Below are 129,391 nucleotides of genomic sequence, written 5' to 3'. Positions count from 1 at the left end.
TTTCAAATGGACTACCAAAGTTATGATAAAGGGGATAACCGAAATATGGTCACAGGGGCCTCTCCAATCCGGCAATAAATGTATGCCTTTTTAAGAAAATCACAAAAGTACACTACGTACGAAATTTTGCCCCATGGACAACTCGTATCTTTTCACTTTATTATTACATAACATTTGAAATCACATTTTACAGTACAATGGATCGTTCTCATGCTGTAGCAGTTGTCTTTATTTTAATTGCAATCAGTAGTATACGTGGTATAGTATTATTATTGACATTTCACTTCGCTTCTTACCTGATAAATAATTGATTCATTGGTATTTGAATTTCAACCGTGCATGACTTCATCACGATGCTCCATGTCGGAACATTAGTTATTTGTTACGTTTAAATTTCGAACCCTTATGCCGTGAATTAAACTTAAACATGGGGATTGAGGGGTAAAATCGAAGTACACAGCCACTCATTGACACACAAAGAAAACTCATATAGATGTAAACATAAGTTTAATAACAATAGACAGACTTTTATACAATATTCCAAGCTCGAAATCTTCAGGAGTATAGAGCTGTTTTAAACATATTAGGCAGAGACTTTAAAAGATCCACTACTAACACATATTTCCAAAAATATAAAACAAATAATGATTCAAATACAAGAGACATGCACATAACATGTAGCTAGGAAAATGCTTGTACATTTATTCTCAATTTGTGTTTTATCAACAAGGTTAGGAAAGCATTCAAATACGTCAAACTGTTATCTGATTAATAACAACATTTATAGTGTAATCAAAACCAATATAAGAACAATGTTTATTATTTCCAACAATGCTCGCAGATAATAAAGTATGTTATAAAAAATCCTGGTGTCTTTTACTTCTATATCGGTGACTGAATCTCTTAGATGAATTTATACAGCACCTTCATATTAAACAGTACCTGCAGACACGATCTAATACAATCGTCAGAACAAATTAGACAGCATTTCATTACGCATAAACTTTTTTTAATTGCTATTTCATTTTGTTAGAGTCTCTAGGGTATCACCAGCTCAGTAGTCAGAGCTTCGAAACAGACACGCTATACATTAATATTTTTTAAAATTATTTTGACTATAGTCATGCAACCAACAAAATAAAAACAAATATAAATTGTATAAAGTGTCTATCTAATGTTACTTTAGGCATCGTTTGTCTTAAAATTCGATTTTGTTTCGTTTTGACTATGAACATGATGAAACTATATGTTGTAAAACTGTCTTAAAAGTATATATTTGTAATTGGTCTTTGAAATACGATACTAAATATAATCTTACTTGTTTTTCATTTTTTTTAGATTTAAAACTTAGTTTGGGGCAACTCTTTAGTAACTCACATGTTATCCAATTCATAAAACTTATCATGTAAACTCGTCCAGTTTTTGTTCATGGTTGAAAAAGCAAACTTAAAGAAAACTTAAAATTGGAATTTTTCTTAAAAGAGACGCGAAAGATTCCAAAGGGATATTCAAACACACAAATAGAAAATAAACAGAAAAGACAAACAGCAGTATAAAAACCACAACATAGAGAACTACTCAATACGAACCCCACCAAAAACCGGAAGGGCTACCATACCATGCTCCACACTCGTCGTATTGCTCATGTACGTACAAACCGGTGATAAGTCTAATTTGGTAGGTCACTTTCGGGAAACTTCATATTGTTTTGGCCGTTGTAAGATCTTAATAATAGTGTCATTAATTAGTTTTTCGTTGACAAAACGCGCGCTTAGTATGATGAGTTTATTATTCAATAAGTTGAAAAATTCAATTTCAATATAAAGCTTTTCTTTAATTTTTTTTTCAGATTGAAAGAGTGTAACTCATGACCAATTGATGTGCATTACAAATAGAAGACGATTAATCCATAATATTCAATAGAAACAAAAAATAAATAAGTAGAATTGAATCTTGTGTTTCATATTACAGGCATTTACTGTGTTAAACTAACCTCTACATGATCAAATTTAACTAGAAACGAAATGACTTTTAAAGCAATTAATGATCAGTTCAATTTCATGTTTTCAGTAAGCTATGAAACTAAAACAAAGTTGGAGAACAAACATAAAAAAAACAAACAAACACAAAGATATTGAAATGCAGAGATACAATTTGAGATAGATATTGTCATGGAAAACAGCGTGTTATAAACACTCTCTTCTGTTCTTTTTTAATTTTTTAAGTGAGCCTATTGTACAACTAAACATTTTGATCATTAAATAAAAGACGTTTATCTGTCCATTTTCTCGTAGAGATTCCTCTTATTTTTCTGCAGAAGTCAATCCATGAAGATGAAAATTTCACAATTACAAAATAACAAGGATTTCAATTGCAGTGCATCTTACAAAGTATGCATAATACGATTACATAACCTAACATAGAGTTTATAAAGAGTTAAAATAAACTGTTGTGTTCTTCTGGTTAACCTAGTATATTGGAAACTTTGAACTGTAAATGAAAACGGAAGATATATAGATTCAGCTGTTTCTAAAAAAAATTACGAGAATTCTGTGGATATTACTACATTTTCACTCAAAAACAATTAAATTTAGAAAAAAAATATACAAAGCTAAACATAAAGTTAACGACCAAACACAAATATATTGAAATGTAGAGGTACAATTTTAGATAGATATTGTTATGGAAACATGCGTGTTATAAATTACTGTCTTTTGTTCTTTTTTACATTTTTTGAGTGGCTCTATCCAGTTTAGCCTACCGTACACCTATACCATCCTGGTCATTTAATAATAAACATTTATCTGTCCATTTCTTGTGAAGATTCCTCTTATTTTTCTGCAAAGGTCAATCCATGAAGATGATTTTCAGAATTACAAAATAACAAGGATTGCATTTGCACTCCGTCTTACAAAGTACGATTATATACCCTAACATTAAGTGTATAAAGGGATTAACTAAGTTGTTGTGTATTTGGTTAACCTAGTATACGGGAAACTATGAAATGTAAATGAAAACGGAAGATTCAGACGTCTTATTTCTAAGTTAAAAATACGAGAATTTTGTGGAGATTACTACATTTATACTCAAAAACAATTATATTTACAAAAATATATAAAATGCTAAACTATAAGTTCACTTGGGTCTATGAGCATCTTCAACAAGGGACACTCTCCCGCATTTTGGACCAGAATAGAATTCATGGCAAAATCTGTTTTTGTTAATCTTGTATTGCCGTTAACAGTTTCTATTCATCTTCTTTAGCTTTTGCCAAAAACATAGAAAATGGTATAATTTCGTCATGTTAGGAAAATCACTCATATCAAGAGTCTAAGTAACGATTTCTGTAAAATTTGACTTATATGTCGATCGTGTTTTGTTGATAATTTTTGCTGAGTAAAGTGTCGATCTATCTTTTATAATTGTGAACATAACGGGCAAAACAATAAAAATGGCAATAATCGTCTTTTAAAAAGCAAAAAGTCTAATAAGAAGTTGACGAACGATTTCGATTTTCGAATTTATTTGGAGAAATTGTCTTAGTGATCATTTTTGTATATTTAAGTTTCCATTTATTTATTATCGTTTTTACGATAAAACGCAAAAAATCGGTAAAAATCGGCATTGAAGGGCAATTACCCAAAAAGGAGTCAATGGACGATTACAGACATTTGACTTATTTGTAGATCTGGTCTTTTTAATAATCTGACATCTAAAATCTCTTTCTAAAGACGCATATAAGAAGACGTTTGACAGTTTTTATGTAAACACACAATAGGTAGATATCATTATTCGTAACATTTTTGCTATGTATGATTTTCTCTATTCACTGAGGGTTTCAAAATAAAAGACAAAACTTCCACTTTACTTCATATGTTCAATGGGTTCAGCCATGTCGCCAATGTTCGTTGACAGGCGGGGTCATCAAACACATTCTATAAATAAGATGCCCTAATGATGACTGAAGCCAAGTTTGGTAAAGTTTGAACCAGCTGAAAAGTTTCAGAGGAGAGTACTTTTGTAAAAGTTAACGGACGATGACGGAAAACGAACGAAGGATTACGGGCGCCAAGTGATGTGAAAAACGCATTAGGCCCTTTGGGTCAGGTGAGCTAAGAAATTCAATATTCTGAAATTAATCGATATTTCACGTTTGAAAAAATAATTCGTGGTTCAATTTGATGTTCATTTATTTATTATCCAAATGTTCTATTACATATAGGTAACATTACGAAGTACTGATTACATAAATCAAATAATGACAAAACAAACAGAAGTAGTAAAAACAAATGCAATTGAATATATCAATATAAGCAAAGATACGACACAAATGAAATATAAATCAACTCAAAGCATTTTAAGTTAAAATGTCATAAACAGTCATTACTAAGCTTCAGTGCCTGAATATGAATTTAACTTAGTTGCACAAATCTTTAATACTATGTCCTTACTAGTTGTTAAGGGTTATGAACAGATGTATTATGCCAAAAGTATTGTCTCATTAAAAATTCACGTAGATTTCAATATCGTTAATTGTGATATTTTGGTTGAAGTAATTCTGTGGTTTTTTTGGCGCCTACAAAAATTTAACACCCAAAAATCAAACTTCATAAAAAATTATCAGTGTAAGATAAACGTCAATAACTAGTAGAGAACATTATGAGCAATGATAATGATTAAACAAAGAAAGTACCCCATACACGTATGTAATTTGATTTGATATATTGAGAAGAAGAAAAAACCAATGCCATTAGTCATATAACGTGTAGGGTCAACACATGGAATTGTTTAACAGTTTAACATGTTTAATGTTTCTTTTCATTTGATTACCAGAATAAACAGATTATTGAAACAACATTTTAATTAATAATGCTCATTATATTATTTCTTTTCTATGTTTGTCATAATGTTTTTTGTCTCTGATGTATATTATTTTGATACATTTTAGGTGTCAAAACAATATTTGTTTATACTGAATTAGGAACAATTAACAATGAATTCCATTAATAGCAAACTATTCATACGTGATCGATCGTAAATCATAGGTTGTGAGCTGTTTTATGTGGTGATTTCTTGTAACCGAAGTCTCAATGATTGACAGTTGACAGATACGTCGAACTATTCTGTGGGGAAAGTATTGAGATCAATTTGTCCCTGCTGATGAAGCCTATGATAGGCCATTTACAGTCTGTTATGTCAATGACCTGATTAAACTGTAAACCTTTGGGTGATTTCCGGTAGTGGGTGGTGTTGCGTGTAGTGGAAGTAAATGGGAAACAGTTCTATTGTGAGTCGGTTTGTTATGACGTCCGAAAACTTGGTAAGCAGTTGACATAGCAATTGTAAATCTGTTTCGCAAATGACGTTACTTAATGAAATACTATTGACAAGTGGTTACTACTACGAGTCAAACTAGCCAACAGTGACCTTTTACCGATCCCGTCTACATGTGCCGTTGTTGTAAGAGCCGGCAGGGAAATAGCTGATTCGAAATTTTCCAGAACATCTAGCTGACTCACGCAATTTTGCATCATTCCAATGACTTTATCAAGATTTTCAATACTCGTTCTCCGCAATAAAACAATTTTTTACTGATTTCCGTGTGGGTATGGATTAAAATGAAAGGTTTCACTGAAAAGAAGAAAAAATAATATCCTGCTAGCGTTTGTAATCTAGCGCAAATAATTCCGTCCAATTTTAATCTTCCGCTATATCCAAGTCCGGTATTAACGTTTTCAAATCAGAAAAAAGTATGGTAAGCATGAACATCAATACTATAAAGATTCATTATGGTATTTATAGTCTGTCCGATACAAGTTTAGGTTATGCATGACTTGGTAAATATAATTAGCAAGAATTAAAAAGATATTAAAAGAAAAGAAAACAATCCACTGAAAGCACCAACAATCGTCTCTTCCGAGAAAAAAAAATATATAGAATTAAAATCAAACACATGGTCGAGGTAGCCTGAAACAGTACATGTTTACAATTCACTTGAGAAAAATATACTTCATTTCGTTTGAAATCGTTTTTTTTTTTTTCCGTTTGCTATTTGTATTTGTTAATGCGAGCAACTAATCTTATTTCTGTGTTTGTCTTGTTTATAGCCAATTGATTTTTGAGTAGAAACTCTTTAAATTCGGACAGGCAGGCCGAGGGAGAATTTAAATCAGGTTCACGTGCCTACGATGCTTAATTATTGCCTGCCTAGGCCATACGTTTCAAAGTCAAATGGGGACATAAAACATGTAAAAGGAAACCTACACAGTCCAAATATTAATATATTAACCACTTATTTTACGGGCCTTTTATTGCGACTATACTGTATACGTTTTGTTCATTGTTAAAGGTTTTAAGGTGATATGTAGTAGATGACATCGTTGTATTTTGGTCTTTAGATGATGAGTTGTCTCATTTGCAACCATATATAGTCTTCTCTTCTTACTTTTGAAATAAAAGATGACACATTATTTGGAAAGCAAGGTCAAATTATGCTGCTACAAAGAAAACCACAGCAAATTGGACAATAATGTCTCTCAAAAACAAAATATCAGAAACAACACTCCTTATAGGTCTGATGACGTTTTTTCTCATAAATCTGATTGATATCGGCAGTACTTGTAGTAGACCAAATAATATATAGTATACCCGCGCCTTAATTTGGGTATCACGTACTGTATTATCTAATTAAACACGTCGATCGTTATACTCTCATTTACATACGAATGTTCTCGTCGTAACAAATGTTCATTTACAAAATAGGCATATTCATCTTGTACATGATTTTTTTAATAAAATAACTCATAAGCTTAAATGTTCTTAGTTGCGTAAAAACAATTTTCAGAAACCCTTTGACACCTCATTGGCAATTAAACTATATAGATTCTATACCACTTTTCTGGCAGTCCATGCACTATACGACGTAGTGTCAAATATTTACGTCAGCCAATTAAAGCGAGTCATACACTTTCCAAAAAAGATTCCCATGTAAACACCACTTTAATCTTTTACTTTATAAAAAAAGGCAAAATTATTATTGACTTTAAAGGTATTTTTTTTATAAAGGTGACTGCGGAAATAACATGCAGGATATCAACTGATAACGTCTGTTTGCAAATACTCATGAAATACAATTCCATTTTATATAACAAACAAACAAAAAAATCATTCAAGAAAATTTGGTATACATGTATGTTCTGGAGAACGTGCGTTATCGATAAATAAGTTGTTGATATTTAACCACAGCTGTGTTCTCCAGTGCTGATACGTAGCGTGCACGTGATATGCTTAATTAAATAATTCCTTTCAAACCGTAGCAAGGACCGTCTTGAATTTGCCGTGTTGTCAACGGTTTTACTCAATGTGTAAGGCCACGGTGTGACTTTGATATGAACAATAGCAAAAAAAGCCATTTTCTTTTTTTTTGCTTTTCTCGTGTGAATGTAATTTTGAGTTATGAATAGATGTGATAGTTACATAATATCCTTCTTTTTAAATTTGATTCCTCCTACGACATTTATGATGTTGAAGTCCTACTCAACGGTTTGGCATTATAATCTAGCAGTTGTTGAATTATATTTGTGTCAATAAAACGTTTTAATAAGATTTTTTGTTAGATGAACGATGGATGGGTGGATGGCTGTTGAACGTCCAGTGGCAAATTCAAATTCATATTTAAGACGAGAACATGATTTTGTGATGCGAAATATAAACCCTGCTTTTTACAAGACCATCACGCTAACTCGTATTTTTAATTTGCTTGTTAACAAGGTTAAACCCCGCAGGAAGACATGTCAGTCTACGAAGACACATTATTTTCATTATAATTAGCCGACCAGTCTTTGCTCTTTCTCCAAAATGCCGCCTGCTTAGCGGAGGAGTAGCACATATCAATTTTCAAGTCTATGGTTTAACCCGGCCGGGGTTCCCCACACTTGAAGTGTGCATGCAACCACGTGTCCATCGAGGCGGTTTTTAATGTTTGTAAATGGCAGTATAAGCGATTACATTGTACAATGCCTGGTAAAGAAAATACAGAAGATTGTTCAGACAAAAATACATCACTTCCATTTATTGTAATGTTAAGGACTGTCTATTTATTGTGCTGTCTATTTATTGTAATGTGAAAGGTCGTCTTTTTGTTGTAATTTCAAGGGCCGTCTATTCATTTTAATGCTACGGGCCGTCTATTTGTTGTAATTCTAAGGGCTGTCTATTTATTGTAATGTTAAGGGCTATCTTTTTTATGTAATGTTAAAGGCCGTCTATTTATTGTAATCCTAAGGACAGTCTATTTATTGTAATGGAAAAGGCCGTCTATTTATTGTAATGTTAAGGGCTTTCTATTTATTGTAATTTTAAAGGCTGTCTATGTATTGCAATGTTAAGAGCTGTTTATTAATTGTAATGTTAAGGGTCGTCTTTTTTTTGTAATGTTAAGGGCTGTCTATTTATTGTAATATTAAGGGCTGTCTATTTATTGTGATGTTAAGGGCTGTCTTTATATTGTAATGGTAATGGCCGTCTTTTTATTGCAATGTTAAGGGCCGTCTTTTTATTGTAATGTTAAGGGCTGTCTAGTATTGTAATGTTAAGGCCTGTCTATGTATTGTAATGTTAAGGGCCGTAAATTTGTTGTAATGTTAAGGGCTGTCTATTTATTGCAATGATAAAGGCCGTCTATTTATTGTTATGTTAAGGGCTGTCTATTTATTGTAATGTTAAGGGTCGTCTATTTATTGTAGTGTTAAGGGCCGTCTATGAAATTTATTGCTACGGGCCGTCTATTTATTGTAAGTCTAAGGGCTGTCTATTTATTGTCATGTTAAGGGTTGTCTATTTATTGTCATGATTAACTTTAAATTTGCGTGACAAAAGTGTAAGCTGATTACTGTTGAGGTTTTGCCTGTATAAATTGATTCAATTACGAATATGATTGTAAAATGGTTGGAGCTTTTGAATTGCTTGTTTTACAATTCAAATCATTTGTAGTTTTAGAATTTTATAGTTTTTTGACAAAAATGTACACGTCATGATTACTATTGATGATTATAAGGTTATGACTGTGGCGAAGGTAAGGTTAAATGCCAGGATCGTATCAGTGTATTTATGAAGACAGTCTATGTGATGATTACCGGCATTGTAACGACAAATCTGATGAATCACCTACGTTCTGTAGAGGTATGCAATTTATGTAATTCTAAAATAAATCGCAATCTAAAAATGATAAATGATATATGGATTTCGTTTCAATGCGAACACTGCTATTGTCTATATTATTAAGGAAACTGGAAAATTGATATGCATTTATGTTACCCAAACAAGAAAATGCATCATGCATGTTATACCATAAGATATTATGAAGACACGATATCAGGACAAATATCGATATAATGAATCCCTAAACAGGTTTATGGAAGAAAAATGAAGCCTTTGATCGCTCTGAAAACAAGGTAAGGAAAACAACAAAGCATATAGAAACTTCAAAGTGAATGATTTTCTTACGCTTTACATAATAGTTTGACTTTTTCTCACCTTAGAACTTTTCCAGTTAGGTCAAGAACTACTTAAAGACACACAAAAAATAAAAATAATATTAACAAATACGAATGATAATATAGGGTTATTGAATGATTATTGGAGAATATTGTCCCGAGTAGACATTTATATTTTCTAAGAGGGAAAAATGCACCAATATCCAAACAATTACCTCTTTATTGTACAGAAAAGCTTTAACAAACTGTTTAAAAACATTGTAGTATTCCTGATGGTGGATAATTGGAAGCTATATTTGCACTAGAAGATTATCAACATTTTTTTAGTAGCTATGCATGAGGACAATAACAAGTATATTTTCCTGCAAACACCAACTGTTTCCGACACGGGTAGTCCTTTTCCAATTAATAGGGGGACAATTAATTTGCTATTGTCCAAATAGCAGTCAATACATGTTCTATTATTCAGAAAATACATCTACATGTTTCCTTCCAGTAAATGTGTTTTGTACGGGTAAATGTTTGCTTCCAGAAATAGTTTATAAATAAAGGCAACAGTAGTATACCGCTGTTCGAAACTCATAAATCGATAGAGATAAAAACAAATCCGGGTTACAAACTAAAACTGGGGGAAACGCATCAAATATAAGAGGAGAACAACGACACAACAAAAACACAACATTAAAATGTAACACACACAGAAACGAACTATAATATAACAATGGCCATTTTCCTGACTTGGTACAGGACATTTTAAGAAAAAAATGATGGGTTGAACCTGGTTTTGTGGCTAGCCAAACCTCCCGCTTTTATGGCAATGTTAAATATAACATTAAAATGACAACATTACATGACAGGACTACAATACAAATATATGGAAGAACATACAGGACAGAGAAACATACGAATAATAGCTAACAAAAGGTACCAGGTTTAAAATTAAATACGCAAGACGCGCGTTTCGTCCACACAAGACTAACCAGTGACGCTCAGATCATAAAAGTTCGAAAGCCAAAACAAGGACACAGTTGAAGAGCATTGAGGACCAACAGTTCCAAAACGTTGTGCCAAATACGGCTAAGGTTATATGTCTGGTATAAGAAAATCCTTAGTATTTAGAATAATTCATACAGTCCGTGTAACGTAAAAGTTAACAATACGAACGATGCCCGAACCATGTACGGACGATGCCCGAACGATGTACGTACGCTTCCCGAACGGTGTACGAATGCAAACGAAACGCTGACCGAACGTTGTACGGACGGTGAACGAATGATGTACGAACGAAACCATGTACCATAAACCATACCATTAACGATAACATAAGCGCCCTTGTATCGTAAATCGTATGGTTTTGCGTACATCGTTTCATTTAGCGTATACCGTATCGTTTAGCGTACATCGTTTCGTTTAGCGTATATCGTATCGTTAAGCGTACATCGTTTCTTGGCGTGCATAGTTTCGTTTCGCGTATATGTTTTTTTTTAATATAAACATGAATTGTGTTCTGTTAAATCTGTTTATATAGGTGATAATATGCGTAAAATTTAGATTGGATGCATGTTTTAGTTTTTAATTAATAATTTAATAAATTATAATTTAATCTGACTCGATGTTGATCCAACATTATTTACATAAAAAGTTTGAAAAATAAACACTGAAATAAATTTAAACAAATTAAAAGATACATTTATGATTTTTTTTAGCCGTAGAAATACGGACTTGGTGAATGTGCGAGTAAACTACAGTCTGCTGAGTATTAAACCATTTTTTTAGATTATAGATTTTTTTTTATTCATTTTCAAATCAGACGAAAAAAAAAAATATTCGAGAAATTTCAAATAAAACAATTACTCATTATGTGCCTCATCAACCTCAAACATAAATCCCTACCAATGTACAAACGATTGTGTATTATTTTACCTATAAATGCACTTGACTTTAAACAATCATCAACGATTGTCCGGCAAAAAACTAGACCATTCCCCTCTATTCTTTAATTTTCTTAAACCATTTTCCTCTGTTCTTTATTATGCCTGTTATACTCTATTCTAATTTTATAAAAAAAAAAATTCTTTATTTTATTCAGAGCAACCCACCCTAAATATACATATGATACACACGGTCTATAGGTCATCGCTTGTACCGTGATACACATGTTTGCATAACAAATGATACCGTGACCTTGTTCATATTTATAACATTGTAAATGTCCTCCTAATGATACATCTAATAGTTACCACTGGACATTATAAACAGCTAACTATAAATTCATCCGTCATATTCTTAGTTTTGTTATAATGTAAAAATCAAACAACATGATGAAACAATAATTATTGCAGATTTTCACTACGGAAATAATGGGAAATAATTGTAAACAAAACCACTCAATCACATCCCTACACCACAAATTAAAGTCTAGCCTTTTCGCATTAAAATACATTATTTTCATAAATCTATTTCTAAATAATTTTAAACAATTTTAAATCGAACGGTCATTTTTCTTATTTGCCATAAAAAAAAACAAAAAAACAAACAATTATTTTCATTTCTCATTTTAAACAGATCGATGGTTTTTCAATGGTCGGTGCCTGTCAGCATTCATAAAATCTAACACCGTGTTTGCCAGAAAGAAAGCTACATAGAACAGGAAAACAACAATGTCTTAGAAATACTTCCAGGCCCTATTTTCTAATTTCTGTTGTAATGTGGTGTAATGCAAAAAGGGTAACTCCTGAATACTGATTTGTACCCCTTAATCATTTGTGGTTAATAACAAATCTATGGTAGTCTCTTTGTTTTACTCGCAAAGTATTCTACTAAATCATGTTTTATTTATGAAAATTGCTCATGGCTGACGAATGTTAAACATTGATCCCTAGATTTTCAATTGTTTAGTTGTTAGGTTACTGTCTGATCTCGCAAACCTGACATTTTATGGTCATTATATTTTGCATCAAATTGCACCAATGTTTTAAAAAGAAATAAACGCGACACCGTACGAGGGTCGTTATTTTTCATAAACTATTAGTATTTTTTTTATAACGAAATACGAAACCACTTCTCGCAATTCGCTTTGGGGTTATTGTGCTTGTCTTTTGACAAATTATGCATGGCCTTGTCTCAAAAACAAAAAGTATAATATAATATAGAGTAATATATAAAACTGGACCAGAGTAAAGAGTTGGGAAGTACGAATTCCGAATTTTGATTGAATGTTCTTAATCTTAGTGTATTTCTGATATATGATTATACAGACTCAAAAATGTCTTTGTTTTGGTGAAATGAAAGGTCACCGTCACCAGCCACTAATAAAAGCAAAATGGATATAGTAGATCTTTCTAATTTTGAAAACAGTATTTCTCTTGCTTCGTAGATAAAAGGGCACTTAAAAAATCGTGAATACTATTCTCAACAGGATGACCACAGCTGCATGCTGGATTGGGTTTAATATTAATAAGGTTTAAATCTGCATTTGAATAATTGCACCATATTTCTCAACTGTGTATCAATGACATTAAGATTTCTATCACCACAACTAAAATAGGAAGTGCGTACTGTGAATAAATACTCAGTTTACTATTATTTACAGCATATTATCACATATAATACCACGTTAACAATACGGTAGACGGTGTTTGACAGTCTGAAGGAGACAGCATCAAGGATTTAATAAGGCAAAGCCTTTGTTGTACTCAATCTTACTAAAGTTTTCTTTATTATATTTAATAGATATATATCCGAGATACGATAATGTAGTTTTCTTTTTTATAACACATCTGATCATCTATGATGGGATAATGTCTAATGAGAGAATTTAACCAGAGACTGAATAACGTAGAAATGACCAATCAAAGGTCACTGTACGGCCTTCAACAATGAGCAAAATCCATACAGCATAGTAAGATATTAAAGGCTCCGAAATGACAAATGTAAAATACACTCAACACTGTTCAAACATCACCGCACGTCAAACTTTGAACAACAGAAAAACCTGATTAGACATTCGTGACAATTTGGCACGCCCTCATGAATTGGCGAAAGACCTATTATTATTAGTTATAACTTATAAGTTACTAGTTTCATGCTATTCTGTCATTTATTGCATTTGATTTGTAATTTCTCCTCATGTAACACATATTTGTGTTTGAGTGTAAATAAAGAATTGAAAAATGTATTTTGCGTGAAATGTGCAATGAAACCACGAATTCGTTATCTTCAAAAATAGTTCTGAAACGGTTGATACAATGTGGAATGTCTGAATAGAAATATAACAATTATGAAAATAAATATATGCTCAAAGTCAACTCATTTTAAAGAAGTTTTGAAAATAAAATGGTTAAAAAATGGTTAAATGCTCTTTTTTTTTTTTACATAAAACACAAATAAATTTACATACATTATCAGATCAAAATATCTTAAATACCCCAGTCCTGAGATACCGTGTATATTCGACTGAATATACCATATCGATAATTTTACATTCGTACTTGTTACGTAACAAGATCTGTGTCCAGGTAAAAAGATCCAACAGGTGGTGTATATTCTAAAGTGTTTATCGCCTTCCATTATACATCTGACGATGACATTTAGCTTTAGGGCCATTTTGTTTTCGCAAAGAAAAAACAAAAATTAAACAAAATTCTATATATATAATATTCTGTTGAAAAATCTTTTTAAAGGTAAACTGATAAGCATAACGTCTTCGCAATTTCTTGTCCAGATCCAGGGACACAGATGTCAGAATGAATAAGAAAACACTAAATTCTTAAACAATATATTGTAAAATGGACACCAAGCACATTTTGATAGACTAGTGTAGTACTGATAGATTTTCTTGTGTATTTTCTATGTTCTGGAAACTTCAACATCCGATCAACAATACTTAAATTAAAGTCCTAAGTTTTATAAATTAAATATATTGTTTTTAAATATCATTTGCAAGGCTGCATGCACATTGCACCTATCGTTTTCGTATATTTCTTTTCCGCCATGCATAAGTTTAATGTTTACTTTGACTTCTATATATATATAATGTGTTTCAGAGATCGATTTATAAACTTTATGCGTCAAATAATTAACCCACACAGAGCGATAGCACAGACAGAAAAATGCTCTGGAAAGAGGACTGTTTGCAAATCATTTTGAAACAAAAACTGAATTATTTTGATATCCTTATGATAATGTTTCTTTTTGACAGCACTATATTTTATTGATTATTCAATATATGTATATGGTATCCGGCATTTATATACATGAACATGCATAATGAAAATCCCTTGGATATATTTTAGTTGATTGATTGTAAGGTGTTTAATGTCCAGTGTAAACAATTTCAAACATTTCTATGAAGAAAAGAGTTTCTCATTCCTAGGAAGATTTAAGGATTTTTTGTGCACAATGTAATTTAAAGTATTAACTCCGTCTTTCAAAGAAAAAAAATATTATTTTTCTTTATTTAAAAAAAAATGGATTTGATTTGTGCTCAATAGAATTTAATACGACCAATTAAATTGTATTTACAATGTGGTTTATATGTAGGTGTGTGCCAAATAGGGAAACAATAAACTGGTAAGTTGGTGACCATTTAGACTTCGTTTAGATAAAACACGTCTTCAAAATTAATAGTTTAAAATTTTGGGGAGTTAAAAATGGAAAAGTGAAACTTTTTCTTGTATTGTTAACTTTGCACTGAAATGTATATACAAACCTATTCTATTACTTTCCTCTGAGCAAAGTCTTAAGGGAAATATATATTGAATAACCCTATCAAATATGGTTTGTTTTAAACCGAATTAAACGTATATCAAACGGAACTGAAACTGTAGGAGATCATAGTGGGTTTAACGACAACGAGACAGCAATCAAACAGCAAAAAGCACACAAGGACAGCTAGTGGGCAACATATATAGTGTTCACCAATAAAAAGGTGTAATTTAAAAATGAGGAGAAAGCCAGAAAATGAAAGTTATACAATTTAAAGAATACCAATCTTAAAGTTTAACTAATTAGAGGTATATTTTCCCCCTTCTTTTAACCTACAAGAAAACTTCATGAGAGCCGATGATTAAATATCCGCCTAATTTTTCCGAAATGTTCATATATAATATTAATATGGCGTCAAGTGTTTAAACAGTTATTTGCCAATCAAATCGGTATGCACGTTAAATAAATATTAAAATGTCATATAAATAATGCTTAAAAAATGATGCAATTATATTATCAATCTTAATTTATTAATTATGAACAAAATATATATATATATATATATTAAATTACTAAAGCAATTTAAAATTCTAAAGGATATTGTTACAATATTGCCGAAAACTGAGACTACTATAACTGTTATACATGTAGTAGTCTCAGCCGAAAACAATACGTAATTGATAATATAAGCAAGTATGACAAACCTGAGACTACTATGTGTTATAGTAGTTTCAGGACAAACCAATAAAAAAATTGTTGTTTGGGATTATTCATGGTTGACTACTAGTAGTTCTATATTAACCAGTGAGACGTGTCCTAATTATTAAGAAAAGGGACAGAAAAGTATTAAACAGAAATAACCGGTTTTGCAAAACTATATTTTCAAAGTTCACTGCATGATTTAAACAACTCGGGAACATATATATTAGATATACTGTTCCCAGAACAGCTTAAAAGTGTTTCATTTATTTTATCTTTGTGCGTATACGAACAATTGATAGCAAGTTGAACTTCAATGTTCATGACTTACGAGTATAAGATTTCTTTTGAAATTGATCGATGAGCGGCTTTTCACAAATACCGAAAAAAGAATATGGCGTAAACGTCAATTAATGGACAAGGAACCCAACGAGAAAAATAAAATTAAGAAGCGTCTATAACTAGTTTTGAGTTAGAGAAATCATTCAATGCCATATGATTCTATTCAGGTATGTGCGTTTTTCGATTTACGAATAAGTCAATAAGATAAAAAAAAAAAAAAAAAGGTAATTTAAACCAAAAAAACATAATTTTACAAATACGTACTTATGTGCATTTAATGATTTAATAAAGCAACATTTGAACTTATTATTACCATTTTTTTTTTTAATTGTAATTTTATGTTTATGTATATTTAATGTTACCCGATATGGAGTTCTTCTAAAAGATAAAATTCACTTGAATGGGTATTTCTGGTGTATATACATGTATCACACGTGCTATGTACATGTACAATATACAGAAATGACACGACTGGGTATTGTAAAGTTACTGAAGGAAGATTAACGTCAAATGCATATCCCCGGGCGAAGAATTTACTAGGTTGACAGAACGATTAGGTGTAATTTGTGCCAACTACCATCATATTGAAAAGGTTTGAATCGCGGCCATCTGTTCTTTTCTTATAATATGAATTGCGCCAATAAATGGAACTTAATTGTGCCATATTTACCTCGAAACGATTAACCTATTTACACGTACATGTAACATTAGAATACTGACTTCAACTGTTAAATAACTTTATAATTACTAAAGATATGATTATAAAATTTGAAATTATGTACTTTTAAAAAGTCTCATTCTATATGCCATGTTTTTTGTGTGAATTCTATCATTCCATCAGGTCCTTGGTTCAATATATTGTTCTTAGTGCACTAAGGAGGCCCTTTGCGGTATTTCTACTTGTACCTGTAAATACCGGAAAGGACCTCCTCAGTGCACTGAAAACAAACATTTGCAAACAAGTCTATAACATTTGGGCAATTAAATGATTGTTTTATTGGCGCAAATGAATGCTGCAGTTTTTAAAATAAAATGATGCAAAAAAAGAATTGGCGTAATTAAGTTGTGGCGTAAATTAATTCTTTTTCAGCGAAACTGGATATCGGCCTTCAAAACACCGTGTGTACACAAACAAAACAATATTCATCTTTTACGCAGTCTAGCCTGAGAATAAAAGTTTTGGCAACTTGTGTAGGATTTTAATTTTAGAATGTAATGAACAAGTAAGAAGATCGTTAGAAACCTTAAGTGAATCGGAAAATGAGCTATACACGATGAAAGGAAAAAGTTTGGTGCGTCGATAAGAAATTCCATAGAGGCATGTGATATTTGTAAAATTTCAAGTCTTTCAATAACAACCGTTTGTAGAACTGATTATTTCGATCCTTCAAATATGTGTAAAATAATTAAAATTTAAATTATTTAGTCTCTTTCATATATACAATGACAGTATGTTTATAAATACTGTAGATTTGTATTTGACATAACGTCCAGTGACAAATATTTCATGTATTCGTACAAAGAACAAATCAACAACTTTTAGAATACAATTGATTGGTTATTTAAGGTAAATGATTTGCGTTAAAATTGGTGAAGCTTACCTCTAAAATAAAGAAATATAAAAAAGGCAGAGTTATTTTTTAATTCTGTATTTTACTCATACATGGACTTAAGCACTTTTTACAGTCAAAATAATAGTTTTAACACCGACAACAGGAATCACAAGCGACACTGGTTCCATAGATGTCGTCAACGAATTTTTATATATCCCTGGCAATTTTCGGTTTATATCAGACTCTGACATTGAGTGGAACAAATACCATGGATGTCTTGTCTTTTTTTTTTAATACATTTAGATATAAAACGTGTATCTCATATAAAGCCTCATTTATAGAACATTATATATAATTTATTGTGTCAAGGAAATATTTGGATCTGAGAAATATTTGGCGGAGGAGAGAGAGAGAGAAAGAAAGACTTATATCGCGGTATTTGGTCTCATGTTATTCATGTCAAAATGTGATGGGAGGAAACGTTTCCCCTTCGTTTTATATATATTCCATAATAAATAAATAAATAAATAAATATATATTTTATTTGAGTGTCAAATAATCCAATCCAAACTAATAATTGTTTTTTTTTTATCCCGCATCTTTTTACATTAAATTATTTTAACTCAAAATAATAATTGAAATAACTTTCTGAAATAAAACCCTATCATATATCAGACGCTTAACAAAACGATATACCATACGATTGATGAAACGCTAAACGATATCACATACCATACGATAAACGAAACGCTAAACGCTAAACGCTAAACTTTAAACCATACCATGTACCATACGACAAATAAAACGCTTAACGATACCATGAACCATACGATATATAAAACCCGAAACGGTAACATTTACCATACGATGAACGAACGATGAACGAACGCTGACCGAACGTTGTACGGACGCTATACGAATGATGTACGAACGATGACCGAACTCTATACGAACGATTCCCGAACGCTGTACGTACGATTCCCGAATGAAAAAAGTGTTAACTTTTACGTTACAGGGACTGTACTTTTTGCAAACAGTAAATTTATAAAAAAAAAAATGACTATATAATAGATATACATGATAGTTGACTTTTACTTTGTTTTCATTATATGAATTTTAGAAAGAAAGTGCTACTGTTTTGTTTTACACGAAATATCTTAAGTACGTTAATTTTTTTTTGTAGATGTACTATAATAGAAAATATGTCGATTTATTTTAAATTTATAGTGTTTCATCAAGGCATTGATAGCCCAAGCAATGAACAATATTTGGAACTGTATGGAAATTCGGTTCCTAATGTTCATCAACTAAATATTCGTTTAACCTCTAAACTGTTTCAAATGTGAAGCTGCTGTATTTATGTTATATTGACCCATATTTTGCTTGCATTTTCCTTAAATAAATATCATATTATTAATATGTTTAGAGTTTAATTACTATAGTAATAAATCCGTATTGTTTGTTTGTTGTATCTTATTTGATGTTTTAGAATCATCACGTGATTACTTTACAGACTAAATTGTGTCTACAATCTACGACAGAAAATTTGATAAAATCAAAATAATCTCTTGTTTGTGTATGAGAAAAATATATGACTAAGTAGAGGCAACAGTAGTATACCGCTATTCAAAATTCATAATTCGATTGAGAAAAAAACAAATCTGGGTTACAAACTAAAACTGAGGGAAACGCATCAAATATAAGAGGAGAACAACGACACAACAAAAACACAACATTAAAATGTAACACACACAGAAACGAACTATAATATAACAATGGCCATTTTCCTGACTTAGTACAGGACATTTTAAGACAAAAATGATGGGTTGAACCTGGTTTTGTGGCTAGCCAAACCTCCCGCTTTTATGGCAATGTTAAATATAACATTAAAATGACAACATTACATGACAGGACTACAATACAAATATATGGAAGAACATACAGGACAGAGAAACATACGAATAATAGCTAACAAAAGGTACCAGGTTTAAAATTAAATACGCAAGACGCGCGTTTCGTCCACACAAGACTAACCAGTGACGCTCAGATCATAAAAGTTCGAAAGCCAAAACAAGGACAAAGTTGAAGAGCATTGAGGACCAACAGTTCCAAAACGTTGTGCCAAATACGGCTAAGGTTATATGTCTGGGATAATAAAATTCTTAGTATTTAGAATAATTCATACTTTTTGCAAACAGTAAATTTATAAAATAAAATGACTATATAATAGATATACATGATAGTTGACTTTTACTTTGTTTTCATTATATGAATTTTAGAAAGAAAGTGCTACTGTTTTGTTTTACACGAAATATCTTAAGTACGTTAATTTTTTTTAGATGTACTATAATAGAAAATATGTCGATTTATTTTAAATTTATAGTGTTTCATCAAGGCATTGATAGCCCAAGCAATGAACAATATTTGGAACAATATGGAAATTCGGTTCCTAATGTTCATCAACTTAATATTCGTTTAACCTCTAAACTGTTTCAAATGTGAAGCTGCTGTATTTATGTTATATTGACCCATATTTTGCTTGCATTTTCCTTAAATAAATCTCATATTATTAATATGTTTAGAGTTTAATTACTATAGTAATAAATCCGTATTGTTTGTTTGTTGTATCTTATTTGATGTTTTAGAATCATTACGTGATTACTTTACAGACTAAATTGTGTCTACAATCTACGACAGAAAATTTGATAAAATCAAAATAATCTCTTGTTTGTGTATGAGAAAAATATATGACTAAGTAGAGGCAACAGTAGTATACCGCTATTCAAAATTCATAATTCGATTGAGAAAAAAACAAATCTGGGTTACAAACTAAAACTGAGGGAAACGCATCAAATATAAGAGGAGAACAACGACACAACAAAAACACAACATTAAAATGTAACACACACAGAAACGAACTATAATATAACAATGGCCATTTTCCTGACTTAGTACAGGACATTTTAAGACAAAAATGATGGGTTGAACCTGGTTTTGTGGCTAGCCAAACCTCCCGCTTTTATGGCAATGTTAAATATAACATTAAAATGACAACATTACATGACAGGACTACAATACAAATATATGGAAGAACATACAGGACAGAGAAACATACGAATAATAGCTAACAAAAGGTACCAGGTTTAAAATTAAATACGCAAGACGTGCGTTTCGTCCACACAAGACTAACCAGTGACGCTCAGATCATAAAAGTTCGAAAGCCAAAACAAGGACAAAGTTGAAGAGCATTGAGGACCAACAGTTCCAAAACGTTGTGCCAAATACGGCTAAGGTTATATGTCTGGGATAATAAAATTCTTAGTATTTAGAATAATTCATACTTTTTGCAAACACTAAATTTATAAAAAAAATGACTATATAATAGATATACATGATAGTTGACTTTTACTTTGTTTTCATTATATGAATTTTAGAAAGAAAGTGCTACTGTTTTGTTTTACACGAAATATCTTAAGTACGTTATTTTTTTGTAGATGTACTATAATAGAAAATATGTCGATTTATTTTAAATTTATAGTGTTTCATCAAGGCATTGATAGCCCAAGCAATGAACAATATTTGGAACTGTATGGAAATTCGGTTCCTTATGTTCATCAACTAAATATTCGTTTAACCTCTAAACTGTTTCAAATGTGAAGCTGCTGTATTTATGTTATATTGACCCATATTTTGCTTGCATTTTCCTTAAATAAATCTCATATTATTAATATGTTTAGAGTTTAATTACTATAGTAATAAATCCGTATTGTTTGTTTGTTGTATCTTATTTGATGTTTTAGAATCATTACGTGATTACTTTACAGAGTAAATTGTGTCTACAATCTACGAAAGAAAATTTGATAAAATCAAAATAATCTCTTGTTTGTGTATGAGAAAAATATATGACTGAGTAGAGGAAACAGTAGTATACCGCTATTCAAAATTCATAATTCGATTGAGAAAAAAACAAATCCGGGTTACAAACTAAAACTGAGGGAAACACATCAAATATAAGAGGAAAACAACAACACAACAGAAACTCAACACTAAAATGCAACACACACAGAAATGAACTATAATATAACAATGGCCATTTTCCTGACTTGGTACAGGACATTTTAAGAAAAAATGGTAGGTTGAACCTGGTTTTGTGGCTAGCCAAACCTCCCGCTTTTATGGCAATGTTAAATATAACATTAAAATGACAACATTACATGACAGGACTACAATACAAATAAATGGGAGAACATACAGGACAGAGACACACACAAATAATAATAAGAAATGTTTTAGCTTATTCTTGTATGGAGAATGCAATGAAGTGTGAAGATGGTGTACAATGTGTTCACAATAGCAACTTTTGTGATGGATACCCAGACTGTTTAGATAGTTCTGACGAGAAGCCAGAAATGTGTAAAGGTTTGTTGAAGAGGGAACTTTAATTAGGTTGGAAAAAGAACTTTGGATAAAGGTATCTTAGGGATTATTTGTTTTTGTAAGGATGTTGCTCCTTCTATAAACACTGGATGAAGTCTTAACCTGTACAGCAAGTTATCTTTATAACCAGTCATTTTGACTGGTCAAAGTTAACCTGCAACAGGTTTTACGACAACTTCGATATGTCTTATGACAAAAACCAAGTTATCTTAAAAGGCATACTTGGTCCAAGGACTCTTTTTATGACTGCCGAAAAAGTATTCCCAAACATAGATATCCACAACACCAAGTTGAATAAGCAGTCTTTGAAAATGCACCCTTAAACTCATATTTTCTTAACACAATTATTTTTGAATATGTGGAAACATATTAATATTTAACGTAATAGGTGCATTTAAAGTATTATATATCAGATGGATATAGGAGGGTATAATTTGAAATAATAATCATCTTTACCTCTGTGTTTGTTGCGGCTAGTGGTACCTTCTACTAATATGTTATTAAGGAATTCATTTGACTCGTTTTAATAATTGAAGAAAGTTTATATATTCAAAAAATGCAGTTTAATTATACATGGGGTATCTAGTTAACGAAGACAATAGAGAATTCATTCTTCATATAAACAAGTCGGGAAATCAGTAATAAAACAATGCCGGTGACGATATTGATCAAAAGTTATTTCTAAACAGCATTTCAAAGAAATTATTTGTTAAACTGTGCTGTTAAAATTATACGTACAAATACACGATGTTTAAATGCCCAGTATTTATCGAGATATCTGCATTAGAAGCTTGTGAAAATAAAATTTTAAAAAATCTTAATCTTTGCTGCATAATAATTAAAAAAAAATGGAAAAAATCATGTACATATAAAATCTAAAGATCTTTCCGGTCACCAACTTTCAGGGTGTTCCACAAAATTTCCCAAAATATACTTATTTTTACATCTAATTTTTCGAGTACAGTGGTCTGCTCTTTTCACGTTAACATTCAATAGAAATAATGTCTATTTGTGAATGTAACAATTCTAAAGTCTGTGTATGCAGGTTCAAACATTGAAGATACATTTTTTTAGTAGGTATCTTTTTACTATTATTCATACAATTTTAGGAAAAGGTCGTCTCGATTTTTGTACATGTATTGCGGTCTTCTTGATCTCTTCACGTTTGATTTGCCTAGTAACTTAATTTCAAAAGTGTTATTCATTGCTGTATATCAATCGATTTCTTTGGAAATTTTTCCCTGAACTTCCCTGATCTAGCAGCCAGTAGAAAAATAAATTGAAGTTGGAAATCCAGGAATTTATTCGCATAGCAACATTTTCAATCAATTTCACACCAAGCTCCTATAGCAATGCTATTTAAGGAGGAAAATGATAACATTGAATGGAAGATTTGTTTTTATTTCAACTTATTTCTATTTTTACCACTTACCAGAGAGTTTCCCCGTGAATTTATAACTGATAGCGTCCTTTCTTAAACGGGACAACCATTGAAAAGATCTCGTTTTCAGTGGTTTTTATTCTTTTTTCTTTTGATATGTTTAAAATATAAAACAAGCATTGATATAATCGAAATGCCTTTTCAACCGATATAGTATTAGTTAATGTTTCAGTCACACATGCTTTCAAACGATGATCTAAACATTTAACATTTGTTTAACATTAATACAAGATTATTATAACATGTTCATTCTGATTGATAACATGTGTTAATCTCTACATATACATTGCTATCATTAATAGCGTTCCTTTGTCTGTGTTTGTCATAGTATCAACGGAACGCATTGCTTAAATGTAGATTATGTACATCTTAGCAGGAATAGGAAATAAACTAATGGAGACTAATTTATTGACTGTATGTCAATTTCAATACCTTCAACTATCATTTGACTACAATTACATGGGCATGTTAAACATTAAAAAGAATTATTGATAATTACCTATTTTTGTTATGGAAATATGACGCCCATTTTCAAGCCAATTGTTTCAAAAATGAGGAAGTAATTTTTTTTTAAATTTGAAAATTAGTATTACAATTTAGCGTTTTGTATTTTCGGCAACACACCATTTTAAGAATGTACTTAGGTCAGGTTTAGGAATTTTTGTCAGGTGTTCAGACTCCTTGTAAAATATTTTGCCCCATAACACCAATTATTCTTTTCATATAAGACTTCAATAGCTCATAAAAGGTCATTTTCCAAAATTTAAGCAGATTCTTGACTTCTTTTCTTTCGATCTTAATAGATATAAGAAGATGTGGTATGAGTGCAAATGAGACAACTCTCCATCCAAGTCACAATTTGTAAAAGTAAACCATTATAGGTCAAAGTACGGCCTTCAACACGGAGCCTTGGCTCACACCGAACAGCAAGCTATAAAGGGCCCCCAAAATGACTCATGTAAAACCATTCAAACAGGAAAACCAATGGTCTAATCTATATAAAAACGAGAAACGAGAAACACTTATGAACCACATCAACAAACGACAACCACTGAACATCAGGTTCCTCCTAAATAATACCAAAGCAAATATAAGGTAAAAGTCCAAGTCAGCCTTTTCCCGCCATTTCTAAAAAATAAATATCACGAAAAGAAGCTCCATAACCTATCAATATTTTTAGTTTATTTTGTTCCTTTGTTAACTAATGCTCTTCAGAATAATAGTATCAATTTTAAATTCTAGATTTTTTTAATTTCACCTAAATACATTCTTTAAGGAAATAAACCGTATGAAATGTCTCATTTTAGGTCAAAAGAATCAAAGTTTGAGCTGGTCTTTTGCATGTTAAGTCCATGGTTGCTTCATTGGATTTTTAGCTTGGCACTTTAATGCTATAGTTATGGAAAATATTAATGAGTGGTCCTTAACTTTTTGTACTGAATATATACACACATAGTGAATAATGTAGAACTTTTAGCTTGATAACTATAAACAATAAATTAATCAGACAAACAATGCTATAAAACAAGGTTCAACCCACCATTTTTTCTTCCTGTACCAAGTCAGGAATATGGCAGTTGTTATCAAATAGTCCGTTGTAGTTTGTTTTTGTAGCAGTTCAGTGTTTCTGTTGTTCCGTTGTTTTCCTCTTATAGTTGATGTGTTTCCCTCGGTCTTTGTTTGTGACCCGGATTTGTTTTCGCTTAATCGATTTATGACTATTGAACAGCGGTATACTACTGTTGCCTTTATTTACCCCTTGTGCCTAATTTTACTGTATTGTCAAGGCAAGGAACAGGTTATGAAAAAGACGTTTCATATATTCCACGTGGTCATAAAAAAATTTAAATGTTGAAACAAAGTTTTTAACTTACGAAAAAACATTTAACAATAATCGTCTTTGGAAGAAAATTGTTATTTCAAATAGTATGTTTTTACTTTGCAGCAAGAAAATGTGAAAAAAACATGTTTAAATGTAGTGATGGTATAGAGTGTATACATACATCTCATTTGTGTAACAAACGCACATATTGCAAGGACAAGTCTGATGAAGATGAAGATATGTGTAACAGTACCACATTTAAAATGATTGCAAACAAAATATAACATGTAAAATTAAACCAAACGTTAATTTTATGTGCATGTCATTTACTCTGCGTCAACTGCAAATTTTAGTAGACATTGTAAGTAAGCATGCGTTAGCTTTCACGATTACGTTAACATTAAAGTGTAAATATCTGATCTGCAATTTTGCCGATTGTCTCGTTTTTCCGGCATTTTGACTGAGAACATAACTTAATGACAAAAGAAAAGATTTCAGCTTCTCAATTGTGAACTTTCCATGTCTATGTAGCAACATTCCAGCAGCGCCTGTGTATTTTGATGTGTAGCAATTCATCTTTGACTTGCTTGCGACGTTTAAACGTGATTATTTGTAATTGGTTGAAAGACAAACATTGTTACATGAATACCGCTTTCAAACAAAAAATTGAATCTGATTCACGCAGGAAATGTTTTGTTTTTGAAAAAAAGGTGTAGTTTTACGAATGCTTTTTAGGGTTTGAAGCTATTTCTTATTCAAAGTAGAAATATGCATGAATGATATATCCACAAACATGAAAAAGGTGTCCATCATTCATGCTTCGTTCAACAAAAGTAACAATTCACACTTTCTCAGTTATAGAACTTCATGATAAAGTATCATTTGCTTTAGAAATTATGACCACAATGACATATAGACTACTTATATTTTTTTTAAAATGTGTTGCCATTCAATCTGAAAAAAATGTAAGATTGAAAAAACTATATAGATTCATGACCAACTCTACTTTTAACTAAATATGTTTTCACTAGCTGGAATAGATCATCGTATATGCATATTTACATCTTTTAACCAAAACAAATATCCAACACATTACCTTTGCCTTTTGATGTACAAGTTTTTTAAACCAATACAACAAACTAATATAACGGTATAATTTCATATCAGCAGATCTTTGAGCTTGCTTTAAGTGATTTGAAGTATCTCCTGTTATCCGTTATCCTTTGATTTATTGTGGACAACTTAATGCTCTCTTTAAAAAGTACTATTGTTTATCTTATCTGGCCACTAACAAATTAAGCAAATCAAAATCAATCCATCGGCAAAGTAGCATCCACTGTGTTGTATTATTATCTAAGCAAAACCAATTGGTTCATTTGAATTACCGGACTATTTATTCGATTCAGTTCTTCGTTTTTATAAGAGTAATATATCATGATTTGCAATTTTTTTTATGCCCCTTTCGGTCTTTCAAATCTTTAAGTGTGTCGGTACATGTATATCCTTGACTTTCCAATTTATGACTTTGAGACGCTAAATCCAGTAAGCGACGCATACATTTTTTATTTCTGCAATAGATTCTGACTGACTTTATAATATCGGAGATATCGTAGTTTTTGCCGATATTTAAACCAGTCTTTTTAAGATCTTTAGACATAAAAAATCGCCATCTTTAAGGTGGTACATAACACTACAGGGAGATGCCTCTATAAAATCAACTCAACGTTTTATTCACGTTCTATTATTAAGGAAATATGCAGCTTCTCAATGATCAAAATTAGTAATTGTCAAACTGCTATATATTCAATGAAATTTTTCCGATAAAGTGGTCCGAGTACACAGTTATTTCGTAGTGCATTTCTTTTAGACAATAAATGAAAATAAAAAAAATCCCACCTGCGCTTTCTCAATAATATGTTTACAGTGTGTTGTACTACTTTTGGGACAAATTATATCAAAATTATAGAAAACTTCATCGGCTCTAACTCAAAATATGGACAATTCTATGTTAAGGGGGTCTTGAAATCTTTTGACAGCTTCCGAAGTGCTAATTTTTAACCTTTTTCAGCTGGACCAAATCACTACTTTACTTTACAATTCATGACCCAAATTTTTTTACAGTGTAATTTCATCCCCCTACTTGCTATTTGAGGCATAAAACATGAAGAAATACATTTGGAAGGGGTACTAAAAAAATTGGCAAGCAACACACTGTCCACACTAGGGACTTTATTCGTGGACAACGAAAATCAAAGGACGATAACTGTGTACTCGGACCTAATAGGATAGAAAAATTTGACCAATCTTAATAAAACTTGGTATGACCAAAGCTTAATAAATTATGAGACTGCTGACAAAGTTTCATGGCAATAGGATATATATTATAGACAATATGATAAATTCTATATTCAACTTCGCGTGTTAAATTTTGACGTTAAAATTGAAAAATTTCAACTATCAACATTTGGGGCTTTAAAAATTAAAATATTGCAAAAAAATACATTTTAAATGCCTTAATATATGACATTTTATGTATTTAAAGCAATAGAATACTCATTTGATTTATCAGACTTATCACAATTATTTAAAAGTCAAATTTATATGAGCCTGTGCCAAAAAATGGAGGTTTTCCAATGAAGGGGGGCCTTACATGAAGATGTATTATTTTCCAGAAATTTTAAATTTGTGGAGTTTTTTGGTTATAAATAATCCTTACATATGTATTAAATGTACTTTAAATGGAAAGAAAAATTACAAATAGCATACCATATTAGTATAAAAGGGTCTTAAGCCAAGTAAGACTGGAAATAATTTATGGTCAATTTAGGCCGTAGCACATATTTACATTTAAAAATGCATACTGAAGCTATAGGAAATAAAAATTTGTGTCTTTTTTATAATTTCTATACTCAGGTTACATGATACAATAAATCTGAGCATAAAAGGACTCCTGCATTCAACTTTTTTTGCAGACAGTATGGTCTGATACAAAGATTTTTCACTTTTTAGTGAAAAATTTGCATGCAATTTTAGCCTCAACAGGCTTATATTTGAACCACTTGCTATTTAACATAAGAAAAGAAAGATACTATGTGAAATGAAACAGGTACAAAAGACATTGTGAAGTGCTTTTAATACAAATTTAGTGAAATCTTTATTATGGACTTCAACTTTTATGTACCAAGGTCCTCACATTTAACTTGATCCAAACAGGCCGTTAGACGAGGGTCATTTATACAAAACATTTTGCACATATTGTCTGAGATAATCTTATTTTCTGTAGATTCAGAGTTCACAAATGAGTAATACAACTGGGTTAAAGCATAGAAACACAAATATTGACACAGGAAAACCTGTCACATAGAAAGTCAGAATGCCACTTATGCATCAAAATTGAAAAAGCTTTGAAATACTTATTTTGACCATATAATGCCAAAATGGGTAATTTTTGCAGAATTTCTATCAAATAAAAGTTTAAATCCTTTAGTTTCATGCTATTTGACAAATTGACACCATTAAATCATTCAGGGAAGTTGCCAAAGTACAGATTCAATATTTACTGATTTCGCCTCTTAGGTCCGAGTACACAGTTATTTCGTAGTGCATTTCTTTTAGACAATAAATGAAAATAAAAAAAATCCCACCTGCGCTTTCTCAATAATATTTTTACAGTGTGTTGTACTACTTTTGGGACAAATTATATCAAAATTATAGAAAACTTCATCGGCTCTAACTCAAAATATGGACAATTCTATGTTAAGGGGGTCTTGAAATCTTTTGACAGCTTCCGAAGTGCTAATTTTTAACCTTTTTCAGCTGGACCAAATCACTACTTTACTTTACAATTCATGACCCAAATTTTTTTACAGTGTAATTTCATCCCCCTACTTGCTATTTGAGGCATAAAACATGAAGAAATACATTTGGAAGGGGTACTAAAAAAATTGGCAAGCAACACACTGTCCACACTAGGGACTTTATTCGTGGACAACGAAAATCAAAGGACGATAACTGTGTACTCGGACCAAGTGTGTGGTTTAAGTTTTTTTAAATTTTTATATTTTTGTCAAAGGGTCAAAGTAAATGTTTTGTCAAAATTTTATGAAAATTAAACGAGCCAAATTAATTTTAATCAAGGTGTTTGGTACCACCTTAATAGAGTAAAAATGTATGAAATTACGAATAAAAACTACGTGCTCCTCAAAACCTACTAATATAACATTTAAAATTCCTAATTACACCAGTCTTACATCGCCAATTGTAAATACTCTTCATCTGTAATTATTGATTTTTAACAGGGGAGGGGTATATTGGCTAATGAAATGTATTACAATCATTGGAATTTCCGTGCATCGGATGTCTCCATTTCTGACAACATTCCGTGCAGTATGAAATATTTTAAGTTTCGAAGGTGTCTAAAGGTTTCATATTATAAGGAAAATTTGATAACTTCTCAAATTTCTACGGGTTTTATTTTTCAAGCAGAAGCGGAAACTTTCATTCATTTATGTAAATTCAGAAATTATTGCGTGCATTTATTATTGCATTTTTTCAAAATTGGACAGGAATGCGAGTTTAATTATTGTGATTTAAGAAACATCTGCATACAGATCTATGTTTTAGTTATCAAAATGCGAGTTCATATTATTGCGATACTTACCTAGTCGCATTATTCGCATTTATATAAACCTCGCAATAATTTCTGAATTTACAGGATTCCTTTCAGTCCACTCTGTAGAGAACACTTTTCAGCTCGACTGGCCCAGAAGGCTAAATTACCTTTTCTCATCACTTTGCGCCTGTCGTTCCTCGTCGACCGTTAACTTTTACAAAAATCGTCTCCTCCGAAACTACAAACCAAATTTAACCAAGCTAAGCCACACTCAACATTGTGGTATCTAGTTTAATAATGTGTTAGATTACCCTACTTGCCAATCAACATTACCCACATGGCTTGAAATAGAACATACAGATAAAATGCAAGTGTTGTCTTTAATCGTGAAAACTGCTTTAAATAGAGAAGTTCTGACAGAAATAAAACTGTTCTTTCAACTGCCATTTACATAAAAATTCGTACAGAAGTTATTACCCTTAAATGACAAATATTAGCATTTTTATTTTTTTTCGCCCATTATCTTGACAACAATAATAGATAGAGAGAAACTTTAAATAGCAAAACTCGAAAGAGAGGCCAAAGATACCAAAAAGACATGCATTCTGATAAGTCGAAAATAAACCAACAGATAGACTCGTTAAAAAGTAAATATTATCAGCAAGACAAGATCTACAAATAAGTTATTTTTTCTTAAAATCGGTAATAAACTTTTTATACGTGTGATGTTTGCATCAATTCGGACGCATGAAATTTATAAAGTATTGTTTTCATTTTGTATCCGTTTCATTAGGTTTTGGATAAAACTTAAGAAGATAGAGAGAAACTGTAAGCAGAAAAAATTATCATCAAGTTTTGCCATTTTTACCTATTATGTCTGTTTGTTATGCTCACACATTGTTGTCAATATAATTGAATTGTAATCGACTGCCATACAAGTGAGAGGTTTAGCTAGCTATAAAACCAGGTTTAATCCATCATTTGCTACGTAAGTAAATGCCTGTACCAAGTCAGGAATATGACAGTTGTTTTCCATTCGTTTGATGTGTTTGAGCTTTTGATTTTGCCATTTGATAAGGGACTTTCCGTTTTGATTTTTCCTTGTAGTTCGGTATTTACATTATTTTATTTTACACAATTCAAGATCAACAAAAAGAGATTTTCGTTATGAATTTTATTCTAGTCCACAACGTTGGAGAGTGTCTATTGTTGAAGATGCACGTAGACGTAGGGAGCAAAACAGGCTCTTTGTAGCCTCAAGTTTGTTTTATTTACAAACATGCATACAAGTTAGTCCCTAATAATTAACTAAATGGAAACAATCTATCAACAAATTAACATCTATCGTGTTTTGTTATTAGAAAAGCCTCGATATTTAATTATAGGACTATTTATTTGATTTAGATCTACTTTTATATCAGAATAAACATTTCAGACTCAAATCTATCTTACTGTTTTATGAGGTAAATTACATTAACTTTATTTTGATTAATTCTGTTATTCTGTATCAGTTTCAAAAATGTTTGAGTTCTAAAGAACAAGCATCGAAATTATTGATTGTTGGTGCATCCTTGTTTATATAGTCTAGGTTTTCAAAAGTCCCTGATTTTACAATCTCCAATAATAAATATTATACCATTGTTAAAAAATGTACAGATCTGTCGGTGTGAAAGTATAAACAAATTATATAGCAAGGCTTGGGTATTTTTTTTAAATGTTACATACATGATTATGCATTACAGCAAGATCCTGGTGAGACAAAGTGTGCAGACAATATCACGTGTATAGAGAAAGACCATGTTTGTGACGGGTATATAAACTGTTACGATAAATCGGATGAAGATCCAGTATTATGCAAAGGTACTAACAGTGCCAATGAGACGACTATCCATACAAGTCACAATGCGTAAAAAGTAAACAATTATAGATCAAAGTACGGCCTTCAACACGGAGCCTTGGCTCACACCGAACAGCAAACTATAAAGGGCCCCAAAAAGACTAGTGTAAAACAATTCAAACAAGAAAACCAACGGTCTAATCTATATAAAAAACGAAAAAACGAGAAACACTTATGAACCACACCAACAAACGACAACCACTGAACAACAGGCTTCTGACTTAGGACAGGCGCATAAAAATGCAGCGGGTTTAAACGTTTTAACAGGCGCCAACCTTCACCCTTACCTGAAACAGTGGTATAACATTACAACATAAGAAGACACACAATAAAATATCAATTGAAATGGCTTAACTCGATCGAGTAGACAATACACACAAAAATAGGTAAATATAAACTGAACGAATAAGTTTGATCTATGACACAATATAAATAAAAATGATGTTTCAATGTCAAAAAGACAACTTTAACCTAGAACAAAATGGCGTTAAATAACGTAACGTACATAGGTAAATTCAAATATAATAATTTTGTTGTTAGAAGTACAGAAACAGTTTTTACAAAATAAATTTTTTATTCATAGTACGAGTACAGAAGTGAAATTTTTTCGTCATACATAATACTTATCAAAGGTGGTATATATTAAAAATAGTAAGACGAGATAAAACACAAAATAAATAAACATTGAATAACAGAAATGCATTACAAATTGTGTCAACAGGTCAAATTAACACAAAAGTTCGATTTGAGAGTCAGTTACTGAAAGCTAGTTAAAAGCCAAAAAACAATTAATAATAAAAAAATCATGCATCAGAGACTAAAATCAATTAAAACACAACCCAGGCAGGGATTTGGTGTTTTAACGCCATGGACAGCCAAAGACGACATGACGTATGCAATACCAAAAGTAACGAAAGGCAGTAGGATAGTAAGGATTTAACCTTATAATAAATATTTATGATGTTATGTATAGCATGTATAGATAAAACGATTTCTAAATAGAAATTAAACGTGGATGTGTATATATGCATCCCTAAAAAACACTCAAAAAGAATATAAATTTAGTTATGTTTTAATTTGTTGATGACAAAATCGATGTTAGTGCCAAAGAAAACAATATTCAAAGATCTTATTACAACATTAATAAGATAACCTTTACTAATAAGTTCGTTTAAAGGTTCGATAAGTTAGTCCGCGCTTTTAGTACAATATTACCGTAAAATTTAGGATGTGAAATACCATTTTTAAGTTTTCTACAGGTACAGCCAAATTTACAAATCAAATCTTTGTATCTATGAAATAATTTAGTAAATGTTTTAATTAATTTATGGTAACGAAATCCCTGGCTTAATAATTTACTAGTAATACATTGATAACGTTCGTTTAAAAAAAATCATAACTGTCAACAGAATTAAAAGGACCATCAAATGCGTGTTTTTTATCTGAAACCTCTAAAGTATTTCAAACACTCCAAAAATAATTAATACCATTATTTTCAAAAATTTTATTACAGTCAACACAACATAGAAAAAAAACGTTGATGAAGATGTATTAGTGTACTTTTCATCGTTGAAGGTGTCAAACTTGTAAGACTCGCAATAGAAAAAATTAATAGTATACCAGTGCACACCGTACAATGAACTTAATCATTTTTAATAAGACACTGTTATTTTGGAAGACGTCACAGCAATTGTTGAAATACCAGACACATTGAATAAACGGTCAACTTGATTCGTGAAACAGATTCCATTCGAAATCCGGGCTCATTTTATCTTTTTAACGAACAAAAGCTTATTAATTTGTCTCCTTTATGGAGGTTTCACACTGATATTCCCTCTTTTTTGAAACTTGAAATTATTACAGTCTTCTGACAAGTAATACGAACGTGATATTACTATCTATGATAATTTCCTTCAGTTGTGATTAGTAAACGATTATTTTCTCTGAATATTGTTTAATAAGATTACGCATTACTTTCAGTTGTCAGTTTATTTTCGACTTATGAGTTTGAATGTCCCTCTGGTATCTTTCGCCTCTCTTTTTCGTTAACATAATGTATTTCAATTTTTTATGGTGTCCTGTCACTTTATAACCCACATTTTAATAACTGATTGCATCGCATATGTCTCAGTGAATTTGAGATTAAAGATTCGACAACACTAGAAGGTCTGCTGCATGTCTTGGGTTTTTGTCTTGATAATGACACAGATGTACGACTTCAAACTAAAATATATGAAAAACATTACGATTTCAACTTTCCAATTGGCAACTTCTAATTTCTCATACATAACCTCTGCTTCGTCGTATGACATTAACATATCTCAAGTTGTACATCGCCCGTGCATCTTCACACTATATCATGACACAAAAACTGCTGCAACAAAGATAAGAGAAAGAAGGTTTGAAATCGAAGAAACATATACTTTATAATAAAAGTAATTTACGATGACCATTACGAATTGGTTGACTGATACGTTGTGTCTGAATTCACTAGCGATATGTGTTCGCAGCCTTAGATCCTTAGATACCAGAATAGTCGTCCAATCCGATTGTGTTCTATTCCTGATTGGTCGTTTTTACTGAATATTAATTTGCATGTCGGATGATGCGTGCATAGTATGAGAAACTTGTCAATCAACTCAACCGGTCTTGCTCCATTTAGAGTTTTTGGAATACCCTCAGGTTTTTGTCTATTTACCTTGTATCTTACATAGGCAAACTACTGCTGCCTCTTATCTAATAAGTGTCGATATGTACTCTGAAGTTTTTAACGTCTGGCATACTTATGTAAGACGTATCAAAATGCAATCTGCACTTGAAATATGACAATTGTCTGCGATATATTCAAAATTGAAATGTATTTGTTTCCTGATACATTTTAAATAGTGTAATGATTTAAATGTTTCATATACAATCGATACTCTTTTAAATTATTTAAATTAAACAATTAAAATTAATTGCCGGGATGCCAATAAATATACTCCAACTCTTTCCGTCTTATAATTGTCTACTTCCATGTTAGGATGCAGACTTCACACACAAAGGTCTCAAGTTACACTTTATAGATAATGTCCATGCACTGAATAATGCTAAGTTTTGTGACTACGTTGATTGCATCTTTCACTTTGAACTGCAAATTAGGAAGGCCACAAAACCAATAACGGCGACTTGATATTCCACAGGTCACCATAAAATTAATAGTAATGGTCGACACACAGTTTTACATCCTTTAATTTCCTAAGATGACTTCTTTGATAGAAAGGTTGTAATTTATATACAAGGAATCCTTTGAAACAATGGTTTTGAGAGGAAACGTTGAACTAATCCCCTCTACATTTCGATGTGCACTTACAATATTTAAAACAATACCGGACTAGCATAGAACAGAAGATCACAAGGCTTGTGTGCTTTTGAAATTGCACTCTTTATGGTAAACATAAAAATGGTAAGAAAGTGGAATGAAATGGATTTCCATTAATAAATAGACTTAGATAAAGTACTTTTAGGAAAATATTGGAATGTCAGCCTTCTAATTTGTTCTGTTATATATTATATTTCTTTCTGACAAAAACGTTCATGATGCAATATTGATTTTGATTATTACATAGGTAACGACTGTGGAATGCGAAAAGTTAAATGCCAGAATTGTCAATGTATAGACGAATGGCATGTACAGACGAGTCTGATGAATCAGCGGAGTTCTGCAATGGTACGAAACTTTATGTTAATCTAGAATATAATACAATATAAACATGTTAAAAAAAGTCTGTTGAAAAATATTCTAGTGTTATAATGTTTTTAAAAAATCATTACAGGTAACTAGAACATTTTATTATATATTCCAGTCAACTATTACACAGAACTTTGAATTGCAATTTGCTCATTTTAGAATGTTACGGTTTTTGTGACAAAAATGTATACTTGGCAACGATAGTTGATAACTTTTAGGTTTTGAATGTGCGAAGGGAGAAGTCAAATGCCAGGATGGTAAACAGTGTATTAATGAAAACGGTATGTGTAATGGGTGGCGTAACAGTAATGATGGATCTGATGAATCAGAAGAATTTTGTAGAGGTACGAAATATCTTTTAATATAAAATGTATAGTAATTTAACCACATGATGTGAAATATGCTAAGGTAATTACAAATAAGAATTGGATTTCGCTTAGTAAAATTATTGCAGTAGGAAATCTAGTGTAAAATTTGACCTCACCTGGGAACACCTGAAACGTTTTGTTTGTCCTGTTTTAGCAAGAATGCTATTCATTATAAATTCACAGGAAGCAGTCTTAAAAGGTAACCATCAACAAAATTTCAAATAAAAACACACAAAATTTATATATAATGTTATCATTTTCTTCCTAATACATCAAATGATTAGTAAATCAAGCTATAGGAACTTTGTGTAAAATGGTTTGAAAGTGTGCCATTCGAATACATTCTTGAGTATTAGCTTCATTTTTTTAACTAACTGTATACCTCTCTGGAACATGCCAATTATTCGTATATGTATCAGCTGATCAGAGAAGTTCATGGAAAAAACCCAACAAAATCGATTGATATGCAGCAACAATTTTAAATTTTGGAGTTAAATTACCAGGCAAATTCAAATTATCAAATTGAAAGTGCGCTTGGCAATGAGCAGAAAGGCGTGTTCGAAAATTTAGTTGTTGAAAATAGGTATATTTTGGGAAAATGCATCCATACTAAGGGCTATATGGAACACTCAAAAAATGGTGACTGGAAAGAGTTTTCTATGTACATTTACAATTGTTTTATCAATTTAATTCAAATAATAACATTAAAAATAATGAAAATCAGATAATTTTTGAACTTATAAAGAAACCGAGGTTTCAACTCCCTCATGAAAAGTTGACCTCAGATATATTTGGTTATTTTGTTAGTTTCTTTTTTATTATATAGCTCTTCAACTGTTTCATGATGAAGTAAAATCCCGAAAAGCGGTTCAAAAGCCTGAAATTTATAACGTGCTGTTTTAATTTTTTTAAGACATTTAGTTTTTGTATATATTTAAAATAACATAGTTTAACAGATATTTGGAATAAACCATGACCACTCTAAGATTTAGATAAAACAAAACCTACAACAATTGCATTTTTAATACCTCCTGTAAGCCTAATATTTGGGGAGATTTATGATACATCTTTTTATGAGGTTTGCATTATCAGTCACATAGACCATACGTTTTTGAGAATTTACATCACTTTTGAAGTAAAGTTTATTTCATTTAAATGAATTTAAGATTACAAGTACCCTATACATGCAGTGAAATGTAGAGATAACATCGAGTGTATAAGTAAATCGTCATTATGCGATAACTATAGCCACTGTTGAGACGATTCTGAAGAAGATGAAGAATTCTGTACTTCGGTGTTGACATGAATATCAATTATATGGTCATTTTAGTAAATTTCCTGTTGACAAAACTTTTAATTTTTCGTAAAACTAAGGATTTTCTTATTTTTCTTATCCCAGGAATAGATTACCTTAGCCGTATTTGGCACAACTTTTTGGAATTTTGGGTCCTCAATGCTCTTCAACTTTGTACTTGTTTGGCTTTATAACTTATAAGTTCTGAGCGTCACTGATGAGTTTTATGAAGACGAAACGCGCGTCTGGCGTATTAAATCATAATCCTGGTACCTTTGATAACTGTAAAGGTACAATGTATTTCTGGTTTTCATTACTGAATGTGTAATATTGACAATGGCGTTGACATTCACAAAAATAAATATATATAGACAATAGACAATATTTTACTGGCACAAACGCATTTACAATAAAATGGTAATGACTGAATGGATAAACATGGTAGTAAAATACAAACAATTATGTGAATGTAAAATACATGTATAATGAAAATCTATTGCAATAGATTACTTCTTGAAACAATTTGTAATGAAAGAGGAAGATTATATATAGAATGTTTAAATTAACAAGTTTGAGAATATGTTTTAAAGCTGATGAATCTTAACTGTCTGCCTTCATGAGGACGTAGACTAATACTGTTGAAGATAAACTCATCATAGATACCAGGATTGAAATTTTGTATTTACGCCAGACGCGCGTTTCGTCTACAAAAGACTCATCAGTGACGCGGGGATCAAAAAGGTTAAAAAGGCCAAATAAAGTACGAAGTTGAAGAGCATTGAGAATCAAAAATTCTTAAAAGTTTTGCCAAATACAGCTAAGTTAACCCATTTCTCTGACGTCAGTCTATTGTTCTTACAGTAGATTATAAAGTCGCTCGTTCATTATCGTTTACGAATCCACTACTTCTTATCAATTCTCTACTACGTAATCTATTCCGGGGGTAGAAAAGGCTTAGTATTTCAAAAATGTAAAGTTTTGTAAACAGTTAATTTATAATTATGACTATAATAATGATCACTCATGTCAACAAAGTAGTGCTGACTACTGGGCTGGTGATACCCTCGGGGAATAAAAACTCCACCAGCAGTGGCATCGTACACACTTAATTACATTTCATGTTAAAAAAAACCAATATAAGGTATTAGTTGATTGCCTTTAATTAAACATCTAACTAGAGATGGGAAACCAACAGCCAATAAAGCATTGTATACATCGTCTAGATATATGACAATATATCTCCACTTCTGAACATTATCTGTTATACAAAGTAAATACTAAACTTTTTTTTTACATATTAATAACTAAATATCAAGTTTAAGTCGAACCTTCGGTTGGTCTCGGCCAGTACTCTTCGGGACTCTTGAACTTATTTTTGTTGATTAATAACGGCAATATCCTGCAAATAATCCTGAGCTCTACGTCCTCAAAGACATCAAACTACAATAGATGTAATCGATCGTCATTCCTGAAATAACTGAAAGAGAGTTTCTTTTTTCGTTTATAACTGTATACTGCAAGTAATTTGCTATTCCAAATTGTTGCAGTATAGTTTAATTTCAAATAATCGGAATAGATTTTTTTAAATATCACAAAGTTTGTTTATTGTTATTTGAATGAATGAGATTCTTATACAAACCTTCGGTTTTCGATTAAAATGAAGTTTCAATTGTTTTGTAACACATCCCGTTGATCAGTCTTGTGTTGAAGAAAGTTCTATTGTTTGTACTAGATAGGAATTATAACTAAGATTTGTTGTTTGTAGCCTATTTTCGTATGGAAAATTGGGTGAAGTGTAAAAATAGTGTTCAGTGTGTTACCATTACTGAATTTTGTGATGAAACTAATGACTGTAAAGATGGCTCTAACGAAGAACCTAAGATGTGTAAAGGTTTGTTTTTAAAGGAACTAGTGTTTGCTTGAATTTCAATTTTAACAAATACAGAAAGGTGTAATCAATTTGTGTTAAAATCATTCTTAAGTTGCACTTTGTAAATACAGCTGTTTCACAAGCCACGCTTCTTTTGGGGAGATATATAATATTCATAGATATGTTAATCTGTTAGCGTACTGGTTCTCAGATATGATCTCTGTGTTTCATCTCGTAGAGACATAACTTGGGAATGTTACCAATATAGAAAAACATGGTAGCGCCTAAAATTTAATTCTAAGGTTACCAGTATAGAAAAACATGGTAGCGCCTAAAATTTAATTCTAAGGTTACCAGTATAGAAAAACATGGTAGCGCCTAAAATTTAATTCTAAGGAGGTCCAAAAATGGAGGTAGGGCTAGTATAGAATTTTAGTATCAGTTTAAATTCTTAGAAATTCAGGGCATATAAATGTTGAAAATTTGCAGCACATCCCTATATTTTGACCTTTGAATAAAATAGTAGTGCACATCAACTTTCCGTTCTGGGATATAATTGTTCACGAAACTTCACAGTAAAAGTTTTAGCCGCAAAGGGAGTTCCTATGGGAAATTGCATTGCCTATATTTACAGAATTGCAACCTTAAGCGAGTGGCTAATAAATGATATATAATAACAATTGCTTACAACATTGACAAAATTTTCATCTATATAGTTTTGATAACATTCAGAACAAACCGGGAACCAATGCCAAGTATTAGTTTAAAAGTTATTAAGTATGTACACGGAAAGTATAGGGGATAAAATCGGAATCAAGGAGATAAACCATTGATAGATACTGAATTGTGATTATTTAAGGAGAGTTATCGTAGAACAACAGGGAAGGGAAAGTGATAAAAGATACCACTAAAAATCATTATTGCACTATTAAGTTTTTTTGAAATCTTAAATCCAATTATCTAAGATTCTTATGATCGTCTGTGTCCCTTCAATATGGTGAGCATTCAAGTAAAAACATCTTTAACCAGAACCAGAACAATTTTAAAATAAAGAAAATGGTATTACATGGAAACGTAGTAGTTCAGACTTCCAGTCCAATGTTACTTTCAGTTATAAGCGTCCACTCGTAGTTGTTCCGTCCAATTGGTTTGAAATGTTCACCATAATTTTTTATTCTTTCTTTTTTACTTGCTTTTTATGATTCATATCTAAATACGAATATCAAGGTCACAAATTGTCCTCAAGTGCAAGCATTTGAGGGCATTAATCTGATATGAGGTTAATGATGGATGGCTGTTAAACGTCCAGCGGCAAATTAAATGCAAATTCAGGACGGGAAAAGGTTCGTGGAATTTGAACATTTACCGGCCTTATACTAGATCGACAAGCTGAGACTAATTGTAAACGTACTAGTTCAAAATGTAGCAGTCCGCAGGAAGACATGTCAGCCTACCCGGTCTACTTATTTTGACTCCGACTCGTCCAGTCTTTGCCCGTACTCTTTAATGGCACGTACTTAGCGGAGAATCAGCAAATACCATTTTTAAAGTCTTTGGTTTGGCTTGGCCGGCGTCCTAACCCAGGACCTTACGCTCTCGAGGCGAACACGAAACCTTGACACCACCAAGGCGGGTATTAAGCTAATAGGTAAGACAATAATCATAAATGTATAAATTCTTTGACATCTAAAAACAATATCTCTAATTGTCATCTGAAACTTGCTATTTGGTATGTTTATAATACTCTTTCATACTTTATCAGGTTTTTTTTCTATTTTCCAATGTAGCGACGTATAAACAAAACAAACTGAGATAATCCTGAGAATGCTAGTCGTTCCGTTCTCCTATTCATACTTCGAAGATTGAGCAGAACTTTTCAACGACGTCACAATGTCTGAGAATATGTTATCGGCGACGTCACAATGGTTGAAAAGACGTCGTTAAGCTTGCTTTCATCAAGCGTTAAACTGTCTACTGTCTAAGCAGGGGAGAAATGACCTGAAATTAGACGATAAACAGATTATCGGACTTTTTGCGTTTAGATAGAATAAAATATTAACAGCTCGATACAATGTGAAGTTTTTTTTGTTCGTTCGTTACGGACAACGCCAAACAGGCTAATATTTCAGCCAGTTATTGGGAGGGGCAATTAAGATCAGATTATTGCATGAACTTGGACATGCAGTCATTCAGATAATTTCTCTGAAAGAAGAAATATCGTTTATTTGAAACTTAGAAAATATTTTGTAACTTTTTGCAAAAAAGGAAGATCGCTGTGTATAGCTATTGTGAGGTTGTAGTTGTTTATCAAAAAGGAGGTTACTTATTGTATGCAGATTTGTGTGTGAGATTCAGAAAGCTGACTGCATTTAAGAACTTTTCCAGAGCTGATTTCCAACTACTTGTGAAATTCCAAAGATCTGAGGAAGGTCCATCTTTGTTGAAAGTACAGCTATATTTCAGGTAAAAGCGAACTTTAAATTATTTTATTTGTAACTTCAATTTTTGCCTTTGAACCATGGTAAGACGTGCATTTATTTTTGGTCACTCTGTTATTCATAGATTGGAATCATTTGTGTTTAAAATAGCTATCAAGGATGGTTTAATTTGGGGTTTGATGGTACAGACATTCAAGTAGAATATTTCGGTTTGGGTGGAAGTACGCTTCGTCCGGGTCCAAAATGCGTTCAAAGGCAAGAATTTATCAAAATAATTGATGATTATAAGCCTCATTGTGTTTTTCTTCAAATTGGCGGCAATGATTTATCCGCTGAATTAAATCCTGCTAGATTAGCCAGAGATATAATAGTTTTTGCCGATTACATGATCAAATGCTATCATGTTCGTCACGTGATTATAGGTCAGTTGCTCCCGAGATACTCCGGGGGTTTGAAAGACAATTATAATAGCAAAGTTATGGAGATAAACAAAGAGCTACGAAAAAATGTAAATCAACGTTGCGATATTATATAATTAGCTACTGGCAGCACATGGGTTTTTGGAAAAACACTCAAGCACTGTTATCAAATGACAAGGTGCATTTAAACGCTACATGCATGATCAAATATGCAAAGAATATTCGTGCAGCTGTAGGTAGTCCAGCTCTAAGTTAAATATTTATTTTAGCACTTTTAATTGATATTGATGCAATTATCTACTATACAAAAATTTGATATGGAGGCTCTAATGTCATGTGGTAACTTGACAAATATTATGGTTATATACTTAAAATATGGTACTCCATTACTACTTAATTTAATATATGTTTCCTCTGTCTTGCTTTGGTTTATTATGGTTGTGACACACAAGAATGGTTGACATTACTTATGTCTAATATTATTATATGGTTCAGTTACATGTTATGTTTTAAATGTGGATTAACTATTTAATCATTTTTCATGTACATACATGTGTTTTGACTTTGGCTCAAACAGAGGAACATATTAAATAAAGGCAACAGTAGTATACCGCTATATTGTTGTGTCATAATAGGGTAAATTAGTTGTATAATTTAATTTTACATGTTTTCTATACATATAATAGTTGTAGTCCTGGAGTTACTATATCAGTATATTTAAATTTTAAATTCAATATTGGTTGAATCTATGTATTCATTTATACATGTATAGGCTTACAAATATGCCTAAAATTTATTGGATCATCATTTTTCTCAATTGGCCATATTAAGAAAATATTATGTAGTATATATAAATATTTTTTTTAATTCTTAATTATTCAGTCAGAATGCCAAAGCAAAGAACAAAAAGGAAAGCTGCTCCCGGAAATTTGACCGAGGCGATAATTGGGGATGTTTTTGAGATGGAGACTACTGCTTTGCCGACATTAAATAGACAAAGGGCAAAGACATTAAATAGACCAAGGACAAAGAAAAAAAGGAGTTCTAGGACACAACTGCAATGAGCTGATTTGCCGGACAATATTACTATGAGTTCTTCGAACAATAATCTTCAAACCAGTCTATCCGCTAATGACATTACTGAAGCATTATTTGCAAAGTTGCACAGTTCCGGCATTCAACTAGTAAAGGACAATAACATGATGCCGACCAACGAGATTTCAGCCATACTGAATCCATCTTCACAAACTGGTCATGCAAGCACAGCACAGTCTATGCAGATTCCGGTTATGTACAAGTATACCACCGTTGGCAACTATACAACATGACAACAGTGATGACCATGACTCATCATTAGCAATATTTCGGCCACCCTTATCATCGGATCCGGATGTAATAGATGGGGAGCATTTCCACTTAAGCTCTGCTAATGTAGACACTCCCTATGCATGTCATAGTTGAAAACATTCTATACCAATAGATTTCCATGTTAGTTGTAAGCTAAAAGATGATGTTTGGGCAGACAATTATTTGAACTTTGCCTTTTTGCTGCCGTCTAATATTGAGGAAGATTCCTCTACTTTGTTTGAAAATTTTAACATCACTATTTCAAATAGGAAAATCAAAAGGGAGCTCCAATCAATTCATCGGTAGATGAATGCTTGTGACATATTTATGTCCATTTATTTAGGAAAGTCTTTTAATTCTGCTTTGGCCTTGATAAAGTATGGTTATAATATTCGTGGTTATGTAAATATTTAAAACATACGATGAGAAATTCAGAAGGGTTAGAAAAATTCTAAATTTGAGATGGGATACCATAAACGACGAGTTATTGAGGTCTGTATCTCTAACTGAACGGTCAAACAGTGTCACGTCTCAGGATAGGAGTTCCTTTATGAATATCTCTAAAAATACATTACCAAGAAGGATCCAACAACATTTCAGTTCCCCATCGGCTATTGTTTGGCCTTCTGTAAGTGAGGGGAATGTACTTAAAAAAAACTGTAAACTCAAACACCAGTGTGTCCATTGCAGCAATAAAAATTGTACCCTCACTTGTACAGAGTGTCAAGTTAAACGAGCAACTTCTGCCAAACCTTTCTTCTCCGATAAAAGTTCATGAATTGAATAAATATTTATCTGTTTACAAAAATTCAAAATTTTTCACTTTTACTCAATAAATACAAATGTAAACGTAGTGTAACTCTAAGAGAGTTACAGTCATTATTGGGTCTTTTGAATTTTGCCTGTGGGGTCATTGTTCCAGGAAGAGCTTTCTTACGCAGATTATTTGATTTGACTATAATTCATACATCTCCACACTATAGAATAAAGTTAAATTCTGAAGCAAGATTAGATCTTAAATTATGGGATTTATTTATTACAGATTTTAATGGTAAATCATGTTTTTTATATAGCGAATGGGTTTCCTCAGATGTTTTGAAACTTTATTCAGATGCTGCTGGGACACATGGTGGGGTTGCTGCTGTTTCTTTTGGCAGTAAATTGTTTGCAGGTGAATGGCCACAGGAGATAAGAAATTTACCCATGACAATAAAATGTTTTGGCAATTGATATTTGGGGTTCTTCTTTAGCCAACCATAAAATTTTGTTTTTAACCGATAATGCAGCGGTTGCTGCAATTATAAATAAAATATCTTCAAAAGAAAAGAATATTATGAAATTGGTCCGTAGATTGGTACTAGCTGCTTTAAAATACAAAATTCATTTTCGAGCTAAGGATATTCCTGGAAAGACCAATGTAATTTGTGACCTGTTGTCTCGTTTTTCTTATCAGAAAGTTCATTTGGTAGCTCCATGGCTAAATCCTTCTGTGTACATTCCACCTCAAATTTAAACTCATTACTGCATCCTTATCTTCAAATACAGTTTCATCACATAACAGAATGTTAAATGTGTATCAAGAATTGTGTACAAAGTTTTGACATGATAATTTCTGTATGTAAGTAAATAACCTTCTGTCCTGTTGGTAGTTATTATTTGTTTTTATTTTGTCGAACATTCTGTACTAACTAGTAGAGGTCAACATGGTTTGCTCTACAGTATATTGTACATTTTAGTATATTTAGGTAGAAGTCAACATGGCTTGCTCTACATCTGTTTTTCATTCAACATGTCCAATACATGGTGTTTTGTGAAATAAATTTATTTTGTTTGTTTTTTCTTTTAATATTTTAGAATTTTTAGTGAACATTTTTACATGACTATTATTAACTATTTGTTTTTATTTTCACATGTGTTTTCGTCTATGTGGACGGTAGAGTTCAACATGGCTTGCTCTGCATTGTAGTAGTCAGAAATGGCCTATTTTCCTTAGCTTTATATATTGTCTTCCCTAGTACTGGACAGGGAGTCCTCAGGTGGGGATCCCCTTTAGGGATTTGTGGCATTTTCTAAACTATACCTTTGCTTTTTAATGTCATTGTCATTTATTAGCTACTATTGATATGGTTGATTTGTCATTCTCAATTAATGATAAATTTTGAATAAATGACATTTTGCTCAACTTGAGTTTTATATTAACAGCAAACTTAGCTCCGCCTCCCTATAGGTTTGTTGAACATCATCTTGAGGAACCTTGGCTGTTAAAAATAAATTTATTAGAAATAAAAACATTTTTGTCTGCTAGTTCAGATAATCATTGAGGATTAAGTAATATCTACTGTGTAGTAATTTTATCTGGGGATTAGCCACCTGGGGTCTAGGGCAGTATTTTCCATCATAAGTGTAGAAACTTTATTTACCGCCTGAGGTCAATGTATGCTATTGTCAAATAAGGAAGTGGATTAGCCAGTTATTGGGAGGGGCAATTAAGATCAGATTATTGCATGAACTTGGGCATGCAGTCATTCAGCTAATTTTTCTGAAAGAAGAAACATCGTTTATTTGAAACTTAGAAAATATTTTGTAACTTTTTGCAATACATACAATTATGCCGAAAGTGTTTACTGATTTACTGCCAGCGCAATTACCTAACACTAACTGTAGTTGCATAGTTTCTAACAACATTAGCTTAAAGGTTTAAAAAAAACTATAAGTTGAAGTTTAGACTTTTTAGGGGTATAAATGTTAAAATACTTTCAGGCTTCAGCTATACTTTGTGTTTGTTTGGGTTTATAAGCCTTTCATTTTCTTAAAAATCTTAAATTTTCAAATATGTTTGGCCTCGAGCATCACTGAAGAGACATTTTTTGTCGATTTGCGCATCTGGTGCAGAACAATTGATACCGTTAATGTTATAACAACCATAACTAGATTTAATTGTATATTTATATTGTAGTATTAAATATATGAGCGTTAAAAAAGATCATTTTTTCGATCAAAAATATATCTGCATATATATATTTATTCATGGAAAGCATTTCCTACTTTTATATAAAAACGAAGAAATGTGGTAGTTTAGCCATAGTCACAACTATCTACCACCAACTAAAGGACAAGCATGTGAACAACTAAAGGACAAGCATGTGAACAACTACAGGTCACCGCACGGCCTTCAACAATGAACAAATCGGCTTACCAAATAGAAAGCTATAAATTGTACCCAGATGACAAAATGAAAAACAAATTCAATAGAGACAATCAACTGATTTGTTCTCAAAATGATAAACGAAAAACAATCATGCCAGACAGCTACATCCACTGCATAATAAGCTCCTGGCTTGGTGCAGACACATAGAGAACGGGTTCACGGCCCTTCCATTACCCAGACCAATAAAACAATGTATGGTTGATTGATTGTTGCCTGTTTCATGGCCAGTGGCAAATATTTCATGTATATTCCTAATGAGATCAAAATAATATATAACAAAAGTAATTTCTGCAAAGTAGGACGATTGCAATATGAACGGCGAGAAATGTTGACTGCTACTGGAAAATAAGACCAAGTTGGATAAGGCAGAAATTTATGTGTTTTTAAAATTCAATTTATTTTTTTTTTTTTTTTTTTTTTGTTCAACCGTTGTGGTTTAACACCACTAATTCAGGCTCGGTCAGAAAGCGCATATCTGAAAGTAGTACATATTTAACACAAAATAGTTCCTTTGCATGGGTGTAAATTTCAAAATATGTAGAACATTTTGGTAATTTTGGTATCAAATGAAAGCTCAATGATTGGTGATCATTGTAGAACACTTTTATACTTTTAATTTTGACTCGATAATGAAAAAATCGCATGAAATTTAAAAAAGAAAGGTACATTTTGCCTGTTTGTCAGATCTAAAGTACGTGTATCTGGTACATCCAAAGTTCCGGGAAAAAGTTCTCTCTTATATGTGATTTTGTCAGTACAAGACACAATAAGGTGTTGCTTTGACATGCAATGCTTGTCACTTTATTTGAACTTAAGACAAAAGAGCTGTGTCTGCTTGAAATTGAGGAATTTAACATAGAAAGCAATGGGGCCATGAATTAGTGGTGTACTTCCTTGTTGTTTCATTGAAAACGTTATTGGGAGGGATTAGCAGCGAGCAAAATTGTAACCTGTTTACACTTTATAAGTATATAGTGTATTGATCATTTCACAATTCGACTTCTTCCAAATCTTGTTTTGATTTGTAATTCGATTAAATATATTTAATACAGAATTAATAAGATTAAACGCTAAACAGTATTAAGTGGTTAAATCTAATAAATATTGAGGTAAAAAGTTATAAAATATAGTGTGAAATAATTCTGTTTAATATACGATAACAAAATGGACGCAAACTGTCAGCCTCTGGAATCTATTATTTTGTGGCAAAGTGAAGATTTCATATTTGTAAGTAAATATATAATTAACACAACTTCACAACTTTTGAGTTATTAGAGCTTTTATCACTACAGGATACTAGTATTCTAAATTACTGAAATAAATAATGAAATTTGCCAAACAATGGAATAATGTAATATGATCTTACTGATCGATGTTTGCTACATACATTTTTAACTATTCAAAAGAATTTACATTTCTAAATGGCTCCGGCTTTTTCCTGGCTATGAATTACTGTAAAAACATTTCCCCAGCAGGCAATCCATGCCCATTTTGTAATATCGTTTAAAATAATAATGAGTAATAAAGGGACATCTTGTATATTCTTCTAATACTTAATACTCAAATGTATTTCTAAACAAATCATGTATTTTTAATTGTGCCGTCAATGGGACATTTCATGTGAATCATGTCTCAAAACGTCCTATCGACAAAAACAAAAATAGTTTCATTACATGAAGTATCTCAAAAAGCAAGAAACATTACCTAGTATCTGTATTTTTTCAAAATAGTATCAGAGAAATCAATTTAATCATGCATCTTACTTATTAAATTCATCACCTAAGAGTAAATCCGGATAAACACAAGTAATTAAATTATGGTGCATATCTTGCAATTTTTCAAAAATTAAATGAAACTGTATAAATTAAATTTCATCAATCAAAAGCTGATACCAAAGAACCCCGCGTTAAGAAATATCAATCATCTTAATCGTGCATCTGTATTTTTGCCATGAAAACGTTCTTCACCAGTAGGCATGATATGAACCCCAGGAGAAATATTAGGATATCGAAATGTATCCCAGTTTCTCAATCCAACCGATTCCGTAAGGGTCGTTCGTGGTCATGTCGTCATTGGGAATGAAAGTAAATGACAGTCCTTTGTTATTACAGTGCTAATGTACTAAGCTCCTACATACTGCACATTTTAAGGTCCCTCAAATGATGAGGCGTTAAGGGTAGACTCAAAATGTTTCCTTTATCAGTCAAAACGTATTCTCTTCGAGTCCGATCATTCTTCTCGCCTATTTTAGTAGATATTATATTAAACTTCATATCATACATGTACATGTCCTGTCCATCGCCTCTATTTGGGCTTTTGTGTGCTGCTTTGGCTTAAAATACCAACATTCAATCAATGAATCAATTACCCTTAAAATTTGGCTGGAAAGAATTTCACGGAGTCCTTGGCTGAAATAAGATATTAGCAATTAAAGTTTCGCGATACAATTAGTCATTTTCCTTGTGTATTTTTAAGTAATCAATTTCTACACTTCAAAGCACTAATTGAAAGTCTTGTCTTTTTCTTTTTCAAAATATTGAAAATACTATTAAATTGATAAGTACACTAGCTGTTCGTATCATCTGACAATAATAGCAACATGTATAAATAATTTAAAATACTGATCGTTCTCAGCTTAAGATGTTTACAAATCGATCATTTCGAACATGAAAATGAAATAAGATATCCTATAGTAAAGAAAATACAATGTATAGTTATAGTCTAAAGCCATTTCATGCAGAATTTTATAACCGCGATGTTGTAGACTAAATGATGTTATGGCTATCTGAAAAATGTTAAAGGGATTTAGCTGAGCCACCACAAAGATCTACAGGATAAACAAATACGTAGCCACGCACGGTCGGAATAGGGTCTTTATATGCTTTGCTTGTTGTAGAGAGACTGCCAAGTTCACTGTACGTTGAAAAAACTAATGAGGGTCCGTATGGTAGGTCTGTTGAAAATACTTCGGTCCTTTTCAACATACAATATTCATAGTGGTGGTCTAAACACCATGCCCTTCATTCCTGTCTACCCGATTGGTAAACATTTATAAATTGTTAATTCGCTCTAATCTGTAATATGCATGAAATATTTGTCACTGGGTGTTAGGCAACCAGCAATTATAACAGTAAAGAGTATGCCTAAGTGTCCGTTTTATAACATCTAATTAACAATAATCAATAATACATAATATCAATAAAATCTGTTAATTTATTTCGGGTTGAAAAAATCTCTATGCAAAGTCTATTACTGTTTACAAATTGAGTTGATATAAGAACCCTACAAAACAGACCAAAATTCATATTTTATTTCGTATTTGAATGTACAAAAATCAATCAAAGTCTTATACATGTACATGTATACGTGCACAGGCATAAGGTCGATTTCAATCCGACGCAGCTCATGCCATGTTATAAAAATATGATAAAATACGTAGCCACGCACGATCGAAATGGGAACTACATGCTTTGCCTGTTGTACAGAGACTGCCAAGCTGCCTGTATGTTGAATAATCTATTGAGGGTCCGTATGGTAGGTCTGTTGCAAAGGCTTTGGTCCTTTTCAATATACAATCTGTTTTAGTGGTGGTCTAAATACCATGCCCTTCATTCATGTCCACCCACTTGGCAAAAAAAAAATATTGTTAATTTGCTCTTATCTGTAATATGTATGAAATATTTGTCACTGGGCAAGATGTTCAGATGTCGTTCTTCTGTCTAGTTTATCATATAGAACTGAAGGGTGAAAAGGTTTTTTTTTCTAAATTCAGATTGAAATTTCTGAGGCAAATTATTTTTAAATGTTTCGCTGAAAATTCATTTTTTTTTGTCTAAATATAATTGTCCATCAACGATGCCATATCATGTTTCTCTGTTACTTTTATTATTATTATTATTATTATTATTATTATTATTATTATTATTATTATTATCTTCATTATTAATAGAATGCGGTCGATGGAGGCCTTTAGTTAAACAATGACTGTTTATTCAAACAAACAAATACTAAATAGTATTACATCTGTTCAATCATTTTAAAATAAACTAACTAAAACTGACTGTGCATTCTCTTGTACTTGTGTCATTAAATTGTGCCCTTTAATGCATTTATTGCAGTTTTAGGTTTTAAAGGTTATATTCTTGAGTGAAAGAAATGAAATGTATACATCTATTTTTATCAAGTTATCTACAAAGTCACCGAAATTCCTATTAACCTTTCCGTAAGTGCACGTTGGGTCCGATTTTATTCAAGATAAGCTATGTCTTAATTAGTTTTCAAAGGGTCAAATTTAAAATGATACCAAAGGTAGAGAAAGGGTTCATCTGGTGTCAGTTTCATGCCGTAAATCGTCAGAAATATTCGATATCACTTTAAAGCACAAATTGAAAGTATACATACGATCCTTGTATTAAAAATAATACGATACTCTTATTGGTGTTAAAATTGAAATGTCAGATGCTTGTCGAAGGATCTACGATTACACCTTCACCACAGGGGAGGTACACGCCTTTTATAAATATGAATTAAAAAATAGGAAATAAAGCGATTGTGTCAGGGGAGTTAATGTGTTACGAATGAGTTCGCTGGTCAATAATACGAATGTTTATTACAATTTAAAGGGAAAATCATTGAATATAACTGATATTGTATTGAACGTAATGTTCATACTTCCGACTTTCCCTGTCACTAACGGATTATTATTTTCAATGAATGGATAGTAATTTAGGTGAATGAATTGAATCTGTGAGTATTCTCAATTTTCATAATTTTACAAAAACTCTTACTTATATTTATATAGATGTTAAAAATATTTAAGTGAAAAGGGTATCTGCACATGTACCACACATCATCAGAGCTATATCAAATTAATGTTGCTTCAACTTATACAAGCAATGGAGACAACGTGCTGTTGTCAGCAGTACTATTGAAGATTGGTTGATTGATTGTTTTTTTGTTTTACATCTAGTGGCTAAAATTCCATGTATGTTCAGGACTATACTTGTTAAGCTTAAAATATGTATTACTACCACCTTTTTCCAAGAACTTTTTGAAACATCTAGTTTGTCCGAAGTCGGGATTAACTCAAACTTACTAGTATTCAACTCAAAATGTATTAACTGTATTTACTGATGTTTCCTCACCATTAAGAGTTTTTACTCGAACATATCATAAAGTTCTATGATACTTTACATGAAGCTAACATACATATGATTGTGTTAAATATGAAAGCTTGATAAAAAAAAAACAATTTCATTAAAATAGCTTTTAAGAAGTTATGCGAAAAGTACTAATATGTCGCTTGCAAGTATTTGCATATCAGTTGGTTAATACAATTTTCGATAGTGATTTATTGTATTCTTGAACATGGGTACAATGAGTTATTCTGTCTAAATGTTACAATAAATCCTGTTAATATTTCAACACATGTATCCTGTTAAAACAGAATATTTTGTATGATGTACATTATGCATATATATGTAGATGAACCTTTTGTGTCTGAATTTCAGATTATCCATTTTATCTATCTTTATTTTGATATTATTCTAAAAGTGTAATCAAAATTACATGTAGAGCGCAGGATCTGCTAGCCCATCCGGAGTACCTCAGATTAACTCCGGTTTTTAGTGGGATTCGTGTTGCTCAGTGTTTAGTTGTGTATGTGTGTTTTGTGTACTGTTGTTTGTCTTTTCGTCGTTTTCCGCTTTTTGCCATGACATTGTCAGTTTGTTTTTGATTTATGAGTTTGAATATCTCTTTGGTATCTTTCGTTTTTTCTTTACCAAATAGAATAGTTTCAAACGAAAATCAAAACAGAGTAATGCGAGACGATGAAATTGAGACAGTATTCATGCAGACGAGGATACACATAAAGCATTGACAAGTAGGAGAAAGATCTTTAAATCATTTATTATTCATTACAATGTTCTTAGTGATAATATTACATTATTATTAGACTAAAGTAAGAATTGCGTGTATGGTTCTTGCACAAATCAGTTATTTCAAAATCAATTTTAACACCATATTTAGCAGATTAGTTATAATAGTTAGAAATTAGAGTTGATGGTTTTGAAATTTAAAGGAATATAGCGATTTGTCATCAACAGTTCTTTTTTAATGGTTATCGAAATCCTTTAAGGAAACAAATGTTTTTTTCTGTGTCTCTGTAAAAGTTAATATATTGACAACCAAACAACCATTCCTAATCTCTCGTTATTTGATTAAATATTCAATAATAATCAAACATTAGGATTGATTGATTGAGTTATGTTTGCTTAACATTTAGAAGAAAATATTTCTTGCATAATTATATTCAAAACGAGAACAGATCACCTATATATTAATGAAACAGACTGTTTCTGCAAAATTGAAACGAGGGATAAACTAAGAGCGGGAAAATTAGACTGCCAATTACGGGGGGAAGGGGGAGGGGGGTTATATGTTTGATTGGGGATGATTTTATCTTACAACCGGCCAGATACAGACCATAAAAGAGTTGTTGTTAGTGTTCTTTAACGTACAGAGTGCAAAATTGGTACGTTAAATTCGATGCTTCGTGTATTAAGTGCATCGAATTTAACGTACCAATTTTGATCAGACGTGGCTATGTATTTATACATCCCTCAAAGCAAAACTGCCCAACTGGAAAAGTCAAGATGGTCATATTGCTATACCCCAGTCAACCATTCGTGATAGAAAATATTAGAAGAAACAAGAAAAGTTTAACTTTACATTATATATTTATATATATATATATCAGTTGTAATTAATTGTGTTGAAAGTACAACTTTGAAATATAAACAGGACTATAGTACACATTTTTGATTAGGGGCCAGTTGAAGCCCGCCTCCGGTTGCGGGATTTTCTCGCTCTGTTGAGGACCCATTGGTGACCTTGGTCTGTTTTCTGCTCTTTGGTCGGGTTGTTGTCTTTTTGACACATTCCCTATTTCCATTGTCAATTTTAATTCTTATATTTTATTTCAAAATTCAGGCATTTCCAGTCTAATATGATCGTTGACCAAAGTGTCGAGTTTGGATATTTAGTAGCATATATTTTCAATCATGTAAATCTTATTGTTTTAACTACCATTAATGTGATTCGTGTTGGTGTGCGAGAGTACTGACGGAAAATTCTAGCATATTCTTAGGTTAATTAGAACATTTTGTTATCAACAGTAAAACAAAGATATATTGAATTCTTATAAAAAAACTTGTCAATTTAATGATTTATCAGAGGTTTGTAGGTTCATGTCTAGATTGGACGAAAGAGTTGTACTACATGTAACACGATTATTTCGTGGAAACGAAAATAAATCTGTATGATCCGCTCTGGGTACTTACAAATTGCAGGACTGTTTCACAAGTTTAAAAGTTACATACATAATTATGTAAATTGCCAAGTCTATCTTATTCTCTTATAAGTGAAAAGAAATAAACACTTCGAGGAGATTCACTTCAATAACATATTGACTGATGTTTTAGATCGTTCTTTCCGGTTTGTCGAGTACGAATTGGTTTATATGAGAAATAATTTGCCAATATAAGTCAAAAGATACTAATTACTTACTATTGATTAGTACTGATCAATTATAGAAGATGCAGTTTCTTTCAAATTAACTGATAATGTCCCAGTATTTGTTGAATAACACGAATTAATACATAGTAATAAGCTTCTAGCCAAGTCTTATTGAGTTAGACCTGTTTATTCAATAATCAAATAATCAAAAGAGAATCCAATTTTCTATTAGTGATATTAAATGAAAATGTAATTAAGTTTGATAACAAGGGAATACGGATAGTTTGAATGGACACTTTAGAGAGACGTTTCTAAGAAGCTGCAGGACGTGAAATTGATTCCGCATTTATGCGTGATTGCAATATAGTATACTTGTTCTGTGACACTGCATTTCAATTTTAAACAAATTGACAACGGAAATTTAGTTTTTTCTTATACAAGAAAGGAAAGCTACGTCGATGAAAAACGAGGGAAAACATTTACGAAATTTACGTAGACTTCATCAAGATAACTTTACTGAAACTTTTTGAAATCTTGACTTCTATCAAATTTGTTTCACTTAACTAAAAACTGGTCTTACAGAAAAATTACCTTTGAATTTTTCTTTTTTTTTTTCTTTTTTTTTTTTTTGTAAAAGCAATACAATTTCGATTATGAAATATTCTGCCCGGCATGAAAGGCAACACTATGCATATTGTCATCCATTTTTCTTCTGCATAATAAACAGTCCTTTAGCAACAGAATTGTAAACGTGTTACACTACATTGTCACGTGACCATTATCTCAGAAGCGAAGGAGTCTGATGGTAGAAATTTAAGGATCTATATCTTGAAAGGACGTTTTTTTTTGTACATCAATTGTATTATAGAGTCTCTCCTATTTTACAGAACGAACATTCCAAATATGTCCGGTGCTGTCACTTCTTTTTGAAAACATTTGGGGTCCACCACTGAATATCAAGGCCTAACAAATAGTCATGAATTTCTGAAAAAGATTTAGATTTTATCATTGCTTTAGATCAAAGCTATGCATATCATTTCTACTCGTTCTACCTTGTAATAGTCGGTTGCTTTGGACTCACAGGTTGATTCAAGCTGTTGATATACAATAAAACGTGGCTATATATACGACACCCCTTATGATATAGCCCATGGATAACCTCATCCGAAATTATTGGTTCATAATGAGGTTTTTCTTTACATATTTATAACAAGTAGTACTAAACATTTTCCAAATTAAGTACTGACTTCTTTTACGACCTTATACAGCCATGCATGTCGTAAATTGTGTTACATTTGCTTTCAAAAATTACATTCTTTGTTTCGTGATACTTATTTTTTTTCCGATCTGTTAACGACTAATAGTCGCCTTCGTTTCTCAAGTGTTAGTATAAATAATCACATATTTAATAAAACATACAAAACGTAATAAAGTTTTTTGAAGATATTTATGGATTTTATGCGTGTTTGCTCAGTGTAAATAAACTGTCTATTTGTAAAACTAAAGATGTTTACCTAAACATAATCAAAAATCAGTTGGTATCTGTTTCATATTTTTTTCATTTTTCCCACAAGCAACTTAATCTAAGTAAAATTTACTATAAGATGCCTGGTTTTAGTTTTTAAATGTAGTTTTAATAATTAAGTGTTTCTTTTATAATAAATGTAGTATGAAAGGGTTGAAAACGTTTTGACCGTGTGCACATTTATTTGTAAACAAACTGAGCTTCGGTCATTGCTAAACCATACCAATAAAACTTAATATCGTTGAGTATAGCACTTTTAACTCGATTTGGGTACTCGGGAGCATTTTTTGATACGGTATTTTAATGTTTTGTTTGTGTTTTTTATTTATCACACTGGTATTAGCGAGGATAATTGTGCTGCTTAGTGTATTATTGTTTATATAATTTCGTTCCATTTTATAATCAAATGTATATATTCATTTTATAATTGATGATAATTCAATGTTTTAATTTATTTCAATAAAAATTACTTACAAACTGAAAAAAAGTACCTACTCACTTCAAAAATTTACTTACCTACTGGTATTTCAAAGTTTTATTGTAATATTCTCTGTTTTATTCACCTTTTATTTATCCACTGATCACGTTTAAAAGAGGGGACAGGTTAGGACAAAGAAAAAACTATACACGTGCTTGTCTCAAGCCAGAAATCTCGTTATTTGTTATCTTTTGACATAATTATTTAAAAAAAAATTCATTTCGTGAATTCTGTGTTGATTGCAGATCTTTCATATAGACTCTGGTCTGAACGTGCCATACTGTATACTAGACACCTTAAAATTGTTGATGACTGTACTCTGATTCTTCGAACGTAATCTATGTATTTCTGGTAAATTGTTAAGCCAGGGATTTCGTTACCACAAATCACTTAAAACCTTTACTAAATTTTTCTACAGATATAAAGATTTGATTTTGAAATTTGGTTGAACCTGTAGAAAACTTATTTCAAACGGGATTGCACATCCTCATTTTTACGGCAATATTGTTTACCGTGCCCGGAAATTTAGAAACGATCCTGGTAAACTTATCGATCCTTTAAATAAACTTATTCTAAAAGGTTACCAATTCAACACTGTAATTAGATCATAAAATATTGTTTTTATTGGTACTGATATTGATTTTGTTATCAGTAAATTAAAAGTAAACTAAATATTATTGTTACATGTATATACATATACACATTCATGGATCTACAATCTGTCGATACCTGTATGATCTATCTTTGCATTGCACAAGGTCATGTTTTTCTCTGACTGTTTATGACGTCTTTACACTAAATCCATTGGGTGTTGGATGTGTACTGATTGATAATTTAGTCTTAGTTGCATGATTTTTTTTATTAGTTGTTAGTGGCTTTGAACTAGCTGTCATTAACTGCGAGTACTCTCAGATCTGTACTTAGTGTCTTTTTGTTGTTTGGATGTACAAGTACCCGGCCACGTCCACTTGTATTTGTAGTATTTTTATTTTTATCCATCTGATGAGTTAAGCCTCTTTCAACTGATTTTTATAGTTCGTTCTTATGTTGTACTGTTACACCACTGTCCCAGGTTAGGGGAGGGTTGGGATCCCGCTTACATGTTTAACCCCGCCACATTCTGTATGTACGTGCCTGTCCCAAGTCAGGAGCCTGTAATTCAGTGGTTGTCGTTTGTTTATGTGTAACATATTTGTTTTTCGTTCATAAATTAGGCCGTTAGTTTTCTCGTTTGAATTGTTTTACATTGTCATTTCGGGGCCTTTTATAGCTGACTGTGCGGTATGGGCTTTGCTCATTGTTGAAGGCCGTACGCTGACCTATAGTTGTTAATGTCTGTGTCATTTGGTCTCTTGTGGAGAGTTGTCTCATTGGCAATCATATCACATCTTCTTTTTTATATTTGGGTTGCTGTCTCGATGATGGATATTTAACGTCTTCATTTATTCATATTCATATATGTTTCCACATACCATATCGTCAGACCTCAAATTATTGTGTGTGTGAAAGGTCAGTGTTTCTAAAATGTAATGCGTTCTTCATTGAGCTCATAAGAACTACTTCAAAAGTAACATAACTTCAATGGGAAGACATTTCAAACTCAACGGAAAAATCTGAAGGATGATCTTGTCATTATTTGTTTTTAAATCGTTTAATCCCATTTGTTTATCAACTAAGATTTGACAGTTTGTAAGTTTGTGACACGTTTTAAATGTTTGTATACAGTTTTTACCTTTCAGTTGAACCCATTAATGACTTTGACATTATATATACATATCTTGTCAACTTGTCTACGTAATGGTACTACAATAATTGGCTATTTTTTGCTTATTATTTCATGTAAGGAAATTGTATAAATGCATTTTCGCCCATAGGTAGGTTTGTAATTATACACTTTTTGCCATTTATATATTTATGCTTTCTAATTGTTCTGGTGTAGAAAACATTTTACTTACAAGTATTATAAGTAATTGTGTCGCCTATGACAGTTGTCGAAAGTGATGTATTCTCTTCTATCAATTCTTAACTGCATCTCTTTTAAAGAAAATGACGATACCGTAAGTATAAGTATGCCTAAATTTAATTATTTAATACATTTATTCGTGCAGGTCAATAATCCAAAAAACGTTTATCTTTTTTTTTTTTGTGTGTCTTTCTACCGAATCTTTCCTCTTTTTGTGCGTCTTTCTTTCGAATCTCTCCTCTTTTTTGTGTCTTTCTTTCGGATCTTTCCTCCTTTTTTGTGTCTTTCTTTCGAATATTTCCTTTTTTTTGTGTCTTTCGAATCTTTCCGTGTTCCGTTGTATCATAGAATGTTATGGATTTTTTTATATAACCATTCAAAGAAGCTACAGTAAAGACAATTTGTTGTTTGACCGGTCCGTCCGTCTGTTCATTTATTATGGCTAAGAAGATAGCATTTTCATTTCATTTGTTATTTCCGTCTGGAAATGTGAATGAAAGTGAAAAAAGGCATCTTCTTCAGTTTGAAATAAAATACATTGTCAAATGACTTACAGATGGCATTGAAGGACTTTTGGTGACCTGTTTATATATTTATGCTTTCTGTGGTGGGTTGTCACATTAGCGATTATATCGTATCTTTAATTTTTATAATTTCAATTTCAAATATAATTACTTGTATTTATATTTACATTACTTTTGACAAAAATTCTTACTTAAACTTTGGATTCAGGATGTAGAAATTTCGTCGTGTTTAAAAATGATTGAAAGTTTATAACTATGCGCATTGTTTGTAGTCTTTAATATTATAATAATTACCATAAGCGCGTTCTAATTTCAATAGTATTTATAAATTCGGTAAATTATGCTTTATCGGCACTAGTCTGAGAATTGATTAATTGTTGGTTGCGTAACGTCCAGTGGCAAATATTTCGTGCATGTTCAGGACGATAACAAAACAATAAATGCAATAGGTAGGCTCTGTAATAGAGGATCTAGGAGGGGGCTTCGGCAATCCAAATCTTCCAAAATGGAGACAGTTGAGTTTTCCGTAATATGATAACATTGGTTGTGAAAATCATTGTGTTTCATATTGATATTATGTTTATATCAATGATATGTGTCAAGATGAATTAGCATTTATTTAAAAATATCCTTCATATTTTATTTAAAACTTTCCAGTTTTATTGCTTTATCTTATTCTATCCTTTTTATAATTTTATTTCATTTTTATTTTTTATTGAACTTTAACACAGTTAAGCAAAAAAAAAACCAATTCATTAATCTTTAGTTTTATTACAATTTACTCCCTTTTTGATACAATGCATCAAAAACATACCACCGCATATATTTCGAAATACTATAAGTAAGATTAGATACAACACATATTTAAGTTTTAATAATAGTACCCACATGGTGTAATTCGTACTTGAACATGTTGTCCGTATCGCAAGTTTAATTTATTTTCGCGCTAAACGTATCTTTTAAAATTTCAATATTTGATACTTTGTATAGTTTATGTCACCCCAAGCCATTGTCAAAACCTATAACCTGTCGAAAAACCATTTGAAATAAGAACAATTGGTAGTTCATTTTAAAACATCAAGGTTATACAACAAGAAATGTTTCTAATTGTATTGTTGCATTTAAATTTCAACACCCACAATCTAAACTGATTAATTAGAAGATAGCATAATAAACCTATTAATCGGGACGAAAGATCGCTAAGGTATTTTTAATTTCCTGAGAAAAGTTCTATCTAAATATGTACAATTTGCTACACGATATACAAGTCTATTTAAAGTGTTGTAAAACATTCATTTGAGAAAATTTACAAAGATAACTTTAATTGTATGTCAATTTCAATAGAGTAGTTTACTTTTACTTGACTTCAGTGTTTGTCAAGCGCCGGATGAAATTTACATTGTATGGCCGTAATAGAAGATTATTAAGGAATTTGTTTGAGACACTGTTTGCATAAATATGAACGTCAGATCGAAAATTCTTGTGGGAGTCGTTTCAATATCAAGTTCTGTATGTCTTACCACCCTGCTGGAAGTTAAATAATGAATATCTATACTATTTAAACTTTAATTATCACAATTAAAAAGTTGAATGGAGTTGTATTGCAACTTGAGTGCATGTATGGAATTTTAGTGCAATCGAACTATTTGATTTGCATTTAGATGTGCATTTGACGCAGTACAAAGACACGTTCATTAAATTTGTAAGTAATTTGATCAAAATCTAATTACATATTTAAATTTACAAATAACAGTTAATACGTAAACTATGTTCTGTAATAATAGGAATGCGCTTGAAAAAATAAAATACATGTATGCATGCAAATTATGTACGTGTGAATGATTTCAATAATTTTAATCAATCCAATAAAAAATGTCCGCTGTATCTACAATTATATATATTATTTTAAAACAACGAAATAAAAACTACGTGTAATAAATTTGTAAGTTACACAAAGATATCGCATGCCGTGAACATGTCAATTAGAATTAAGATTGATTTGTTTAAAGTTCAAAAGTTAATAACGAATCCGTCGTAACATGGCCAGGTTTACTATTTTTAATCTTTGAAAGAATGTTGATTTATTCAGACCACAGACCACATTGTATCTTTTGTAATATTCTGTAATATGATCATAATCCATTTTAATATGAAATAATAAAACTGATCAATTTCATGCCAATTTGACAAATCTCCAATTTATGTTGATGACATGTGGTTTCTCTGTTAAATTGCACAACACAAAATGTTCAAGTATTTATTTATCAAAATCTCAACAACTCTTGATATTCAATGGATGGTAATGAAGTACCTTTTGCCATTATACAAAAAATATGTTCATTCCAGTCTTTACAATAACAAGAAATATAATGGACTGTTTTATTTATATTAATTGATATCCACGAAATACAGTGGAGGAGAAAGAGAGAGAGAGTTTTTGAAAGAGGGTGACAATGCCATTCCACTGAAATTATTTCGCACTAGGGTCATTTTAAAATCGTCTTTAGATCTTTTCTCTTTGTAAGGTGTGTAACAATGCCTAATTTCTAAACAGATGACCTTATTATAATGCACAAAACCGCAAAAACACAAGATATTTAGGCGTCATAGCTAACCATGTTACACTATATTATATACCCAAAAAAAATCAACAATTTTACCTATTTCCATTAACTAAAAGTGTTTATCAGAGCTAAAGTTATAACTGAAATCTTGTTGAGGACAGCAGACTGCTACTGTTGAAAACATGCAAAATAATTTCTTAGTGTGGATAGTAAAATGGGAGTTTGTCTCAGAGTTGGTAAAATCACTCGAAACTAGGTGAGACATGCGCAGTAGTGATAGATATGTAGTATTAATATAGAAAATTGAATATTTTAATCAACAAAAAACAAAAAATTGAAAAAAAATTTCTGTATCATATACCCAAGCGCCTGTGATTGTGTACACTAGTATAGTTGTATTGATGATCACTGATTTGCAGTTGCCCTGAGGCTAGCTTCGTTTAAAGTTCCCTCAGGTTTTGTTGCTTTTTGTCTTGGTTTGTGTGTTTTAATGTATTTACGAGATTTGAACATCTGTAGATTGCTAATGCTTCTAACTTACCTAATCTACCCCTTATCTATACTATTAAATGAGAAGACCTCATTTTGTGTGTCGCTTCTCTTCCTTCCACAATAAATTAATCATCATGCCTTTGTGTCCTATAGGTACCATGTATAGTCGCATTTGTCATCCTCGCTTATGATTATTATTTTGGGTTATTTTGGGAGGAAAACGAAAATAAAGACGTCCGGATATTGTTTCCGTCATCGGACGGACTTTTAAGCCATAGACAAGACTTCCGTTTAGTACTGTTTAAAATTGCACATTTTCATAGGTACTTGGGTACAGGACAATAATTTTCGCTTTTTCTGTATACTATGAACATACATATATATGTACTATAAATAAAGTGTATTTGCTATGTTGGGAGCTACCATTTGATTTTTAAGGGGGGAGGGGGGAGGGGGCTAGGATGAAAAATGTTGTCCTGCATTTTTTTTTTAGTTGTAATCTCTGTCCTGCATTTTTTTTAGTTGTAATCTCTGTCCTGCCTTTTTATTTTTCACTGTATTCGGACCTGCCTTGTTTTTTAAAGTTTATCTTGACTTTTTTTTACCTAAATTGTCACCTTGACTTTTTTTTGCAAGTGTCTCATCCTGCCTTTTTTTTTACTCAAAACTCCTGTCCTGCCTATTTTTTTTCAAATTTCATCCTAGGCACCCCCCCCCCCCCCCCCCCTAAAAATCAAATGGCAGCTCCTTTACTATCAATTCCAAGTTGACTATCAACGGCGGTCATATATTATATAGAGATGATACGTACGGTATATGTCTGTTCAAAGTATACGTAAAAAACGCGAAAATAATTGAAATTAATAGAAAACCAAAAAATTATGGATTTTGAAAAAAAGGGGGAGGGCTAAAAAATTGTCCTGTCCCCTAAGTACCTATGACTTTTGATACCTTTCCTGAAATTCTCCAGTCATAAAATTTTTCACAAAAAAATCAGTTTACATGCTTTCAACCACGCTCTTAATGCCCGCGATTTCGCGGGTGAGTTCTAGTAATATATAAAATCACAATCCCGTTTATCAAATACTGCTTGGAACAAATACAGTAACGGTATTTGATTATCTAAACATGAGAAACGTATTCGTTTGTGTCTAATCACATTTAAAGGTGTTGTAATGCTATTTATGTGTCTTAATTTACTTTTATAACAAACATAACAAACGGACCACTTTCATACATGTATGCCGATTTTCTTTGTCTTGAACTATTCGTGTAGCATTAATTCAAAATTTACCTGGAGACGACCGATTATCATTCTTAACTTTTAATTTTTTGCACATGGTTATTGAAACAAGTTGTACATAATATTGATATATAAAACTTATTACGTGACCAAGCTTTTAAAAACCTATACAGAGTAAAAAGTAACAAAGTGCAGTTCGCTTTGTTTGAATTGCGTTTTGTAATTATTTTGACTATTTTTGAATACATAATTACGACCGCGTGTTAAAATAATTGTTAACATTTTACGACTTTATCATAATTCATATTTTAGACAGCTGTCTATCACTTCCTTTTGTATAAGGTGTCATCGCATTGAAATCAAAGACCACCACTTGCAAGATTCAAGATTTCTGTTTGACATAGTATGATATTGAATCAAAGATTTTTTATCATGAGTATTTAATGCCCTATTTGTACCTTTGTTTACTTTTCCGATGATTAAGATTGGTTAAGAGGACACTGTTCAAGGTGTTGGAATCTTTAAATGCTTGATCAAATTTAATCAACGTTTAAGATCGAGTCCTTAAACTAAAACATTGTAAATTTAGAAACAGATCGAAGTTTGAAAATCTATAATAACAGCTATATTTCAATGCAAGTTTAGTTTAGTACTATTCGGTATTTCTATTTATTTCCTGTTTTTAAAGTTTGTAAGGCTCTTGAAATAATAGAAGATGAATCCCGACCAATTAAACACGACATCATTTATTCTTTTGTTATTAAATTTTTTGTTTTGTTCTGTTTTATGGGGGGGGGGGGGTGCGGAGAGTGTTTCATTTGTAATATGGACATGATTTGGTTTTTGATTACTTGCAATATAAGCACGGTATTTTAGTGTTGTTGGGCTGCTTCCTAATTTTAGTCATTGCTATATAATCATAAGACTTTTTGATAGTACTTTTATGCGCTTGACTGTTATGTATTATAACTTACATTCCGAAATACAACGTTCAACCATCTAAAGAATAAAAGGGATATAAAACTTAATTATAACACTATATTAACTTTATTTAAACTGAATGATTGCCATTTAAATTATATATACCAGAATTTTGCATTTCTTTGTAAATTTAGATTTAGATTTAAATTCATATTTTATAGAGAAGAGTTATCAGCCTCAATTCGTTCCTGTAATTAATTCACATTATCATTGCTCATAATTTATTATGAAATGTACTACATGTACCGCTGACTAAATATGATTTGCGGGCACCATCACAAATTGGTTACCCGATACAATGCGTCTCTGTCTCAATTCACTATCAATGTTTTCGCGGTCTTTGTTCTTTAGATACAAGAATAGACGTATGGTCTGCTATTTTACGGATTGTCTCCTATTCATGATTGTGATTTTAGCTGAGTCAGTATTAATTCGCATAGCAGTTCGCCTAGCCTGTCAAAGCCTCCGGTCTTTTGGATTTCATGCGATATCCTTAGTATTTGTGTGTTTCATAGATTTGTATCTTCTTGGCCGATTTGTGATATCTGAATATATGTAAACTACTGTTGCCCAAACTTCTGACTGGCTGATGTCACTAACATCGTCTTCTTTTATTATATGAATACAGCTACATATTTGCCTTATTGGATCCTTAGTAATGTCTTCTGATAATTGGTAATGTTTACCTCGAATATACTGTGTAATAGTTGGTGAACTATTGTTTGGCGTTTCGTGTGTTAAGCTTTCTTCACAATGCTGTTGTCTGGATTTCTTCGAATGGAGGGTTCTAGTAGTTCACATGGTACCTTCTAACGTTTTATTAAAGCGTGGCACACATTAGCAGATTAGCATTCATTTCTTATATAATGGTGCTCTCTTAATACGAGATAAAAATACCACTGCTGACAAGGGGTAAAAGTACTCGAGAACTTCCGTCACTCAAACGTAATTTCAACGTAAAAGGAAAAAAACCCGTTTCACTCAAAAACAATAAAAAAATCATTTTGCGTATTTATTGAAACAAAAATATTGGTAAGAGTTCCATATGGCACCTCCACCATACTAAAAGAACACAATAATGTATTACAGTTTATTCCGTGGGGTGCCATATGGAACTCTTTCCAAAATATTTAATACTAACCTCGGCTATCGACATCAATGTATATTAGTTATTAGGATTATAAACAGTCAGCTGAATGCTTATATCACTTCTTTCATTTATAAAATAGACAAATTTTGACATTTACATAATATATTTAAAGTCAATTTTCCATCAATTGGCAATAAGGTTATAATAGTTTAGAAGATAATGTACTACAATTGTTCTACCAATAAACCTAAATCTTTATATTATCAACAAATTCCGTAATACATTAATGTATATTTCATGTTGGTCAGATAACAAAAGGACATCGATTAACCATTGATTGACAGCTAGGATGGCAGATGGTCTGTTAAATGTTTAAAGATTTAAAACCATGTTAAAATGTTCGATTTAAATCTATCAGCGGTTACACTAACTTGATCCCTTTAAGAAATTGGAACGGACTTCTTTTTGTTTTGAACATTTAAATAATTCATAACAATTAATGTTTGTCATATGTTAATTGCTATATATTGTCGTACAATGAGTTTAAATCAGCACAATAATTAAGATGGACGATAAAAGTACCGATTCGTTACAGATTCGGAAAATGGCTTCTCCAAAAAGCCCAGCTGACAGACAGAAAAGACGAATAAAGGACTTGGATGAAAAATGGAAAATGCTATTTAACGAGGTATGTCAAATGCTCTAATAATTGCATTTTACACTTTCTTGATGTAAGACACCTATACATTTATTATATATCAATCTTGAGATTAAATGCAATCGATAGCACATAACTCTGCTCAAACCGGTGCTAGCGACCGTCTGGAATTTGCAGTGAGGTATCAGCTTTTGGTTTTTTTTTTGTTCTGGAAGGTTTCGCTGGCTTTGAGATGCAGTATAGCAATGAAAGCGCTGTGTCTAGAATTTTTTGGTTTTGTTATAAGTGCATGTTAAGTTGGTTTTTTTTTCATTTAATTAAAAATATATATGTATGTACTATGATTTCCGTGTGCGTAACATTCCTTCTTTTTTGCTATGGTAAAAACATCTAAGACTCCATTTTGATGTGCTGTTGTTTTAAACGTAAATAATTAAATTTAATATTTAATGCTGCTCATTAAAATGTATGTATTTACTTTAATTAAAAAAACTGAAAAACAATTGAACATTTGAAGTTCATCAATCTTTAATTTTTAGAATAATTAAAGAGAAGGGCAAAACCTAGTAAGATTTATTCAATGACATATATTTAGTCAACACGTATATTATTTGTTATCATTATTATTCTTTATATTTAGAAACAACGACCACCTTTGTACAGCGTCGAGAAGTATATTGAATATCTTCGCAAATTCACAGAAAACCCTTCTACCAATGATTCATCCTATAGCAAAGGGAGCACAAGGTCAAACATATCCACGGGAAGTTCTAGATCTGGAACCGGTTCAGAACAACAAATTTCGTATTTGCTAAAGAAGCTCAAACTGGACTTAAGGATGTCGTATGACAGGTATAATTGTTTTATTACAAATTAATAAATTGTATTGAAATAGTTTAATCCAAAATAATAATTAGTTTATAGAAGGCTGAGCAGCATATTAAACACACTCGGTACTTTTCTAGAATTGGGATACATTCAACTTTACTCATCGTATTGAACAAAAAGGCCCCAAAAAATAAAGAATAGAGAATAATGGGTGCAAACATATAAAGAATACAGAAAAATAGGCAATATTTATAAAATATAATGAAAAATGGCTTACAAAAAGAAAATTACAATATTGAAGAACCAGACCCTCTTAAACTCGTTCGCTATGACCGTATCTGTAGTGACGTTTTAGATTTCAATGAACATAATCTATAATGCATAACTGGTAAATTATTCGATAATGAATATCGTTTCTATAAATTGCTTTAAACCTTTACTGAATTCGTTCATAGATACAGTACAAACATTTGGCATGCATGTTTGGCTGTACCTGTAAAAATCTTATAATAAACGGGATATCGCATTCTAATTATTTGTAGATTGAGATACGATCGGTGTAAATTTATTGATCCTTTGAATAAACTTAATATTCTTAAAGGTTATCAATCAAACACTGTTACAAATGTATTTATAGTAATATTTTTGACTATTGACTTTATTTGTACTAACATTGCTTCGGTTTGTAATAAACCAAAACATAACTAACTATACATGTACAGTATTGCTATACAGCTTTGACCACTTGGTTCTACAATCTGTCGGTAATTGGTTATATTTTGGCATTGCACGTCCCTGTACTAGATGCGTTGGCTGTGTGTGTACTGATAGATAGTCTGGTAAAAAAAATGGTCTACATTTATAAATTAACAGGTCTTGAATTGAACTAGCTTTTATTAACTGCATATACTCTTGGTGGATAATTTATGTAGTTTCCTTTATTGTTTTTTATATGTATGTGCTTCGTGTCACTCTGATGAGTCTAGCACATTCCAACTGATTTCTATGTTGAACTGGTACACCACTGTCCCATGTTAGGGGAAGATTTTAGCACTTACAAAGTTAACATGATTATCCCTGCCACCATAGTTATGTACCTCTATATATTCAGGAGCCTGTAATTCGGTGTTTGTCGTTGGTTGGTTGATGTCTGCCAAATATGTTTTTCGTTTATTGTTTTAAGCATCACTTAAGTCGTTGGTTCTCTAATTGAATTGTTACATTTTTTGTCATTCTTGGACGTTTAATACCTCACCTATATACGGTATGGGCTTTGCTCATTGTTGAAAATCTTAAGTGACCTACAGTTTAGTTTAATCTCGCAGAGTTTACACAGAAATGTAATAACGACAGCATTACAATAAATCATGTGTTGATGTGCAATTTCGTATTGTATTCTTTTCTTTTTTAATTAGAAGAATTTGCGGGGTTATCCTTTGCAAAACAATGACTTCGTTTTTTTTTACATTGGTCAACGTCAAATCTTATCGAGTTTACATCGGGATGGAATAAAGGTAACATAATCACTCCAAATCATGTGAAGTTGGACATATATGATATTTAGTTTCTTGGTCAGATTTCAATTTCGGTTTTCCCATGGTAAAACATGGCCTTTGCCGTTTTACAAATTGTTTGTCTACTTAAAAACTGCATTTTACGTTCAATGCGATGAAACGTAGATATTTGCTTAAGCAAAAGTACTGGTTTTGTAAGGATAAGACAATATTCTAAAAGCTGAACTTTGTACATGAGACATGAGGGAACTGGAGACATATGATTTTTTTTCTGTCACAATCATAGATATATCTTAATAAAAAGCCTTCCGGCGAATATCAGACTCTGTTATCAAATAATTCGTAACTATGATCATCTAGAATTTCATAAAATATGAATTTCTTCTAGATAAACTAATGAATTCTAACTAAATTATGTTTTTCATGTACAATGCTCAATTCCGCCAGTATGGTGTCAATCTATTACAGCATTGGTCAACAATGGCGTGTATTGGTTGTATTTTTGTTTCTATGTTTCTTTTGATAGTGATTATTCGTACATTTTATACCCATCTACATATATAAAAAAAAAAAACTTTGTAAACGTATAATTATACTCATTTCATATATTTTAGAGGGAATATTTTACTGATAAACCATATAAAGTAATAACAAATAAATCATGATTTCAGACAGGACACGACAAATACTGTATTCGCTCAGACACACATTTCCACCGAAGGATTCAAGGACATTTACGATCCACTAAATTAAATGTATTGAAAAGAAATATTATCATCATCATTAAAGAAATAAAATGCAATTAAAATATAGTTTACTTATAAAAGATTTAAAATACAAATAAAGTATGATTTTACATAAATACAAAATAGTTTACATCGGTCGTATTAGATGTATGAGAATGAGTTTCTTATGTATCATATCATTAAAAACATATTTTGTCCATTTAAGCAGGTTAACATTCCGATATAAGATCACTCAAAGGTCAGATATTTGTGATGTTTCACGAATTACATTTACCTAAATATGGTATGAAGGATATAATAATATAATCTTTATACTATATTTTAGATATCAAAATCTTTATGCATGTGCACGATATTAAATGTTGTGTTTTTCATTGAATAAATCAAACTTGAACATATTTATACTTACCGTGTAACGGGTCTTATAATTTCTACGTATGTCAGGTCACTTTATTTTGTAGTTTCTTAACTTTTTTTTAATATGAATATTAAAAACACTTCATAGAACTCTATTCATTTTGACCTTCCCCCACCCCTATCCCCCCACCCCTCATATGCACTTCAAACCAAATGTAAAGAATGCATGTATGTATGCAGATCATCCTGGTCGGGTTCGACAAAATTTACTGCATTTGGTTATAAAAACGATTAAAAGACTTGACTGAAACTGTTACAACCCAGACCATCACTACATACACATACGCATTTACAAATAATATAATAGTTAATACAATCAGAGCAAATGTTTGAATTTTTTTTCTTCAGATTTTTAGAAAATTTCATAAGCAGTCCTAATAACGGTTTAGTACTGCTCCTTACTCTGTTGAAAAACATTCAGAAATTTACCAGAGACGACATGAAAAGAACTGCCAGAGAAAAACTACAATCGAAAAAACGTGCAATGGTAAGTTACTCCAAAAAAAAGTGACTTAAAAAAATGTGTAAAATCATTTTAGCTCTTTCCATTAAAAAGAAATAGTAACCGTGAGCTTTCTGTGATCATGCATATGGCTTTCGTCTTCCCTCTAATAAAGTGCTTAGAAACAGATCGTTCATTCTTGGTCAAACTTGTAATCAACGGATTATGTACCACGATTCTCGTGACTATAAATAACATTTAAAAATCGATTGTTATCCTTTTTGTCTGCATTAATACGGCCTCTGAGGAGTAAACATAAGAAACATAACCTTTTGAATTTAAAGAAACGTTTCCAGATTCCTCATTAGGATGTGATGTTTCAAAACGAGGCGGAAGATTTCAAAGGGAGAATAAAAACTCATAAGTCGAAGAGAGACCAATAAAATTATGGCGAAAAACGACAAATAACAGTATACAAAATACTACATTAAAAAACTCATGTCTGAACAACACAACTCCACCAAAAGCAGAGGTGCTGTGAGTCGCTCCGGAAGGGTAAGCAGATACCGCTCCACATGGGGCATCTGTCGAGTTGTTAATTTACACATTCGGTGTTAAGTTTACTTTGGTGTTGCCACTATCGAGGAAAAGCGGACTGGAGTGTGGTAACAATAATCTTTCATGCATGTAAGTGGCTCTCATCGGAACACGTATTCTTTCTTTGATGATAATAGATAGGTAAAATTATAGACATACATGCAAGATGATCAACGTAGGCTCCTTTGACAAATAAAGGATGCAAAACATATTTAAATGTAATCGGGATAAAAGTTTAAGATATAAATTTAACTTCGGTAGGTAAAGTTGTGTCTGTTCTTACCATTGTTTCCAGTTGACTTACTTAGTTTTTTATTTTAGCGTACATGTACATGTATACTCTATGATTTGAGAGTTTCAATTTATAGAAGTAATAAAACGTACATATCCTAACATGATGTTCAAACATTACCTCTTTTTAAAGTTTTTTTCCTTATTTTACAGATAGAAGAATTAGAATGTGTTATGTGCATCAAATTCTGTCTCCGATACAGGGTATGTTTACACTCTAAATATTAGTACTGTATCTTAATTACGAATACAGTGAAAAATCGCATCAATCCTAATAAGTATCATACATAGGTCCATAAGGGACCTGTTCTAAGACAAAATTTTAGCCCTATCTATCATACATGTACCTGCATTTTCCAGTGGCAGTCGAAATGTCCAACCTTTATCCCGTTATACTCACTTTAAAGAACCTACTTATTGCATTTATAAACTTGTTGTCGTCATGAATATGCATGACATATCTGCCACTTGACATTAAAGCAAACATCTATCAATCAATGAGGTAGCAAAAAATACAAGAAGGGAACTTGAATAGACATTTGTAATCAAAGAACGTTCAGTGAGCACTTTTAAAAAAAATATTCAATCAGTTGCATATGATTGACCATGGACTGATTTACCAGTTGTTTCTATGTTTGACACTTCTTAAATTTACAAATGACAAAAATATAACAAAAGTCATCATAGTCAAGGGTGATCATCAAAATCTATTGTTATTCTTCGGCCTTTTTATGTTAGTTGTATGGTTATTGACAGGGTAATTGTTCTTCAATATACTTTCGAGTTTTTAATACTTGTACCTGTTGTATTCGAAAACTACTAACGAAAGGGAAAATCTGCACTGCTCATATGATGTATCTAATATTATTTGCTAAATTGTTATTGCAAAGTAAATTTCCTTTGTAATGACAATATTAACATCATATCTTTCAAGGTAACTCCATGCAAATTTTAAAATATTGTGTTATAAAATGGGAATAACGTTTGCCTGCATGGTGTTTCTGTATGATTTAACACAGTTTTTGTGGATGATAAAACATTACTTCGTCGAAACAAACTACATTCAACGCAGAAAAAAAATATATAATCAGAAAAGTTGCAATGTATGTTGTTTCAGTAATTTACAGATGAACGACGCAAACTCAATTTAGAAACTTTCTTCAAAAATGGATTGATCACTTAGTCTAGTATGTCAACTCTTAGGTTGTGAGTTCCTCCATTAATGAAAGGTTGTCGCCATGATATAGAAAATTGTGTTGAAAGTGGCGTTAAACACCAAACCAACAATCAATTACATTGTAACAAGCAATCAAAAACATAATCATGTTGTACTTGTATTCTCATACTACATGTATTTCAATATTTTATAGGATTCAGTAAAAATTTTGCTAGATGTCCCATATGGTTTAGAAAATGTTGCCGAAGCTTTGCTTAGTTCAAATGTCATGTCGAGATGTACTGCACTGGAGGTAAGCTACAATACATTACAGCTCACGTGAATATTGCTATTTCCAACTGTATATAGTGAGAATGAGTTAGCTTTTCGACATCTCTTGCACCGCCCTTAAGAGTGGACATGCCATTTCTGTTTTATTTTTTCTTTATCATAAGAAATGATTATATTTGGAAATAAGATTGTTTGTGCATATGAAACAAGCAGGATATACAAAAATAATATATTATTGTGTGGACCATCTTTACCTACTTAACTTATGTTATCATACTTTCATATTTTCATAGAGTCAAAACGTATATTATACCAAATATTACTGTGTGAAGTGTAAACCTATTAACTCTAAAACGTTATATACATTTAGTTCACAGTTTTTGATCGATTCAATTTTAAAAGGAAGTTTTTAGTAAAGTAGTAATGGAAGCCGGGTTAAGATTTGTCATTACTACAAAAAAATTTAAGACTAAATCTATATATGCTAAGGATCATATATCAAGTAAAAAATGCAAAAAAAGAGTCAAACATCAGTTTTTTTTTTCTAAGATTATTTTTTTCTAGGTTATGAGTAAAGTATTGATGGAAGATGAAGGTTTCCATAGAGACCTAGAATGCTTTACTTACTTTCGACTAAAGAACTGTGAACCGGTCAGGTTTAAATTCCTCATCAACATGTTAATGACGGCTGGTTCCAGTGCAATACAAGTGTCATTTCAGGTATGATATATAATTAGCCGTAACATAATCTAATGCATCCTGGGCAGTTTCAAAGTTTTCAAAAGTGTACACCAGAACGTCGTGAATGGTTAAATATGTCTTAAACAATGGAAATTCAACCAATGGCGTGACGTTATACTTTTCATTTTGGGATACGAACAATAAAATTACATATAGTCCTATAGATTCAGAAATGTCCTAATGTTATAAAAGTTAAAAAACACTTTATTTACCTGTTAAGAGGGGCATATACTGTTTTTTGTTCATGAAGTCAACTATTATATATAATTTTCAGCAATGTTGTTATTACCTACAGGTATATCTACATTTTTGTGCTTTTTTTTAAAGCCGTCCTACAAAAGTTAAGACGATATACAATGATTGTCTTTATTTTGTAGTTCGTATGAATAATTCACTTATTTACTATTTTTTTTAAATCAATGCTACATTTGAGTATATGTCTACACGTAAATTGCCATTTTATAGAGGGACAAACCGTTTTTTGTTGTTGTCTTATATTCTGTAATTCATGACAAGAAAATAAGCAGTTTTGAGAATCTAATTCAAGTTCCGTATTTTATTTAAGTTTTAAAGGTTATATCATTTGTTAAATGTTTAATTTGATTTCTATAAAATATATAAATTATTATTTTCAAGTTAATTTCTTTCAGCTTTGTTGTATGAAGTTTATAAATTCCCTGCTAACCTCCTCACCTGATGGTAATACACGGATTTTTCTTCAATCAGAAGTAGAAAGTGCTGGCTTAGATATAAAAGCTTTGTTATCGGTATGTTACATGTACATTGAAAATACAACAGTTATCTGTAAATGAAATATTTTCTGGTAATACAATTTATGAAATGAAAATACAGACTCTAAATCACTGACTGACCACTGTGTCAATGTTCATTTTGACACTTTGACCGAGTGCTCATTCGCATGACGGGTGATGCATGCATAGCAGGAGACGTTTACCCTGTCGACACAATGGTTCTCTTGTTTTGGATTTTTACCTTAATTTGTCTCTTATAAATCGATTTAACTACGAGATTTGAACATCGGTAAACTGCTGTCGGCTTCATTAATCACTGGCATTAGTTCATTCTCGTTTGTAACGATAGATAACTACTTTGTTTATTATATATAATACTATAGCTGCACATAGAGGATTTTCCCATTTTGTTTAAAAATTCATGACTTGTACATTTTACTTAATTACCAATGGTATAGAGAAATCAAGACAAACCGCATTTAACTGCCTAACCTTATTAACAGAATGATACATTCAGGTTTAACTTGCAATATTAGGAATAAAGCTGAATGTATGAATTTAAATATTAATCAATAATACTGCTATAGTTTAACACATCATATATTTTTTCTAAGATTTTACGTTATTTTTATTAATATTTGTTTTAAAAACATCTAATGTTTAATTCATAAAAATGCATTTTAGCGACTTTTTGTGTTTGATCGTAGACTTTTTTTTTTTGTGTCATGTTCCTATAATTGTATAAAAATTCAATTTTAAAGAGTGTAGAGATGAAATCAACAGACGAAAAAGACGAGTTAAGGAAAGAAATAAAAGATTACAGGAACAGTCTTTTGGATGTGGATCAATTGTTGGAATCCCATGAAACTTTATACAAATTAAACATTGAACTACAGCAAAGGGTAAGCTTAAATATCACAGTGTTAATTCATTTAAGACAACATGACAATGTTGAGTATGTATATTTATCTAGCAATGATCGCCAATTTAACATTTAATTATTCTCATATGATTTACATATCTACAATACTTGAATGTTATTGATCCGTTCGAATTTCTTTCATTGGTTTCTACTTTGATAGACCATGTTGTCAGAACTAATTTTTTACTCAATGTGTGCCAATAGACGTGTTAGGAAAGTCAATACGATTTTGGTGCTGATGTTAAATACCAATACTACTATAGGCTACAGTGAGGACCATCTCAAAAAGCACAGATAATTATTCATTATAGTTACCTGATAATGCCGAGATGATTTTTAAACAATAAATATCAACAATTTATTCCGCAATACACCGACGAGGATACAGCAAATCAACACAATCATTATTAATATTATTATCATAAAATTGCATTGTTTCATAGTAGTGATCGATTTAGTTTGAGATCGTTGCCCCCACCCACTTTTCTTACTATTTTGTTGAACGACTACAAGAAAGTCCGCAAAGTGATAAAAATAAATGAATAAAAAAACACTGCAATCAAATCACATCCGAATCCGTTTTTTTACTCTACATCATTCTTTGTTCAATATGTTCGTTTATTTGAAATTTATTTAGAATAAACTTTTCAGGTCGGGGCCTTTCATAGCTTTTAAACGGGATGGGTTTTGCTCCATTTTGAGGGCCATACGGTGACCTATACCGGTAATGCCAACTTTGACGTCATTTGGTCTCTAGTGGATAGATGTCTACTTTGGCAATCATACCACATCTCCTTATTTTATATCATGTTTCTAGAATAGAGAAATGTGTAGCTTTAAGTTCTAATAAAAGAACTAGAGATTTGTGTACTTAACAATTAAAAAAATAACAGAATGAAACAAAAGCCTATTCAATTTGATTATCTTTATTTTTTATTTTCGTCTAGAAATGTTACTTTATTTTAATGCTGAAAAAGGACAATACCTAAAAACCCTGTTAGAATGTGTGAATTATTTATTCTAATTAACATTTTCCCTGACATTTTCTTTCTATCAACTTTCGTCATTTAGTTGGGTTTTTTTTGGACAGAAGAGGTTACTGAATTCAGTTTTAAAAGATTACCACATTTGGGAACTATTCAAGCATGTTAAATTCGCGTTTCGGTGAACTGGTGAAGGGTCAGAAGTTTTGTCTTAGTATCACGGATTCCCAGTGGCGTAGCATGGTCATTTTTAAATGTACGCCTGGACCTTATCGAGGGGTCGAAGGCCCCCAGCGTGCTCAGGGCAGTGGACCTTCCGGTATGAGTTCGAGGGACGAAGCCCCCAAAAGCTAACAAGTTATCGAGAAACCGTCCACCTATTGTTATACCATATAGGAGACACTAATTAAGACAAACACCGAGAAGGGAAAAAAGAAAAAAAGCAAAAGCAAAAAACTAAACAGAAGAATATCAGAGTGTCAAGTTTATGTCGAACACGCACGTTTAAAACATTTAAGGTTGTCGGAACTTTGTGGAGACATCCAAGACACAAATTAAATCAAATTGTTGAGTTGTTTGCTAGACTTGCGGAGAGACAAACTGAGTTATTTGACTATTAAACATATTCTACTCATATCATTCAATGCATATATTTGGACTTGTGGCCGTAAAAATCCGTCATTCCCATTCTTAACCCTTTTATAATATATATTTTTATATAGGTTTTTCTTTTGCACTCCTAAATCAAACAAATACAAATGAATATATATATGAAGATCTACGAAAGGCCCATGCACGTTTTAAAATTGGGAGTCGACGTTAACTGTTCGCTTTATATTGTATCAAACACACCAAAAACGTAAAATATACCACGCCGAGATACTTTTCAATGCAATTGCATTTTGAGAAAGTCCACACTTAAATCTTGTATCGGTATTGTTATTTAACATCAGCGCAGTATTTAAATCCCTTTCCTAACACGTCTTATATCACTGTGGTACATGTATATTCATTCAATGTTGGGGTTCAACGAAAGGTGGAAATTAAAAAATGGGGAAAAAATATTGTTTAGGTTGGTAATTATCACGATTATAAACATTAAACCATTTCTTCCAGAGGTTATTTGTGTGCTAACTGGGTAGATGCACTAACAAACATTACATAAAATTCCTTTGGATAAATTCATGAAAACAATTATAAGTATTAGGATAATTCAAAAACGTATACGTTTGTAACTCCACGTGTGTTGTTTATTTTTTAGCATTTTAGATAATTATGGTTCACAAACAAATATGATATATCTTATTATTTGTAGGTGTTTGAACTTCAAGCACAGTTACAGGTAAACAATACGAATAATTCTAACCCAAATTATACTTTTCCCCGACAAGAAATGAAGAACTGCGATCATATGAACCATACACTGATTAACTTCATTGGTCAAAAATAAATTATGACGTCAAAAGTTTCTTGCATTTCTCTTAATTTCATATTGTGATTCCATGAAAAAAGACGATACGTCACATATAAAGAACCAATCTTTTTTGCAGATCATTGAAAAATGTCTATATGTTGTCTCAGAATTATTAGAGAAACAGATTCTGCCACTGACTCCCATGTATTACTTCTCTATTCTCGAGGGAATTTTTAATATTTAAAAAGCTCGACAAGTCTCGCGTTTTAAATGTGAAAACTAATGTCTCGAGTGGAGAAATATCGTATTACAATCGATGCAGTGGTAGAATCTATATGTATACCAAATTTATAACAAAACTGGGTTGGTGTCGCATAATTTTAAGTGGTGTAAAATGAAAATTACTTTAAAAAAAAGCAATGAGATTTGCGGCTTTTATATCAGTTAGATGAAACGACACTGCAATTATTCTGAAAACAGACATTCACCGACACCAGAACGCAAGCGTTTGACCATACGGCAATCTTAAATCGCTAAAACTGGAATGGACTATTTTTAAGCGTATTTTATATCAACACACAATTCCATAATTAACAAAACACCATGAGACATTATTAACGACAGCAAACGACAGCCAGGAATAAGGATGTGTTGTATGATTGCCATTTACTTATGACTGGCTATAAAGCCCTCGCACGGTCGGTAACTTTCTACTAGACACCAATGGCCAAGGATGTTGACAACTATTAAAGTCATTATCCGACCTCAACAATGAGAAAAAAACATACCGTTTAGTCGAAATAGTAAGTTTCAAAAATCCCCGACATTTTCGCGTCTTGGGACAGGAAAGTTAATAGGATGAGTAATTACACTGATTAAAATGAATTAGAAAAAAAAATAAACAAATAGTTAAAAAACAATATAAATTGGTTAAGAATACTTTCAATTCAACAATCTTTATTTTAAAATCGCATCTAGATAAAAACAATTCCAGAAATATGAGCCAACTGAAGCCATCGTTTTGCTCTCTGTTATTTATTGTAAAAACCAACAAATCATTTAACCTGGCCTTAAAAAGCATCTAAATATATATAAATTCTCTAAAATGATGATATATGGTTTCTCTGTATATATAGTTATCACGAAGATTACAGCAAAATCAAGAACCAGATAATGTTGTCTATACTAACCTTAAACAGCAAAGTCCTGAACAGGAGACGATTCAAGGGTTGGAAGAGTTGGATCAACTACTAGATTCTATAGATTCAGATAGTGATCATTCTTTTAAAGGTAGGTATAGATAACACCAATAAATAAACATGTGTTTCTGGTATATGATTCATCATGTGCGCTAGCGAGACAATCATCTTGGAGAGCCAAAAAAAAAAGTTTAAGAGTAGAAACAATAAGAAAACCTTTCATTGTTTGAAATGGAAAATATGGATCTGCTTAATGCATTTTAAGCATGATATCAACGATTAGACTAACGCAACACTTACACCTATGCGTATATATAGCAACTATTTTGTTTTGGTGCAGAAAAATTGGTACCGTTTATGTTATTACGACTTGAATTGATCGTAAGTCATAAACAATTCAGTATACTTACGACTGATTTTAGTCGCAAGTTTTTTTTTTGTGAAACGTAGGCCACGTGTTTTCTATAAACGCCAGATACATTTGCATGTTACAAATTTGAATATAAAATGCCGAAAATAAAATACGCAGTAACTCGATAACTTAAAAGGCTTTATGCCTGAGGTAATGCTTCTGTCGTCTTACAAATGAAACAAAACACACGTGTGTATAACCCAATCTTGAATAATTGTAGTTTTAATTGACTGACTAATTGTGCTTTCGTTTTTGTACAGTGGCAAATATTTCAAGCATATTTCTGGACGATTGAATGTTGTTTGCTTAATGACTAGTGGCAAATACTTCGTATATATTTAGACGAGAGCAAAATTAAGAATTCTGCAAAATGGATATATAAGGTGGAAAATTAAGTCTACTCCTTAAAAATGTGGATATTACTTTGCTGGATAGCCTTAGGGGCAGAAATTATGTCTTGCAACAAGCCACTTACCAACGTTAACCATAACACAATTGTTTTAATGATTTTTTATTGGGAAAGAACGTAGCAGTATGCTTTTTAAAGAATTTGGTTTTGATGTCACTAATCCGATCGGACGTGGCTACGTATTTATACATACCTACATAAGTCATCGGATTGAACGTCCCCATTCTGATCGGACGTGGCTGCGTATTTATACATCCCGCACTGCAAATTGGACGTCATTCTCTAGCATGTTAAAAAGACGAAATCCTACTATTACTACAAACAGATTTGTACTATGCAGTAATCAGGACTTTTTATGGCTCCGCAACAAAGTTGTCGGGGCCATAAAGACTAAGTTTGACCCTTATCCGTTATTCCGCAACGAAAAGTTATACGGACCTTTTTTATAAATGTCTTCGCATGTTGAGCAAATTTTAAGTATGTGAGTCTGCAATGATGAGTTACAGATCGAGTTTACGTTTTGTTCCGCACCATTGAATTTTGCTGAAATTACGGGCTTTGGACTTTGAAAATTTCGTGAAAATAACAGTTATACAGACTTTCATTCTCGAATTTTTACATCTAAAAATGGCCCCAAGCTTGTTTTGCGAACGGGGCCATTCTTGTCGTTCCGACACATCTAGTTTGTTATTAATGTGATAATTTTAAATGTGTTCTAGTTCAACAAGAAACATCCAATCCTGATCTGGAGCCACGTGTAATAAATCAACCAATCATACGCCGGGGAAGCAATCGCAACTGGCGAAAATCTGGCCATCCACTTCCTGTTTTAAAAAGACAATCTAAAAACAACATTGTGCCATTATCGTACAAAGTAAGTTTAAAGTTAATATCTTGCTTGCCATCTACATTGCATGGTGAGTTTTTCCATTGTTAACAACATTTACACAAATTTGACTACATTAGTATTATGATTATGCATACCCCTTAAAATATATTAATTGGTTGGTGCATTTTTGAACAAGTGCATAAAACGAGGTCACTGGGCGTTTTAATTGTTACTAATTATAAAAAACAAAGTAATTACAATGTCTCTACATTCAGTACAACAGGTTCAACGAAAATTAATAGGCACCCAATGTAACTGTACAGATCATAACTGACGTTTCTTGTAATTATACATGCAAATAGTCTGATATCATTTAGCTTATGTTTTAAAATTTGTTTTCAGTATAATTTTTTTTTATTTTTGAACAGTCATATCAAAACACACGATTTGGTAAATATCGTTGGTCGTTCGTTGCTGGACCTTTAAAAAGTCTTATTTTTAAGAAGAATATATATATATATTCCTTTTCTATAATGTATATATGACGATGCCTGTTCTCTTATATATGTTCTGCATGACACTAAGTTAAACGTATCATTGGTCTTTAGCTGTACTTTTATATTGTTGGTATTTTTGAAGCCATTATTAATATTAACCCAATGCTCATACTATGGCTTCCCTTATAAATGCTTCATAATTTCTGTAAAACTCGCAATTATCTTGTCCTCATCATCATTTTGTACTCGTTCTGTATTTGTCCTATGATTTTTTTTTGTCTGAAGTAACTGAGCATTTGTTTTATTTGATGGTCTAAAACCATATATAACACATCTCATTTGGCTTAATTTAAGAAAGAGAATTACATAGTAATTTAAGGTGGTACATAACACTACAGGGAGATAACTCTGTAAAAATCAGCTGAACATTTTAATCACGTTCTATTGTTAAGGAAATATTAAGCTTCATAATGACCAAAATTAGTGTTTGTCAAACTGCTATATATCCAATGAAATTTTTCCGATAAAGTGTGTGGTTCAAGTTTTTTTGAATTTTTATATTTTTGTCAAAGGGTCACAGTAAATATTTTGTCAAAATTTTATAAAAATTAAACGAGCCAAATTACTTTTAGTCAAGGTGTTTGGTACCCCCTTAAAGCTTTGAAATACTGGTTTGTAGATTTAATGAAAACAGTAATTTGTTTAATATTTTATAGACATTGAATTCCGAAAATAGTGACCCGAAACATGACTATAACCAAAACATTGAACCGAGAACTGAAGGTGGAGAACGGAACAAAACTAACAGTGGAAAAATAACTTTTATTGAGAAGACTAGAGCAGACAGATTTTGTAAGTGGTTTTTAGAGAATTTTTATTAGAATCTAAAAGAGAGAGGAGATGAACACAATAGTGAAAAAAATGTCTTAAAAAAATTAAATGGACAAATAAATTACAACATTTTCACAAAATCAATATCATACATTTTTCGATCCATTTAAAAAAAAAATTTTTTTAAATGCATTCGTACTTGTATGATACTCGCATACCATTTGTCTAGAATTTGTTACCACAGTTACTGGTATTCCGGTCTAGAATTTGTTACCACCGTTACTGATATTCCGGTCTAGAATTTGTTACCACCGTTACTGGTATTCCGGTCTAGAATTTGTTACCATCGTTACTGGTATTCCAAGCATAACCTCGTGTTTCGTTAGTTTGATTACCGAGTCAATTGTTCAAATGTTAGAGTGTAATTCAGACAACTGATACCATCCATTTTTATTTAATGATTGTTTTAAACATGTGTCTTTGTCTAACATGAATGTTATATTTAATTTTTTTTCTATTTTCCTTAATTATAGCGCAAATACAAAAAGAAATAGGATTGCCACCAGAGATAATTGTGGAATGTGTACAGTCGTATGATATAGAGGACATAGCAACCGAAAATGTCCAGGCATTATTTGAACTTTTGCCAACTGAAAACGAGGTAACTCCTAAATTTTCTGTGTTTTTAAAGTACAAGATACTGAAGAGAAAATGAAACAGTTGAAAAGCTTAAATTAGTCCGTCAACATTAAACATTTTTTACTCTTGAAGCTACAAAATTGCAGTTAAAAGACAAAATTTGTCCACAGCATTCACTAAATTAAGATCATTGGAACTGGTCTTGAAATATGGATAACAGAGAATAAAGATACTCCAGCTATGCAAAAAAAAAAGATTTTTTAAAAATATAACCTAACTTGACTAGAAAATTGAAAAGCAACTCTTGTTGAGCAATGAATTGTCTTATCAATATCTGTATTAATTAGTATATGATAGAACTTATATTATTTTCTTACGTGCAGGCTCGCTTTTATATGCCTTCTCAATAGAGTTGGGTGGTATGCTGTTATCTACATTTTTGCTTTTTTGTCAGCAACTTTGATCCAAAGATTTGTGATACACATGTATGACAGAATGCTGCATTGGATTACCATATCGTGCGACATGTTTGCAGAACCTTCTATGTTCAACTATTTGTTTTTCGAAAACTTGTATCTTTAAAGTTGTTATGCATATGTATTTATTTCGTTGCACTTAGATAGAAAAGGATATTGGATGGAGATCTGATTAATGAGCAATAACATCTTTTTCCCGAGTAACAAATTTATCTTATACAAAAAACTACGAAAGAAATTTCTTTTTCTAGATGAGAAATATTTTAACCCTTGAATGCGATTTAGAAAATCTTGGAGAAGCAGAACAGTTTCTTGTACAGGTTAGTTAATTATGACAGTATGTGCTAGAAAAAAATAAACTACAAAAACAAATAAAAAATATTTCCACCAGAGACCATTGGTCATGGATATCAGCAACTAAAGGTCGACGTAAAGCCTTCTAAACCCATACTATATGAAACGACTGGATTAACATTCTTTTACAACAGTAGCACAGACAACATGTTGTGCCTTTATAACTTTCAAATATTTAATTTCATAACATGTTGCAGTTTTTAGTCATGTTAGTGTTTTAGTTTGTGTTTTGTGTACTGTTGTTTGTTTTAAGGTCCTTTTCTATTTTTTGATATGGCGTTGTCAGTTTGTGTTCAACTTATGTGTTTGAAAGTCTCTTTGGGTATCTTTCGCTTCTTTTTTAAACCAAGTCAATCAACACACATGAAGAACAAACTTTTGTCATTTTAATATTTGTGTTGAAATTTAAAAACAATTATGTTATCCTTATTTTTTTATCTTTTACGATAAAAAAAAACAAACAAAACATTGTGAGGCAAACATTAGACGTATAACTGTATATAGATGTCTAAATCTGTAAATGAAAGAAATGGAAGATAAGTGTTCAGTGTAAAAAATAAAACAATTGTTCACATAAGTTAATGTTTGATAGATGATGGCTGTGGAACGCTTAGAAGAAAAGCTAAATATCATGCAATTTGTGGACCAATATCAGAAAACAGTTGATAGAAAGTATCAGGTAAGAAAAGCATTGTACTTCATGGAAGTCATGCAATCATATCACAAGTAAATCTCAAGTTAGCTTTGGCTTTATCGTAATATAAGGCCATTGTTTGTTGCTTTTTTTATTCGTTTTTTAATTGTAAATAAAATTGTAAACCTGTTGATTTAACATATTTGTTATCATCTTTTCCTTTTTTGAATTTGCGGTCGATCACAATATGAATGTATGTACGTATGTTATAAATCCCGGTAAATACTACACGAAAAACGCTTGATACTAACGTAATAGAACTTTCATTTGAATCAAAACAAAGGGGAAGAAAAAAAAAGGCTAATCAAAAAGGACCACCAAATCAATCGTTAACAGATGTTCCTGTGAACCTTGTACACCTGTAGTAGAACTGACTTAGTGGTTTTTGTTAATGTTGATACTTATTTCAGTGCAAACAACATATCTTTTAGAAAAATCCCGCATCCCTTTTTTCATATTATTCTCGTGAACATTTTGTTTGGGAACTAAAATACCTAAATCGTTTTAAAATACTAAATGCATTTGGTTATTTAAATGTATTCAACATAACATATTGAATCGGATGGCAAGTGACTTAGCACATCTTCAAGTATTATAAGCAAAAGAAAAAGAACACAACTGACTGTTCCCCAAACTTGACAGGAGTAATTCATTTCTTTCCAAAAGTGTCCAAATCAGAATTGCCATTTCATACATTGGTTTCCTAAAATACTTGTAGAACTGTTTTATCATTGTAAACGATATGCCACTTGCATATTTTACAGGAAGTTAGCCAAATAAAGGAGTGCTGCAAAACCGTTATCGAATTTAAACACTTTAAGAGTTTACTTCAGGTGAGTGTCATGTCTTTAAAGATTATTTATTATAATTTTCTAATATAATATGTACTAAAGTGGTATGATATTAACAATATTTCATCTCAAGCTGAAATACTTCAATCCCGCTTTCTACGGACATATTCGTTTGATGTGTTTGAGCTTTTTGATTTTGCCATTTGTTAAGGGAATTTCCGTTTTAGATTTTCCTTGGAGTTCGGTTTTTTTGATATTTTACACTTTTTTGGTCCTTAATGTGGGATGGGAATACAGTCTACCAATTTTATGACCTTGCGTTTCTCACCATGCACACATGCGCTGATCTGTACAGAATAGTACGCGATTTCAGAATATCGTTTTGAAAAGGTTGACCCAATTTTTACATGATTTATTTTATGCAAACAAATCTAAATCTGAAGCCATGCGTACATTTAGTCAAGAATACACCAATTTCTAATTATTAATAACAAAAAATAAATTTTAAAAGTAGAAGAGTGAGTCTGTAGTTTTACAACAGACGACAAGCTCGTCAAAAATATCAGGATTATAATTGTATACACCAGACAAGCGTTTCCTCTACAAAAGACATTGTTTGGCTTTCTTTGTTTTGTAGAAAGAGCTGTTCTGTTTAACTGCTTCGATAGTATTTTCTTATTTTTATTATTAATCTAAGGACAATGAAATTATAGCAAATGTAAACCCTTGACTTACCATTATGATTAAAATCTCAAAGAACATGCATACAACAAGCATAGATAAGAAAACTAACATTATGTTTGAACTTTAGTCATATTGTTTGATTACATTGTTCCTTAGTCAATTTAGTTTGTGTTTCTCTTTACTCTTTATTTTCACTTTTGATATGAGTAACTACACGGTTAATTATTATGCAAGTGGAACTTTCTTTTTTTTCAGATAATAAAAGATTACATGGTAGACAATTTCTACGCTACACCATTAGACTTTAAATTATCATTTTTAATAGAAGTAAGTCCAAAGAGTATACTATAGAATACAAAATATATTTCCTTTTTATTTAAACAATTATATTAAATTATATACATATTTGATATATATATTATATATGTAGTACCACCTTTCTATTGTTGAATGTCAAATAAGACATAATGAACGATTTACCATAAGACAACTGTCTTACATATGAATTAGTAGGAGGATGTTTACAGGTACTTGTCACCGTATGACCTTCAATGATAAACTAAGCCCATAAATATACATGTAAACAACAAAACCGGAACAACTAAATGATTTAATGAACACTTTTTTTTCAAGCATAATTGATTATGTTAGTTCAGTTTGATTTATTTGAATAATATCTAAGTTTTCAACAGTCTAATATATTATATCCCGTTTAATAAAACCAACGTCAATCTTTATTTTAAATGGAAAAGACAGGTAAAATAAAATTCAATAATAAAAACAAATGTTTGTTGTTTTACAGTTGGATTCAACATGCCTGGAACCTACTAAATGGAATATTTTGGAGACTATAGTTGAGGAAATATGTAGCACACATCCACATTTACTGCACTGGTACAAAGATATATCATTTGAGATAGACGAAAAAGGTAATAGTTGACATACACAATTACAAATTACGTTTAGTTATACATTTTAGTTCATTTCTCAATTGTCCTTCTATTCGTCATGGGAAAGTTTAACTAAGTTACAGTTGAGAGAGTATTAAGCTGTATATTAGTTGAATAGGATATTATATTGCAATAAAGTATAAAAAAAGGTTGCTAACTGACCTTCCAGAGAGAACAAAAATATGACACTGTTTGGTTAGACAGTAACATACATGTGTATATGCATGCACATTCAGTTCAGTTTCCAGGTTTATGATATTTCCCGATACTTGACTTATTTCGAATTAAACAAGGATATAAAATAAAGAGGACATATTAATTATATATATAAATAAGAAGATGTGGTATGAGTGCCAATAAGACATATGTTTGTAATTTAGCAGAATGATTGTCATCTTGGAGAAAACAGTGATATATTTCGTTATTTAGGATGTTCGCTGATCTTGTTATCATACATTCGGAATCCTTTTATCTTATGTAGTGCCATTAACAGCTTTGTCCGCTAATTACCGCATTTCTTTTCACAATTTTTTGAAATATAGGTTAAAAAGTCATTTTTGAAGATATTATAAAATCCTGCTTATTGTTTTATTTGCTTCTACTTTTTAGTTTATTTATTTATACTATCAATGTATGACATACGAAGCTTGTTATTGTGAAACAGATCAGTGAACATACTTGATTTGAATACGTGTAGTGATATATGCGGATGTATGACAGCAGTTTTATATAGTCTACACAACATTAATATAAAGGTATTTTACCTTTGCATGTTTTCCTGTGTTTCGAATTTCAGTTTCCATCAAAAGCTTTCAGCCCTTTATAGATGAAACAAAACGTGGAATCACGGCCATCGAAACGGAACAGTTAAAATGTCCATCAGAAGAACTAAGTGTATCCTTTATTTTGCATATGATCAATTAATTTATATTAGTTTTTTCAGACAGGTTAGTACGCACTTAGTGACAATAGTGTAAACAAACGATTTAAAAATAGTATTAAGCATAGCATTTATTATTTCAGAAAATAAAAGGTAGACATATATGTTTTATTTTAATTTTTAAAAAAACGTAAGCAAAAATATAATATTATTAGCAAATTATTTATATTTATGCAGTATACATGTATTTTTTCAAATAATAAATGAGACTATTTGACATATTTACATATATAATATTAAATCATGTACATCATTTCGTTCCTTAAGTTTTATTCAGAAAACTCACTATTTAGTGTGCAGCCGATTTAATTCTTTTTATGAACATTTTCAAGAAATGGACAAACTTTTTAGTGATGTTTGCGTCCTTTGCAATGAAAACAAAGAAACAATAGAACCAGCAGACCTGCTAGCAAACATAAATACGTTTGCAGCACGCTTTGAGGTATGTTTTCGGTTTTCATATTTCGGGATAAAAACATTTCTATATACATATAAATGGTGTAAGTTGTGTTAACCTAGAATCACATTTAAAAATTAGATGGTTTGTATTGTATGCGGGTTTGTCAGCTGAAGAAAAAAAACAATTTGCCAGAGCAAAAGTATTTTGAATTCAACGTTGAAATACATTCACGAAATTTCATTATTTGGTTATGTGAATATCACTTAAGAGATGTTGGTTGTCCATATGCGCAATCCGGTGTAGTAAAGTGATCCCGTTTATTCTATTTAATGCCCTTTTTTGGACAGGAGTTTTCTTGTTTTATTACATTACACATTAAAATGACAGATTTTGATTGGCTAATATGGGGGAACTATTCTACTCTCTCCCATGGCTTATAATCCATTACCTTCACAGAGACACTTGATCAGTTGTACACTTTATCAAATATGGATGGTTGTTATGTACATGACGTCATAGTTCAATAATTTTAATTTAACATTTTAAAGAAAATAAAATCAGAACACTGAATTTAATAAATCAAATAACACAGCGCTGAAAGATTGGAAAAGCAGATTGTTACCCTATGCAACCTGATAATAAAATGCTATGTAACCGGTTTGCCAGACAAAATCTGGAATTTCGGGTAGTGCGGCTGTTTGTCCAAACTGTTTTTTGTGTTAAAATACGTACCATTGAACCAATAATTTTCCTTTTAAAATCGTGTTTCTAAAATTGGGAGTCCTGTATAACCTTGACAATGCATTGATTGAAAATGTCATGAAGAAGGCAGATTAATATGTTTTTTCATTAATATCTATATAAAATTGTATATTGTGTATATATCATTAAAATATTGTATGTATATTATTCATATGTTATTATTATTTTGAGGACTCTTAGGAAGATTAGTTTTTTAACTAATGGGATTATCCTTCTAAAATAAAAATTATTTATTTATTTATTTATGTACTTGTCCTTTAGAACCGTTCGACCAACTCTCTTCAAATTTAATGTGGGTTTTTTTAATCCAAAAAGGATGTCAAAATTAATTCAAGAGTTAACACTCATGCTGTTCAAACGTTATGACGCTCAATTGCTATAACAGTGATACTAATGTACAATGTACATGTAAGAACAAGATGTAGTAGTTATAGCGAAGATCTGCTCCTAATTGCAAGAAGATATTTAATGATAAAGACGCAAAAACTTTTCAAAAAGAGAAAACTTGGTATCAAACGTTTTAATATTCGATTAATGAAAAAGGTTGAGATTGAATGATATATCTCCCTCTTCATAATATTTAGTTTGAACTACTCATATAAATTATGACAGATTATATTGATTTTCTTTGATCAATTCCATAAACGTTGTGTTCAGAGCAGCCGAGGGTATGGTTTTATCACTGTAAACTATTGAAGTATTTTGATAAGGCCTTTACTTCATTGGAGATATTGTTTTTATACTTTCATTCAAAATTATAAAAACTTTCGAATTATAATACATGTGAATCTAAAACATCACTAAATGGCTAAATCAAAACAAACAAAAACACTTGTACATGTATTTACTTTGCAATTATCAATAGCTTTTAGTTCATTTTATTACAGAATTTAGTTGAAAAATTACCTGTCAGAAAATTATCAAAGGATATTATTTTGGAGCCACTTCCTGACTACATGAGTCAACGAGAAACTGCATTTCAAAAACAAACACAGTCAAAACTGTTTTCTCAAGAAATAATAGAATCGGATTTGGACACGTTTGGACTGAACGCAACAAAGCCAATTGACGACAAGGAAAGAATTAAAAATTGGATTGTAATGACAACACCTTCACAATATGTAGATCCTTGTGTTTTCGTCGAACAAACATATTCCGCAAAAAACAAAGACGGTGAGAAGTGGTGTAAATTAAAACACCAAGACAGTGATAGCGGGGACAGTGCATTTGAAGGATCAGGTGGACGTTGTTTGAAAAAATATGTGATGACGAAAGAAGAAAGTAAACAACAGACAAGTACACCCGTGATGACATCTAATCTTACAAATGAACCGCCACCTGACTACCCAAGAAGTAACTCACCCGATCTGGTTGAGAAACAATATGATGACTTAAGTAGTGAGGTGTCACGGATCCTTCAAGAGTTTGAAGGAGATCTAAATGGTTACGAAACCCATCTATCTAGTCCTGTAAATCGCAAATTTTATACCATTAGATCTATCATTCATTTGTAAATAGGTTTTGTTCATTTTCACTAAACAAAGAAAATACTATTAATTTAGCTTTAGCGAAGAATTTTTAAGGCTGTAAAGGAACAAAATATATATAATTTATACCACTGACAAAAGTAAAAAAAATAATAGAAGAACACCTGAAATTTAACAAGAAAACAGATTGTAAGACCTATGTTCATTGTGACTATATAGAGCTATCAGCTGTTATTTTTTACTTCGTTTTGGAAATATTTGTTTATCAACTATTACATTACTTTAGGTTATTTATCATTAGCATTCCAGTTTCCTCTACGGGGGAAAACACCAGTTGTTTTTATCTGAAGTTGAAATTGTATTGATATATATATACATTATCTTGATATAATTGAGCAGTATATTACCTCATGAAAATATTATTAATTGAATGTGCAATAAATAGACATAAATTGGTATTCCTTTTTGTTCGGGAAAACATCATCGAATAGAAGAGAGAGTGGTAGCTTCAATAACTGTAATCAGGTCTTCTGCCGTCAAAGTCCAGCCGTGATTTGAAAGAAGTGTTAATAATTTTGATTCCAATGCGTTTTCCGATATTATCTGTTATTTCAAAGTTTATTCTTTTAATTTTGCTTTACGTTATTTCGTTTACTTTGACTTAACATGTGTTATGAAATAATTTGCATTGAGTAAATTACCCCATATGAATCCGTGCACGTGTCCGTCATTGTAGAATAACGTGTATACACAAACACACGAGACCAAACGTTTCGGAAGCAAAGAACATGAAATGTTTGAAAAAATCAATGCCAATAGAACCTAAACAAAATATCAAAGATGTTATACGGTAGACGTAACCTTATCTAGCTGCAACCTAAATTTTTCATAAAATCTTAATTAATTAATGTTATGTAACCGGTTGTAAAATGTTGTGTCATATCAATATCAATGACTAATCATATAATCTCATCGTAAATCCAATGGACCTATTAATATTAGCAATATCGTAGCCATATACACCAAAATGATGTGTTCTCTTTTTATGTGTTTGTCGTTGATAACGTTAACTTTACATATTTAGTTATATTTTCCCATGTTTATATTTCATGAAACTATCGTGTTAAGTTCATCCATCCCAAATTTTTTTACAGTTTAACCAGGTAGCGTTGGACAAGGAACAAAGCTCGTATGAATCTATGACACAATAGCACATATAATTTAATTATGTCAAATGAATGCTTATAGATGATGTATGCTAGTTTCTATTACAAACACATCACTGGTTTAAAAGTGTACTCTCTCAACCCAGGACTACCATATCAAAAGACAACACAACAAAATTGCACACATACATTATAATCCATGCATTGCACAAATGCCCAGTGCATAAATATAAATTCTTTTATCATTAATACGATAAATAACATTACTACGATTTGTCATATGTCAAACACTTCTTACATGTAACTTAATCATCGTTATATCTGATGATCTCTTCGTTTCATTCTTTATGTGTTCAACTACATTAATGTCATTTCCTGACTCATTTTCTACTTTGTCAGCTCTGTTTATTTCGTAATTTTTACTGTCTTTATTTAGTGTCGTACAAAGAGTACAAAAAGTCGAGAGATTGACAACAATAGAACTGATAACCATAGCAACTCCTGCAAAGTAAAATCCGGATTGATAGTCGCCAAACATGTCGGTCACAAATCCTGTAAAAGAAAAAATAGTACATAATTCGATTGAATACACATGATTTTGCCATTTGATAAGGGACTTTCCATTTTGAATTTTCCTTGGGGTTCGGTATTTTTGTTATTTTACTTTTTGAATAAATCAGTTTTATACATGTAAAAAAAGTCAAAAGTTAGTTTACCATTGCAATACTGTATCAAAGCAAGCAAATAAAAACAGCAGTAAAGACTAAAGCAATCAATACTTTGGAAGCAGGCTTTAGTCAATACTGCCGATTAATATATTTACATGATAATGATCACAATATTTGTTTAAAGCACCTGTATTGTTAAGTTCTTTCACTATAATTTGAAATAAAATGTTACAATTATAATTACCTGCCATAGGGGGGCCAACGAGGAATCCAAGACCTTGAAACAACAGAGCCAAGCCACATGAGCTTGCCAGATTCTCTACTCCAAGAAGGTCCACCAAAATAACTGGCGTCAAAACATTATAAGAGCCGGCAAATAACCCAAAAATACACGAATATATCACAAAGTGCCAATATTCGCTAGCAAATCCACAACACATGTTAGCAACACCACTAATGAAAATAGCAAACACATACAAGGTCTGTCGATTCTTCTTAAACAGCTTGACGTCACACAACACACCGAATGTTATACGTCCTACTATATCCGCTATCCCAGTTATTGACAATAAAAAGGCTGCTTCCTTTGATCTAATATTGAATTGCATTGCCAAAGCAGGTAACATGATTGATGCAGGTGAGTGACCAAGTGTTGCTAACATAACAGACATACAAAAACAAATAAAACGCTGATTTGTCAGTAATGTGTAATCTAAATAGCTTTTTAAAGGTTTGTTTTCGTTATTATTTGATTGTCGACATTTTGTGTCATTAATTGAGTTTGTTGTTGTAATTTTATTAGAACTTCCATTTACTGTCTTTTGTGGAATCCTGACTTCAGCAGCCATCGAGAAATCAGTCGATTCATCTATTGTAAATACTTTATTTGGAATTCCCGTCAAACTAGATCCTTTGAGTTTGGTATATTTGGGGACTGGACGAAATAAAGATCCACAAACACAAATGTTTAGCATAACACTGCCCATAACTAGCATTGTTCCTTGGAAACCGTATTTCCTCAAGAGAAATTCTAAAAGTGGTGCAAAGATAAACGTTCCTACTCCTGCCCCAGCCGTGGCAAGACCATTAGCCAGCGATCTTCTTTTATCAAACCATCTCCCTACCATTATAATACTTGGAATGTTTGCCATTGACTTTCCGATACCTAAATGAATGCATATGATATATGTTTATTAATTTTAATCCTGATATCTATGATGAGTTTATTTACATAAAGATCACATTTTATTGCTAAATGAACATGTTTCAAAATATAAACATATTCGAAACTTTTAAGTAACGCGGTTTATTTCAACTATGTTTAATATGAATGTTTTTATAATTTCCATGAGTAACACGACGAGTGTCAAATTTCAGGCAGGATCTGCCTACCATTTCGGAGCATCCTGAGATCATTACCACTTTCTGCTGGTGTTCGTATTGCTCAGTCTTTAGTTTTCTTTGAAGTGTTTTGTATTTCTTTTCGTCGTATATTTCAGGGTTGTTTTTTTGTTTTTTGGGGTTTTTTTTGCCATTATAATATTGTCGTTTTTTCTGTGACTTTTGATTTTTAATTATCCCTTTTGGTATTTTATTAAAAAACAATATTACATACGCCTTATTGGTATAACGAATTATTGTCATCAACCAAGATGAAAGTACTATAAGTACCACAAACATTGAAATTACCTGCTACAAGACCGTAAGTTATAAACATATACTCTATTTTAGGCATAAATCCTGTTGTAATCCAACCAATGGACGTAATCACACCACCGACTAAAGCCATTGCGCGACAGGAAAACCTTGTGCTCATCGCACTGGCAACAGGACCTGAAAAGTATTAAATGATTTGTTTACGGAGGATGTTTCTCATATACTACATGTACTTTACATAGTGATGATCGTGAGATTGATTGATTGATTGTTGGTGTTTTAACGCCACTTTTAAGCGCCACTTTTGGGCTATTTCGTGGCGGCCAGTTTTTATTGGTGGAGGAAGCCGGAGTGCCCGGAGAAAACCACCGACCTTCGATAGGAAAACTGACAATCCTAGTCAATTAAGATTGGAGTCGAGTGCACCCGCACGAGCGGGGTTCGAACTCACAACCTCAGTGTTGACTGGCTAGTGATTACAGTAGTAGAACTACTTAGACCACTTGGCCACCGAGGACCCCTGATCGTAAGACATTTTGCTTGTAAACTGTGTTTAAAAAAATCAATAACTCAAGCTAAGGTTTTGCAGAAGATTTCTATTTATCGTGTTTGTATAGAAGAGTGTAATATTTTACAATGCTAACACTTTTAGCTTCAATAAATTTCCATCGTACGGTTTTTATACATCCTTGGCTGTTGAATATTCGACTTTGCGCGTTCCTGATGAATGTAAATCTAGAAAAGCGCTTCGGGCACATGAAATTTATAACTTATTGTTTCCATTTTTGTTGCGGGGTGATGGGGGGAAACTCGTTTATACAAAATGCCTTAAACATATCATTACATGTATTGACAAATATGTCATCTTTTGAACTACGTATACAATTAATGTCTCGTTAGTGATACTCGAGGCCACAATAGTTTTTTTGAAATGACAAGACCGAATAAATACGTTAAAAAGCGTTCGAAAATTGTTAAAAGACAGTAATTCAAATAGTATACATCTAACGTTGGTTTTGGATTTTTATATATTAACATACTATTATATAAAAACAAACTGCACTATTCTTTTTATTTATACAATAAAGAAAAATAACTTACTGAAAAGTAAACCCATTGCGTTAGCCACGGAACCAACCCAAGCTGTTTTACTTGCATTCTGGTGGAATAAGTCCAACAATTCAACGTATAATACACCAAACGTAGTCACAGCACCGCCGATCAAAAGGTTCAATAACACTGCACCTTTAAATGTAATAAATGTGTATGCATAGTAAGTACACAAATTTTATGAAGATAGAACAGTTGTAAATGTTATATGATTTTGCACACAGCTTCAAATATTTCGTTATATTTACATGCTTCCTTCCTAGTTTAAATGCATAATGATTGGTTTTAAATGTATTACTGCACTCAAAAGTCATCCATTCTATTCCAGAAACGAATTGAGACGTCTTCAAAATCGTAGATCAATTTAATTAACAATTTAATATTGTATAATTCACATAGCTTCCATGTTATTTATTTATTTACATCAATACTATAATCAGATGAAATATCACCTCCTTTTAACAATTGTAAGCCTGGTATCGTCGATGAGTTTTATATATATATATGAGGGTCTGGATGGGGTCCTTCATGTTTTTATCTTTAATTTATAAGACCATTTTTCTGCATTCTTTATTTTTTTTGCAAATTATTCTCTATTCTTTATCTTTTTTGTCTATTTTTGTCTATTCTGTGATTTGTTCGCCCTTTATTCTGCACTTTTTGACCATTATTCTATATTATTTAAACCCCACCCAAACCCTCATACATTGTATATATATATATGTGCCGAATTTACACCAGTTGTAGAAACGACAATGAAGTAACGTTAATCTTAATGATATTCAGTTTGATATCACTAAAAATTATCTTTATATTATTTGAAAATATTCAACTTTTTTCAATCAATTGTATAATATGTATTCTAACCTACGAGTACAATCCATCCCCATCCTCCGTCTGGAGCTTGTGCATCTTCCTTTAAATCATTACCTTCATCCTTCTTTTCACATGACTTGGCCATACTCTGAAAGTTATAGTAATGTGTATGACTAGCTAGGTCTCGAAATATACAATATACCAGAGGGGCAAAAACGAAGTTGACCAAATGAAGACAAGATACAAAAAACCAAACAATTCCAAACAACAGTTCATAACATAAAAACAAAGAGTTAAGTAAGATAACCAACAATAACATCTGGGGAGGATTTTAGATGTTCCTAAAGAATAAGCTTGTATTGACCTGCAACGTATAATTGCGTTCATAAGTCGTATTCGGTGGTAGTCATAGACCCAACTTAAAATATTATTAATAGATCGTGTATATACATATACTAACAGCATATGTATCAACATTGCTTTGTTGTAAAGATTATTTTTAAACAGTTATTTTTATATTATTCGAATAATTGTATACCACTTAATGTGTATTTCACTTGAAATAGACAATATGGGTTTGCTCATTTTTGAAATCCGCACGATGACGTATAGGTGATAACTTCCACGTCAGTTGATCTCTGGTGGAGAGTTATCTCATTGACAATCATACCACATCTTCTTATTTAAATTAAACCTGATAACGATGGAGACTGATAAAGAAAATAAAAATGTAAGCGTGCCCTTAAAAATAGTTACTGGTTTGAACTTTTAAATTTAAAGATTTAAACGATAAACTAATAGGAAATCCCCTTAAAACATCACTCATGAATTATTCATATACGCATTTCTATGTGTGATTCAACATAAAACGCTATTTGACGTAACTGTTTTATATTGTTTATGCTTAGTAATGTATATCATACTAGAAGCATTAAACGTATCCAGGGTAAACGATTTCGTACTCCTTTTGCTTTTCATACCATACTTTTCTCGAGATGATCCTACCAAATGAGTGAAAAATGAGAATAACAAACAACATTGTTCCGGCAAGCCTACAATTACAGTCATACTGATTGATCATTCTGGTAGTGAAGAAGCGACGGGCAAAACAGTTCTCCTCTTTTAGATTTTTTGTCTTTTTCGTGGAAATAGTTGAAGGTCCATAACAATCAATATAATTGTAAGGTGTAATTGTTTCAATTTTCGCATTGTAAAAAGCTTTTTTAAGTCATCTGGCTTTTTCGGGCTTGTGTTGTCTGTGAGTACAAAATTCAGCATCTCAGTAATTTAATGCATGTTATCTCTTCTATCAATGAATGAAATTATCTAGTATCGCTAGGTTTAACGTAAGCTATCGAATTGTTATCTTGAATCTTGAATACGAAAAGTTACACGTCAAAATCTGTATGATAATGGATCCGATATTTTCTTCTAGTCAATGTTTAGGCACAATCTCTGTAAAGTTTTATTTTCGACAAGGTGAAATGGTATACATGTATATGAGTTACAATGTGAAAAAAAGAGTCAGGGTATGTATCAATGAGAGCAAACCAAACTAAACTATGAAACCACTTATCATATTACATGTATCATATTTTACACTTTGACAGTACAAAATAAAATTGAGAATGGAAATGGGGAATGTGTCAAAGAGACAACAACCCGACCATAGAGCAGACAACAGCCGAAGGCCACCAATGGGTCTTCAATGCAGCGAGAAACTCCCGCACCCGGAGGCGTCCTTCAGCTGGCCCCTAACCAAATATGTATACTAGTTCAGTGATAATGGACGTCATACTTAACTCCAAATTATACACAAGAAACTAAAATTAAAAATTATACAAGACTAACAAAGGCCAGAGGCTCCTGACTTGGGTCAGGCGCAAAAATGCGGCGGGGCTAAAGATGTTTTTGAGATCACAACCCTCCCCCTATACCTCTAGCCAATGTAGAAAAAAACAAACGTACAACAGTACGCACAGTAAAACTCAGTTTAAGAGAAGTCCGAGTCCGATGTCAGAATAGGAAACAAAAGAAAATAAACAAAATGACAATAATACATAAATAATAACAGACTACTAGCAGTTACTGACATGCCAGCTCCAGACCTCAATTAAACTCATTGAAAGATTATGTCTTCATCCTATGAATATCAGGCACAATCCTAAAAGACAACAACAAAAATGGTGTATGAATTATTACATAGTAAGTTGTTATAATCATTTATTTCATTAATAATCATTTTAAAACATATTAATTTACATTTGTGTAATTGTTTGATATTTATTTAGTATGAACAAAAGGCATATGTTACAAATATACACAATTGATTATCACAAATACATAACTTCACGTGACCCAGTCTATAACACAATTTCCCAATATAAAAATTACAAGTAAAAGTTTTGAAATAAACTTTAAAGAATGTATTCCTCTATTTGTAGCTCAAAACAGGGTGTCTTTCTTCTTAACTTCGCGAATTGAAATACTTGAAATATTTGACACTGCATTTTCTTCACGAAGTATCTGAACTTAGAATACGGCATACTGAGGTAAGGTAGATAGTTCAGAAATTTAGTTGAAATTCTTTTTGAATAAATTTCAAAATTTGATCAAATAAAAGATTATTATATTAAACTGAACTTACTGAAATATATAATAATCTGTCATTTATTTATATTATGAAGGAAATGTAATGTACCGAAACAGGGTAACATGGCATAACCATATTTGCATCACATAATTTTGAGAGAAAAAATATATATGTGTATAGATATTTATTATCCATTATTCGAACTAATATTCAAATGATACAACTTATAAACTCTAAAATATTTTCGTTCCATAACGGATTGCTAAGATTTGCAATGTCATTTGTTTAACTGTAGTGGCCTACTTTCCTTCAAGTTACTTTAATAGGTGATACACAAATTAATAATGCCTACAAGTAAATTGAAAATCATAAGCATCCCAATTTCTTATCTACATCCCACATAATTCACTTAAAATGAAAGATGAAAGATTTTTTTTATATCTAGCCAACCTTCCATAAATACAAATATTATTAATGTATGAATAATGGTCAATACAAAAAATGTCTTTTTCGTTTAAAACAACCTTTAAATATTTTTTATACAAATGTATTTAGTTGCAAGACAGACTACTTGGTCACACTTTACATTTTGTCGTTCATGTCATCTGTGTTCACGATAGGTGTAAATATCTCCTCGAGCACAACTTCTATCTCTCTGCTCTGTATGGACTGTAGGATTTTTCGCAACCATGAATCGATGCCATTTTGTCCACAGTAGAATGGAATGTCAAGGTCTTTCCGAATAAAGTTGTACATTTTCATTGTGCCTGGAATAGAAAAGTGAAATATAAAGGCCTTGATGAGGTTTACAGAATAGAGAATAATGGGGAAAAGTGCAGAATAAAAGGCGAAAAAAATTAAGAGAGAAAAAATAGGAAAAGTAAATAGAGAATAGGGAATAATGGGCAAAATACATAAAGAACAGAGAAAAATGGCCTGAAACATACTTGTTATCTGTTGTTTAGGGGATGGTTTTCACATCGGCATAGTACATACCTTATCTCCGTATGCCTTGCATTCAACAATAGACTATTCATGTGTATGTGCAATATGTAAAACTATTTTATCTCCGAGTTAGGAATATATTTTGTATAGGCTATCACAGATCTCGCTTTTAAATAAATTCATTTAAAGACAAACACGCTTTCAGACATTTTTTAAGACACTTTTAGATATAGCAGCCATTTTCTGATATGAGACAGACATATGAGTATGTGGCAGGTTTGAACTAGGTCTAGAGGCAAAATTACTCATTGTTAAAACTGAACGATGACATCCAGTCGTTTACATCCATGTCCTATATTTTCATTGATGAGTTGGCCATTTGAAGAAAAAAGTTCAACTTAGACTGGTTGATAAATAAAGTTAAAATGGTTGAAAATGATTTAATATTATATAATTTTTTACTAAAATATCACCATGATTTGTGTTCAAAAATATTTTTTAACAACTGATTTTACTTAAACATTTTATATAAATCATAGCTCGAACGACCCCTGAACCCCCACCCTCTCACCAATCAAAATGTTAAAATTTGATATCAAAAGAAAACATTATTATCTAGAATATGTGACTAACCTTTTCCCATCTGTTTGGAGGCATCCACTTTTCCATTACAAGCTGAATTGTATAAGTCAGACAATCTCTTTGATAGACGATCCTTTGCTGCAAACTGCTCTCCTACTGATCGGACATCGGTCTCCTTAGCAGTCTTCTTTTTAGATGAAAACAGCAAGTCATACCATTCTATTTTATCTAATATTGTCGCTATATCCGGGTATTTTTGTGTCAGCGTATCGATTTCTTTTAAAACGATATTCCGGATATGACGTAGATCGATGGCTTGCGCAGCCAGGAGAAGTAGATTTGCCGTCATCATTTGCAAAATTTCCACTGCCTCTGAGGTGAATCGAGCGCTGACTAAAGCCATTGAGTTGATTGACTGGTTATGTGTTTCTGCACTTAATACATGATTACTCATAGGGTTGACAAAATGATCGAGTTCAGACATGTAAGAGGCCATTGCTGTATCACAGCCTTTGAATCCGAAATCCACATTGATATCACATCCACTAAGATTCGGTGGCAATCCAAAATTCAGCTTTTCATTTACAACCTCTGAAAATTGAGCAAATTGTAGCTTTCCGCAAATTCCAAGCGCCTGTCGTGTTTGATCCATTGCAATAGACATAGTTTCTCCCTGAAAATTTGCTCCATGCAAAATTTTATCTGTACGATGATCAATAATTGGATTATCGTTTGCGCTGTTTAGTTCAATTGTAATTCTTCTACAGGATTCGTTTAGTGTTTCAGCGGCTGACCCAAGCCATTGTGCTGAACTTCGCAGACTGTAACGATCCTGCTTCAGAAATCCATATTTATCTGGTAGGTTCATGTCTAATGTTGTTATTGCTAGCTTACTGTCTTCTAGAATTGACAACATATTGCTTGCTATTTCTTTCTGACCTATATGCGGAAGACAGCTATGGATAAGAGGATGGAAGCTCTCTGTTCTTCCTTCCAATGCTTCAATTGACAATCCGGTACATACTTGGGTAAGTAGAAGGAGCAGATTTGCGTCATAAAGTGTTGGAGCTGAGAATCCGGCAGTGAATGAATCAGCATTAATTATTGCAAGTCCTTCCTTTGGACCAAGGACAACTGGTGATATGCCTGCCTCTGCAAGAGCCTGTGGACAAGACATTATTTTCCCTCCTTTAGACACTTTCAAATCTTTTCTCCCAATTATGGCTGCTGCAATATAACTTAGGGGCATCAAATCCCCACTGGCACTAACGGATCCACGAAGTGGAACTTCGGGAGCAATATCAGTATTTATTAGATCTGTCAGATTTGTGACCACCTCAGAACGAACTCCAGAATATGCTTTTGAAAGACAATTAGCCCTTGTAACCATCGCAGCCCTAACTTTGTCCGTTGGAAAGAACCGACCCATTCCAGCATTAACATGACGAATCAGCGCTTTCTGTACGTCCTCAAATTCCCAAGAACGAACATCGGCACTACCACCGAAGCCCGTGTTTATTCCATACACGACGAGTCCCTTTTCTAATTTCTTTTTTAAGTATGCTGCATTTGCTTCTAGTTCTCCTAATGACTTTTTGCCAATATTTACTTTTAATTTTGGCTCAATGCTGACTGCAAGGACTTCCGGTATCGTTAACGTAGTCCCATCGAGTGTAATTATTTCAGGAATATTTTTCCTTTTTTGTATGAATGTTAAAGTTGTTTTTGCATGAGAATTCGCCATTTCTGTGACGTCACAAAATAAAAGAACCTGCGTTATGGTAAAAAAAGTGTTACGATATATAAACAAAAACATATCCAACAAATCTTTTACAATGTAGAAACAGGAATTATTAACATACATGTTGTTTTTAAATCAGCCTTAATTAATAAAAGGATTTTTTTTGTCATATGTTTATGAACTATACGGGATCTTCAAACTAAAATAAAATATTAAGTTGTCTGTTTTGTATCATAGTATGTCAAATTTGCATTTGCTACTTCTTCGCTAACCAGGAGGCATTGTAGAGTAAGTTCGTTCTGAATCAATAAGTGTGTGTGCGGGTAGGTTGACCATTATTTCTACGTACTGTTAATTCGTAGGCTAACACGTAAAAAATTCGACTGAGTGTGTCGGTCAAATAAAAAAGCACAACACATGTTCGTATAATATAATCATGTTTTCGTCTTAAATATAAAAGTAATATTTGCCACTAGATGTTTCAACTATCCATCTGAAATGTAATGTTTGCCTCTAGACGTTCCTTCTATCCATCTGAAATGTAATGTTTGCCACTAGACGTTCCTTCTACCCATCTGATCGCGTATAATTGTATATGTATTTTGCGCAATGTCATTGGAATTTGATATAAACAAAAACGTACATTGATTTAAATATTATTAATAAATATTTTCATGCTCAATACATCCAAATATTGTTAAAAAAACCGGCTTAAAGCATAATAATATATAGCGCGTGTCAAAATTATTGATCAAAAAGATACAAAGAGATCGACGCCATAAAAATTAGTATGCGTTCAAGAAATTGATTGAACGCCGTTTGTTTAAAGTCCAGTGGCAAATATTTCACATATTTTCAGTATGAGAACAAATTACTACATAAAGAATCTACAATGAAAGTCGACCGATATTTAGGGCATGAAATATGGACTGCCTCTTGAAAATACAGACAGAACAGAAATTTTGCATTTCAAAAGGCCAAGTTCGAACTTCGACTGGGAAGTAGGACGGACATTTGGTCTGCCATTGGAATTTAGAATACATGAATTACGGCAGAGAGTTTGCCTTTAAAAAGGTCAACTTCGAACACTCCAGAGAGTTGTTTCAAGCACTACCAGATCCACGAACTGTGGGGAAAATGTCGGTATTTATTAGATCTGCCAGATTTGTGAAAACCTCAGGACGACCCCTAGAATTTGCCTTTGCAAAACAATTTGCCCTCGTAATATTACATTCCTTACCTTGTCTGATAGAAAGAGTTGTCTCTTTTCATCATTTATAAGTTAAATCAGCGCTTTCTGAAAAAAATTCAAAAATTAGCTAATTATTATTAAATGTGCATATAGTGTGGCACTCACTCTACACAAGACATTAAAGTTTTACGTAAAAATTCTGATCGAAGGTGTATGGGTGCGTATTTATACATCCAAACAAAAACCCTACTTCAGTTGAGTTTTACTGCCTGAAGGGAGATGTTCACAGATATTTCTGAATCGTAAACAACCCTAGTAGGGGGTGCGGTCATAAAAATTTTGGGGTTTGGTGAAATTATATTGGTCAATCGGTTTAACTCTTAAGAATCCTTAAAATATTCAAAATGTGTCACTCAATGTTTCATTCGTTGTTTTTTTGTTTTTATCTAAAAGTCATTTTTGTAACTTCAATCAGTATACGCCTATAAAATTAGTAAAAGAAGCATCTTTATCCGTTATTTAATTGTATATTCAACGATTGAGGAAATAATAAAAGAATACAGACATTCTGTATGTGCCTGTCCCAAGTCAGGAGCCTGTAGTTCAGTGGTTGTCGTTGGTTCATGTCTGTCATATTCGTTTTTCGTAAATTGTTTTATTATAAATTAGGCCGTTCAATTTCGGGGAACCAAGGGTACATTTCAAAGATGAACAGATGACACAAGGAAAGTGTTTAAAGGACTTTACCGACATCATTACACTTAAGTTATTGTTTCATTTTTACACAGAAATACAAATGTGAATCGTAAGGCGTATAACGCATACAGTTACTGTTTCGTTCATTATAGAGTAAATATTAAGTCCGAGATGGCTCTGACGTGTGACGGCCTTTTTATGACTCGCTTGGCTCTCAGAGTAATCTCGGACACCTCTAATTGAACACTGAATTTCAATATGCAATATTTTCATAAGTGTGTGTTACACGTATAAATTGATAAGAAACTTAAATTATCTCACATGCTGCCTTCAATCAAAGAAAAAATAAAACAAATTACCACAATGAAAACAGAAATATATTTTTCTATTTTGTCCATATTCTTATATAATTAGATCAAGGTGTGGGTGATAAACCACCTTGATACCACTAAAACATATCAAACAGACGCTAGGGGTAAAAAAATTCTAATGAATTACATTACAAATGCCAATCTGTATGAAAATAAGGAGACGTGGTATGGTTGCCAATGAGACAACTATCCACCCGAGTTATAATGACGAATTGTAAGTTATTTAACAGTTTCTAAAAGACTAATTCAACATGGAAAACCAAAGATTTGCCATCAAACATTTTCTTTATGAAAAAAAGAGCATACATTTCAAGAAATGCTCGTAAGCTTAAACGATGATACAAATATTCAATGTTAATCATTCCCTGACGGACTCTCATCTTAAATTGCAACAATTGAGATTTTTTTAAAAGCCTAAAGCCGGAAAGTTTACGGGACGCTTAGACGTATAACATGTATAATACATATCTAATATTATACAATTAGAGCCATTGAATGCTGTCGATACGAGGTTATTTCGACCTAAGAGAAGCATATTGACTGAGGACGAAGTCCGAGGTCGATATGCTTCTCTTGGTCGATATAACATCGTATCGACCTCAACCAAAGGCTACAATTGTTACATTTTTAATCAACTATTGCATGAACAATGTAAAATTGGGGATTTCTAGAAAGTATTTTTAGTAACATGATGTATGCCCTGTGCAATATGCTGTTTTTGACCTACGAAAAACTAAACACAACAGTATTGGCGTGCAGACTGAGTAAATACAAATGTACATGTGATCAAGTTTTAACGAATCACAAATCCTTAAAAATATTCGATTAATAATATAGTACAATACCTTTTTAGTAATTTAGATTTTTCTCAGGAGTTCTCGACAAGATAATACTTGACTATGATCTTTCACTCTTATCGGCTCCTTTTATATATAGCTGCGATGTTAAGTTACGCAACGTTTCACTCTTTCAAAATAGTTAACATTGTTTACGAACGGTTACGTGCAATTGAACTTGTACCAGGATCTGTTGTATGGAGATCAGAAGTCTCACCTTTTGGACATTAATTTATTGTATATAGATCCAGAAATTATACAGGATTTCCTGTACGTTCCTGAACGTTCGCCAATTCTTGTCAAAAGTAAAGAAATTCTCGGAATTGGCCAATAGGTTCTCACAAAAGTACATAGTAGTTTATTACGCGATCGTTTAACACTGTTGATCCATGCGGTTACTTAATTATCCCGCAATCGCAATCTTTTGCGAATTAGCTATAGTACATAGTACTGTAATATGACACACAAAGGACGACTTAACTGGGAACAGTCTCGTGAAAAAAAGATAAGGAGACGACAATTTGATATGGGTGGTGAAAATGAACATTATGGCCTTGTACGAACTGAAAAAAATAAGCTTTTCTAAAACAGGATAAAAATTGATATATTGCCCAACAAAATGTAGTACAAAAGTGAAAATAAAAAATAAGCGAGAAAACACTCCTGTCCCTTCTCTAAATTCAAAGCACTGCTCTGTTTCTCAAAGTGCAGGAACTATTTGACGCTGGACATTAAGAATACAATAAATAATTCTTTGGATAACTCAGACTGTTTCAAAATACTAGTACACGGCAAAATTCTGTCATAGAGCTGTAATCAAGTTTTCTATTGCCGATCATATATCTCCATTTTTGTTCTCTGGGGATCTTACAACATCATGGCTCATTTCTAATCAGATGACCAAGTAATAAATTCCTGAAGATAGCTCAAAACCGCAATTAAGGCAAATTTTGCGAATTTGACCAAAAATGTATAAGTCTTTGAAGGGTATTGTAAACTAAAATCAAAATTAAGTTTGAAGTAAAGCTGTATCTATATTGTTTTCGGATAACATTATTTCATTTAGTAAGTTACGTTCTCCTTTGCAAAATGTTACAAAAACATGAATAATTTGTAAAATGTAGCGTTGAATTACATATGGATCTCATGAAAATATGTTAAATTGTGAACTAACCGAAGACAATCTTATCTAATATATGGTTCAGATGTGCTTAAACCTCAGTCACTCCTTATTAGAGATGCTATAGTTTTATGTGTGTCTATTTGTTTATATTCTGTTCCTAAAGATATGAGATTATCAGGTGAAGTATGCATGTGCTGATGAGTCTTTGAAAGTGCATACAATTATATGAATATAAAATATTTGCAGATGTTGACATGCAGGAAGAGTAGAGTATGATTGGCCTTCAACAATGAGCAAAGCCCATACAATACTTTATTGGTTGTTATTCACCGCTCTTCGATAACAGAAATTGATAGATTTTTTAAATACACAAACTGGTAGATCTTTTCTCTTCGAAAAAGTTTTTTTTTCTCGAAATGAAAGCCTTACATACGAAACAATATGGAGGTGACTGGCGATAAGTTTTAATAAAAAAAACTTTCAAAAACAAAAAAATAAGTTTATATATACGAAATGTGTATATATTAACCAAAAATAAAAATGTATATTCATCATTTTGGGATATTTGTTTAATCTCATATTGATGCATTGAGGCTATCGTGTGACCTATAAGGGGTCATTATGACCTTTGCAAATAATTTTCCTTTATGATTTTACCTTTCCTGTACACTTACGTAGTAATGGGTCATTAAACCTAATGTTGTTTTTGGTTACGGTGAATTGATATTGTTAGCCGGATTTAACAACGAATTATGGACATACCTCAAACGTCAAGGACCTGATGACCAGGATATGTACTTTACAATATCTTTTGACTTCATGTTTTTATTGGTAAACAGTAATCTGATTACATTTATTCTGTCTCTTTCTTTCCTTGTCTGCGTTTTGATTGAAGGTATATTCTTGTTTATACGGATGCAATTTAATAAACGTAAATTAAAAGAATTCCCTTTTAAGCTGAAAGATATTTGTCAAAGACTTTAAACGTAAAGTGGATCTCAATGTTAATTTAAAATAATTTTGTACAATGCATGGGGGTCTGGGTGGGGTTTACAGAATAGAGAATAATGGACAAAATGTGCAGAATAAAGGGACACACAATATATAAATAGAGAAAAATAGGCCACAAAATAAGAATAGAGAATAACGGGGTGCTAAAATATAAAGAATAGAGAATAATGGGCCACTGAAATATAAAGAATAGATAATAATGGGGTGCTGAAATATAACGAATAGAGAATAATGGGGTGCTGAAATATAAAGAATAGAGAATAATGGGGTGCTGAAATATAAAGAATAGATAATAATAGGGTGCTGAAATATAAAGAATAGATAATAATGGGGTTCTGGAATATAAAAAATAGAGAATAATGGGGTGCTGAAATATAAAGAATAGATAATAATGGGGTGCTGAAATATAAAGAATAGATAATAATGGGGTGCTGAAATATAACGAAAAGAGAATAATGGGGTGCTGAAATATAAAGAATAGAGAATAATGGGGTGCTGAAATATAAAGAATAGATAATAATGGGGTTCTGGAATATAAAGAATAGAGAATAATGGGGTGCTGAAATATAAAGAATAGATAATAATGGGGTGCAGAAATATAAAGAATAGAGAATAATGGGGTTCTGGAATATAAAGAATAGAGCACAATGGGGTGCTTAAATATAAAGAATAGAGAATAATGGGGTGCTGAAATATAAAGAATAGATAATAATGGGGTGCTGAAATATAAAGAATAGAGAATAATGGGCAAAACAAATAATGATAACAGAATACAGAAATGGAAGACCCACCATTCAGACCCACCATCCAGACCCCTAATGCATGCTACAGTAAAGTTCTACATACGTCAACTGAACGAAAAATAATACCGAAAGTGATGTGAGTTTTTTCTAGAATATTTAAAGTTTTAAAGAATCAAATTTTCCGAATCAAGAATTTAATATCGAGTTCGCGTTATGTTACATTATATTACGAACCCTTCAAAAAACGAGTTTTAGTCATTTTGTATTATATATACGATTTGTTTCATAACAATTTGGACAATGACTTTTTCGTACCATAATGTGTTTAACCTATATTGTATGCCATTTTGTCAAATATCTGATATGGCAACTCAAGAAACTGTTCGATTTTTTTTATTTTCTCTAGGAGGTATATATACAACAGTCTGATTTTAACACCGTAATCGAAAAAATACACGATAAATTGACCCTGGCCTAAATATTTATCCTGTGTAAAATTTCAATATTTACATTTGTACATGTATCAGACTGAAACAATTTCTTTTTATCTCTCTACAATATTTTTTCTCATTTAAAAACACAAAATTCATTTTCGGATCCTAGATTGTCTATTTATAATTATATAATATGCGATACTTGCGAACATCAGTACACTTTTCAGTAATGCAGGTAAACAACAAAATTGCGAGGTTATTTTTTACTACTAGCACGTAATTTATTTTGACATTAGACATGATGATAAAAAACAAATTAACACCGGAGTGTTTTATATATAATATCTGCATTAAAGTATTGACATAGAATTTTTACATTTGTTGAGAAAAAGATAGTTTCCCTAAAATGTCTTTAAAGAACAATACTGATACAGCTAACATTTTGAAAAAGGGGAGGGGAAAGGGGGGGGGGGGGGGGGGGGGGGGGGGCAAACTAGGCAACGTTAAAAATTCTATGTATTAACAATATATGTAGCTCCATAAGTGGAACCGGACCCCTGCTCCTCCCCTAAATCCACCTCCGGTAAATATTGTCAGTTTTATATATAAAATTCTGAGAAAACTGAGAAGTGTTTTACTATAATAGTAATTAAAGAAAATTTTATCATGTTTTGCACCCTCCTTTTCACAGTTTTATCTTCGTATTTGGAAATAAATATATTTGCGTGTCGAGCAGAATTATTCTTTGGTATTTATAACGCATTAATTATACAGAAGCCTTTTATAGCTTACTATAGAATATGGATAACTATACGGTATTTTATAGTCTAAAACATTATATTTTCAACTTGCAATATTCACATAACGGTCTGAGTTGACATATCAGTGTATATGCTTTCATCATAGGCATGTACACACATAACTCTAATATACGGTATGGTCCATCTATATCAATGTGAGCAAGCCTTTTATAGCCTACTACAGCATATGGAATAATATACGGTATTTTATAGTCTAACACATTATATTTTCAACTTGCAATATTCACATAACGGTCTGAGTTGACATATCAGTGTACATGCTTTCATCGTAGGCATGTACACACATAACTCTACTATACTATACATTCAATCTATATAAATGTGAGCGAAGTTAACTTTTTTGTAATGAACATATGACTGGTTCAAAACCCTAGTCTACTCTGTCACAAAGCTTATGACTTTGACTGCAGTATGGTTAGCCGTTTGCTTTTTGTGCAGGTTCAGCAAAACTTGCTTTATAGAACAAATAACTTTAACCTGGGAACAGTTAACAGATTTACGAATGCAATTGCAGGAAGAAAGTTTCAAATACTCAAGCTGTGATGGAAGTGTGCAACGTCAGATGCACAAAAAGGACCTTTTCAGAAGTAGACCCATTGAGTACCAATGTTTAGACCAAGTTTTGTACTCTCCATAAATTTCCAGTGGCAGTTGAAATTTGTTCCCTCTTATGTGTCCCAACTGATACCATTGTCATCTCCATGTTCGTTTGATACCATTTTTTTCACTTTCGTCGCCTCGGTGTAGACCTTTTTAGTTGTTAAACCACCAATAATTTATCAAACAATTGAAGCGGTTCAAGATCCCTTGAGTCGTTTCACAGATCTGTCATAACATTGACCTGTCTTGTTGCCAATTTATAAGTTTTTTTTGGTGGTAAACCACATTTTGAACTTATTATATATAATGTTATACTTTACATGTTCTTGATGACTGTGGTCAATTATTATTCTTATCCAGTTTTATTATTATAACAGATTTGACAAAACATTATGCATTGGAAAGAAACAGATTATTTCTCAAAACAGGACTACATGAACCGGACTTTTACTTGGAATGCCTTTGAACATCGTCCCATCACATAACAGCCTAAAATTTGAATTGATTGTCTGCTATATTATTTTTCCGGTATTTTTATTGGTATAGTTACATGTATAACTTAAGTTTGTATATTTACTAAGAATTTCACTAAATGAATGTTAATTACACCATGAAAAATTTCCCCTGTTTGAACTAAAGATATTTATCTTCGTTATAGACCTGAAAATGAAGTTCAGCAGTTCGCAGTCCTTTAGCAGACCAACTTTAATCACAAGAAAAGCAAGAATATAGATATTAGGAGATGTGGTTTGATTGCCAATGAGACAACTATTCACCAGAGTTCAAATAAACGCGATGTAAGCAATTATAGGCAAACATACGGCCTTCAACAATGAGCAAACCCATACCCTATAGTCGGCTATAAAAGGTCCCGACATGACAAATGTGAATCAATTCAAAAGAAAAAACTAACGGCCTAACTCATTATAAAACAGGCCTAACTCATTATAAAACAATTTACGAAAAACTAATATGACAGACATTAACCAACGTTGACCACTGAACTACAGGCTCTTAACTTGGGACAGGCACATACAAAATGCATGTTTTTTTTAGCGGTTCACCCCCACCCCGTCCCCCTCTCCTAACCTGGGACAGTGGTGTAACAGCTCAGCATAAGAACATACTATAAACATAACTTCATTTTAGTAAGCGACGTTCTATGTTGCAAATTGTTACAAAAACATGAAAAGTATGAATGGTCTAGCGGAAATAACTGTTTTCCTAAAACCATGCTTTTATAAAATAGTGTGTATCTCAAAAGAGATTTTCATAATAGATGCGTACTTGATATCAACTGTCTATTCAGTTTAAGAAATCTATATATAATAGATTCTTTTTAAAATACATGCTTTTTCTAAACACTGTTTTTAAAATATATTATGATACTATTTTCAAAGTGCGGGAATTTCTCGCTACATTGAAGACCTGTTGGTGACCTTCTGCTGTTGTCTGTTCTATGGTCGGGTTGTTGTCTCTTTGACACATTCCCCATTTCCATTCTCAATTTTATATATATATATATATATATAAACAAGTCTAAATTGAAAACAACGTTCAAACCTAGTATGATTGCGTTGGATAAAAACCGCAATTTTTATACATGCGCATGTAAAACAAAGTTCTTGGTAGAAGGGTCAAACAACAGCACAAACAACAATTTCCAAAAGACCAAAAAAGTGAAAAGTATATCGCATTTGACACATGTTTTTAAACCCTGCTGACTGCCATTTACGATTGCCAAATGTATATATATATATTATTGTCTGATCTTGTGAATTTTTGTATATGTGCTTGAATGTGCCTGAATTAAACTATACTATACTATACTACACATACTGATAGAACTTTTCAGTTTAAAAAAAGTGTGTTTTTTTCTCCCTCTCTCGAAAAGTTTGCTTTACATACGAAAAAAATATAGAAAGTCAATACTAGTGATAAGTTCTAATGAAAAAAACAGAAAATAAGTATATATAGCTCAGAATAAAAAGGTGTAAGGATCATTGTTTAATCTCAAATTGTAGCATTGAGGCTATCTTATGACCAAAAGTGGTCAACATGACCTTCAAAAATAATTTTGCTTTATTATTTTACCTCTCCTGTATACTTACGTATCAAAGGGTCATTAAGCCTAATATTGTTGTTTGTGACGGTGAATTGATATTGTTATCCGGATTCGACAACGAATTATTGGCATAACTCAAACGTCAATGACCCCATGACCAGGACATGTACTTTACAATAACTTTTGACATCATATTTCAAAAAAAGTAATTTGAATAGGTTGGTTTCGTTTGTTTCTTTACTTTTCTACGTTTTGATTTAAAGTATATTATTCTTATTTATAAGGATGCACATTTATAAACGTAAATAAAAAATAATCCCATTTTAAGCTAACAGATATTTATCTTCAGTTGGTTCTAGCCTGAAGAATTTAATATTTACAGTTTGTTTTATATTACAGCAGAACTTTTATAAAAAAATTCTCTGAATGAAATATAATATCGAAAGTGATGAGATTTCTTGCTAGAATATCTAAAGTAAGAATATTTAAGGTTTTAACAAATAAAATTTTCCAAATCAAGAATACGAGTTTGCGTTATGTTACATTATATAACGAATCCTTCAAATTACGAGTTTTTTTTTGTAATTTTGTACAATATAAACGATTTGTTCCATGCATAACAATTTTGGACCATTACCTTTTCGTACCATAATGTGTTTAACCTATATTGTATACCATTTCGCAAAATTTCTGATATGGCAACTCCAGAAACTGTTAGAGTTTTTTAAATGCTTTAGGAGGTATTTACAACTGCCTGATTTTAACACCATGAATATAAATTGAACCTGGTCTAACTGTTCATTCTGTCTTTTTCCTAGTTTAATGCTGCCATTTGCATACATTTATCAGATTGAAACAATTTCTTTGTTTAGCTCTTCAATATTTTATTCTCATGTAAAACATGAAATTACTTTTTTGATAATTTTATATTGACAATTACATATGCGATACTGGCGAACATTAATACCCTTGTATTCCGGAACATCAGTAATGCAGGTAAATAACGTATTTGAGATGTTATTTTTAACTACTTGCACGTAACTCATTTTGAAATTTGACATGATAGAAAAAAAATAATACCGGAGTGTTTTATATAAAATCTCTATTATTGATATGGATGCACTTTTATAGTTAGAAAAAATTCCCCTTTTGGCTAAAAGATATTTATCTTCAGTTGGTTATAGCCTGAAACATTTAATGTTTGCAGTTTATTTTCTCTTACAGAGCAACATGAATAAAAAAAATTGCGAGGTTATTTTTAAGTACTAGTACTTAATTTATTTTGACATTTGACATAATGATAAACACACCAATATAGGAGTGGTTTATGTAATATCTGTATTTAAGTATTGACATAGAATTTTCACATTGTTGAGAAAAAGGTAGTTTACCTAAAATTTCCTTAAAGAACAATACTGATACAGCTACCATTTTGATAGGGGGGGGGGGGGGGGTAAACTAGGCAACGTAAGGAGCGAGATAAGTAAAAAGTCTATGCATTAACCATATATGTAGCTTCATAAGGGGGATCGGGCCCCTTACCTCTCCAATAAATCTGCCTCTTGTAAATATAGTCAGTTTTATATATAAATTTTGAGAAAATTGAAAAGTGTTTTACTGTAGTTATTATAGTAATCAAAGAAAATTATATCTTTTATCATTTTTTGCACCCTCCTTTTCCCAGTTTTATCTTCATATTCAAAAATAAAAATATTTGCGTGTCGAACAGAATCATTGTTTGATATCTATAATGCATTAATTATACAGAAGCTTTTTATAGCCTGCATGTACTATATATTATGCATTATTATACGCCGTATAACGGTATTTTATAGTCTAACATATTATATTTTCAACTTGCATTATTCGTTCAATGTGCAGAAAGCAACAAAAAAAAAAAAAAAAATTAAAAATGTCGTAATCACAATTTTATGTTGGCAATGTACATGTAAATTTAAGTGTTCAAAAACTTATTTTTTCAGCAAAATTGAGCGTCTTATGAGATAACAACATGTGTGTCTTGGATCCACATCATACGTTTATGTAATGCCATACGGGATCATTGGTTTAGACGTTATAGTATATCACAGCATCATATAACGGTATGAGGTCCCATATTTTATGCTTTTATCGCTTATGTTTCTGACTGCAGTATGATCAGCCGATTTACTTTAACATGGGAACAATTAACAGATTTACGATTGCGATTGCAGAGACGAAAGTTTCAAATACACAAGCTGTGATGGAAATATGCAACGTCCGATGCACAAAAAGGACTTTTTCAGAGTTAGACCCATTGTGTGCCGATGTTTAGACCAAGTTTTTGTACCCTCCAAACTCTCCATACATTTGCAGTGGCAGTTGAAATTTGTTCCCACTTATGTGTCCCAAATGATACCAGTGTCATCTCCATGTTCATTTGATATCATTTATTTCACTTTCGACGCCTCAACGCCTCAACGCCTCGAGGTAAACCATATTAGCTGTTAATTAATCAAACAATTAAACCGGTTCTCGATCCCTTGAGTTGTTTCATAGATGTTCATAACATTGACCTGTCTTGTCGCCAATTTATAAGTTTTTTGTGGTATGATGATTGTGGTGAATTATTATTCGTATCCGGTTTTATTATTAAAACATATTTGACTCTAATTTATGGAGAAATAAATATATTTTCAAAAGAGAACCAAATAAGCATGACCTTAACTTGGAATGCCTTTGGACATCGTACCATTATATAAGTGCCTATAACTTGAATTAATTGTCTGCAATATTATTTTTTGCCGGCATTTTTATTGTTAGTTATAACTTAGTAAATTTATCAAGAATTTCACTAAATGAATGTTATTTACCTGGTTATAGACATGTACATGAAGTTCAACAGTTCGCAGTACTTTTGCAGATCACTTTATTCACAACAAAAATAAGAATATAAATATAAGGAGATGTGGTATGATTGCCAATTAGAAAACCATCCACCAGAGTTCAAATGAAGTTGATGTAAGCAATAGGCAAACGTACGGCCTTCAACAAAAAGCAAAACCAATACCGCATAGACGGCTATAAGAGGTTCATAAATGACAAATGCTCAAGCATGTTTGTGTGCGCCTAACACCCCCATAACCTGTGGCAGTGGTGTAACAGCATAACATAAGAAAAACTGAACTGAAAAGATCAAACGAGGAACATAAACAACTAACAAATAGACGCATAGCACCGACAGAAGAGTACTCGCAGTTGCTGAATGCTAGTTTAAAGCCATTTACAACTACTAAATAAATCATGATCTCCCAGACTAAAGTATCACTCAGTATTCATCCAACGGATTTAGTGTAAAGACGTCATAAACAGTCTGAGAAATGCATGACATGAAATAGCATATTTGACCAAATGGTAATTTTTAGACGGGTTGGTTTTTATTCAGCGATGTTACTTTTATTGTTGGGAACATTACGTGGAATTAGATGTCAGTTGTTACGCTACATGAACGTAGTCGTAGCCCGTCCCAAATCCAATCAAAGTCCCCCAGTCCATAATCTCATTTTGTTAATTTGATTTACTTTTTTTTCACCTTAGTTTTAGATTTTTAAACATAAACTATCCTGGAATTGTTCCTAAAAGATGCGACAAAGTCTCTCTTGCAACACCTAGATGAAAGGTGGTACATCAAAAATGGTGAGACGAGATATAACACAAAATAAGTAAACATTGAATAACAAAATGCATTACAAATTGTGTCAATAGGTCAAATTAACACGAAAGAACGATTTGAAAGTACTCGCAGTTACTGGAATCTAGTTAAAAGACAAAAACAATCAATAATAAAAAAGCATTCATCAGAGACTAAACTCAATTAAACCACATCCTAGGGATTTAGTGTTTTAACGCCATGGACAGTCCAAGAATTAAGACATGACTTGTGCAATGCCAAAAATAAAAGGATCGACAGGCAGTAGGATAGTTAGGATTTAATCTTATTATAAATATGTTAGAATTTAACCTTATAATAAATATGTATCATGTTATATATAGATAAAGCAATCTCTATATAGAAAATAAACGTGGATGTGTATTTATACATCCTTAAAAAACATCCAAAAAGAATACAAATTTAGTTATGTTTTAATTTGTTGATGATACAATCGATATAAGTATGTCTTTTAATTCCTGGCTTATTTTCTTGGTTATATGATAATACGGATTTACTATTCATATATTAAATATAATGAAAACATCACTTCATAAATTTCATGCGATCGACACGCTTTTCTGGATTTCCCTTCATCAGGAACACTCAAAGCTGACAATTTGAAAGCCAAGGATGTATAAGAACCGTAGCAACTGTAGAGCTATTTGACGAAAAAAGTACTTAAAAAAAACAAATTCATCTAACATTGTCTAAGATCAATTGGTTTCTAAGCAAAATATTAAAAAGCCAGGGTTTTGTTAAAGAACATCTCGTCCCTTTTCTCAAAATGTTCATCTGAAAGTATCAAGACCTAATAGATAAATATTCATTGTCTACTTCACAAATGATGGAAGATTATCGTTTTTGAGTTATTGATTTTAGATGCTGAATTTGTGTATCTTTTTGTTTTACTATAGTTTCCCCGTTATTTGGCTTCGTGCTGTTATGGATCGTTTGGTCGTATGTCTTTTGACGTGACAGGTTATTTATGCATCCCGCCATCGAGTTTTTGACTTTATGACTTTGGGCATTCCTGGTGCATGTGGGTACGTCCTGGGGATGCAATTCAAACACAAAGGTCCTTTATAGTGTTGTTTGTATTTTTATTACCCTAATATTTATATTTACTTAATTGTTACTTGGCCTTAGACACTTGTCAAAACAAGAAGATAAAAAAAGCCAGATCACTTAATTCCACATTCAGATATATCGATGATGTTCTTTCCATTAACACTCCAAACTTTTCTGATTGGGTTCCATTAATATATCCTCCAGAACTATAAAATTAAAGAAACAACAGACACGGCTTCCTCTGCCTCCTTTTTAGGCTTATACCTCGAATTTGACATCTCAGTACCAGAATCTATGACAAACGAGACGATTTTAATTTTGAAATTATCAATTTCCCCCACCTTAGTAGCAACTTACCAACTTTACCTGCATATGGGATATACATTTTCCAACTAATTCGGTATGCAAGAGCTTGCAGCTCCTACTCAGACTTTGTAAAACGTCACCAGTGTCTGAGCAGAAAGTTGATGAACCTAGGGTATGTTAAAGAACGTCTAGTCCTTTTTCTAAAAAAGTTCATCGGAAGATACCAAGACCTTGTTGATAAATATTCCGTATCAACTTCACAAATAATACACGATGGTCTTGAAGTATAGATTCTAGGTCCTGACGCTGTTTATCATCTTAATAACGTGTTGTGGTATTCTTTTATTTGTCTTTGTTATTTATTACTTTTACTGTTTAGCCTATTTTTGGCAGTATCCATTTGACGTGGTTCGGTACTTGTACATCCCGTCATTGTGTTGTTGTGTTATGGTAAATTTTTGTATTCTTGTCTTTCGTTTTTGCTAATATGCTTTATCTATATGCCTTTTTGTTTGTCTTTGTTGACATACTTGTTTGTTTTTGTAGTGATTCATTTGACGTGGCTCGGTACTTGTACATCCCGTCATTGTGTTGTTGTGCTATGGTAAATTTTTGTATTCTTGTCTTTCGTTTTTTCTAATGTGCTTAGTCTATATGCCTTTTTGTTTGTCTTTGTTGAAATATTTGCTTGTTTTTGTAGTGATTAAGATTATAACACAATGTTGACTGCTGTACCCCTATTTTTGACATTTTAACCTATTATGTCTGTTTGTTTTGTTCACACATCGTTGTCAATATAAAGGAATTTAATGCGACTGTCATAAAAGTAAGAGGTTTAGCTAGCTATAAAACCAGGTTTAATCAACCATTTTCTACATAAGAAAATGCCTGTACCAAGTCAGGAATATGACAGTTGTTATCCATTCGTTTTAATACGTTTGAGCTTTTGATTTTGCCATTTGCTTATGGACTTTTCGTTTAGAAAACTTTCCTCGGAATTGGATTTTTTTTTGGTTATTTTACTTTTTTCTATATACGGTATGCACTATCAACAACACAATTTTTTTTTGTTGACGTCATTGTCAAATTTTTACTATCTACACATGTTTTGTTGGCGTCTTTGTTGTCACATTAACCTATGTCTGTTTGTCATTATAACGGAACTATACATGACTGTCACACAAGTCGGTACAGGCATTTTCAGAAGAAAATGGTCGTTTAAATCTATTTTATAGCAAGCTAAACCTCAAACTTGTATGACATTTTTTTTTAGGTCTATTATTTTTGACAAAATAGGGTGAGCATATGAGAGAGACTATATTCTTTTTTGGAGGGACAAATAACACTTTCGAAATAAAAACTTTCTGTTTCGAACAAAACATTTTCTGATACTGATTAAATGCTTGGTTTTTATTTTGACAACATATCTTTACGTTTAGAGGACGTGCCTTTTTGACAGCAAATCGGCATTCTTATAGGAACCAACTGTTTTTGTTTTGTATATGAGGTAGTCTTTTTGTTTAGGGGCTAGCTGAAGCCCACCTCTGGGTGAAGGATTTCCTCGCTGTGTTGAAGACCCATTTGTGGCCTTGGGCTGTTTTCTGTTCTTTGGTCAGGTTGTTGTCTCTTTGACACATTCCTTATTTCCATTCTCAATTTTATTTAAACAGGAGCTTTTTGGGAGGAATTTTAAGAAGCTATCATTATACTTTTACTTCACGACAGATACAGATAATGTTCTCTCCCTAAAAATTCAAAGGTGATTATAAATGTTTTGGACAAATTTATCCAATCGTTATCAACATAAAGTATACAACAGCTACAATTGTGAATGCTTAATATCTTTGCCTACATCTAGAAATCGATTGAGTCAGTTGAGAATCCAACTTTACGATAAGAGATGAATTTAGCTTTCTAAATGGGAATTTTCAATTTCTTTTTTCCAGGAGCGACTATATAGAGTATATATTTCTCAGTTGATACGATATTGATAAGCCTGTGTTTTTTGTCATGATTTCCTTGATAGAGGATTGCTGCTTACAACGAAGCCATTGAACCAAGGGTTACAAGTTGAAGCCATTCTTTCGAATGTTTCACGAAAGAACCATGACCTAGTTGACCGTTATGGATTATCTATGTCACAGATGACCACGGATATGTTCCACTTATCGTAGCAATAAAATCATCCCTTTTTTACCTTGAGTAACACAACGGAGCCGAATATGCATCAACCTTCTTGAAAAGCTACGATCCCACCAGTTCTTTAAGGAACTCGTGTTGTCCATAGTTTTTTTTATGTAATGTTGTGTAAAAGAGGGACGAAAGATACCAGAGGGACAGTCAAACTCATAGAACGAAAACAAACTGACAACGCCATGGCCACAAATAAAAAGACAAACAGACAAATAATAGTACAGATGACACTACATAGAAAACTAAAGACTAAGCAACACGAACCCCACCAAAAACTGGGGGTGATCTCAGGTGCTCCGGAAGGGTAAGCAGATCCTGCTCCACATGTGGCACCCGTCGTGTTGCTTATGTTATTACAAATCCGGTAAATAGTCCAATTCGGTAGGTTACATTCGTGAAAAGGGAAGGGTATTGTAGTTACGACATAAGGAACATATCCGATATCATCTGTGAAACAGTGATTCCATAACGGTCAACCAACTCGTGATGGCGTCCGTAAAATTTACGAAGGGATGATTTCAACTTCACCATTTGGAACTCTTGGTTTAATAGCTTCCTTGTGAGCAGCAATCCTCTATCAAGGAAATCATGATAGGAAATACAAGCCCGGGAATATCGTATAAATTGGGAGATATATACTCTGTATATAGGCGCTGCTGGAATGTTGCTACATAGAATTGGAAAGTTCACAATTGAGAAGCTGAAATCATCTCTTTTGTCGTAAAGTTTTGTTTTCAACTTGTGTAACTTGTTTTTATTTTCGTCTGTTTCGGCTGTGTTTTTTTTTTTGCTATGACGTTGTCGATTAATCTCTGAAATTTTAAAATGTTGATTGTCCATTTGCCATCTTCTGGATCGATTTTTCATTTCCGACATGGAGGAAAACAAATCCTAAAAATATGTGAAGGGGACAACAAAATATAAAGAGAAAAACTTATTGGGATTTCAGCAACTTTCACAGACTGAGTATAATTGTAGTTGAATTCATATTTTGTTAGATTTGACTATAAACAAAAACTGGACCTTCGACAAGATTGGCGACAATGATGCTCTTATTTTCTTTGTCATAAGCTACATGCCAAGGCTGGAACAAACCGTCCTGCTCACCGTCTAGTCGTTTTTTTCTTTTTCCATCACTTGCAATAACCACCAGAAAGATGTGTCCTGCAATGTATATATTTCCCATGTTATCAGCTGCAATGCCAAAAGGTTTATATTGTTCAAACTTTATTTTCCAAATGATCTGACCCTCGGAATTAATTACAGAAACATTTCTCTCCCTGTTGTTTGTAAAACAGATAATGTCCTCATAAGTGGTGACATATGATCCCCATGGCAAATTGTCTGCGAAAATGAGTTTAGGGTAAGTCATTTTAAGGGTCACTGTGAAAATACCTTCACATTTCACACAAACTATAATTTTATCGTCGCGATAAGCTATTCCACAGCAGAAGTTTGTGGTATCAGTAATTTTCGTAACTGTTATTTTATTTATATCTATTATATGAAGAGAGCGATCCATGCCGGTGGTTAAACCGACTGTATTTTTACCGATGGCGCATACATCGAATATAGCTCTGTGTATCGGAAATTTTAGACTATTACCATTCACTTCCAGGATAGTGAGTTCTCCAAAATTATCAGCCAGAACGATCTTTCCGCCAGGAAGAACACAACACCCGGTTATATGTTCTTTCCTTCTAATGTCGCTAAATTGTTTTTTTATTTGAAATTTGACATTATCGTACGCCGACGAGCGCGGCATGGGCATCTGACCCCGAATGTCTTTTGCAATTTCAATTGTAGGTGTTGCTTTCTTAACAGTAATATCTCCGAAATTTTCAAGTTCTTCAAATGTTTTTCCATCCTTGCTTCTTGTAACAGAAATATTGATTCGATCTAATGTACCTTCGCTGTAAATGTTATTGAGATATTGCTCTTCATCGTGAACCATTTTCTCGATTTCACGCATGCTCACAAGTGCATGTATGTCTGTAGCATATTTGTTAATGTCTGTTATGCTCTTTTCTAACTTGAGCATTTTGTCTTCTCTTTCTCGCAAGTCCTTTATTATATCTCTTAATTCGTTTCGAGATTTTTTTGAGACCATAGCCAATTTTTTTGAAACTTTATGTTGATCTCTCATAGTTGGAATTCTTTGCTTAATGCGTTCTTCGTCTTTATTAATGCTGATAAGATTCGTTTCTCGGTCGTTTGCCGCTTTTTCAAGATTACTTATAACACCCTTCAGTTCTTTCAGTAAAGAGTACATTGCTGTTGATGTTTTTACATTTTTAGCAGCTTCGGTCAGTATAGCAGTATTTTCGCAATTTCTATGTGTGGTTAGTATACACTTTTTGCACAAAGGAAGTTCATGGTTGCGGCAGTATAATTTTAACTTTTCGTTGTGTTCCTTACAGAAAACCCTAGTCTCACGAATCATGGAAAGCAGTTTAGAGTTCACTATAGGAACAGCACTATGCTTTTTTGTAATTGTTGAAAGGCGATGCCTGTGGGAACATTCGTCGCATAATTTTTCATCACATTCTGGGCACCATGTGACAGCCATTGAGGATGTAGGTCCATTGCTGCAAATATCACATGAGTCACACGAAGTTGCCATATCTAGATCATATACCTAAAAAAACCAAACATACTTATTTATTTAATCTGTTTTAAAACATAATTGTCAGCATATGTTCCTTTATATCCGTATCATATGGAGGGTTTTAATAAACAATTAGATATATCCTTTCACGTGATCAAATGACAAATCGTTTACCAACAACAACACAAAGGGTAAAGGTCACAGAAAGCATACGACAAAAGTACCAAAACGGCCTCTAAATTTTAATTTTCAGTTTGAGATAATGGACAAATTTAAATGATATAAGTTAAAGCCAAAACTCATCTTGTCTAAATACTGAAATATTGTGCATGAATTAAACAAAAGTAAATGCCATCGATACAAACATATTTTAATATATACAACAATAAACTCATCATAGATACCAGGATTGAAATTTTGTACTTGCGCCAGACGCGCGTTTCGTCTACAAAAGACTCATTAGTGACGCTCGAATTAAAAATAGTTAAAAAGGCCAAATAAAGTACGAAGTATTGAGGACCAAAAATTCAAAGACTACAACACCTGACAAGGTTCCTGGCTTGAGGTAGGCACATGCACATATGATGGGGTCATCTGTAACTTTGGATGTCTCCATTTACGTTTAGTTATCAAGCTTAATATGGAATAAAACCCAAACAAGAAAAAAAGTACAGTGTTATAGCATTGGTGGTACCAATTTTACTGCACAATATTTTATTTTATTAGACAATTACTTTGTTTTCTGTTTTTGAAAACCGAAAACCAAATACAAACGTTGTAGAACTGTAAAAACAAAACGGACAAAAAATAAACCATAAAACTTTAAAGGAGGTAGAGCTATACACGAGGGAGACACCTTCCTTCATATAAAACGATATCATCAATTTTATTTAAAGCTTGACTTGAACAGCGGTAGTAATTAAATCAACGATATCAATTTACACAAACGTTATATGTATAAAAATAAGAAGATGTGGTATGATTGCCAATGTGAAACCTCTCCACAAGAGACCAATATGACATAGAAGTTAACAACTATAGGTCACCGTACGGCCTTCAGCAATGAACAAAACCCATACCGCATAGTCAGCTATAAAAGGCTGCAAAATGACAAATGTAAAACAATTCAAACGAGAAAATTGACGGCCTGATTTATGTAAAAAAAATATAGAACGAAATAACAATACGATTTACAGACAACCACTGAATTACAGGCTCCTGACCTGGAAAAGGGCACATTAAGAATATGGCAGGGTTAAACATGTTAGCGGGCGCCTAACCCTCCCCCTAACCTGGGATAGCGGTGTTACAGTACAACATATGAAAAAATTATAAAAAAATCAGTAAATAAGGGCTAAACTCATCAGATCACAAAAACACAGACAGGACGTGACAGGGTATATATACATCCCTACACCAAAAACGACACTGAGTACAGATCAGAGAGTACTCGCAGTTACTGACAGCTAGTTCAAATCCAATAACAACTAATACAAATCATGTATCTGAGACTAAAGTATCAATCAGTACACATCCAACATCCAATAGATGTAAAGACGTCATTCACAGTCAGAGAAAAACCTGACCTTGTGCAATGCCAAAATACAGGTATTGACAGATTGTAGAACCGTGAATGTTTCATATGTATATATAAATATATATATTATATTTTTTCGTTTGGGCTTGTATTATATTTGCCTTCGGGTTTATATGATCCGTTCATCCTATTTTGACTCCTCAACATTCAAGAGTCTATCCCAAATTGAGGTAAATTATGTGGCCTTCCAATAACGGTTTTGATTCCTAACATCACTGAAGAGACATTAATTGTCGAAATCCGGATATGGTGTACAAAAAATATTTGCACCTTTGTTTGCGGTATACCATCTTCGCCGCAAGTTTATTGTTTTCTGTTTGGTATTAAATTTAAAGTTAAGATCCATTTATTACACCTTGTGATCCGTTTATTTGGCAATCGCCAATGGCAGTCAGCAGGATTTAAGAACATTTGTTGTTCGACCTGTTAGTCAAATGCGTTTTGTTAAAATATACTTTTTCACTTTTTTGATCTTTTGGAAAATGTTGTTTGTGCTGTATTTAGACCCCTCTAACAAGAAATTTGTTTTGCATGCACACGTATAAACATTGCGGTTTTTATCCAACGCAATCATAGGTTTGAACGTTGTTTTCAATTTAGACTTGTTTATATTTTTTTCGTTTGGGCTTGTATTATATTTGCCTTCGGGTTTATATGATCCGTTCATCCTATTTTGACTCCTCAAAATTCAAGAGTCTATCCCAAGTTGAGGTAAATTATGTGGCCTTCCAATAACCGTTTTGATTCCTAACATCACTGAAGAGACATTAATTGTCGAAATCCGGATATGGTGTACAAAAAATATTTGCACCTTTGTTTGCGGTATTATACCTTCTTCGCCGCAAGTTTATTGTTTTCTGTTTGGTATTAAATTTAAAGTTAAGATCCATTTATTACACCTTGTGATCCGTTTATTTGGCAATCGCCAATGGCAGTCAGCAGGATTTAAGAACATTTGTTGTTCGACCTGTTAGTCAAATGCGTTTTGTTAAAATATACTTTTTCACTTTTTTGATCTTTTGGAAAATGTTGTTTGTGCTGTATTTAGACCCCTCTAACAAGAAATTTGTTTTGCATGCACACGTATAAAAATTGCGGTTTTTATCCAACGCAATCATAGGTTTGAACGTTGTTTTCAATTTAGACTTGTTTATATTTTTTCGTTTGGGCTTGTATTATATTTGCCTTCGGGTTTATATGATCCGTTCATCCTATTTTGACACCTCAAAATTCAAGAGTCTATCCCAAATTGAGGTAAATTATGTGGCCTTCCAATAACCGTTTTGATTCCTAACATCACTGAAGAGACATTAATTGTCGAAATCCGGATATGGTGTACAAAAAATATTTGCACCTTTGTTTGCGGTATTATACCTTCTTCGCCGCAAGTTTATTGTTTTCTGTTTGGTATTAAATTTAAAGTTAAGATCCATTTATTACACCTTGTGATCCGTTTATTTGGCAATCGCCAATGGCAGTCAGCAGGATTTAAGAACATTTGTTGTTCGACCTGTTAGTCAAATGCGTTTTGTTAAAATATACTTTTTCACTTTTTTGATCTTTTGGAAAATGTTGTTTGTGCTGTATTTAGACCCCTCTAACAAGAAATTTGTTTTGCATGCACACGTATAAAAATTGCGGTTTTTATCCAACGCAATCATAGCTTTGAACGTTGTTTTCAATTTAGACTTGTTTATATTTTTTTCGTTTGGGCTTGTATTATATTTGCCTTCGGGTTTATATGATCCGTTCATCCTATTTTGACTCCTCAAAATTCAAGAGTCTATCCCAAATTGAGGTAAATTATGTGGCCTTCCAATAACCGTTTTGATTCCTAACATCACTGAAGAGACATTAATTGTCGAAATCCGGATATGGTGTACACAAAATATTTGCACCTTTGTTTGCGGTATTATACCTTCTTCGCCGCAAGTTTATTGTTTTCTGTTTGGTATTAAATTTAAAGTTAAGATCCATTTATTACACCTTGTGATCCGTTTATTTGGCAATCGCCAATGGCAGTCAGCAAGATTTAAGAACATTTGTTGTTCGACCTGTTAGTCAAATGCGTTTTGTTAAAATATACTTTTTCACTTTTTTGATCTTTTGGAAAATGTTGTTTGTGCTGTATTTAGACCCCTCTAACAAGAAATTTGTTTTGCATGCACACGTATAAAAATTGCGGTTTTTATCCAACGCAATCATAGGTTTGAACGTTGTTTTCAATTTAGACTTGTTTATATTTTTTCGTTTGGGCTTGTATTATATTTGCCTTCGGGTTTATATGATCCGTTCATCCTATTTTGACTCCTCAAAATTCAAGAGTCTATTCCAAATTGAGGTAAATTATGTGGCCTTCCAATAACCGTTTTGATTCCTAACATCACTGAAGAGACATTAATTGTCGAAATCCGGATATGGTGTACAAAAAATATTTGCACCTTTGTTTGCGGTATACCATCTTCGCCGCAAGTTTATTGTTTTCTGTTTGGTATTAAATTTAAAGTTAAGATCCATTTATTACACCTTGTGATCCGTTTATTTGGCAATCGCCAATGGCAGTCAGCAGGATTTAAGAACATTTGTTGTTCGACCTGTTAGTCAAATGCGTTTTGTTAAAATATACTTTTTCACTTTTTTGATCTTTTGGAAAATGTTGTTTGTGCTGTATTTAGACCCCTCTAACAAGAAATTTGTTTTGCATGCACACGTATAAAAATTACGGTTTTTATCCAACGCAATCATAGGTTTGAACGTTGTTTTCAATTTAGACTTGTAAATATATATATGTATATCCTAAATTTTACGGTAATATTGTACTAAAAGCGCGGAAATCACTATATGAACCGTGTAAACTCATCGAACCTTTAAACAAACTTATTAGTAAAGGTTATCTTATTAATGTTGTAATAAGATCTTTGAATATTGTTTACATTGGCACAAATATCGATTTTGTCATGAACAAATTAAAACATAATTAAATTTGTATTCTTTTCGAATGGTTTTTTTGGATGTATAAATACACACCCACGTTCATTTTCTATATAGAGATTGCTTTATCTATATATGACATTATACATATTTATTATAAGGTTAAATCCAAACAATCCTACAGCCTGTCGATACCTTTATTTTGGCATTGCACAAGTCATGTCTTCTTTGACTGTCCATGGCGTTAAAACACTAAATCCCTGGGATGTGTTTTAGTTTATTTTTATTAGTCTCTGATGCATGATTTTTTTATTATGAATTGTTTTTGTCTTTTAACTAGCTTTCAGTAACTGCGAGTACTCTCAAATCGTACTTTCGTGTAAATTTGACCTGTTACACAATTGTAATGCATTTTTGTTATTCAATGTTTTTACTTATTTTGTGTTATATTTCGTCTCACTATTTTTAATATGTACCACCTTTGATAAGTATTTAGTATGACGATAAATTTTCACTGCTGTTCTCGTACTATGAAGAACAAATTTATTTATTTTGTAACAAATATATCCTTACTCCTAACAACACTATTATTATATTTAAATTAACCTGTGTACGTTATTTTATTTAACGCCATTGTGTCCAAGGTTATAGTTGTCTTTTTGACATTGTGTCATAGATTAAATTTATTCGTTCAGTGTATGTTTACTTGTTATTGTTAATATGTCGTTTTGATTGAGTTAAGCCATTTCAATTGATAGTTTATAGTGTGTCTTTCTACGTTGTAATGTTACACTACTATTTCAGGTTAGGGTGAAGGTTGGTGCCTGTTAAAACGTTTAAACCCGCTGCATTTGTTTGCACCTGTCCTAAGTCAAGAGCATGTTTAATAAGTGGTTGTCGTTTGTTGATGTGGTTCTTAAGTGTTTCTCGTTTCTCGTTTTTATATAGATTAGATCGTCGGTTTTCCTGTTTGAATTGTTTTACACTAGTAATATTGGGGCCCTTAATAGCTTGCTGTTCGATGTAAGCCAAGGCTCCGTGTTGAAGACCGTACTTTGACCTATAATTGTTTACTTTTTACACATTGTGACTTGGATGGAGAGTTGTCTCATTGGCACTCATATCACATCTTCTTATTTCTATATAACAAAAATATTAGTTTGGTTTTAATTTCCCTTATCTGGTTTTTAACTTCATCAAAGACGCTCAAAGTCGAATATTTTAAGGCCAAGGATGAATAAGAACCAAGAGATTTTAAATGCGTCTTATAGGATTTTAATCGATACGGTATCGATTTTAATTTTATTGATAATCATAATCAATAACGGCAATATTAATTACTTAATACATTTAAAAGATAACACAATCTAGGTCGTTTAAAAATACGAAAGGTCATTCCCATTGCAATATTTGAAAATGATTTAAGTATATATCTCTGATCATGGAAGAGCTCAAGCTACAACAGTATTTCACCTTGCCCAAATTTCACTATTATTTCATATAAAACTAATTTGAGGTCGATTTTTATGAAATTTCTAATGTTAAATTCATAAATGTGTACACTCTTTTTATGGTTATCATGAAATATTTTTATGACATGTCATAACTGAGAAATCCATATTTGTATACAAATATTAACATTAATTGTCATTTTATCCTACATAGCCATATCATTTGTTTATGCAAAATTTCATACATGTATTTGTCTTTAAACAGTGATTTCCCTAAAATATTAACCATAAATACATTTCCCAATTATTGCAAGAAACTGCAGACATATCTGTATTGGATGAAAAAGAAAATCCTTCAATTGGGACAAGAAATATCTTCAGTAGAATTTTGAACAGATATATCATGTTAAGGAGGGGTATTTGCGAAAAATACCAGTCGAGAGAATGTTAAATTTCGCGAGCCGTAAGGCGAGGGAAATTCATTCTCAAGACTGGTATTTTTCGCAAATACCCCTCAAGAACATGCTATATCTGTTTAATTACACCGAATGTTAACGTTCAAAAACGCATTGATGATCGTGACGTTACAAGCGTCCAGTCGGATAGAGTATTTTTTGGCAAATACCACGGCAGAGAGGGTAAAAAAGGCATATCCTTTTTGCATATACCCCGGCGGCGTTAAAAAATGAACGATATTCATTTGATAACAGTAAATTGGTGAAAAATACACTGGCTATCAACCAATCAAAACCCAGGATTCTTACATAAGGTGTAATTATCAGTAAAAATGTGCTTTTATATGAAATACTAGGGGAATTTCCGACTGGTGAAACTCTTTTGACCTAACACTATGAAAGCTCCCAGATAGCACAGATTTACAAGCATTCAGCATTTTTTTTTCAGGGGAGCAACCCCTCCTAGCAAGAGCGCACCTATAATGCGCGACGCTCCTTCGATGCGCATATGATTCTGCAATACCAATATTCAAAGCCGTGCTACGCCTCTGATTTCATCTAGGCATTGTTGATACTCCTAAGAATGTACCTCCTGCTAGTGTTTCCCGAAGAGATATTTTACTGAGTAAGATCTTTGTCTCAAATCTTTTACTTTGTACTGTATAATAAATAATTTTAAATGCAGAAAAATATAATATTTTCTAAATTTTGCTAACGTTACTATTTGTTCATTATCCAAATTAATCCTCTGAAGATATTGATGTCTATAAAACCATAATCACAAATTGAACCTTAATATGTCTTGCTACAGCGAATGTCATCGCAAGTTCAACAAAACCAAAATAAAATATTATTTTTCTTACCTGAAAATGAATGAAATATCTGTTCCCATATTATCATGAGAAAATAATAAGCTAAAGTATTGGTTTCTTAATTATCGATTCATTAGAAGGAAGGTAAAATAAAAATGTATATGCGTTCTACATTTGTTCTAGCCTTTCTTCTACTTAAAACTTCCTTTAATGATATTCAAACTAAAATTGTTAAACATATACGTAACCGAAATGTGCACGACATTGGTAAATAGTTGAATAAAAACTTTTATTTACGTCCTCGAAATTAGATATAAGGCGTTCCGTGCCTGTGAAGCTTTTTGTTTTAGAAAAAAAACTAGTTTCAGATATTCAACAATTTAATGTTTAGTTTTCTATTTGGGTTAGACATAAGATTCATACTATACATGGATTGGTTTTATGATTGTTTACATAAAACATACTTTAATATGAACAAGTTCTTTCATAGATACAAAGATTTGATTAGTAAATTTGACTGATTAAAAACGGTCTTTCACATCCTAAATTTTACGGTAATATTGTACTTAAAGCGCGGAAATCACTATGTGATCCGTGTAAACTCATCAAACCTATAAACAAACTTATTAGTAAAGGTTATCTTACCAATGTTGTAATTAGATCTTTGAATATAATTTACATTGGCACTAATATCGACTTTGTCATCAGAAAATTAAAACATAACTAAATTTGTATTCTTTTCAAACGGGATGTATAAAGACATACCCACGTTCATTTTGATCTATAAAGAGGTTAAACTCCTAACTATCCTACTGTCTGTTGATACATTTATTTTTGGCATTGCACTAGTCATGTCTTCTTTGACTGTCCATGACGTTAAAATACTAAATCCCTGTGATGTGTTTTAGTTGATTTCAGTCTCTGATTCATGATTTTTTATTATTAATTGTTTTGGCTTTTAACTAGCTGTCAGTAACTGCGACAACTCTCAAATCGTACTTACTTGTTTATTTGACCTGTTAATACTAATTGTAATGCTTTTTTGTTATTTAATGTTATTCAGGGTTATATCTGGTCTATATACCAGCTGTGATAAGTGTTTGGTAATACTATTAATTTTCACTTCGTACTATGAACATCAAAAATATTTATTTTGTAAAAATATTTCCTTTCTCTATTGGAACTGTACACGTGTACCTAAAAACAAGATTATTTTCATTTACCTGTGTTTAAAGTTATTGCAAATGGCTGATATTTTTGTTCGAGCATATTGTTTTTCTTAAATTGTTTAACATTTCATACCGATATAACATGTTACTTTTATTATTCTTCCCTTAGTTTATTTATTTTGTATATACATTGTATCATAGGTCAAATTTATGTGTTCAGTGTATGTTCACTGGTGTTAATATGTCCTTTGATTGACTTAAGCAAATTCAGTTGATATTTTACAGTGTGTCTTTCTATGTTGTGATGATACTATTGTTTCAGAAAAAGAGTGAAGGTTTGGTACCATTAAAACGTTTAAACCTGCTGCATTTGTTTGCACCTGTCCTAAGTCAGGAATCTGATGTTCAGTAGTTGTCGTTTGTTGATGTGGTTCATAAGTGTTTCTCGTTTCTCGTTTTTTATATAGATTAGACCGTTGGTTTTCCCGTTTGAATGGTTTTACACTAGTAATATTGGGGCCCTTTATAGCTTACTGTGCGGTGTGAGCCAAGGCTCCGTGTTGAAGACCGTACTGTGACCTATAATGGTTTACTTTTATAAATTTTGACTTGGACGGAGAGTTGTCTCATTGGCACTCATACCACATCTTCTTACATCTATAGACTTTTTAACATATTTATAATTGTATCACCATACTAGATATAATAATAATATATGTTGACGTCGTTTTGGTTATGCGTGATGTTTTGTTGTCATTGGTCCAAATTCAGTAAATACGA

The 129,391-nt window shown here is 31.9% G+C and overlaps 3 protein-coding genes across 5 annotated transcripts; 1 reads left to right on the top strand and 2 right to left on the bottom strand.

Moving 5' to 3' along the window:
- The first annotated feature begins 51,258 nt into the window (after window positions 1-51,258).
- On the top strand, window positions 51,259-89,615 carry LOC127707968 (formin-like protein 1). Of its 3 annotated transcripts, none has more exons than XM_052212737.1 (22): window positions 51,259-51,423; window positions 65,651-65,743; window positions 66,354-66,565; window positions 69,567-69,705; window positions 70,702-70,752; window positions 71,919-72,017; window positions 72,560-72,715; window positions 73,387-73,503; window positions 74,250-74,390; window positions 76,709-76,735; window positions 77,944-78,097; window positions 79,547-79,701; window positions 80,870-81,005; window positions 81,518-81,645; window positions 82,351-82,419; window positions 83,046-83,132; window positions 83,912-83,980; window positions 84,878-84,949; window positions 85,425-85,551; window positions 86,369-86,466; window positions 86,790-86,954; window positions 88,562-89,615. In XM_052212737.1, the coding sequence occupies exons 2-22, from the start codon at window positions 65,660-65,662 to the stop codon at window positions 89,186-89,188; spliced, it is 2,913 nt and encodes a 970-aa protein (XP_052068697.1). In that variant the 5' UTR covers window positions 51,259-51,423; window positions 65,651-65,659; the 3' UTR covers window positions 89,189-89,615. The 3 variants fall into 3 exon arrangements, with proteins under 3 accessions (XP_052068697.1, XP_052068698.1, XP_052068695.1); XM_052212738.1 differs by lacking the exon at window positions 51,259-51,423 and adding an exon at window positions 60,043-60,387; XM_052212735.1 differs by lacking the exon at window positions 51,259-51,423 and having other exon boundaries at window positions 65,562-65,743.
- Window positions 89,616-90,543: 928 nt separating this feature from the next.
- Window positions 90,544-94,722, bottom strand: LOC127708240 (monocarboxylate transporter 12-like). Its single transcript, XM_052213085.1, has 3 exons — window positions 94,629-94,722; window positions 91,240-92,160; window positions 90,544-90,879 (listed from the first exon to the last, which is right to left on the bottom strand). The coding sequence occupies exons 1-3, from the start codon at window positions 94,720-94,722 to the stop codon at window positions 90,611-90,613; spliced, it is 1,284 nt and encodes a 427-aa protein (XP_052069045.1). The 3' UTR covers window positions 90,544-90,610.
- A 23,829-nt stretch (window positions 94,723-118,551) lies between these two features.
- LOC127708143 (uncharacterized) lies at window positions 118,552-120,173 on the bottom strand. The gene has a single exon (XM_052212982.1). The coding sequence runs from the start codon at window positions 120,155-120,157 to the stop codon at window positions 118,583-118,585; it is 1,575 nt and encodes a 524-aa protein (XP_052068942.1). The 5' UTR covers window positions 120,158-120,173; the 3' UTR covers window positions 118,552-118,582.
- Between the last annotated feature and the right edge of the window lie 9,218 nt (window positions 120,174-129,391).

The sequence above is a fragment of the Mytilus californianus genome, unplaced genomic scaffold (assembly GCF_021869535.1).
Source record: "Mytilus californianus isolate M0D057914Y unplaced genomic scaffold, xbMytCali1.0.p SCAF_7, whole genome shotgun sequence".
Taxonomy (NCBI): Eukaryota; Metazoa; Mollusca; class Bivalvia; order Mytilida; family Mytilidae; genus Mytilus; species Mytilus californianus.
This window is presented reverse-complemented; position numbering and strand designations above follow the sequence as displayed.

Bases quoted from the DNA above. Each gene is read 5' to 3' on its own strand.
- LOC127708143 (XM_052212982.1), bottom strand. From the start codon at position 120,157: ATGGCTGTCACATGGTGCCCAGAATGTGATGAAAAATTATGCGACGAA.
- LOC127707968 (XM_052212735.1), top strand. From the start codon at position 65,621: ATGGACGATAAAAGTACCGATTCGTTACAGATTCGGAAAATGGCTTCT. The intron at 76,736-77,943 runs GTAAACAATACG...CTGTATATATAG, and splicing joins AACTTCAAGCACAGTTACAG to TTATCACGAAGATTACAGCA. The intron at 85,552-86,368 runs GTAATAGTTGAC...TTCGAATTTCAG, and splicing joins ATTTGAGATAGACGAAAAAG to TTTCCATCAAAAGCTTTCAG.
- LOC127708240 (XM_052213085.1), bottom strand. From the start codon at position 94,722: ATGGCCAAGTCATGTGAAAAGAAGGATGAAGGTAATGATTTAAAGGAA. The intron at 92,161-94,628 runs GTTAGAATACAT...GCATTCATTTAG, and splicing joins GGGATGGATTGTACTCGTAG to GTATCGGAAAGTCAATGGCA. The intron at 90,880-91,239 runs GTAATTATAATT...TTTCTTTTACAG, and splicing joins CGTTGGCCCCCCTATGGCAG to GATTTGTGACCGACATGTTT.